This window comes from Diorhabda carinulata, chromosome X (assembly GCF_026250575.1).
Source record: "Diorhabda carinulata isolate Delta chromosome X, icDioCari1.1, whole genome shotgun sequence".
Lineage (NCBI taxonomy): Eukaryota > Metazoa > Arthropoda > Insecta > Coleoptera > Chrysomelidae > Diorhabda > Diorhabda carinulata.
Window position 1 is genome coordinate 45,636,241 of NC_079472.1, and position 143,395 is coordinate 45,779,635.

General features: G+C 31.4%; 9 protein-coding genes and 1 long non-coding RNA gene across 18 annotated transcripts; 7 read left to right on the top strand and 3 right to left on the bottom strand.

The window, feature by feature from the left end:
• The first annotated feature begins 7,598 nt into the window (after positions 1-7,598).
• LOC130900444 (brefeldin A-inhibited guanine nucleotide-exchange protein 3) lies at positions 7,599-50,475 on the top strand. Of its 4 annotated transcripts, XM_057811069.1 has the most exons (20): positions 7,599-7,831; positions 10,550-10,683; positions 12,288-12,588; positions 14,086-14,242; positions 17,386-17,592; positions 17,774-17,998; positions 19,712-19,942; positions 24,758-24,977; positions 25,178-25,297; positions 26,403-26,570; positions 28,447-28,630; positions 33,106-33,398; positions 33,472-33,613; positions 35,732-35,951; positions 37,738-37,818; positions 41,406-41,664; positions 41,759-42,127; positions 43,513-43,533; positions 44,430-47,018; positions 50,160-50,475. In XM_057811069.1, the coding sequence occupies exons 1-20, from the start codon at positions 7,747-7,749 to the stop codon at positions 50,373-50,375; spliced, it is 6,222 nt and encodes a 2,073-aa protein (XP_057667052.1). In that variant the 5' UTR covers positions 7,599-7,746; the 3' UTR covers positions 50,376-50,475. The 4 variants fall into 4 exon arrangements, with proteins under 4 accessions (XP_057667052.1, XP_057667053.1, XP_057667054.1 ...); XM_057811070.1 differs by lacking the exon at positions 43,513-43,533; XM_057811071.1 differs by lacking the exon at positions 37,738-37,818.
• Positions 50,476-51,905: 1,430 nt separating this feature from the next.
• LOC130900445 (TGF-beta-activated kinase 1 and MAP3K7-binding protein 2) lies at positions 51,906-107,801 on the top strand. Of its 4 annotated transcripts, none has more exons than XM_057811074.1 (6): positions 51,906-52,157; positions 67,043-68,158; positions 96,246-96,452; positions 101,520-101,732; positions 104,000-104,056; positions 107,563-107,801. In XM_057811074.1, the coding sequence occupies exons 2-6, from the start codon at positions 67,063-67,065 to the stop codon at positions 107,586-107,588; spliced, it is 1,599 nt and encodes a 532-aa protein (XP_057667057.1). In that variant the 5' UTR covers positions 51,906-52,157; positions 67,043-67,062; the 3' UTR covers positions 107,589-107,801. The 4 variants fall into 4 exon arrangements, 3 of the variants coding, with proteins under 3 accessions (XP_057667057.1, XP_057667058.1, XP_057667056.1); XR_009060183.1 differs by having other exon boundaries at positions 51,928-52,157; positions 104,000-107,230; XM_057811075.1 differs by lacking the exon at positions 104,000-104,056.
• A 1,049-nt stretch (positions 107,802-108,850) lies between these two features.
• Positions 108,851-111,285, bottom strand: LOC130900447 (GTP:AMP phosphotransferase AK3, mitochondrial). Its single transcript, XM_057811076.1, has 4 exons — positions 110,962-111,285; positions 110,278-110,397; positions 109,419-109,591; positions 108,851-109,184 (listed from the first exon to the last, which is right to left on the bottom strand). The coding sequence occupies exons 1-4, from the start codon at positions 111,104-111,106 to the stop codon at positions 108,960-108,962; spliced, it is 663 nt and encodes a 220-aa protein (XP_057667059.1). The 5' UTR covers positions 111,107-111,285; the 3' UTR covers positions 108,851-108,959.
• Positions 111,286-113,426: 2,141 nt separating this feature from the next.
• On the top strand, positions 113,427-117,472 carry LOC130900448 (leucine-rich repeat protein 1). The gene has a single exon (XM_057811077.1). The coding sequence runs from the start codon at positions 113,539-113,541 to the stop codon at positions 114,790-114,792; it is 1,254 nt and encodes a 417-aa protein (XP_057667060.1). The 5' UTR covers positions 113,427-113,538; the 3' UTR covers positions 114,793-117,472.
• Positions 117,473-117,816: 344 nt separating this feature from the next.
• LOC130900451 (uncharacterized) lies at positions 117,817-118,935 on the top strand. Its single transcript, XM_057811083.1, has 2 exons — positions 117,817-118,204; positions 118,720-118,935. Exons 1-2 carry the CDS (start codon positions 117,898-117,900, stop codon positions 118,911-118,913), a joined length of 501 nt encoding a protein of 166 aa, XP_057667066.1. The 5' UTR covers positions 117,817-117,897; the 3' UTR covers positions 118,914-118,935.
• An 807-nt stretch (positions 118,936-119,742) lies between these two features.
• LOC130900450 (ER membrane protein complex subunit 7) lies at positions 119,743-121,072 on the top strand. Of its 3 annotated transcripts, none has more exons than XM_057811081.1 (3): positions 119,743-119,774; positions 120,243-120,595; positions 120,713-121,072. In XM_057811081.1, the coding sequence occupies exons 1-3, from the start codon at positions 119,758-119,760 to the stop codon at positions 121,003-121,005; spliced, it is 663 nt and encodes a 220-aa protein (XP_057667064.1). In that variant the 5' UTR covers positions 119,743-119,757; the 3' UTR covers positions 121,006-121,072. The 3 variants fall into 3 exon arrangements, with proteins under 3 accessions (XP_057667064.1, XP_057667065.1, XP_057667063.1); XM_057811082.1 differs by having other exon boundaries at positions 119,762-119,787; XM_057811080.1 differs by lacking the exon at positions 119,743-119,774 and having other exon boundaries at positions 120,040-120,595.
• A 1,813-nt stretch (positions 121,073-122,885) lies between these two features.
• LOC130900449 (ERI1 exoribonuclease 2) lies at positions 122,886-123,990 on the bottom strand. The gene has a single exon (XM_057811078.1). The coding sequence runs from the start codon at positions 123,638-123,640 to the stop codon at positions 122,936-122,938; it is 705 nt and encodes a 234-aa protein (XP_057667061.1). The 5' UTR covers positions 123,641-123,990; the 3' UTR covers positions 122,886-122,935.
• Positions 123,991-124,326: 336 nt separating this feature from the next.
• Positions 124,327-125,463, top strand: LOC130900453 (uncharacterized). The gene is made up of 2 exons (XR_009060184.1): positions 124,327-124,430; positions 124,520-125,463. It is a non-coding gene; the product is annotated as an uncharacterized LOC130900453 (long non-coding RNA).
• A 1,627-nt stretch (positions 125,464-127,090) lies between these two features.
• Positions 127,091-128,703, bottom strand: LOC130900452 (dnaJ homolog subfamily C member 9). The gene is made up of 3 exons (XM_057811085.1): positions 128,423-128,703; positions 127,729-128,241; positions 127,091-127,397 (listed from the first exon to the last, which is right to left on the bottom strand). Exons 1-3 carry the CDS (start codon positions 128,514-128,516, stop codon positions 127,240-127,242), a joined length of 765 nt encoding a protein of 254 aa, XP_057667068.1. The 5' UTR covers positions 128,517-128,703; the 3' UTR covers positions 127,091-127,239.
• A 373-nt stretch (positions 128,704-129,076) lies between these two features.
• On the top strand, positions 129,077-135,656 carry LOC130900454 (putative neutral sphingomyelinase). Its single transcript, XM_057811086.1, has 6 exons — positions 129,077-129,417; positions 129,473-129,519; positions 129,578-129,751; positions 129,834-130,017; positions 130,511-130,668; positions 132,462-135,656. The coding sequence occupies exons 2-6, from the start codon at positions 129,482-129,484 to the stop codon at positions 133,078-133,080; spliced, it is 1,173 nt and encodes a 390-aa protein (XP_057667069.1). The 5' UTR covers positions 129,077-129,417; positions 129,473-129,481; the 3' UTR covers positions 133,081-135,656.
• Positions 135,657-143,395: the final 7,739 nt, after the last annotated feature.

Consider the following 143,395-nt stretch of genomic DNA (forward strand, 5'->3'; position numbering starts at 1 on the left):
CGTTTTTTAGTTTTGCCAGCTCTTTTCTATTTGCTCTAATTGTCCCAACAATCGTAATTTTTTTGCTAAAAATTTGGTTGCTAAAGGTAGGCGTATAAATAAATTGTCCGTGGCTATATTTCTTCCACATCCTACATACGGTTATACTCTTTTCATAGTTACAAACTCTCCAACAGGAGGTGAAGAGTCTCTACTTTTATATTTTTCCAAATATGGAAAGCCGTTTATTATATATTTGCCATGTACATCGAATATTAACGAAAATTTTAATCCAAATTTGTCCGGTTTATTGGGCATTTATTGAGTGAATCTACACCTTGCTTTCATTGGAAACAACTGTTCGTCAATAGTAATAAATGGTCCTAGCTTATAACAATTTTAACTGTTGTCAATAAACTTATCGTATTCAACTTCGGAAATCATAGCGAATTTATCGGTTTGTAACCGTTGGCCTCGTTGATTTATGTCGTCAAATTGAATAAATCTCATAATCTCTGAAAAGTCATATCTATACCTAGTATTTGAGAAAAGAGGCTGGCCCCACTTATTATTCTATAGAAGTGCTATATTTATATTATTAGCATCGAATGCGCTGCGCGCATATACAATTGCCAAAAATGCATATAACTTCGCAGTAAACAGTTCCAGTTAATATCCCCACACATGCCTCTTCCTCTGTGCACCTTCCTATAACTTTGATTATATTCTCATCAATAATCACAGAAAATACCGTCCTAACTATGAAAATATCAATAAACACTAACCTAACCATTATCTGCAAGGTACTTATCAGATACAATCGTGCCACATCTATATTACCTTTCGTTTGTAACTTTATAGTTTTGGAATTGAGTCTTAAGGTGTGTCTCCATTGAACAAACAATGGGGAAACAAGTTTGTCAAACACGTTAATTAAATTGCATTTTTAACAAACATTTCTTATTTCAACAAACAATTGCGATTCGGCATGAAACATTAGTCAGTTTGGTTTTGTCGAAGAATGGGTGATTTGAACCGCCGCCGTCGTCTGACCTGCATTGCAGCAGTTTATATTTTAATGGAAGAACCTCGTTCTCGTCGATGGTGGCAGAGACAATTGTTTTTACGGCGTTATGAATATAGTGGTGATGATTTCCGAAATGATTTGACAGCCGGGTGTTTGTTTACAAATTTTGCGAAAATGTTAAATGAGGATTTTGAATTGTTAATATCGATGATAGGCCCAGTGATAAGTAAATAATAATTTTCGCCAAGCAATCAGCGTTCAAGATTGTCTGGCTATAACACTCAAGTTTTTGGCTTTTCCTTAATTAAAATACCAACCAAGGCTTCTTTTTTTCTGTGGCCCCCATCCCGGACTTACAATTTGTTGCTAGTAACTGTTTCTCTCGTCTATATTGCACTAGAAGAGTTTCAATCCTTCTTTTAATCTAGTAACTAAATTTACTCGAAAGAATTTGTCGCAAGATCAAAAATTGAATTTTTTGTTTATTCCGCTAATAATAACTAGTAGGAACTTTATTAGGAGATGAAAAATCCGGGCCATAATATCTTAAATCACCATATCATCCTCATATTATTTATATATAACATTGTTGATGTTATTGTCCTTCTTGTTTGTGATTTCGGGTATTGCGGGTTGTTGTTATGATCTTTTATTTGATCTTTATCAAGGCTTAAAATTTATGGTATGTACATAATAATTCAAATGTTGATGAAGATAAACAGGTAAACAAAAAATTGTGAAACTAGAAGTAAAATAATAATCAGATAGTGTAACAATATGGATATTTATACATTTATATATAAATGAATGGGACACACTGCAGACGTTTCTTTAAATGACTCTGTTTTATACAATAATGATCTTATTTGTTTATGTTATATAGTTTGTTTTAGATGCAGTGTGACCCATTTATTTATAAATACATGTATAAAAATCTATCTGATTATCGTTTTACTTCTAATTTCACAATTTTTTGTTTACTTGTTTATCTTCATCAACATTTGAGTTTTTATGTACATTCCATATATTTTTAGCCTTAATAAAGATTAGATAAAAGATCAAAACGTTGCCATTTTTAAAAATTTTTGGTCAGTTTTATTTTGAGTCCTCAACCCGCAACACCATTCGAAATTATTTGAATATGTTACCGTTAAAGTATTTTCTAGAATAACTAGATATTTCATATAATAACCAGGGAAGTTAGTTTACTATATAATAGTAAAGCTATAACCTAGGGAGCCAGATTTTATGAAGCCGAAAATGTGGTTCCTAATTTGTTTTATTTCGATTTACAAAATCAAAAAAAAAATATTGTTCAGAAGACTAGTTTTTATAGAATAAATAGTTTTCCTCAATGCAAGAACAGAATTTTGAACACATTTATCTACACTTTGATATAGCACTGATATAATTGAAACAAAGTCTTTGCCAGCTAGAGTATGAGTGTTTTGTGGGATTGTGGCAAAATTAAACACCAAAGTGTTATATATTTCCAAGCTTTCGAATACTAATGTATTCGTCGCCTGGGATATACCAATATAAAAATATGTATAAAAGTATAACAATAATAAAAATTAGATTTTGGTGTATAATTTTATCACAATCACACTATGAAAACGCTTAATATAGACAGGGTGTTTCTAAATTCAAGCGACAAAATTCAGGAGGTGATTGCTCGTATGAAATTAAGATAGATCTGTCCTATAACAAAATTTCCAAAGCCCGCTCGTTTCCGAAATGTTAACCTTAAAAGGTGATGTTAGTATTGGGTTATTTTTTTTCTATAATTTCAGTAAAGCTATAAACTTGAAACTCTGTAGTTTTCGTGCAATTGCAAAGAATCAATCACTGGTATTTTTTCGATATTCCTGTTACACTTCCAGCGTTTATTATGAATCGTATGACATTTTACATCTTAACTGTTTTCCACTCAATTTATTCAAAAGTTATGTTTATTTTTTTTTTCTAAATATTGGAAAAATACTCGTGGTTAGTCTTTTGTGAGTGCACGAAAATTACAGAATTTCAAGTTTTTCACTATACTGAAATTTTAGAAAAAAAATAAAAACTCAATTTTAGACACCACCTTTTAAGGGTGATATTTCGGAAAGGGGTGCGCTGATAAATTTTATGACAGGAAAAATCCATCTTAATTTCATACGAACAATGGCCTCTTGAATTTTGTCGCATTAATTTAGAAACATCTCTTTTATGCATACAGTTACACCTAATGACAAGTTTTCATATGACCATATAATTAATGATGCTGCGAATTTATATGCACGCAAAAATTTAATAATTTATAATTTAAAGTGTAATACCGACAGAAAAAAATCTTTATTTTATTATTTTTGAACTGTGTGTGTTTTAAATTAAAAATATGTATCAACGTTATACGTTGTGTAAACTTTATTCATATATAAGTATTGAATAGTGTTTAAAAAACCTTATACATACTTACTTTAAAAGTAGTACATGTTTGGAAGATTTTTTGCTTAAAATAATGTATTGTAACACTTTTAGTACAGACGGAAAAATATGACTTGCATCACATGAGGCAGATCTGTGAATCTGCTGCTGATATTTTCGATGAAAATGCTAATATTAATTGAATAATTAAGTAAAAAGTTTATTATAAAAATGAAGAAGGTTATATTTAAGTATTATGTATTAAATAAATGAAGAAAGGAAATGTTGCTTCACTAAATAAAGATATACTTTTTCAAACAAATATATGAAAAAACATCATTTCAAATAATATTAATTGGGCTGAAGATTGATATTTTCTCATTCTATATTATAGTCGCGAGGCCCCTCCTAAAGTCTCTCGATGAGGATCTTAGCAGGTGAATGCGAAAGAAGTGCTATTTATTCACATTTATTCAGTTGACCACTAACCTACATGAGACGGATCGACAGCGAGAAATGGCGAGGAGACCATAGCGAATCGTCCACACTCTCGCACTATCTTTCCCTCATCTGGATCGGGTTTTACGGGGTAGGCTATTAAAATTGTTTCCTACATTCTTCTCACTCAAAAAATTCAGTTAATAGACGTGAATGCCAGAAACTTGAGAACGAAGTATGAAATTGGCTATGAGTTTATAAGAAACTTCCGTTATGTTTGGTAGTGGCGAATTAATAATCTTTATTTTTAGTTATATTATATATATATATATATATATATATATATATATATATTACTCAGTATTCAATCTTTGCCATAAATTATTGGACATCTATTTTTCTAAGCGATGAATATTTGAATATTTAAACTAGATTGACGAATACATATTTTTTTTGTTATTGTTTCTAAGTATTATACAAAACTTCGAACAACGCAGCGTTTAAGGACTTGTTCTATATAATAACTAAGTACGCAATTTACATCTACTGTATATTTTAAATGACTTTTCTGGTAATAATATCAAAATATTCGGATCCGGACTTTAACGGTAACATACAGTTAAGTTTGTATATATTCGGACTAAATTTTATTTTATGAAATATTTTTGTTTTTTTTTGTGTTGTGTTTAAAACTGTAGAGACTATATCGACATACTAAAGATGTTAAAAGCTTGAATGTGTCTCTATAACAATACTGATTTTGTAAATTGAATATTGAATTTGTGTTTAAACCTTCATGGCTGCTTATTTGTTGATAAGATAGGTATATATTATAAAAAAAGGAAGAAATAAATGAATGAATTTCATTCTTGTTTTATTGATAATTTTAAAATACTTAAGGAAGAAATTGCTTGCAAGTCTCTGTAAACAGTAAAAGGAAACAAATTTCTAACTTCAAATTTTATCTATTATTTTGTACCTAGTTTAAAAATGAAAATAATAAAGCTAAGTTTTACGAAAGTTAGTTGATCTGTTAAGCTAAAATTAACTAGATTGCATATAAAAATGGCACAAAACCGATAATGTCAAGATCTTGCATGCTTTTTATCAAGAAATATTGCGTCTTGCATTTCATTGCACTTTGTAGTGCATCATGTCAAGCGGCCTTTATGGATTACGGACCGAATCAGTCATGGTAGGATCATTTCGACCGTAGTACAATTTCGGTCATCAAATATCTTGTGATTGAATTTTGGTGTTAAACCCGTGTGTCGATGAATCACCAATGCTGTTAATAAATAACACAGAAAAACTATAAACTTATAAATGATCGCACGTAACTAAAGTAATCAAAATGAAATGTTTTCGTAGATTAAGTTTTAACTTTGAAATGTCGTTCAATCCCTTTATCCTAATTGATCGAGTCACCTAAACACTACTTATACGAGGGCGGCTCAGAGAGTAAGTAAGGAAAAAAGTAACAAAAGTTAATATCTACATTTAAAAAAGCCAAGCCATTCTATCACCCTCAATCTAAGGCGTAGGGCGGATTAGGAACTTATTATATTTTGTAAAAGCTGTTTTTGCAATTGCTATCCGAGTTTTAACTTTCTCGTCGCAATCCCATTTTTCATTTAACATACATCCAAGGTATTTAGATTTATTGACTCTCTCTTTGTTACTTTCATTGACAAGTAATTGAGCTTCGCCGTGTTGTTGTCTACTTATGACCATTAGTTTGGTTGCATGCGCGTTTATTGTTAGTCTTGATAGAATTGACTAGCTCTTATTGGTCTTTCACTTTATCGCAGTAGCGTCGGAATACCTAATATTATTTATAAGAGTTCCATTTACTTTAATGCCTTTTTGATGGTCTTTTAATGCCAATTGAAAAATTCGTTCTACGTATATATTAAATAGCATGGGTGGGAGTATGCATCCCCGACGGATTCCCCCAAGTATCAGAAGGTGTTCCGTAGCTAGCTACTAGTCGTTATCAATCTGCTTTGATACCAGCCACCTCTTCATTCTTGAAAATTATTGGAAATCACTCAGAATAAGATTGCGATTATCAGGGGGATGAGGAAAAACTTCAAATTTCAATGGACTACGGTTTGCTGTATGAGCTCGAACACCGCTATGCAAAACAAAAATATCAGCGTTTATTTTGAAGGTTGACCAAAGTTTGATACTGTTTTACATTGTAGCACATTCGATAAAATTAATAGGAACCCTACCTAATTGCAAGTCGCCTTATTTCTTGGTTATATTCATTTTGCATATTTGTGTTAGCCTAGCTTTTTTTACAACGAGAATTTTTTGCAATTTTTTATCTTGATGCACCATTTTCAGACAGAGATTTTTTCATTGTTATTTCCGCACTCAACAACTGGTGTAATTTTTTTTGCAGCGCCCATTTTGAATATGATAATGGAAAAATGGGCACCGTGAAAATGTTGTGATGGCTGAACGCCGAATGGGATGCCGTGTACGCATAGACCAAAATATACGTTGTAATATGATAATGGTAACAGCCATAATAAAAAGATGGGGGATTCAAAGTGTTACTGTCTTGTAGTTTTTTTTTTCTTCAATAACACAAAACATTGAGTTAATTTGATAAACAATCGATAATTAATCTCATGTGCTATGATATAAAGAAAATCAAGAAATCTAATAAGAATTCTTGTCTTTTTCTTTCGAGATAATATAAGAATCATAACTAGAGAGCAAGAAAAATGTTTTAACATAATTGGTAAACAATTAGAAATTCCTTTATTGCTCAAACTTAAAGTAAAAAGATGAAGGAAATTCTTCCAACTTAGAATATACTTAGAACATAAATGTCTATTAGAAACACAAAGTTGGGTTTGCTGTTTAGTTGGATAAGGGATATTTAAATTTGGAATATGGTTTTGTTTGGGATACCTCTAATATAGCAATATTTTTACCTGCGGAGTTTAGGGTTGACACATTTTTGAAGCTACATTCGTGAGTGTGTGTGTGTGTGTGTGGTATATATCGCGGTTGTCAACGTGAAAATTGAATAAAACATGGTTTAATACAGAATAGGTAAAAGTCTTCATTATTATCTATTATCGGCCATTTAGCTGATAAACGAAGTCACAAAGTAATAGGCAAAGACAGCTGCAGTGACAGCTTGCAATGAACCTCCTCATTTGACTTAATTTGGGTGAATTTTCAGATTTTTTTCAGATCACTAATATCAGAGTCGTGCTGAATTATGTTACACAATACTAATACATCACATTTTAACGTACTTAAGATTGCGGGGCTTATTTTTCATGTCCATAGATTAACATGATCAATATGGTTATTACACTACTGATAGAGGAATCTCAGCTTCAGGAGTAATTGTTTGCTACTGAATAATTTTCGAGAACATTTAAGTGGACTATTTGATCTTTAGAATGGTTATGATGCTATAAATAGCCTGGCTTTAACACTATTGGACGCATTTCTGTAACCGTTTCTAAAAAAAATAATTACTCTCAGAGATTTAATGTATATATTTCATTTTTTCAACCATTCTGATAAAATTAGTTAAAAGGAAGTTTGTTGAACTTTCCAATTTTCCCTCGTAAGCTAAATCGATACTACATAATTATACGTATAAGTTAATTTTGGATCCAGGAAATGGTTCTGATATTGAGCGGAATTTAATGTATTTTATCAAAAGATAAAACGAAAACAACCTAAACAATTGTAAACATCGACTTTTCGACGTGCGTCCATCTGCAACTTGTTGAATCAGCCATAAAATACTCACATTATATTGATTTTTCATGGAAATGAGAATGCGCAATAGTGAAGCCCTAATCCGGCAGTTCGCAATATGGTCTGAAACTCGGTAGGGATAGTTATCTTTAAAAATGGAAGATTTGTTATTGAGTATTGTTAAAGAAGCCGGTAATTGCAAATTGACGAACTTAAAACAACGAGCACAAGAAGCGCATGGTAAGTACTTATCTATTACTTCTATCACGGACTTATCGAGAATATTTAGGAAAACGTAGCTCATTCATTCAATTCTTCTAAACTCATTGAAAACAAAAATTATAGTTCCGTTTGTTGTTATTATCTATTATACAAGGAATTAGAAGCCAAACATATGCTGCAAATATTTAACTGGTTACGTGACTCACACATTGTTTTCTGCTTTGGGCCGATGTCACGTTTAAGTTTTATATAGAAAAATTCTCAAACCTCAATTTGGTTATGGAAATCAAACACTAATTCACAATTCTAAAATTCATTTTTTTTATGTAAGCAATGCTCCATATATAAACAGTTTCCAAAGTTTCCTTTAAAGTATATCTTCGAGCGGAAAGTGAAAAATTACTTGATTTATAATTGTTTAGAACAAAGAAACTACTCAGTAAATTTTTCTTCGCGCATACTATAAAATTATTCTGTAAAAGTTCCGAGAACAAATTGTTTTGAATTATTTGCTGTATGTTATTTATTTACTTAATTAATGGAAAACTAAATGCGAATTCTAACCTACTTTTTAGTATAATGCGAAGGAAAAAGAAAGGGAATTGAAAGCAATTAATACGGTCTAGAATAGAGATTAAAGGGATAGCAAAAACACTTTTAATATTGATTCAACACACAACTTAAGTAATCAGCAAACAAAACGTTGAGACTTTTCCTCAGTGAATGGTATTATGCCTTAGTTAAAGTGTACATAACTGGTACTATTTAGATGAACAATTAATATTAAATTAGGCGCCGCCACCAGCTATTTAACGAAACATTTGAAGATGAAGAAAGAGGCAAAAAAGTTGCAAGCATCTTTATATAATTTAATTTAATAAAACAATTCTAACAAGATTCTCCAAATTGATAGAAATTGAGTGAATTATAAAAAATTAGCAGCAATAATATATTTATTTAAAAAGTAACATTCGCATTAACTGCTTATTTAAGAGATCAAAGCAGTTATAAATTAAAAACAAATCAACACAGATACGAACTGGAGCTTCTCTGAAAAAAGTCAGGATTGTTGCAACCATCAGTGGTCTAAGTTGTGGAGATGACGCGATTAGTGTAGCTGTTGGTGTCTTAGTTTTGTTCTTTGGTACCCCAATCTGGCAGCTGCAAAGCTAGAGAAAAAATAATAAAATCAGGAAGGAAACGGGAACTACTAAAACGAGAACCAGTAGGTAAATATACATGGAATAAAACATTCACAAAAACTGATTTTATATTTTCCAAATACAACCAGACAGAAATATGTTCCATTCTAATCGTTATCTTCTACAAGTAAAAGGAACACGAATTTAAACGGAAATGAATTCACAAAATTTGTTTCAAAATAATGCTTTATAGAAATTACAAAAGGTCGCTAAACAATATGTACAAGCAAGTTTGGAAGCAATGCATTAAAAAGCGAAGTTAAAAGATATTAAAAATACCTACCAGAGTCTAAAGAATAATGTCCACACAAATTTACTGTTACGAACTCGTCCACGAAGCCGATCCAATTCAATTATAATGAAAAATTTCGTAAATATTTGATTATACTAGTAGTGATACGTCAATTATTATTTAAGTTAGTCTAGTGTGAATTTTTAAATAAATTAAGTAAGTAAAAGAGTGTATACATTACGAAATAAAAAAACATTACATTACTAAAATGCACTTTAAGTTGTGGCCTCTAGACATTTTGAAATTGGGACTGATATTTTATTAAACTTTTAAAACTGAGTGAGAGGTCGAAAACAAATCAATCAATGGCTATAAAATAAAAGTAACTCTTGCACCACAAAAATTGATCAAATATAAAAATCTTTGACGAGAAGCGTAACAGGTCGATGGGCGTGTTGCATAAGCAACACTCGCTCAAAAATGACCAACTATTATATCATCTATCATATGAAACACCAAATAATAAAAAGAGCCAATCATGACAATTAGTTGTTCTAGTACTCTTTAGCCTTTCTGCAATATGGGTGACCTTCTGCACATGCTTACTTATGTACCTTGTATATTACAATTCTTCTATACAAATTATCAAATCTTTATAGATCCTCTCTCTTTCAGTTTATTAACAACGATTCATATAGATTGAGATATTTGAAAATGTACAAAAATAAATACGGTAGTGGCTCGTAGTAAATAAATTAGGTGTTCTGCAATGTTTCCAACATGAATTATCTATTGGAAGGTTTGTCAAATACCCATTGATTTTATCGGTCTCCCTCGTCTTTAAATTTTCTCATTAAAATATTTATTCTTCTCTTCAACTGTTATTTATGTTAAAATGATAAAATAAGCCTTTATAAAGTAAAGCTAGTGACCATAACTGCTAGCTTGTATATAAAAACTTCAACCCTGAAAACTCAGCAGTTTAACATTACAAATGAATATCATGCAAAAAATATTCAGTGTTCAAAATAAGCAGCTGGAGCCATTTCCAACCTCTCCTTATTCCCAAGGTTATTGGTTCCATAAATGTTTCTCAGGTCGGTAACTACTCTATAGTAATCGCTAAATAGTTCTAATATTAAAGTCTCTAGGTGTAATGTGTATTGAATGAAGAAATCCCCTCTATTGAACAATGTTATAACAACTGAGTACTGACATAAGGGTTAATAGAGAAATTTTGGAAAAATATTTGGTAAAACTGATGATAAATACAATAACCATTAGTTTTGGTCTTATTTTCAGATCTACTTGCAGCACAAAATAATTTGATGCGAAATCCTTCATATGAGCTAAGATCAGTTTGTTTCCTACCATTGAAATTATCTTTGGAAAGTAAGAAGAGTAAATTGGTGACGTTATCCGTGTCTGGATTTAACGTAAGTATCAATATGTATGATATGTATGTTTTACTTGAAAATTTATCAAAATCAAAAATATGAAAGGATTTGAATACATTGAAATTGACAATATAATCGATTTTGTCAATTTTGTCAATTTTGTCAAGAAAATAACAATGATAAAATCATAGTTTTATAAAAAAATTTCCACAAATCAATTGTATTATTGATATAATTATTTAAAAATATTGTTATAAATAAATATCTCAGATTCTTCATTGAAATTGGCGGTAACTATAGGAAGGCATCTGTCTGCTTCTTATGTTTTTCTGTAGATATGTTTGTCCATTCTTAAAATACCCTCCATGAGAACTGACTTCTTTCCTGCACATATTTTATCCTATATCTTGCCTTTAATAAAGATAGTTTTATTACTAAGTATACCAGTATACCGTTTTCTTCACATCGTGAATCTTTACTAATGGTACTCGCACGTTATATTTAAATAGTCTATTTTTTTTGTCCTCCGTGGGCTTGTAGAAACAAATCAATATCTATAGGTTTTTGGTGGGATCCCGTAAAGTAAAAAGTGACTGGGAACTTTGGCAATAGCTTCAACATGGTAATCAAAATCTTATTTTAATTACGAATAACGAGTCTTATTTAGGGATAACACTCCCAGTCTTTTAAATTTTCGAAATTATAAATGTCCGACAGATATGAGCATAGGTTGCAATAACTCAATAACTAATCAACCAACCTACTGCTTCGAGGAAATACTGCACATTCTCGCACATATTAGTAAATATCTGTGGTCTTTATTGCCAATGACAAAAAATGTTCAAATCCGAATGCTTTATGCTCGCTCCAGACTTTCGTGAAGTGCTTTCTATAGGCTTTCAACACGACAAGAGACAGCAAGAATGCTCTCCATCCACACCACCATTTCTACTACAAAATGGACGTGATTCAAGTGACATTTATACCGGAAACAAATTTAAGCTTTGTTCTTTCTCAGTTGCCGTCTAAAACTCGCCTTTAAATTTTTTTTAAATATTTAAACTCTTTTATGCCTACAATATACAATACAAAAATTATCAATGGCACTCCACAAGAAGTAAAAAAATTGTAGTACTCATACAACTCATACAACTACTTATATTTAATTATTTATCTGATCCTGATACGCTATGAGGCTATGAAACATGAGTGCACTATCCACACTCTCGTACTTGCGTTCCTTTGTGTAGTCTCGTGAAGTGTCTGGATTGGGCTTTGGAACAGAGGTGGATATCCACTTTGAATGCGATACACTATGTATAATGAAGTATATTTTAAAAATTTCTACAATTAAGGACCTTATCTAACAATTTGAAAATAAGTAACATAATATATTTTCCTGATCGTAACAAATATCATTGTGTAGCTTGTGTCAAGAGTAAAACCAGCTTTTTTAAGATTTTGTATCTCAAAATTCAATCATTCTCATTTCTAATGAGACATAGAAGTAAAGATTATTGAAAAATCTAATTTATATACATAAATAGCGAAGTTTTTTGTATCCTAATATACAATCAATTCGAATACTAAGGAATATTAATAGTATTCTTACACTTATTTATAATACAATAACTTTCCATCAGAAAATAATAAGAGATGAAAGATTCCAATGCGGGACAGAACCAGAGGATGATTCGTTATGGTTACCAGCTCAGTTGCTTTTAGCTACATCTTCTCTACTCTCTCAATGTGAAGACACGCAAGTTCATATATTGAGAGTAGTTTTGAACTTAGCGTGTTCAGCTAGTTGGGCTTTAAATGGAAGATTGGTTATGCTTATGATAGGAAGATGCGGAGACGCATATGAGGCTGGTACACAACCAATTAGAGCTGCTGCTCAAGCGGCGGCTAGTCAAACGTTAACAGCTTTTTGTACTTTTTTAGGTAAGTACAAATGTTTATATACGAAAATAATCATATTTAGAAAATCGTTATTAGATTTTTCGTGCTGCTCAATGATACTTTTTATTATTATATTTTTTCCAATTATGAGATACAGGTGGTTAAAGATGACGAATTCAGATGAATTATTATGTACCTCCAGAAATAATACAAGTAGCTAATTCTACGAATACTGCCTCATCACCTGCAGCACAAATCACAAATCGTTTCTGATTCGATTGTTTTGGTGTTTGTGACAATGGGAACTTTTGTCACACGATAACTATGTCCAGAATTGCCTGGTCTGAATAAGTGGGAATGGTTTATTTGTACCTTTTTTTATGTACTCATTCGCGGTGGTATCAAATGTACTTCTTGGCAGGATATTTTATGCCACCATCAATTATATAATTGATGAAAAAGATCTTGCGTCAATGGGTCTGCGCTCAGATTTGAAAGGTTAGAAAAAGATCTGCTTTGAAAGGGACCCGATGGAAGAGGTAAAGCAAAAAACGACATAGCTCCTAAAGGCACTCATCAAAGAAGACTTCCAGCACTGCTCCGATCAATGGAAAAAACATATGGAATCGTGTGTGGCGAGGGGAGGGAAGTATATTGCAGAGGAGCATTCGAATCTGGAATAATTTTTATAATAAAACCCTTTTTCGTAACCAGTCTCGTTATTTAATAGCCAAACCTCGTATTGTAGAAAGAGAGATAAAAGGCTTCCTGTAACAAGGGCTGCCCGTCTCTACAAACAGGCTATTATTTCGAGATGAAAAGATTTAAGTGGAGTGACAATTTATCGATTATGTCTTTGGTAAAAAATAGAAATTTATATCGTCAATAATAACTCACCAACTAGCTATTTCTAATTTCGTAAAAAGTTTAGAAATTTATTATTTGTTTAGTGTTTTGTATTCAGTATTTTTCACATACAATCAAAGTAACATAAGAAATTCAAAAAGTAATCATGGAATAAACGTGAGAAAAAGTGCAATTGAACTGAGAGAATATAGATCCTAGGTTAAAACATTTCAATCTCACCTAAGAAGAAATATATTTTCTGACAAATTCTTGAAGTAAAAATAAAACTATTTGGTAGTAAGTACATTTAAAAATAGGTCTAGAACTCAAATGAAACATTTAATAATGCAGATAAAGCGAACACAAGTTTATAGTGAACAATTATCACTGATAGGAAAGGATTTAATAAAAAGCTCTATATTAGGAAGGTGATAAAGTGCTCGTGTTAAATGAAATGGTGCTTCCAAAAGTAATTATTCACTTTTATAGCAAAGTCTATTTAGTAGAAAAGAAATTATTGAGATATTCTTGATGAAAGCATATCATCAAATAGAAATACAAACTTTCTGACAATTGTAAAAATTGCATATTTAGAAGCTATATTATAAAAAGATCTGGTATTATTTATTTAATTCAACTCAACGTCTTCTTACCTTAATTTATAAGTTATATAAATAATGAAATTATTTACAGATGAAGAGTGTCAAGAAATCCTTCAGCAACAACAGAAACACAAAAATTCGGGTAGTAGCGCCGAAATGGTATACACGAAAACTTCAGCAGTTGCTTGTTTCAACGAAGCTATTCCCGTAATGCAGTACATATGCAGCAAATTGGAGGAATCAAAACAGTGAGTGAAAATTTTTACTTATAAAATATTGTTACAGTATTGATTTTTACGATTGCATTTAGATTCTTTCAAATTTCAATGATATTGATATTCGCATAACTAGATAGTAAAGATAAGAACTGATCTCATATTTGTATATCAAAATGCTACAGAAATGATGTTTATGTTCGGTGGATTATATCTTTGATTAATAAAATTCTGCAGGTAGAGGGTTGAATTAAGGGATTAAGTATAAGAATTTGACGTTCCACGAACAATCGATGTAAGCAATAACGTTAATTATCAAGGAGGAAAAAAATAGATTGACAAATGATACACGTCAGAGCTTTGATACTTGATAAAGTTTAATATTTAATTTATTTTTTGTTTTTAAATTCAGCTTCAGTTAGAATCTTTTACCAATAATCTGGAAAACAATTTGAGAAGATTTTCTTCGATAAGACTAAAAGTTGTAAAAAAATCTATATTGTCAGTGCGTTTCGTGGTCAACAAAGTATTATAAGCTTTAACATCATTACTTTTCAGCAACAACCACAAATCTATTTTTTTAATTATATGATTTGAATTGAATTGAATATGATGAATTGAATTGAATATGATGAATTATATAATTCATTATATTATATGAGTCTGTAATTTGGAGTGAATTCGATAATTCAGATACTATTTCCAATCGCGATATTTATATGCAATAATAGAGGGTGACCCAATTTGTCGATATACATATTTTAAAGGATGTGTAAAGTTGTACACAAATGCCAAATAGTTATATCTAATATCTTATTATAATCTGAATTAAGGAAAAAATTTAGTGTATTGAAGTGTCTTGAAGTTGTAAAATATGTATTAAAAGCTACGTCAGTTCTTTTGGACAAAAAGGTTCGATATGGGTTATTGAGCTGAGACATTCAGAGGATAATCCCCTTGTAAAAGCACAAGTACTCACGGATAACTTGCCCTTAAGTTAAGATATTGAAATAAATGTACTACTTTTATGTTCAAGAGAATCATAATATCTATATCAGGCAAATAACATATGATATTAAAATTAACGAAAATAGGACGAATTCTTAAAGTATAAGAATTTTCTAACATAACTTACAATGCTCCGGAGAAATTACTTGAAGATAATCTTGATAAAAGGTTGCACCTTTGTGAAAAAATTATGAATTAATTCTGATAAATTCTGTTCCGACATAACTTTTTTATCTGGTCTCTTGTTTCGGTTGGAAAGAATTTTTTTATATGCTCTTTCCAGCTGAGTTTCTAGTCGAATATCATGTCCAAGAATATTGTGGACGTCACAAATTGTAATTATTTCCCACATAGTGTTTCTGCGCAAGGTTTTTTGAAGAAAAGAAACATTTGGTTTTGGTTTCAGTAAAGTGAAAAATCTGTTTTCACTGTTGCTGTGGTTTATTAAGTTGTCTCTGCAACATATTTTACAATATATCTTATTTTAATAGCTTTAAATTATATTTTCTATAATTTCAATAGCAGTAAATAAAAATAGAGTAGAACATGTATCAGAACATGGAGGAGTGCAATTTTCTTGACATTTTTTGGTCGGTATGTTGCTGTTTGCTCCCACTCTAAAAGTTTTATGGCTTATTTGATGGTTTTAAATGAATGCCAACATTTATCCCTCTATATTCTCTTGCTCTAACGTTTTTAATATATTTAGCATCTATATGCTGTATCGAATGATTTTTATATATCAATAATATAGCTAAAGCAGTTTGTTTGATTGGTGTACGTTACGAATAAAAATTAAATGTAAATTATTTTCACCTCTGAAATGTTCAAAACGAAGTTAAATCGCGTTTAGAATATTGCTACTTAAATTTTGAAATATGGCAACACTGATGTAAATATGTCAAATCTGACATGGCAATCATAAAGTTTAAAGAGATTTTTAATGATGAACGTACTCAGAACATGTTGTCATAAGGTGCTATTTGAATATTTACAGATTATTACAGATTATGGTCAAAAAATGGAATTAAATCACGAACATTTCCGCGTGATGATTTTCTGACTTCTGATCACTTCGAGGATGATGAAGCAACATCTCAAGCCAGCGTGTTTCACTGGTTTTCCGAATTCAATCGCGGTCACATTTCGCTTAAGGATAAATTTCATGAAGGTCGTTGTGCAAGAATACATGTTGTGCCTAAACTGATATCACAAGATTGTCATGTGAAAAGCCTTGAGATTGTGGCTTTTTTGGGTATTATTGCATGAACATTTGGCTGTTAAAAAGATTTATCAACTTTGGGTACCGCATAATTTGACATTTGTTCAAAAAAACTGGTTGAAAAAAGATCGTAGTAGGCAACGAATCATGGATTTATACATATGAACCCGAAGCTAAACAACAAAAGACTGTACGAGCCAAATTTAATAAAAGTTGCCAATGTTGCCAACGTCCCATTAGAGCCACATAGAACGTCTATTCAGAATGGTAAACCAGCATTTGTTTGCCAAAAGTGTTGGAAAAAATGAGGGAAACCAATCGCAGAAGACTAACAAGACGACAACGCGAGCTCTCACACATCAGTTCAGAAAAAAAAACTTTTTGAACAGTAAAAATATCGAATTGATGGGTCATCCGCCGTACAATCCATATTTGGCACCCAATGATTTCTTCTTATTCTTGGAGATCCAAAATAAATTGCGAGGTCAACGTTTTTGTACACCTGAAGTAGCGGTTGATGCATTCAAATCACATATTTTGGAGGCACCTCAATCAGAATGGAAAAAATTGGTTCGAACGCTTGAAAAAGTGTAACGATCTGAATGAAGAATATTTTGCAAAACGATAAAGCCATTATCTCATTATAATTATTTGTTTTTATTTCTCCCAAAGCAACAAAATCACTAAATTTGTATTTTTCTTCCTACAATAAAAGCCACTATTATTTTATTACATGCGGGCGCTTACCGCGAACCTCTACAAATCTTTCAATTCATTTTGAATGTCAAAAATTGCCACTCACAGTATACTCTATAGAAGTTATGCAAGTTATTTTTATTTACAATACTATTCACGAAATGGATGAGTATACGCAGCCATCACGTTATAAAAGGATAAATCGGTGGAAGTTAACTTACAGTTAAAATTAAGCTTTATTTCATTACAGATTGACCAAATCAAATGAGCTGACCGTATACCTACTGGAATGTTTACTTACATTTGTCAGCACCTTACCTCACACAGTACATTCCAATATTCATTTCACAACATTCCTTTGGCAGCGGTTCTGTCCAGCGCTATTGGCATTTTTGGGAACACCTGGACACCCTACAGGACACCCACTTACAACAAGTCAAACCAAAATAGTTTATAGGTAATCTAGTTTTTGAACAATGGATATTGATTTCTTTACTGTATTATGTGTTTGAAGCAATTTTGTTAAACTTTATATTTTAATAATTCATAGGTACAAGTAGATATGTTAGTAGTTTGTTGAACCAAATCATTCACTTAACAGTTTTATTTGGTTACTTCACTAACTAATATTTTTCTAGCACCGGAATTCAAGTAGTCAGACTAGTCGGACGAGAAAGAGCACTAAGACCCGTTTTAGAGGCGTTATTTCACAGAATGCTTCTCCTTCCGAGTCCTCCAAAAAGATTAGAACCATTAAGGGCTGCTAAAGAATTACTTCGATCGCCAGGACGATTAGCAGATTTATTGTTGCTCAGTGGACCAATACACCGACATGCTGGTGATGATATGGCAATTATAAGACTGTAAGTCTTATATTGTAAATTTGATTGTAAATTTGATTGTAAATTTGATTCTCAAAAAGTTGGAGTTTTAAATTTGAACAAATGAAATGGAAAGACTGAACTATTTATGTATGTATCGGTGCCAAATTGTAGTTAATAGATATACAAAAATATGTTTGATAATATTTTCATTTCGTATAAAGAACAATAAAAACAAGAAACTTACAAAGATGGAATATATGAAATGGAAAGACAACTGAACTATTTATGTATGTATCGGTGCCAAATTGTAGTTAATAGATATACAAAAATATGTTTGATAATATTTTCATTTCGTATAAAGAACAATAAAAACAAGAAACTTACGAAGATGGAATATATGAGGTTGTGAAAAACCATAGCTTATGGTGCAACTGTTGTCTGCTGAAAAGTTGAAGTGAATAATTTGGGAGCTCTAAAACATTTGAGTAACCGATTTTTGAATTCGTGTTGGGTCGCCCATTCCATGACCACCAAATAGTCTAGATTTAACGCCTAAAAACTCTTTTCTGCGACCTTTTCTGAAGCAAAAAATGATAATTCAATAATACTGTAATTGTTAAGATTACTAAAAGCAAAAGTATGCCATGTAATTGTGGACTGATCAAAAATTATAATATTTTCTCTAACAGTTTCACCAACTTGAGGAAATGATATGAACTCTTTTATGTATTAACAGTTGCTCAGGCCTGATATATTCACAAATATTTTTCGTGCTTGAGACGTTTCTGGTCTATTTTTATTCTAGGTGCAATAGATTATTTCCTCTATCGTATAACGCTAAAACGTAAGACTATGCTTTGGCTAATGAAGACCAAATTAAATGACATTTCACTCGCAAGCCCGGGGGGCTTTTGCAGTTAAAAAATAGTATATTTGTATTTAAAAAGTGATAAAGCTTATTTACTTTTAAAATGTCAAGAAAATAATTATCAAAAGCAAAATTTAGAACAGTTTTTATTATGACGACGATTTAGAAATTAATTTACAAGAAATTGATACCTAGAGACTGACAAACCGTCAACCTGGAAAACGAGCCTGTAAAACCAAAACTACACTATGCTGAACACACTGATGACACTACCATTACACCAAAACTCACAATTACACTGTCTGACATACGTTTCGATAACTTGTTATTGTCTTCAGATACCACCCTGTCCCTCAAAATTTGGCAAACTACAGAGAGATAGAAAGAGTGAAGATTCAGAAGAAGATATTGAACATTTTTATGATTGGTATAGTAATATTGATTTCTAGCCCATGGAACGTCAGTTTGTTTTACAACAAAATGAGCATAATGTTACAAGACACCACGCGGTCTATTTACTTCTGGTGACAATCTAAAAATCTGTTTAACAGATTACTAAGTGCCAGTATAATTGACTAGAATAAAAATTTGGGCACAATGTATTAGACAGATATGCTATACTGACTTTTTTACAAAAAATTGTATGAGAGAAGAATCTAATGGTACCGAAAGTGTTTTTTTGTGATCTAGATACATGCATTTTAAATAAGTTAAAATACTGACAATTATTCATCCAGCACAGGTTTATTTTGTGGTTCCTTACCAGGTATCAAATTTTTTTTTGCTTTCCTGACCAGTTTGAATCAAATCTACAGTTGTTTGTATTTATTTGCGGTTATTTTGAAAAAAGGGTAGTCCAAACTTAATATTTCTCATTTTTTTAGGATTATGGACTCAATAGAGGAATCTTCCACGTGCAGTGATACTAGTGTCTTACTTGCAAGTGTAGAGTGCGTAGGAGCTCTTTTAGGGTCACTGGAAGCCTTATGTAGAGGAGAGGGATTGAACCAAGAGGCAGCAGACATTACTAATAATAGATATGTAACCTTAGAACAATCCGATTATTCTGGACCACTCACTTATGAGTCGTTAGCTAGGCTACCAAAACCATACAGGTAATCGTATTAATTTAGGATCATGAAACTGGAGGAAATACGAACACCTAAGGGAGAAATTAGGAAAAAAATGTAAATAACAGTGAAATTTGATCACAAATTTGATTATCAAGTTATCTATCTAATGAATACCCTAATCAACATTTATATGCTTTTGATAAATTGCAATATTATGAAAGAAAAACAAAACTCTTAGTGTTCAGCTTGATCGCCAAGTGTGGTAATGACGAATTAACATTATCAAGGCAGAGATCACATTTAAAAACCAACAATGTTGACTATCTATTAATAAAGGTAGTGGAAAACGTCTTGACCTATGACGTTTAAAATAGTTACGCAGAACTTAACGGCAACGACATACAAAATTATTGAAGTTTGGCCTGAAAAAGTTCGTTTGATGGTACCATAAAAAAGTTTATTTAAAAATTGGAATTTAAAAGCTTATTACAATTGTAATGTTATCCATTAGTGTAGGAAATGTAAAATCTATATAATGCACTAGTGTTTCAAGAATACCTTATTTATTTAATATTATTACTCCAATACACCCTTTCATCAATAAGTAAATCTGAAATTTTTCTTGTAGAAGATTTTATTATTATCAATTTTTTAAAGACTAACTAAATGATCTAGACTTATTGATAATATACTTGATACAACCTCAACAAAACAAGTTTGTTGTTATAGGGAAAAAGTTATTAATAATTAATTAAATCAAACAATTGTCATTTCACACTGAGAAGTTATATGATTAAAGTTAAAATTAAACTAAAAAATAACAAAGCTTGCAAACTAAACCTAAATTATCTGAAAATTTATTTTCGCTGTCACTACTATCCTCTTTCAAAGGAATTCGTTTTAAATTTTTGTTAAATTCGCGTAAATATTATCTAATATTCCACAGCCACCTTACAAAATGTTTTTTCTGTTAATTTTCACACATCATCTAATTTAAAAGTTACGTTGCAAGCAGGTACTTCACCAACGCCTATATTTTTTCTATTGGGTTTAGCTTCTGATGGTAAGGTGGTAAACGTAGTGCTAAAATGTCTTGCGCTGCTAAAATTTTATCTATTCATGTTTAAAAATCTGCCTTGCGCATTTTCATAATTGAATATGGTTCAGCTTCAGTTTCTTTTAGCAAACCACTTCTGCATTGAATCTTCTTTTCATGTGAAAAATTTGTAATGGATTCTAACTGTGCATTGTGATGAGAGACATTATCTAATACCAATACGTATTTATTTGAAACATTGGGAATTAATTTTTCTTTGAACTACTCGACAAAATTTGTATTGTTCATGTCGTCGTGATAGTCTCCGGTAGTATGAATCCTGCTTCACATTCATCATGTAAGATAATAAGCCTTTGACCTTAAGACACAAGTGCTTTCAAGAATTTATTCTTCCCATTGACACACGCTTTTGAAACCAAATACGAACTGTGAATAGAGGTTCCATCAGTATATATAATTGGCCGTATTTTTTCAACTATCTCAAATATTCAATTACTTTTGCTTTTATTTCGCATTTCTCCATTAAAACTTTTCTGTTATCTTCAGTCAAATTCATCCCACTTTCTTTTCTTTTCATGGTAGGCCTTGATAATTCTTCGAATTATTTCTGCCTCAAATTCATCAACGGATCCTTTGGAAGTTTTGTTGACGGTTTTATGTGGCGAGTTAAAACATTTAACGGGGATTTTCAATTACCTTCATCAACAATGCGTTTCACCGAGGCGACAGAAACATTAAAGGCTTTGGCTACCCTCTCCTACAAACTGCTCAAATTTTTAGGTCAAGCTTTTTTTTTATTTTCATAAATTGATATACGATACGCTTGTCGAGCTTGTCTTGAATAAAATTGATGAACAAAAAATACTATCCCATTATATTTTTTATTCAAATTTACTAATTCATAAACTCAACTTTTAAACCATTCGATAAAGCAACAACTGAAATATTGGTTACCAATCGATTTTTGGCGTAAAGTAGCGTCACTCGACTATAAATCAAATTTTATTTTATCGAAAACTAATTCATACATACCTAAGTAAATTAATCCACTGCCTATACAAAATATTTTCACAAATTATTATCTACAAAAGTCGTCTAAATTAAATTAACAATTGTAATAATTACTAAGTATATTGAATATCTACAATACCAACTAGAAACTAAGAAAAAATTGATTAAAACGAAAGGAAAATCATCGCACTATTAAAGTCGGAAAAATCCAAGTAAACGAGATCGCGATTGAAATTGAAGTTTCAAAAATTGTTAAGATAGGTAGTAGGATCTTATTTCAAACGTAAAATTTGGTTCTCAGTCAGTATTATTCATAGCTCTACTTGATTTCCACTACCCCTATAACCTTAGTGAGTCCATTTTTGGTACACATAACACATAATCCAGTCTTCAACGAAGGGATCTATAAATTTATCTGTATGAACACATATTATAAAAGTGGTCTTCATTTTCCTTTTCGTCGTTTTCTTTTTCTCTTTCTTTTACTTTCGAATTTTTACTACAGTCACTAAAGTCTATTGTTAGAATTCTTTATTAATCTTTGTTTGTAGGTTTCTCCTTACTACAGTTCAGTCTTTTTACTTGGGTTTCTTTAGCATTTTTTCCGTATTCTTCTTGACTGCTTTAGCTCTTTTTCTGTTTTCCTTTTCCTTTAACTGATCTTTTATATATGTGCTCCTAAGAATAGTAGTTTTTTTTCCTGATATTGCGTTTTAAAATTTTTTGAAGAAATGATAGGCAATTCAACGATCTCCGATAGAGAAACAGCATGCGTGTTTGCATCATTGGTTTATGAATTATATTATATTATATTATACCGGAAACTTGGATATCATAATCTTCAAAACAGTGATCTTGAGCTGGTGCAGTTACATCGGCATGATTATGAGCATCAGGAGGTGAATTGATAGGACTTGTAACGGAAGCCCGGTTATCAAGATCTTTAACACGGTGTACTTGGTCTTCTGCAGTTATTTTGGCATGATTGTGAGCGTCAGGAAATTTTTGATCTTGAATTATTTATCTTAAGATGGAGTATTCCTATGAATATTATGTGTCGGATTTATTTCTTCTTGTGCGGTATAGGGCTGAATTAAATCTATCTCAACTGGGTGCAAGGGATATATTCTTGCAATAGTATTCTAAATCCTATTCCAGCTTTGTTGCTTTGCAGGTTACTGTAACTACTAAAACCGTTTGTAAATAATTCAACTATGTCATATTGTGTAATGTAATTCTCACATTTTTATTTGTATGCAGTTTTTATAGGGCCAAATTATGTCAAGTCCAAGGATTGGAGTCTGTGTCAGGTGTGTGTCGGCAGAGCATAATGACTCTCCTTTTAAATAAAAAAAAATGGAGGAGTGTATTGGTCAGCTGCACTAAAAGCACGAACAACTGTTGTTGTTGACCTCATTTCAGTACTCGTTGCCTTACCAATTTTTTTCTGACCTTTTACTGTCACAATTCTCTGATTTCTTTGGACCGTTAATATACCTGACCCTTCGACATTAAATATTGTTTTGTATGGCTTTAAATTTAAATGTTAACGTCAGTTTCCTTGAACACACTGATACAATTCAGTGAAGTCGCCTTAGGTGTCTTCAAAGTTATGAAGGAATGTCTTTCCATTGTACGAAAGTTTTTTTTCTCGCCCTATTGACACGCGATTTTTTATGGTTAGGTCATAATAGGGCTCACTGCATTTTATGATATAATCGACAAGTTGCCTTTTTTAATCGTCTGTAAATAAAAATTTTGGTTCAGATATTTTATTACTTTTTTCTTTAGGTGGTAAAAAATGATTGTTTTATTTTGCTGATTCTGCTGCTTTACCGAGAGTGAGTTTTTTGGTTTTAACATCGTTAATAGCATTTTTGAGATCTTCTAAGCAGTTTGGTCTTTCTTTTGTAAGTACGAGGTATCTGAAGTAATAACATGGAGTGTTCGACTTCACCGCGCGGGATCGAAAACAATAAAATGGCAATGGAAAAATTAGGCTCTTTTGCCAATTGCGTCATTGTCATTTAGCTGATTAATAAATGATTATTACACTATTTAAGAGCCAAATTACTATTATGATAATAAAAATTAAGCTACATCAACTTGAATTAACCAAAAAATTACATCAAAAGCATACAAAATGTTGAAAATTTTATACCTTGACAAGAACCTGCGTCCGCGTCTACCCTGTTGTTGAATGGCACTAGTGGTGACGTGATCTTCAAAATAGTGACAAGTAAAATATGGTTATCTCTTTCTAGCATAATAGACCTTCATCTAAGTATTTTTCGATTCTTACTGTATTTTTCTAATAAAATTTTACTTTGAAGTAAATATATGCCATAATTATCTTAACCTTTTGTCAATTTGGAATAGTTTCACAATTTTATCGGTGTTAAACTTCTATGGCTCAGGGGCAAAAACTTGATTTTCGGCTCCTTTATTATCGAACTTTTTTCCATCAAGAATATTTTGCAGAGACCAACACAAATAATGGTCAGCTATACTTCGATCAGTTGTGAAAGTTACAAGAGAGAGATCCTGTTGAATACAATGTCTAAATAAAAAAGCACATTTCCATGCTACGGTGTACAAGTTATTAAGCTGAGTCTGTATAAATGTAATTAATAATACCAGCCTTGTCTCAGTGATGTTGGCGCAAATCCCCAAAACATGATATTTGAGAAGCAAATAAAGCGTAATGTTATATTGTTGGCGTCATTAAGTGTTCATTAACAAAACATTAATTTTCGATAAAAAAAAAATTTAATCTGATTTCTTTTCAGGGATGTAGTTGCAAACTTGAAATATCAGAGTGATTCTGATAGCAGTGGTATCGAAGGAAATATTCCTGAAAATGAGGGTGGTACAGAATCTGATTGTTCTGGAGCCACCGAGGGACCAGAAGATGCTATCCTTTCAGACGACAGTATTATGGACGATGAGAGTTTTTTGACTAATCAACAATTACAAAAATTGTATAAATTGCCAAAATCATTAAATCTGGTGAGTTGATAAATATTTTTTATTATTATTATTATTATATATATATATAGATATTATGTATATATATATATATATATATATATATATATATATATATATATATATATAATATATATTATAATTATTTATTTCCCTATGAAATAAATAAAAATATGAAAAAATAATCATTCATCTATAATTTTCAATTTTATACTTCCCAGGGCCGAAGTGGTGTGGATGAATGTAACACAGACATGGAAAGGCATAATGCTCGACATTTTATTAAAACGCTACAACAATCACTTTTACCCAATTTGTTGACACTGAGATCATCAATTCAAGTAAGTGATAATCAATACCAAAAACTTGTTGCTGATATTAAAAATTAAAACCTAGTTTATGACTAATAAACCATAAATCAAATTCTCTTTTAATAGTTGATGATATAGAGGAATATATTTATTATTAAAATAGTTATAAATTTTCAACAACTAAAAGTAGGATAAAGTACCAGAAGGATTAGAAATAATAGAAACGATAAAATTCAGTTCCTGTAGAGTTGATGAATTGATGTTCAATATCAAACCTGGAAGCATTATTGAAATACCTACAGAGAATTCTAAGCTGATTGCATGTGAGGGGAATATTAAAGAGAAATGAAAGAATAAAACAAATGCTGTACAAATAAGACATTAGGAAAGTTATAGAATTAGAAGGCTATTAGTGTCTGATCAAATAATACCCACATTAAAAGAATAATCAGATTCTGTCCTCTATTTCCTCATGAAGTATCAATGTTGTACATGCTATGTACTGGTTGTATCTACAGAATACTATGTCATACTTTATTACCATCATAAAATTACCCTCTTACAAAGTACTGTCAACGTTAAGTCCCTGACTGAAACCATTTCTGAAAGGTTACTTCCGTAATGCTCTCATTGGCTTTGTAGTAACCTCTCAATCTCAGGAATTGGTTCGAAACGTTATCCTATTAGTTCACTTTCTCTTGAAGAGCTGGAGGTTTCTTTGTGCTAAATATAGTAATGAGAATGTGGACAAATATGAAGACTTTTAGCTGCCAAAAGCTTGCGAATCTAAAGCTACTTGTGGCGCGCTGTACTGATGAATAAAAAAAATTGGCCCATGTTTGAGGTCTCTTTTTTCACATATTGTTTCTTAAACATTCCTGTACGCCATTGTCAGAATGTTCATATCCCTTGATGCTATAAAAATTCATTCAACGCGTTTTTGAATCATACCATATATATAGAGATCTCTTTAAAAGTTTCTTTAAAGCTTCTAAGAGAAACTTTAAAATTATAATTGATATGTTGTTTTCAAGTACTTTTATCAATGTATGTAGAAATAAGTTATGGACTCATAATTATATAGCACAATTTCTATGATTAATTCAAGAAAAACTTTATATGGAAAATATTTCAGGTAGACGAAGTGCTTCAAGAGTTTGCTTCCAAATGTTGCCAACATAATTCTGCACAAAATTACGAGATATCGACAATAATGAATGCGGACGGAATATATTTAGCCACGTATTCTGCTCTATTACTGGATTTAAAACTTGTTCAATCAGGACAATATGAGGATAAAAGTGTAAGATTTTCAATAACAAGACGCTTAAATATTATTAGTTCAATTTTGTAAGAACACTAAGCCGCAATTTTCTGTTATCTTCGTCCAACCAGGAACTATGGTGATATTACTTCTGGTTGGGGGATCTGTCCGTGTATGTTGTTTCTTTTGTGCATTTTCTATGATATCGTCATACCAGGCAGACATCTATATTCTTTTGCCGCCAAAAAATTCTTCTTTGTAGGTAGCAACCAGCTTTCACCATTCTACCTTGTGTAGCATCACCTGGACGATTTTATCAGGGTCATGCTGCCAACAGTCTTCTCTACTTCCTCTCTTATACCCCCTCCAGTGGTTACATGCAAAGAACGTGTGTCTTTTATCAGTCTCAGCATCCATACACCTGATTTATCTCCTCTCCGTTGTTGTTGCCACGTCTTTATTGTTATAGTTCGTTTGATGGTATATCCTCTTAAGCTTGGAAGCCATGAGATCCACGGTAACTACACCTTCCATTACTAAGGCAGTCCAGTAGAAGCTGGCAATTCTTAGAGCACCTTGACCCTACCATCATAATCGCTTTGCGATATTTCTTTATCCTCAGGGCTTCTGACCAGACCTCCGCCCCATACAGGAGAAGCGAGTGGGTCGTCGCCATCAGCAGTCTCCATTTCTTCGGCCGTGGTCCGTTAATATTTGCCATTAAGGGCTCAAGGATGCTGTCCTCTCGGCGGCCTATTGAGTCGTCTTCCGCAGGTGGAGCTAGAAAGACATCTTCGTATATAAGATCACTCCCAAATACTTTACTTCGCATCTACATTCGATTTCGATCTCGATGGTCTTATCGGTATGCGTTTCCTTGTGAGAAACATCATCAGCTCAGTAGCGAGTTGAAGTCCGCGATCTGTCATCCATCCCCCTACTCGTCTCATTGTCTGGTTCCATTTTTGCTATGCTGATTTGTGGAAATTGTTCTCCTCCTCCTCCTCCGCCTTTAAGTGAAGGCGTTCCGTCTGTTTAGTATTGCTAGCATGACCTGCACGTTGAAAATCGTCTCGACCTTCATCTGTGTTTGTCCGTATTTCAGGAGGCAGAATCCACTTTTAGTCTTCCTGAAACTCGTCACCTGCACTTTATCTTTCGTTCTTTCGGAGCTTCGCCTCAATCAACTAGGGTGTATATAACGTTCTTTCCTCTAAATACATCAAATTCTAATCGATTCTTATTTGTAATTTATAATGTATCTAAAAATGGTAATGGTCCAGTATTTTCCATTTCATAAGGAGATTTTATAGATAGATTAATTAATAGAATTAAATCCTGAGATGTGGACGATATTTTTGCTATGATTCCACATCTACATTTGCTTTGTTCGTATCAAATCTAGCATAAATATTGTCCACGTTCTTCTTCCATACACTGGAAAAATACTGCATCTCTTGACTGATCTGCTTCTCGGTGACTCATTAATAGATCGCTAGGTGATAGGCAATTGCCAAAGACTGTTCCTTGTAATTGTTTGTATATTAGTTTCGGTCCATTCATATTTTTGTTTAGTGTAAGTAGATATTCGGCTGTTATTTTACAACCAAAATGATTAGAGATCAGTAATTTCTGAAAACCCAGCGTCTGCGGCATCAGTACGCTAGGAGATGATGCAGCATTTACATCAAAAGAGAATAAAAGTTTTCCATCCTCAATTTCCGTACTCTTAACTTTACTGATAAATTCTAAAGAACTCTAAAGAAGTGAGAAGATATTCCATTCGATAGATAACTTTTCGAATTGATATACAATTTAGTTTAAATGGTCTAAATCTGAAGTGATTTATTTATACCAATCAATGTCCCCATATTTTTTATGGAAACTATATTCAAAATTTGTTAACTTTATTTAGATTCCTGTGCCAATAACTGAAGCTCAGTTTGTTGAAGAGATACATGGTAGTGGCGTCCTCGTTTACGTATCGGCCACCTGGTTGTGTGAAGTATACCAGAACGTACTTTCAAAATCATTATTGATATCTGCCGGATATGATCCTAAAAGCTCACATCAACCATCTCTAATAAGCTTATTGACTGGTATGTAAAATAATAACTCATACTAATGTCAATAGTATCTTTAATACAATGTCAGAAAAATAACAGGATTAACACGGAACGCAAAATTTATTTCAATTTATTCAATTATTTGAATGAAAATTTGTTCAAGCACATCTTTAGTTTCAATTCATTTTCCACCGTTTATCAGAAATACAATGTAAGTGTGTAACAAGATGGATAATACATAGAGTAAATATTATTAGATCATATATAAATATCTTTCAAGGGTATATCCCATCATTTCAAAAGCTTATGATAGTTGAATGAATCATTCTAAAATCCGTTGTCGAAAATAATTACAATAAATCAAGATTTTTTAAAAAAATTAATTACGTTTAATTTAGACAACAACATTTTCTTATTTTTTTCCTTGTGAATCAATATTAAATAAGTTTTCATTCTCATATTTCACATACACAGTATTGTTTATTAATTATTAGTAGGTAATGCTTAAAAATTTGTATTCTCTATTACTTTGTATGTTTTATGATATATTTTTCCCCTTAAATTACTTACATTAAATGAAATTATAAAAATATAACTCAGTTGTTCATAAATAAAAGTAGCATATATCTGACGTATAAAATAAACGATTAAGTACCAACCTGTTTTAAAAAATCTAACTATACTATTTCAAATTGATAGACATAGAAGGAACAGTAACATAGTTGTACTTATATAACTAATTTAGGAACTATTTTCACTTCTCCGACTTTGTCTACATCACTTAATGCTTTTCCAAAGTAAATGTATTTGTTTTTAGAACTGCTAATTTTTACTAGAACGTGAACCCCTTCTTAGATTTTACTTGGATGAATATTTTCCTTCTCAATTAACTTGTATGTAAGGATAATCGGTTTCGCGAACCACCAAAATAATGTGATTATATTTCTTCGTGCAGCTTACAATTTTAGTTTTCGCTGAAATTCTCATGAAGTGCTATTTCGTCTTCAGTCAATTTATCTATACACTCTTTATAATTTTTATAATGCGTTTTTATATTATATACGCGCCAGTGTTTCAATAAATTTTTCTGCACTACTGTATCTTAGAGTCGGAGGCTAACGAGTAGAGAGTTGACGAGCAGTGGCAAAACTTGGTGAATAACCAGATGTAGTTGGTAGTGGTATTTCAGCTCCAGGCGTTGATTCTAGGGTATTCATAACTATTCGAAGTGCTCTTTGACTATCTTTTCTTTTGGTATTTGCAACTTACCACTCTTTTTTGGATAGTCGATGCTTACGTGGAGTCATGTCTTTTACCAAGCGTTTAGATTATAGAAGATACAGACAGCATAAAGACTTCTCCTCTGATACTATTTAAACAAAACGATATTGTGATAGATAAATGCATAAAAAAGAACTATTCCATAAGAGCAACTTTAAAATAATAAATTTGTAGAGAAATATAGGTGTACTTACTCAAAAACGCAGGAAACAAAGTACACATAGAATAAAACCATGCACCTCACTTCATAGCCAACGGATAAATAGTTCATATATATCACATATGGGCAACCACCGGCCCGTGGGCCGGATCCGGCCCCATGTAAGATATGATCCGGCCCGCGAGACATTTTGGAAAAACCCAATTAAAAAAATATTACACTAAACTAAGTACTTATACTTAGTACTAGTACATATAGTTATACTAGTACATATCTTTAAAAGAAAACACTTGTTTGTGCTTTTTATCTTATCCGGCACCGGATATGATATGAATAGACTATAAAAATGTGGAGTCATCAATAGACTAATGAATCCCATGAAGTCCATTCGACATGAAATATCAGCTGAATATAACGACGTAACATATTATTGTGAAGTCAGATAGATGAGCAAAGGAAAAATGTTAAAACGGTTTTACGAGCTTAGAAATGAGATAGCAAACTTTATGAAAATAAAAGATAAGCCACTATCTGAATTGAGTGACCCAAAATGGATATGTGATTTAGCATTTCTGGTCGATCTTACAGGCTATTTGAATTATTTAAATTTGAAACTTCAAAAACAAGGACAGTTAGTAAATGATTTGTACAGCCATTTGAAAGCGTTTCAGATCAAACTACGCTTGTGGGAGTCACAGATGCAGTCTGGTAACAGTTACCATTTCAACACGCTCTCTGCGTATGAAAATATTGCTTATGCTCAATATGCTGAAGAACTCAAGTTACTGTCGGAACAATTTTCGAACAGATTTAGCGACTTCAAAAACATGGAATAATGTTTCAATTTATTTGCTACTCCTACAAAATGTAATGTACAAAATGCTCCAATACACTTACAAATGGAGTTAATCGAGATTCAAGAAAACTCACTCCTAAAATCCAAATTTGAAGACGTAGAGTTGTGCGATTTCTACAAAAAATTCCTAGAAGAAGACAATTTTCCGCAGCTTAGAAAATTCGCAAGAAGATTGATTTCTGCGTTTGGCAGTACTTATAAATGCGAACAGTTCTTTTCATTGATGAAAGTTAATAAATCAACACATCGTACAAGACTGACTGACGATAATTTGGAAAATTCTTTACGTCTTTGTATCAGTGGAATTCATCCAAATATCGATGGATTAGTTTCCCAAATGCAAGCTCAAATGTCTCATTGATTTCAGTGTATTTAACTTTTGTAGTTTGTAACAATTGCAAATGTAACTATTTAATTATAATGTTGTACCATTTTTTAAAATTTCATTTTGTTATTTTAATAAATACAATAATCACATTGTAAATATACATATACATGTCAATAATAAATACATAATACAATAATAACATTGTCGTATTATTTCATGTCTAATATCTATCGCAAAAAAATATTATCACTACTTTAAAATGCACTAAGTACTTTTAAACGCGGCCCGCGAACGTTTTGCACGCTAAAGTTTGGCCCTCAGCATGTCAAAGGTTGCCCATACCTGATATATACCTTCCTCCTTACTTGCAACAAACTTTGTCAATAAAACAGTAAAATAATAACACAACCGTTTCCGTTGAAAAAGTGGCCCCATCGCTTGGCTTTTGCTAAATATATATGGTAACAGAGCGTACGTTAACTATTTACAATAAAGCGAGACAAAATTTGAAATAATCAAAAGTAGATTAATAAATTGTATTTAATGCGTTAGTTACGTAAAAACTTTTTTTTTAGTTTTGGTGCATCACTTTTCTGCAACAGATTTTAGAATGACTCAAATATGTTTTAATATTGATAAAAAATAATCTTATTAATGTTTATAGTGTTAAACTTCAATAAAATAAAATTTCTTACCATACTCTCAAAGCGAATAAAAAATTTTGTGACCTAAATAGCTTTTTAGGTATAAAAGGAGTTTGATATATAGATCCATATAGTTTTTGGGAAGAAAAAAGCCTGAACATCACTCTATATGCCTCTAATTGTGCTCTAGCGTATCCTTTTAATCTTTCACCGGGCGCTACGCCGTCCGTTAGACGGTAGACAGGTGTTTTCATTATTATCAGGAAATGAAAATTTCCGTTCACTTTTTGTGTTCAAGTTATTCTACCTGCTATCTATACCTTATAACAAAAGGGTAAAAGTAAATCTTAGTTGTTCGACGAACAGTGAACAAGAAGACAGAAATGATTATGGGATATAATACAACCAAAGGAGGAGTTGACACTGTCGAAAAATAATGCTCCGGTTTCTTGGCAAAAAGAATGATAAGAAGATGGCCGATGGTAATTTTTTATCATATAATGAACGTAGTTGGGATCAATACGCATATATTGTTTACTTCAAGATTACCAGCAGAAGCTCCTGATGAAAGAAATATTTTTCTAAAAAATTTGGTTTAAGATTTGATGAAATAACAGTTGTATGCCAGGTCAGACATAAAAAACCCATTGATTTAAAAGCTTTTCTAAGACTTCGAAAACAGCTGTGGAAGACTTTGAAGAGACTACTACATGCAGTGCCCAAATGAAAAGCGTTTAAGAGGTTCATGTAAACAGTGCAAATCAAGAAAATGAAACATTACAAAATCGTGTCCAAAGTGTTCAGCATTTGTATGTGGGAAACATTAATATTAAGATATTATCTCAATTGTAAAACCCAGCGTTCCGAGCAGCTTGATGATTCATTAGAAATTAGGTTGTTTATATCTTTACATCATGGCTTTTAGACTATGGGACCAAAATTGATTTGCTTTAGTTAACTGTCTTCGAATGATCACTCTAAACTCAATCACCAGTCAGTTTTATCAATAGATTAGTACTTTGAATTAGTTTATAATAGAGCAAGAACAGTAGGCAAAATATAAAGTTTAAAACTAAAAATGATCTTATCTTAATAATCTTCTCAAAGTACCTTTGATTGTGTTATAATGAAGATTTCACAATTGTTATACTTTAGATTTGTACCATATGAGTGTTAGTGTAAAGTGGTTGTGTGGTGTGGAAAATAGTAACATTTTTAGTAAAATTTTTGATTTTGTAGATATTGGTGGACTATCTGTGTCACAACTTCTATCAGATTGGCAAAAACTACAAAGATTACATATATCAACAGATACAAGTCCAGAAATTGAAGCCGGTATAAAACTTTCCAGGCGAGTTCTTACATGTTGTTGGGCTTCTGTTATATCAGTGTTAGGCTTACCTTTATCTGAAACAACATGTCCTAATGGTACATCAGCTTTGAGTAGATTGGTTGCTAGAAGAGCACGTCAAAAATATAAACAAAAAATGAGAGATGATGTAATTACCACTTGTTTGGAGGGATTACATAAAGTATGTCATATTTACACAATTGAGAATTTAATTCCAGAAATTTTACGTATTTTTATTGTTTCTAATATTTCAGGCTGCAAGTCTTAGTAATACCCTAAAACTGCAAAGTAGAAGTAGTAGTATATTATCTTTGTTGTCGGCTTCCTCTTGTAAGAATCAAGGAACAAAACTACTAGCATCGCATGCGCTTTCACTTGATGTTTTGCTATCCAAAGGTGAGTGAAATTTATAATAGAAATACTCCTATTAATAACTCGTATACCAAGCAAATAAAAGAACAAATCGAGTCAATGTCAATGTCAATGAAGAAGGAGATTGTATATATGTATGGAGATATTGGGCTGCAACCCAAAGAGTTTCCCCCTTTCTTGCTGCGATACTGGGAACCCAGTGTTTACAGCTGGTCTGTCCTTATAGAAAGTCCAGAATGTGGGATGACTGTAGTTGCCAGAGATATTTGTCTGGAATTCCGTAGTTTTTAACACCGAGAATAAGAATAGAGGTTTTGTCTGCTAAGTATGTTTATATTCGAAGATTGTTCTTATTTAAGTTGACATATTCAGCAGACTTTGCCTGCTTCAGACCCCGTAGGTTGTCCTAATAATTGGTTTAGCTCCTATCTACTTCCCAATACTTTTTCTATGGCTCTGTAGCTGATACCACAGAAGGGTTCAGGTCCCATAAAGAGCTTGTCTGTCCCCGCTTTAGCCAGCTTATCAGCTATTTCATTTCCCTTCACTCACTGGCTGCTTGGCTATTAAACAGGAGGATGATCTCCTGTTTGCGATAGTTCCTCTCTAGTCTGAAATAGTGAAATGGACACATTTTTCAATTGCATCAATTTCTGCTAGAAAAATACGTGGTGTGTTGCACAGGCTTTCAAAGTATTTGGTTCTGCGCCCGTGCACTTCTATTCCAATTCTGTCTGCTGCTTTAGAACCAATAGAAAGAAAGAGATTTTTCACTGTGGTGTTAGCTTACTTCAAATATTTCCATTATAGAGTGAAAACTTAAATGTGCTCTGATGAGATGCAATAACATTCAAACCGGTCAGTGCATTACACATCTCTTCTTGGAGTTGTAAGCTATTAGAGATATCAATCAGCGTCATGGATCTGCGAAAGATATTTAATTTAATATTTGTCACCGCATTAGCCATGATAGTAATTTAATTCCTACCCACTGACAACTTCTTTCTACCCACGTTAGAATTTCTGGTGCTGGTACTTCTCCTCGTCGCTTATATCCTCCTTTACTCCTTCGCTCTTGCATATTCCTTATTTATCAACTGGACTTGTGTAGCTTGCAATTGATGTCAAGTTGTTGTTCGTCGTTAGCATCTAGTTCTTGATATTAAATTAATATTATCACAAGTAAACATTTTTATACTAAAAAATCATACTATTGTATAGTATCATTCAATTTTCTCGTGGAGTATTGTGAAATAGAACAAATTTCAGTAAAAAACTATAAATTATCAAAAGGGGTCCATTTCAATCTAGAAAATACTAAATATAAAAATTTTTACTGCGAAAAAAGGAGAAAATAATCTAATTTCATTTGTCCATACCCGATACGAACGAACTGCTTATCTTCAGCATTAGTGTTAATATTAAATAAAGAGAGCTAGGTACTGGGACTTGTTCAAGTGGGTATCTGCTGATAGAGAGAGATAGAACATCGGTATACCACTGTCTATCTCTCCCCCAATGCTGTTTATCTCCTTTCCAATAGTACAATTACAAGGCTGGCCATAAAAATTTTAAAGCCTTTAAAACGTCAAAAAGTGTAAAATATTTTTAGGCTGTTAATACTGGCCTAACCCAAAACTGAATGAAACTGTTTTAAAGATAAGCATGTTTATGCGAAACACTCATTATGTTTATGAAATTATTGAAACAAAATACAAAACAGGATATTTACAAAACTTGTGACGCCAACGCGACTCAGCGTATGAGCAATCGGCGCAGTAGAGCTTAAACACATTATATATTAACATACATTTTTTCTAAATCTACATTAGGATTTTTTCACTATTAACAGTAATAGTAACAGTTTTTACTTGTTTTATAAAACTTAAATAATTCAAAATTTCGTGGTAAAAAAACGGGACGTTTAGTAAACCGACGGAACAATCCCAAAAGCCTAAAAAAACGAAACTGTCCCGTTCAAAACGGGATGTATGGCCAGCTTAACAATTACACTTTCTCTATTTCTAATATTAACTCTATGTACATAGATAATTTTGATAACTTTGTTTTATTTGCAATAATTGCAATTTCCCAATAATGCTAGTTAACTGACGAATTTTTTTAACTAATATGGTATTTTAGGTCTCGAATTAGGCAGTCATAGTTCTGCCTGTTGGCCGCATGTTTTCAGCGCATGTGTTGCAGTGGCGACGCTCGAGCATTCTTTATTCAGTAAAACTGGCTCGACACAACTGTTAATGGTGGCACAAAATCCTCAAAATAATATTGTTACTTCCACGACACGTTCCGATTCCAATGAGAAACTTCATATGGCATTCAACATTACTGGTGATGAAGAAACGTAAGTTCAGATTGTATAATGTTTTCATATATACGCATTTGCTTTAAAAACATATCAATCTCGAGTGGGAACTTTGAAGAGATTGAGCTCTATATTCACTTATCTATAAATGAGGATGCGAGAGTCATAACGGACATAAGCAGAATGTATTGAACTTCCGGAAAATGGAGTAGAAAAGAAATATGATATATACAGGGAGTTTATTATGTAATGCGAGGTTGGATTTCCTTCTGATTAACAGTTCTACGAGCTTTAAGTTTATTAATTTCTTTTTCTTAACAATGTTCTCTTTCCAGAAAAGTATTTTCTTCACATGCATCCTTAGATAGCATTTTATTATTGCGAAGTTCACTTGTTTTAATTTGATGTCATTGATCTTGATTTTCCATTTGTGCAGCCAGTCTTGTATTTCATCTGGGTGCTCTGAAGAATGTTAGATGCCTCCACTGGATATTCATGGCTTGCTGGGATGGCTGTATCGTTGTATCTGTTGATAGGTAAATCTGCCGTGCAGAGTATATACATTAGACGACCCAAGACGCTTGCCTGAGGAATTCCTAATGTTATAGAACTGCTATTCACTACTTCATTCAGACGAATTCTAAAGGTTCTTACTAAGGTAGGATCTCACCAACTTGAAATAAGAATATACTTTTTAAGTTTGTATAATAGGCGCCTGCGTGCCAGACCTTGTCTAGAAATACAGCTGTGCAATGTTTTTTGAGTTCTAAATCTCGATGTATTTCATGGCTAAGTCTGTGGATTTGCTGTCTGGAATCCAAACGGATGAGATGAGATCCAATCTTCTCAGCTGGGATTTTTGTTTATTTTTTGCAATAGGAGCATTTGAGATGATTAGCAGTAGGCGGATGGGTCGCTAGGAAGTTGCTCTATTTGGTTATTTACCTTCTTTTAAAATAAAAATTATTTCTGCAGTTTTGATTTGTTCTGGACAGTGGTTTGTTTTAAAATAACATTAAATAGGTATGTGATTAGAGTAACTACTGTTGTCCGCAACTCTTTAATCATTCTTATATTCACTTTATGTGTAATAAAATGTATGTATGGTAAAAATGAAAAGTCGGCTAGGTCACACTTCAAAGAAATTTCTAGATCTATCTAGGTTAAATGCATAGTCTAAAAGATATTTCATTTCATATTGTGCAAAATTAACTAGGCAGTACGATAATTTCTCATAGTATTTATGATTGCAGTATTTTTGAGGTTTTCAATTGCTCTGTTTCAATCTCTCAAGGGTAAAAATGTCACCAATACTTAATATAAAGTTCACACTAATGGATGGGATACATTTAAATATACGTTATATTGTCTAACCTTCAGTTTATTTACACAATACAATATACACAACATCATAATAATTAATCTAACTAACTATCCAGTCTTCTTATATTCAAATGGTGAAGTTCATTATGGAAAATTTGATTCCTAAGAATTAAAGCACATTCGCGAAAACTCGGAACATTTCATAATGTTTTATAAGACAGGGTTGGCTTAGAGGCATACAAAAGTGTGTGATTTCGTAAAAATACTAACAAATGCTTGAGCTGGTGATATTCATCCACAGCAACACTCATAATTTCATTATCTGACGTTTTGATAATCAAGTTATCGTCTTCAGATACCATTGGTTGGTTATCGAAACGCACATCAGACAATGTATCAAGAGTTGTTGTAACCAGTGTTTTCGCTAACAATGCTTGCGTACTAACAAATGGACTTAATTGAACAAATAAAGTGACAAATATAAATTTTAATATATTTACAGCTACAACTGTTGGTTTTGGAGTCTTGACTCAGCGAATAAAGTAGCAAGTAACGTAAAGGTTGAAACCATTAACAAACCAAAGTAAGCAAGTATACAATTGAAGTTCAATTTTATAATGAAATGTAATGCTTTAAGGAAAACTTTCATATTGATAAAAATTGTCAAAGTTAACGATTGAAATGATGAAATAACGAAAGTAATCCTGTAATATATTTTATTTTGAAATCGTATAACGCTTTATATGTTCTTTATTTTAAACGGTGCCGGAAGTTTTCTTCTGGTGAAAGACCCATGACTTGTCTTTTCGTAGAAACCTTTATCAAATCTTATAGTTTCATCATTTGTACGAATACTGAAACGGCGCAGATCGAATCAATTGACTTTTTCGATATGTCAGCTATTTTTCATGTAGATGGGCAACCCATATGAACTGAGGAACATATCTATAGCCGCTACTGACTTTTAAGTAATTGAAATTAAATCTGAAACACGTCCAATATCAAATGCTAAGAAACGATTAAAAAAATATTGGAAAAGAATGGTGCTAACTATAGCGCTAGCAATTCAAAATCCAAGTCGGCACGAAACTGAGGTGCGAAACAAAAAATGCAATTGTTGTCATTAATTATCATTACAGCTTTGTGACGAATGGAATTGTTTCATGGAAGTTGTCTGCTTGAGCTAGAAAATGGTAAAGTTGAAGAGATTAATCATGATTAATTGTTCCGAATTATTTGAAAAATATCGTTCAGTATGCATCAAACAGAAAAGGCGGCTCCAAAAAGGAAATTTCCAAAAAGAACTGGAAGGAGAATTGTTTTTGAAGCAAGCAATACCTTAACATTGCTGCAGAATGTGATATAAATGATTAAAAAAATATTGAACAGAAAGTGAACATCTTACGTCAAGTCAATAACGGCGTCGCGTCTTCTTCCATAAAATTACTTGATTGCAGAATAACACCAGAATATGATATTTTTTGTTAGATTGTAGTTCACTTGCCAAAATATGGACTGCAATTGAAAATCACTTTTGCCTGTAGTTTTCAAATATTTTGTTCCAAAAACACTTTTAAATAATTTTTGCTTATGAAAATAAATTCCAGTTCGTTGGTCCTATTTGCTTCAATTCGTACTGTTACAATGTAAGAAATGATTCTAAATATTGTCGGAAATTACATTTTTCCAATTTTCCAATTTCGTTTCTTCATAACTCGCTATCGTTTTCAATTTTCTGTCATCTCTATTCTTTTAACTAAGTACTCAGCGTAATGTTCATACCAGCCGACGATTCGCGACGAATCCATTTTAAGAGTCAGCTCTGTAAATCCAAAAGACGTACGGTTTTCATCAAACGTGTGGATAAATCATTATTTTATTCCGTTATATTTATATTTTATAATTCTTTTCTTCTAAACTTCATATCGATAACGTTTTTTTTTTGACATAAATTTTTCATATAACTTCCGACCCTAAACAACACGCACTAAATTAGAAGTCTACAATATTTTTCAAAAGAAATTTTTCAGATGGCATTCTAATGGCTGCCTTTGAAATTTTTTCGTTAGCGTATCTATCAACATGAATAAATAGTAGAGAAAACTACTACCTTGAACTATGTTTATTTCCATTTTTTAATAAGAATGGACATTCCAACATGATAAAGCTTGGATTCATGTCAGTAGAATGCCTCTTGCCTGATTCGAAGCAAAAAATATCGGATTGACCCTCATGTTTCCCGAGAAAAATTTGTAGGGAATCATGGTTTATCCAATTCACACCGACTATAAACTTAAAAATGCAATACAGAATATTTGGAACAATTTATAATCAGATTTATTAGACTTCAAGAGTTAATTAGATAAAATATATGACCGACCGACCATTAATTCAGTATCAATTTTTTGTTTTTATAAAATTCCTGATTACATTTTTCTTGCCAGAATATGGAACTCAGCAGGAATCTTAAAAACTCATTTTTAATAATCGTTTCTTATGGAAATAAATTCGAATTAGGATCTGGTGGCTTCAACTGCCACGATTCAATAAATGATTGCCACTAATTTTCAAAAAGGAAGTTTCCAAGATGCACTTTAATGGCTGCATTTTTCGTTACCGTATCTGTCAACGCGAATAGTAAAGAAAGCCTCTTGAAGAACGTTTTATTCCAAATAACAATAATATTCAAGAAAAGACATTTTAATAGGATAACGCACGCTTTTAAGTCAATAGAGAGCCATTGACATGAAACAAGGAATATCCAACTATAGAAGTGGCTATCATGTTCAACGAGGAAACTTTGTAGGGAATAATGGTTTATCGAATTTTGTTGAGTTAATTAAATAAAACGGATCCATCCTTAATTCAGTAGAAATTTTATGCTTAAACTTTTTTCTTAAATAAATTATTAAAATCGTTTCTAAGCGTCTATGTTAGTTTGAATTTTAATTACCTTAAATAAGGATTATTGTCACAGGAAGCAATACCGAAACTATAGAGTAGGTATGGCATCGTTAAAATGTCTGTTTTATCACAAACTCTTGCACCATTAGTAAGAAATGATTCGATGAGTTGTAGCAGCTTATCATGGCAAGTTGCAACTTCGAGTCACACTCATGTAACACGTCGAACTGACCAATGACTGTTCAGCTAGCGGGAATATGTTCCCGATGATGGTTTTGTCTGCTAGTCAGTTCGTAATATGATTTTCACCAATTCTAATTTTTGATTGTAATAGACAATACTTTTCAGTGAAATGTAATCAAAATTATTTTTGATTTCAGAATTGACATATATAGCTTTCTTTATACACCTGCTGGATCATATCTGACTCGACGGACCACAAAATGTAATGTAGCTTCGGGCTAACCTATGATGATTGACCATATTCTTTTTATGAAAACATTAAAACTACTTTGTAAAAAACTATTTAATATTCAAGAAAATAATTAATTAAACTTGGTATTAATAACCCGACTACGTACTCGACGAATGCCAAACTATAAAGAACCTCGTTTCTGTTTACAAACCGCTTTAAATACCAAAATCATATTGTACACAAAAGTTAAAAATAATTATATTTAGGGTCGTTAGAGTCACATCAATATAAAATAAAAGTAAGTAATTTCATATTTTAATGAAACTTTAAGTGTCTAAGGGACACTTAGATTCGCTTAAATATGACGTTAGTTTCCATTACAAGCGATCAGTTTACAACAAATCTTAACGAATACCATAATAAATAAGTTCCGTCGGTAAATTTATGATTCTTCACAATCACATTAATACAAGACAAAAATTAAGTAATCCTTGACCATACGTTAATGGAGGGTTGTAAAGATACCTGTTTAGCGTAACTCTTAAAAATATTCCATCTTGCTATAGAATTTTTTTGGCTGTTCTTTGGGCACCATTGCTACACATTTAGTAAAATCGTATAGTTCCTTTGACTTAATTTTTTTGGAAAATATTCTTTACTGGAAAACGAGCTAAATCTTGAAATATATGTTGAAAAAATCTACTACTACTACTAGTCAGTTCATAATATGACGACTATTCTGATTTCTGATTGTAAAAGACAATACTTTTCAGTGTATATGTGATCAAAATTATTTTTGATATACAAAATTCCCTAACGCTCCAGTTTATAATTAACAACTTTAATTTCAGAGTTGACATCTACAGCTTTCTCCATAACACCAGTCATATGACAAATGATATCAACGACACAAGCATTGCTGAAATTGTTGAAAAGAGCGGTGCCAACAATACTCAAGGTCAAAGAATTTTAAGTGGCGTTTATGCGGCAAAAGTATGTTGTGTTTTGTCACAAAAATCCGATGAACTCTTCCACGCAGCAGCTTTAAGATTGTCTTTGCCAGGATTGTGTAGTTTCCTTACAGAGTTATGTAAGGCATCACATACGCAGGTAAGTACTGAATTCACTGAAACAAAAAAGTTGACAGAATGAAAAATTGTGCATTGATTCAATATTACTTATATAAAAAATAATAATTTTCCAGTTATTTACTAAATACGAAGAATCCCCACGTCAAGAGAAAAAATGGTGGAAGAAAGAATTAGAAATTCAACAAAAACCACCAGCCACTTTACTCTTACATCGAATAGGAGAAGTTACACTGAAATCTGTTAAATCTGGTCGACCCCTGATACACATTATGAAATTGTGGTCGATAGTTGGGCCACATTTAATGCAAGCCGCCTGCCACAAAGACAGGACAATTTCTAAAAAAGCCGTTACGTGTATTCACGATGCAGTTACAGCTTTATTGAACGAACAAGCTGAACTACCCCATTTCCATTTCAACGAAGCTCTCATAAAACCATTCGAAAATTTACTCTGTCTCGAATTATGTGATACAGATGTTCAGGTAAGAATTATTTTCATACTTAATACAATTAAGTTCACGGAATTTATCAATAGAATGCTAGTTCGGATTAAAATTTTATTATCGTCCTTCACATCAGTCTTCATTCCACTCTACACAATGATTCCAATATTGCTTCCACGAAGGAAATCCGTTTCGAACTATGATTGCACCTTCTTTTATTTAGTATATGCCACCACGGCAAATTCCTTTTAGGTTTGACTTTATCTTAGGAAATAAAGGTCACGAGAGGTAATACAGAGACTATAGAGTGGGTGTGGCATCGTTCAAATGTATTTTTTATCACAAACTCTTGCACCATTGTTGAGAAATGATCCAATCAAATGTCGCGGAGTATTTTTCAGCTTGTCTTAGCAAATTCGAGTCACACATGTCACACGTTGAACTGTCCAATGCCTTAGATGGTTTTGTTGGACATTCCGAACCTATTTCTACTCATTGCTAACTCTACATGGTTAAATATTGGCTTAACATCTTGCAAAAGGTTTTTTTATCGATATACAACGCACAGATAAATAGGCACCGATCAGATGTATAATTGATTATTGTTTATTTCCAACTATTTGTTTAATTTTCTAGAATCATAAGCATTAATCTTTATTATAGTTTATTTCAGAAAGGTATAGAGTATTAAAACCTCATTATGTATGCAAAGGGACCACAGAGTGACCCAACGAATATTTAAACCACGTTCATAGTTGAACATTGATATCATTGTAATTTTTTTTTATCTAGTGAAGGTAGTACCACCCAGGTTGAAGTCAATATACGGGTTTGGCCTATTGTTATCCATTCACAAACACTGGAAATAGTGTGCCATAGGCGTGCCGGTAGGATCCTGGCCAAGCTCCATTAAAATCTTATCTAGGATGGGTATTTCTTTTTTAAAATAAAAAGAGTGAACTTTTCTTCGAATTACACTTTTGGTGTCTTCAGGCCAGAAAACATTCTTTTCCTAATTCTCTTACGCAATTACTTGAAATTTTAATATTACAAACAATACGATTTCAAGACCTACACCTATGGCCAACACCGAAATTGAGCCGAACTGGATGGAATTCCCCATTTTATTACTTTATATCTTTCTGAAATAGACTATAAATGTTGCTTAAAGGTTTTGATATTGGTTTTGATGTTTTCCAAGTTTTTTTGTAGTATTAAACATTCATGCAGTATTTATATGTTGTAATGATATGTTTTTGGCGTAACTCTTAAAAATTCCATCTTGCTATAGAATTTTTTGGCTCTTCTTTGGGGCACTACACATTTAGCAATGTCGTATAGTGCCTTTGACTTAATTAGAATGTTCTACTGTCTACTGGAAGACGAGCTAAATCTTTCCTAAAATATGTTGCGGTCTCTCTTAGGTGGTGATAGTCAACGCTGCGGTATGTATATATTATATATGTATGTAGATATTGGGGTATCATATACACTGCGACCCAAAGGATTTACTGCGTACCTTTCTTTCTGCTATACTGAGAACCCAGTGTGTACAGCTCTGTTAATTTCACTTCTTTTAGTCCAGAATGTGGGATTACTGTATCTGCAGTAGATCTAGCTTCTTCAAGTATTCAATGAGGCAATAGAAATCCTGTTAGTATTCGTAGATTGTTCTTACTTAGGTTGATACATTTAGCAGATCTTCCTTGTATGTCGTACTAATAATTGCTTTTGCTCCAATCTACATTCTTTTCCAATGCTTTTTCTATTTTTCTGCAGCTGATATCACAGAAAGGTTCAGGTCTCCGCTTTAGCGAGATTATCAGCTATTTCATTTCCCTTCCCTCCGGGTGTCCCGGAATCCATTGTAGGGTAACTTTATTATTCTTGCTAGCTCGTTTAATTTTTCTAGGCAATTCCAAATGAGTTTGGATTTTATGATATTGGAGATTAAAGCTGTAATGGCTGCTTGGCTATTGGACAGGATGATGATCTCCTGTTTTCGATAATTCCTGTTTAGATTGAAGTAGATACATTTTTCTATTGCATAAATTTCTGCTTGGTGTGTTACCCAGGCTTTCAGAGTGTTTGGTTCTAGGCCCGTACACTCCCATTCCAGTTCTGTCTGCTACATTAGATCCATCTAGCTACAGTAAATTTCAATAGAAAACGAAAGAATGTGCTCCTCTACTTACCTTATCACTTCGCCAGATTTTGATTTTCCTGGAATATGTTTACCTCTATTATCCAACTTATTATTAAGGAAACAATTAAAATCCTATATATCCCATATATCCCAAGTAACTGGAATACGAAGATGTATAATTCAATTTGTTTGTAGGATCAAATTGTTGCCTGTCTCTGCGAATTCGTAGAGGCCAATCGAACAGAAATCTGTTCAGGATGGAGACCACTTTTTGGCACTCTTAGAGTAGCCAATACAAGAAATAATGCCGCTTCAATTTTGGACGTATTCAAGATATTCCTTTCAACTGATAATACCCTAGTTTTCGCAAATGCTGCTTTAGATTATATATTGTGTCTTCTTTCCCATATCAAGAACTCTAATGTGGATGATCTTCCATTGGAACCAGTACAAGTTAATCAATATAATGAGAAAAAATCCTTGTTTCTTGATAAGGAAGCCGAATTTCCATCAAAATTGCTTCTTGGTCCTGTGGATTTATGTATAGAATCTTTGAAGCTACTACAAAGCTGTGCTTCAATTCTTTCAGCTATTCATAATATGCCTAAATGTCCAACATTCAATCTTACACATAGGATGAACATTGATACACATCCTCAATTGGTAGATTCTGTTGTACAAAACTCCGATATCAATTATTTCAACCAGATTAATATGAATCATATCAGTTATGAAAGTTTGTCTACTCAGTCAGATTTTGACAATTGTGAAAAACAAAAAATAACTTTAGCATATTTAGATAAACAAAGTAATATTCTAAAAATTTATTACATTCTCTTGGAAGGCCTTGCATCCGCTTCCACTTTGGCAGCTACAAAAAACCAACCTTACATAGTAGAAACATTATTCAAACTAATAAGAGATTTGATAGAGAATCCAGGGATAAACTTTGGATTCTACTGTATTAATCATATTCTACTTCCGATGGTTCAGAATTGGTTAAGACAAAATGTTAAAGTACAGAAACCTGGTGAAGTTTGGCAAAGTTTTAAACATTGCTGTGGATTAGCTAGTGAACTAGTAGTAGATTATTTATATGAATTACAAAAAAACGATGATAATTTAGAAAACGATCATCCTGGAGCTATCTTAGCATTGAAACAACTACTTCTTATACTTATCGATTGTATATCTCAGCCGTCTGAAAACATAGCTCGTTTAGGATCATCCTGTATTAGACACGTAATCCTTAGTGCCGGAAAAATTCTGACGGTCTATCAATGGGAGATACTAGTATTAGCATTACATAGAGCTTGCACCGTGAGTTTGAATCCACTTTATCAACTCAGTTTAGTTTTTAAAGAGCATTCCGATAGTTTCTATGGAGATTTAGCTACAGTTAAAGTCGCTGCTAGAAAAGACACTAGCGTTTCAGAAAACGAACGATTGTATGAACTAGCTCAACAAGTCTTCCTTATGCAATCTCAAAGGTATTGCTCTAAATGCCAAACGAAATCCTGTGAATGTGAAGTTACTAAAGGAGTAATTATCGACGATAGAAGTTATGTATTTTTGTTGTATCCATACGATTCCAGTACAATTCTCAATCCGGATCTATATACTATTAGAGTTCCATTTAAAAACATAGTTGTCGGGATTTTAGCACACCAGATGTTGATACAAACAGTATCGAGTGCTTTATTACAAAATCTCAATCATATAACTCCAATTTTAAATATTTTACAAATAAGCTCTTGCAGTTTACGAGGAATATTAACTAAAGTCAATGCTAAACACATCGACGTGCTATTGAAATGTTTAGAAATATCAAATATTAGAGCTAAAGAATTTGATGTAAGACCTGGGTTGAAGTTTCTTATACAAAAAGTTGGAAATTTGAATAAAGCTGCCAATTTGTATACACAAGCAAACACGTCTGAAGTAGTACAAATTATAGTATTGATAGAATTATGCCTCGATGGTATAGGAAAATACAGCATCGATCCTAGAAATCTTAAAGATATTCTTGCACGTGAAGCGAAAACAATATGTTTAAGTGATTTAGATTACGTAGAAAATTTTCTGAAAAAACTTTACTCTAAATGGAATAAATTGTGTGATTCTTATGTCAATCTAACATTAGTTATTCCTGAAGTAAGTGAAGAAAGCGACGAGGACACAATAGAAGAACCTGTTTACCCTAAGCCGTTCAAATTGTCAGACTTTAAACAAGAAGAAACTGATAATGTTAGTATTAGCACCGACACTGATAGTTATCTGGAAAAAGATATATTACCAGATTTGAAAAACGAAGACAATATTATTGATAGCAATGAAAATAAAGACACACAACTACAAAAGAACCACAGTTCGAATGAAAGTTTAGTGCAAAAGAAAAATAATGGAAATAATTCAGAAAATAACAATTCCACTGATGATGAAACTAACGAAATGGCAGCAAAATCTAACACAAAACAAATATACGAGAAATGTAAAATAGACTTGAACGTGATAAAATACGATAAGAATACTTTGTTACAAATGAGAAAATCAACTTTATCCAACGATAGACTAAATTCCATTATATATGATAAACCTAATGAGCCTTCTAAATTGAAAGCATCCCAATCTTGGGTTAAAGATGAACCGAAGAGAACAGACAGCAAGCTAGTTCCACATACTGCTGTAAGCTCGAGATCGAATCCATTCATATCCAATAGTTTCCCACCGTCACAACCAGTTCCCACTGAAATTCAGCAGCAACGAATGATGAGTATATTCAAGGTAAATCAAATTCTCATATTAATCATTTTTAAAATTATCATTTGTAAATTGAAAAACTATTCATCACCTCATTGTTTTACTATACTGACAAGACATGTATCGTTGTTAAATTAAGCAGCGCATGTGCATCGGATAGTTACATCTGTTGTATGATTTCCTGGTATCTTAAGAAAAGTTGTTGATGAAATAATGTCCGAACGTGAAAAGTATCAGAAACGATTGGTTTGTACATTGATTTCTTTCAAAAAATATAGTAACAACATCAATAATTGGTATTGCGGCATTCATTATCACCTAGGAATATAGAATTTCAAAAAACAATTTCTGCTCACAAAATTGTGTGCACTGTGTTTGAGACGGAAAGGGTTTATTACTGGTCGATTTGTTGCCTCGCGGAAATACGACTAATTCATCAGCTTACTGTGTCTCGCGTTTCAGAACAAATATATAATGGCCGCCTACAAACAGCGCTGTAAAAAATTGGACCATTCTCCATACAGTACCATTTGCTTCTGCGCCTGTAGACGCTTTCGGTAGGGCAACACTATACCGATTATTGTGAAGTTAAAACTACCTAGAAGTATTGGTTTTTTTTAATCAAGGGGAAACCTTCTTTGATGATCCTAATAGTCCAATATCAATCCAAACTTACTTTATTTACTTGTTTTTTTTTCTAATTTCATGATGGTAATTACTTTTAAAATACGCCTCAGAAATAATTATAGTCCTTAGAAACGAAAGATCTGACAACGGTGTGAATACTATCATACTATAAAGCCCCTACAAACAAAATAAAAATCATGCAAGTCATTTTCGAGAAAAAGGAGATATTTCATAATTAACACATTGAGCCCCAACTAAACGTGGATCCAAAGAAAAATTTATTTGGAATAAAAAGTGCGACAAAATAATACCGCAGACCTGCTCTGGGCTTAGGGGGAAGTTTACCGCTAAAACTTTCCCCAGGGCCCAGAGCAGGCCCATGGACCGCACACAAAAAACATTAAATTTTGCAATTTTTATCTGAAATAAATCTTTTTAATATATTTCTTTGAAAATACACCCTACTTGTAACATGGAAACCATATTTGCTTTTTGTGCAATGTGATTTGAAAAATATTATATGAGATCAAGTTAATGTGAAGGTAGCACATATAAAGAATTTTAATGAAATACTTGAATTATGCTGAAGAAAATAAAAAAATCAAATGGACTAAGAGTAGGGTAATATTTCAAGCACCCAGGTCGGTTCAATCAAATTGTAGAATATATTTAAATAGAATAAGTCGTGCAGTCCGTAGGACCGCTCTGGACTGTGGGTCTATAGACCGTACCGGGGCTCAACGTGCTAAAACTCATTCTCTCCAGTACCACAGATTTAAAAATCAACTTTCCATAAATTTACTTTTAGATGACGTTCTTTCAATTAACCGACACCCAGAATCAATTTTCGAATCAGTAGTATCTATTCTTACAGTACTACTGGGGTTGTCATAAAAGTTTCCGACCTCAACCTAAGATGTCAGCATTTTTCAATATAAGATTGGCATGATTTTAGAGATTCCCACTCAGATTTCATACATTTTGAACGCGTTTCTTTTTGACAATCGTATAAGAGAATCGTTGCTCACTTTGGACCCAAACCGCTATAATCCGGAAAAGTGGTGGAGACTATTTTTTGAGATTGTGATAAGATTTTTTACATCAATTGTTTTCAAAAAAGTAAAACAATAACAGATATGTAATACACTTCATTGCTTGACAAGGTAAAGGGAAAAATTGCAAAAAACGACCACATTTGAAGTAAGGAAAGTGCTTCTCTGTCAGGATAATGCACTTTTTCACAATTCAGTAATCCCCATCAGTATTTAACAGATCCGGTCCCCAGCGATATTTTTCTGTCTCAAGTTTCATTTGAGGAAAAGATACGAGGACTATATCACATATCTAAACGTCTATTTTGAGGAGAAAGACGGTAAATAACATTTGGTAGGGTTGAAGACTGGAGGAAAAGTGAAAAATTAAAATTATTATAGAAAAAATGTCTTGTCTTTGGTTGCGTCAAAAATTTTTCAGATAATCTCCGAAAGTGTATTATATTTGCTCCTAATATAAGATTTGATTTTATTAATTTCGTGTATGTACCTATTTGCGAATATATGAAAAGTTTCCATGAAACTAACACACTTATATAACCTAATTTTGATAGAATTATGACTTAAGTTTGCTTTTTATTGGACTACTACTTGTTATATTCGTCGCATCAAAAGGGACGCGGCAAAAGGACTAACGTCAACCAGTGGGGATGTTTTTTTCGCTTTCTTAAAAACGGTAAAAATAGAAACAATACTCTCTGATATTTTTAGAAACTAATAATCATGATTCCTTGAAAGGGATATAAATCATTTCTAATTCTTTTACAATTAAAATTGTCTTCAATTCTTGCAAAAGAATCAAGAACCATTTAATGCAACAAGGGAATATAGATTCGTGTATCGACGTCCAAGATCTTTTTGACGTTAGTCCTTTTTAGATTTTTTGCTACTTTCTTCAGGGTTCCCATCTAAGAGGCTTTCTCCGCAAATTTAGGGATCAAATGTGAGATGTGATGTTTTTAGGAGTATTATAATTGTAGGGATTTTTATAACTTCAAATATTTATTTCTTTTTTATTTCAAATTAAGCGAAATAAAGGTGTCATAGTATGGGAAATTGTTTAATGTCAATATGTATGATTTTAAAAAAACACAATCTGAAGAAAATAATTTTTTACTTGAAGTTTTTGATATTTTATGAATAAAGAATTCGAAAATATGATGATGCTGAATGTAATTATTTATTGATTGTTTGTAATTTATTATTGGATTAATAATATTTTATTATTTGAAATGTATTATTTATTTAAAAATATTTGATTATTTACTTGATATATAATAATGTTTTTAGGAGGAATCCCTCGTAATTGTAGGGATCTAAGGGGTTATTGATTAGTTCTTTAGGGAGATTCATGTTTGATAGTGGGAAACACTGACTTTTTCTCGGCCAAAATAGCATTCCACGTTACTGTATGATCTTAGATTGAGATACACTGAAAACACTCTCTGAGCGATAATTTAAATCGATTTTATATTATGTTTATTAGGATTCGGAAACATTCAAAACAACGAGGATTGAAACCATGGAAGCTTGTTTGGAATTGTTAACTAGTTTGTCGGCAGAAAAATTATCTCCGCTGGCGACTATTTTGAAACAAGGTGCCGTATCATTAGTTGGAGCACAAGATGAGAAGATCAAGAAATCCGCTGAAATATTGTTACAAAGAATGAACATTTCTTATATCGACCATGATAATTATTAAATATATAAATGTGATATAATAATTATTTATTTTGAATCCAATAATAGATAAAATGTAACTAAATATTTCCTCCATAAATAAATATAGGTCTAAAATAAAATGCTCGTTGTTGTGATTTCACTTAATAAAATATCACTTTTTCATTGAAGTTAACTTCAAGACTATGCGAAAAGAACAATGATCAAAATTTTCTACCTCCAACTGAAAAATTATAAATACCTACACACAAATACTTCTGAGGTGAGATGTGTAAGATCTAATAATCACATGTAGTTCTTAAATGCTTTTATGACAATATACGTACTTATAAATTTTATTGTATGTACCCGGAATCCTTTTATTTAGTGATCGTGTATAAAATGTTGCATAAAATTCCTCACATATCGAATACTTCAGTATGCAATGTTAAGCTTGTTCAACGTAGGCAGCGGTGTTGACATGTTTACAATATATATTCAATATATTTCCCTGAATTATGAACAGGATTCAAATTAATTATAGTTTTACTATTATATCTTGAATCGACCTATTCTTTTTTGATAAATAATTGTATACTAATTGTATTTATTAATTTCAAGAGATATTAAAATAATGTTTCCCTCTATATCAACTATATGGAGATATGGAAATTAAATACTAGAGCTTGATACTAGAAGAGATGCGGTTGTTGCTTGTCTGCAAAATATTCATTTTCAAAACTCATAATTCAATGGAATCGTCCTTAAAGTATACAAGTAATTCAATAATATAACTAATATTTTTTTAAATATGCTTTTTTTGCAAATATGATATATACCAGTTTTAAGGTAAAATATACCTTTCATCCATTTTGTCTTCACATTTGACGTTAACTAAATATCCGAAACTGCCTTTATATGTCTTAGTGACTTCCACCTCTTCGCAAAGCATTCATACCGCCTTTTTTTCACTGTAATACCAGTGGCTTGCGATAATTACAGAGACCAATTTTTTGACCACCTTACACCTTCTTACTTCTTAAACCTTTTTATATCTTTTCCTTGATAAATCGTCTTGATTTTAGGTCACTTTTGAGAGATAATTTGTTCCAAAATAAAGGTAAAAAATTAACGTTTGTAAGTTTTTTTTTATTTCGATATTTTGATAAGGACTGAAATACGACGAAACAGTAATTTTTTACTTGTATTTTGAGACTAAACATCTAAAAGAGACCAAAAATCAAGACGATTTATCAAGAAAGACTATCAAATATTTCAGGTCTTTGGCTATAAATAGGTAAATTTACATTATTCAACATTTGTCTTGTAAAGAAAGTGGATTCTCTCATTACTGCCTTCGAAACTTGATGCCAATAAAATTTGTTAATTTTCTCAGAAATCAGAAATTCATACCGGTTGAAATCATATCTACAGACGACACTGGTGCCCATCCAATCACTTCCTTAAGCGACTATTTAATAGCATTATAATGTCAACGTACATCACGTCTACTGCAACAAGACGGAGATTCCGAACGTAAAGCTACGGAAACCTTGCGTAAGCTAGGCAACATCGCGTCTGAATCGCAACTTTCACGTGACGTTTCATTATGTTCTATTTGTGTTCCTATCTCAGTTTTCCACAACATTATGATATAAAGGTTGCCATGTAAATTTTTAAAATACATAATAATGTTTTAAGTTCTCGTGATAAATCTCGTTTTTTGTGCGTTTATATTTGTGCTGTGTTATTGAAATTTTAGTGTCCAGTGTCGTTTTCAGTGCTTAGTTAACTCACAAACAGCTTGAGTGCCTATATGATTTTGGTAGGACATGTTTTCAATATACTTGAATATTATTTAAATACTTATCTTATCTGTTGTGTTTACTGGTTTCACTTATTTGAATGATTTTTTTATTTGTACATGAATTCGCCCACTAGTTCTTTGGTATGCCAAACGTCAAGTCTGACGTCAAATTTGACGCCTCCGCTGAAAATTTGAAAAAAAAAAAATTAAGTAGCATCCGAAAAAAACATTCTTATGGAAACATCTTTATAAACGTGTATTGTATTCAAGTTTAACTATAAATTTTGTTCAAAATAATATGGACTACATCTTTGAAAGTTTTAATTTTTTATATTTCAAAAACACTTCATCATTTTTAAAGAATGCAGAGGTGCACAAAAACTGAATGTTCGCAATGCCGTATTCTGCTGTTGTTATTACTGTTATTATGCTGTTGCTATTACTTGATGAAATTCATTATGAAATCTAAGTTCGTGTTGAACCTTCCCTTTGTTTTGGAACTGTCCATATCTACATTAGTTTCTCTCGAAACTTACTGTTTCTTGATGTAAGAAAGTGATAAAATTTATATTTGCATTATATGGCAATGAAAATCATTAGAAACTTAGTATATTAGTTACTAAATTTTTTTTATTTCTTATCACTGTCTGATTATAATTACTTTAATTTGCAAGAGAAAGACGAGTTTAATATATAGAAGTAAGACAGATGTGAGGCTATATTCAACATGATTCTAGTGATAGGCAGATACATAATATAATTATTTTGATGTAAAACAAACCTAAGATGAAAATGGTATGAATGTTACTATTTACAATACAAAAAACTCAGTTTTCTTGTATATCATTTGACATCACATCCTTTTTTTTCTACCCGTGTGATTTTTGATGTAATGTTTTTATGAGAATGCTTTTATTCCAGTTGACCATCCTTCCATCGCAGTTACCCTTGGGTATCCTGTATTCTCATCGTGTACAATTTGATTAATAATAATCCTTCATCTAAATTTTATCCATATAATTTATATATAAGTTTTATCTTAGTCTGTTCTTTCTTCCAAACATCCTCGTTTTTCTTTTTATCCATCAGTGGAAAAATTTCTATTAAGACACTGTTTATCCAATGTATATACATTAATAAGTTTTATTGTGGTATTTCTAATTGTTATATTTCAACAAATTTCAGTTTTAACGGAAATACCCTAATGGAAAATAGTAATTCTAATATTTTTAGAAATCTTAGTTTAACTAATTTATTTGACAGCAATTAATTTACAACCACTAATCATTTTTATTTTTTGATAACTATCCCATAGATAAGAATAGTGAGAATACTGTTTCCAATCTGTTTAACTATCAGGTAATTTAACTATCAGGTGAAGGTAACCTTTCATTTTAAACTCTGTGACATGGATCCATACACTGATAACTACCTGTTCCTAGACCTAAGTTCTCATAATGACTTTCTCAGAAAAAAACTTCCATCTGTGATATCAATTCCACCTTTTCACAGGGACGTATTTAAATCAATATATTATTTTTTAAAGAAATTAGACTTTGTTATATTGGGTTGGCGACAAAGTAATTTCGATTAAGTAGTAGAAAATAAAACCAGGAGTAGTTTTCAATCAATTATATATTTTCCATTTTGCTCAATGATCTGTTGCCATCTTTCTTTCAGCTTCATATTCCCCGCTTATAAAATTTCTGGTCTTTATCAGCAAAAAACTGAGCCAGGTGCGGTTGAAGGTCATCGTCGTTTGTGAAAGTTAGACTATTCGAAGAATTCTGCAAATCTCGAAATAAATTGTAATGAGATATGGACAAATCAGGGCTGTATGAGAGATATGGCATCACTTCTCAGCCAAGCTCCAATAGTTTACCACGAGTTTCCAAAGATCTGTGAAGCCTTTTATTATCATGGTGGAACACTAAACCTTTCCGATTTGATAATTCTTCGTTTTTCTTTGATAACTTCATCCAGTTTCATTAATTGACAGTAAACAACAGAATTGATAGTTTGGTTACTTGGAAGCAGCTCAAAAAACACACCACATTTGTAATCCCACCAAACTGACAGCATGAGCTTTTTGTTGTTTTTCAGCTTTCGATGTGGCTTGTACTGGTTCATCATGTTTGCTCCATGATCTTTTTCGGACTGTGTTACTCTAGAGACCCATTTTTCTTCACCAATGATGATTCTTTTCAAGAAAGGATTGGTTTCATTTCGTTTAAGGTGTATATCGCAAGTGTTGATACTTTGTGTTAAATGAATTTTTTTCAATTCGTGCGGTACCCAAATATCAAGCTTTTTAACTAGCCCAAGGGTTTTTCAATTGTTAAATGCGATACATGTAACCTCTTCGCAACATCTCCAACAGTTATAAGACGATCCTCTTCAATTATGACTTTGATTTGGTCATTATCAACTTCAGTAGGCCTCCAGAACGGAATTTTTTATTTCAATTCTGACACGTGCACTCTGTTAAGCAATGAGCATCATAAACTTTACATATTTCTTTATGTGCCGCAGCACCTTTACGGAAAGAAAAAAATAAAATGTGCCGAAATGTTCGTTTCTGCACTCCATTCAAAATTAACCCTCAACTAATAGCTTCAATAAAAATCACGCATTACTTGCTTCTTAATTTACGTCAATGTGACCAGTATCACGTGACAAACGGCCAAGTACAACACTAACATAAGTTATTCAAAAACAAGGCTCTCTATTAGTAAAAAGCGAAAGTACCTACATAGTTGCCAACCTTATATAATTATGTGTTTTAAGTTTTACCAATATTTTTCTAGAAGCCTTTGAAAACGTATAATATAGAAATTTCACAATTATTGGTTGCATTTAGTATTTTTATACAATCATCAAACTTTGCATACTCTGAATTATTTTTTGCAATCTCCTGATTCATTTACTAAATAAATTTCAGTATCATTCAGTGTATTACATAAATTACTGTATGAAAGAATGGAATTGACAATTTACTTCCGAGTCTATTAGAATTTTATCAACAACTATTACAAAATAAAACTATGACTCACTAATTAATCAAGGTCACTTGAAAATTCCAAAACCAGGTGAAAATTTAGAAATAAATCAGGTAGGCAAGTAGTGGATGACAATGGATTGTTTTGATTTTTTAAAAGGAAATAATTGGGCAATTGACCCAGTCCAATCAAATAAACAAAGTCATTTATGTTAAACCTTAATCAACCATTCAATTTTTATAATGAAAAATAATTTTTAGATAATGTATTAAATGAATATTTTGTCCTGTTTCTTTCCAAATGCTACTACTAATATGCAGGTAAAAGTTGAAGGGAGAGGTAGAGTCAAAGGAAAAGATTGACATAACTGGCAATTTGTCTACTATATAACCTCCACTCTCACAGATAAGTCGTCGGTAAAAAATTAAGTAGATGAATAAATAAATAATATTAGTAATTAATTAGAAAATTGTAGCTGTGCTTTGATGAGATATTTTTTAGCTATATTATTTTGTTAAAAGTCAGGCGTATATGCTTATACACCAGTTGTGTATATCTTCTGAACCAGAACAACTATTCATTAACTGTTATATGTTCGATGCTACAAGGTCTGACTCATTTGTTGACAGGTCAATCACATTACTGCAATGATAGTGATAAATCTTTTTATCTTCAGTTTAGAGAAAGAAATTCTTATATCAATAATCAAGAGATACTGGAATTATTATTTTGTATAATTATTTCTAATTTTCATGACGGAATTGTTCTTTTTGAAAAGACTGCAGATTATTTATGTCAATGTTGATAATCAGTTAAATATCTCCTTAATTCAATTTAATGAAAGGTGCTATTTCTTTCAGCTCTTCATGAGGCTCCAGTTTACTTATTAGTTATTTTTAGAAATAAGCTGATACATCTATCCAACGATCAGATCTTACATTTAAATACACAATAATAACTGCTGAAAAAATTTAATTATCTTGAAAAAATTTAAAATGAAATTGAAAATTATCTATAATCACGATTACCTATCCATAACTTTCAATAAAAATATACAAATATAATATCAACTAACAACAAAATAGATGCTAAACAATTGTTTTCACTATATGTACAGTAACTATAAAATACAGTAAGTTTAAAAATATCAAATAATTCAGAAGTATAAACTTCTGAATAGAAAACACCAGACAAATAGAAAAGGTAATATTATACAATGTGTTTGTGAAATATCTTTATGCACTCTAACAATTTCTTCGGCCAATATAAGCCAGAGTAAATAAACTTAAATCAGTCATCATAAGTTTTTAGTTAGTAAGTTATGCGGTCATCAAATTTTGGAATCGTTTTTTCTATTATAAATTCAAAACGGCTCATGTGATTTTAATAAAATTTAACATGGTCAGTTAGTATTATTAGGCTGATGTTTCCTAAAATAGTTCATTCTAAAAAAAGGATTCCGGTTACCTATGATTTCTCTCATAATTAAATGAATAAATGAGAATGCAATATTCAAACAAAGATTTCACGTGAAAAAACAGTTTTAGTTAAATTTCACTATTACGAGAGTCTGGGCAACATAAACGACACTCTTTATAAGTAAAATTTACATCTGCCGGAGCTTGAAAGAGACTAAATATATACATGTGTAATGCTAATACTAAGAATGGGTAGCTACACAACCTAGCCTATTGAAAGAGGTTTGTCTCATCTAAGAAGGTTTTGAACTGCCTGAATCCATATGACTGGAGCTAGGCCTCTTTGTTTTTTCCATTTCCCAAATCTTAAGGTATTCCTTAATCTGCAAGTTCAAATTGGTTAAGGTGCTCCAAGCTTGAGCAGCTCGATGATAATTTCATTGCACATGATACCCATATGTCCAGAGTCTCAGACCAACTCTTCCGCTTTTTCGCTAGTCAAATAATTAAGTGCATTGCATCAGCTTTGCTTCAGTAGTTATTCCTCGGGAAGTAGGTCTAGTTCAATCGGCATGCATTTGTTCTTCCCCTCACTTGGCTTGTTTACTCCTAATCCGACTAGCTATCGTTTTTTGGATCCATCCATGTAATAGATGTCACCAGCTGAAGCCAAGCTAATCTCATTGCTGCTGGGTGACTTGACTTTGATATTGATTTGAATAGGTATGTCCATTGGGGACATTATGAGTATTTTTTCCGCACCTCCGAGCTCCACCATCTTTGCAGTGTATCTTCAATTTGATAGTGCGACTGGGCATCTTGCAGCTCCTGTTCCTGTTGTCTCCCTCGCACTGTGGGACATACACGAAGATACGGTAACCTAAGAATAAACTTCAATTAAGGGTATATTATTTAAAAAAGCCTCATAAATTTCCTAAAATGTTTGAATGATTCGAAATAAGTTTCATAAAACAGTTCATCGTATTTTTTCTAGTAAACTTAACATTGGAGACAGATTCTGCTAAAAAATCGCTTCAAGAAACCACTTTTTTGTGGTATTAAAAGTACTTTTTGGAATAAGAAGCTCAACTGTATTACAAAACTTGTGGAGATCATTATGATCTTTGACGTATGGTTAAAGAACAAATATTATACTTTCGCGTTCCCAAGTATATCAATGTTAAAAGAATTATTTAAAACTGACACAATTCCTATGTCGATTCAAGCACCTGTTGATCAATCACCCAATACTTTATGCAGTACGTAAACAAATTCCAATTTATTTACAAACTTGAAAGTATGTAGACTTCTTATCAGTTATTATTGAGATATTATAACGCTGACATTATTGAAACTAAAGCGCATGAATCAATTTTCTACCTAAAAATTATATCACTCACATTTACAAAACTTTCATAAACGATTTTCAGTTGTTGTCGTGCAATCATCGTGTCGCGTAGAAGTGCATGCCATACAAACGGCAAGTGAACTTATAATGAACTCTAAAAACATTGGTAATAATAATTATGAACCATCAATACTCTCCCAAACTGCTGTTATTTACAAAAAGCTTGTTCTTTCATTTATAAATGAGAAAAAAATTGCACTGCACAATGTGTTGACAGCTTCTAGAGCTTTTGAACAGGCAATTAATTATTGATAAAAAGAGAGTTATATCGCATCTTAACAAAGATCTAATCATGCTGTCTTGGTAGATTATGTTTGTACGAGATAAAGTTTTGGAGTATTATTTCTGAGAACATTAAAGGATCCTGTAGGTTAGGTTAGTACGAATAATCTCGATCTAGATTTGTCGTGGTTTACTCGATTGCCTGAGGTCCACTTTGTTACCCTTTATTTTCCACAATTTGGAAACAGTTAAGTTAAGTTAGCTAACGGCCTCCCATCTTTTCCCCTTTAATAGCTTATTTTTAAGCATTCCCAACCCAGAATTAAGCTTTTTACTTTTTCTATTTCTAATTCTGCTATTTTTTCGAGGTATTCTATTGTCTCTTACTCTCGCATTTGACTTCTTTCGTCAAGGCAGGGTATCGGCTAAGGAGATGCTCGATCGTCTATTCTTTTCAATTACACTATTTCCAATAGTTGTATGTTGTCACAATGGTTGCCAACTCCGGGCGACAGAAATCCGGCACACTAAATCTTTTATCAAATCTACGCTGCAGTGATTTCTGGGCTTCGTCCATTTGAACTGCATGTGGAAGAATAACCTCTCAACACAAGCGTTAGTAGGAGGGATACTCAGTACCCAGGACACAACGGTTTTTAGCCCGTCCAGTTGATCTCTTTCTAATTTCAAAAAAAAAACTGGATCTACAATAGAAGGATTATCGAATACATGATCTATGGAGATTTTTTCTCAATACCCAGTGCAGTGGTAACTTCTAAAAGGCCTTCAAAAGAAATATCCTCTGTCATGGATAGAAAAGATATTTTCTTTAAAGGGTTATCGTTGCTGAAATCAATATTCTTATTTAAATAGTAGCAAATGTTGCCATACGAAAACTGGAAATCGAAAATTACACTTTGAAGAACGTCTATACCTGCTTCATTCTTGGCCATCCTCAGATGGAAACCAAAAATTGTTCTTTTTTCATAGCAATAATTTGTTCCTTCCATAGCTCAAACTCTATTTGATTTTTCCATGGCATATATTAGCAAGACAATGAAAATATACAGCGGTTTCGTGTGATAAAATTTTGTAGGTGGATCTTATATCTTCTAATCCCGGCAGTTGTTTCAACGCATTTGGGCAATCATTTCCCAAAAAGAAAATACGAAACAAGAGCAGAATAAAATTTTAAAATCTTTTGACATGCTCTTAGCATCATGTTTAGGCTTCCTCCATGAACTCCTTATAACTTTCTTTCCTGAGGATAGAATGTTGAAAATAATTTCGATTTAGTAGCAAAGAATTAATTCTCCTGTTACATTTTAAAAGCTTAACTCCCAAACCCAGGACAATCCGTGTCCCAAAGGCAGACAAGGCGGGAAACGGAACAAGCGAATGGAAATCGGGACTGTCCCGGGAAATCCGGGACGATTGGTCAATGTGACCACCTTTAACTTGAGATACCTTGTATACATTTTTGAGTATAAAAAATGGATATTTAAAAAACGTTTTGTCGTATCTGAGAATTTGAAAAAATAAGAAATTGATAAGCAAGTAATTGAATTTATTCAAAAGTACACACTTCCTCTGAATGTATCTTGTTTCGATTTTTCTAATAATGATTGTTCTACGTACAATGAAGAAACTTCTTATAGAATTTTAGTATTTATTCCATAGTATAATTAAAATTGCATTTTATAGAATTATTTCTTTTTCATTTCGTATTCAACTAGTTTATTTTTCTTTGTGTTTTTTGTGGGACATGAGTAAATCTTTAAGAAAACATTGAATAGTTGACCTCATGTCGTAAGTACCAGGGAACCGCGTTATGGTGATGGTATCCCTCCTCATCGCAAATGTCCGCGCTTCCTTTTTCAATCTTACTACTTACTCTTTGCAATCAAAACCTCCCATGTATCATTGCTACCCAGTTCGTCATTAGCATAAAGAAAATGACCTCTTTTGGCTTTTAGAGGCACTCCCTTTTCTTTATTTCCAGCTATTTATTCCAGAACAACATTTACAGTCAAAAAAGTTGTGTTCAGCAGAGTGAATATCGACCGGACAGGAACATTTTGGATGTTTATATAATACAGATAGGAACTTTGAGGGTTATCCCCATATCCGTCAAAAGTCCTTCATCCGCCCACAGACCATCTTAGGTACGCCTCCTCCCAATACCCAACAGATCGATTGGAATCGCATCCAAAATGACCGACACTGCCGCCTCAGATACCGTTCGGTAGGCACAAACTATACTTAGCGTACCACGTGGTACAGATGCGAATCGATTTCGATTTCATTTTATTACAAAAGCCTATCCTCATATCTTCATTTCACAAATCATGATTGAATTTGCGAATTTCATGACAACTCACCTTTGTCTACTCTCTGATCCTTTATTAACAGAGAAAGCCTTGCCATCGGGCTCGCCGCTTTTGTGACTACATGTAAATCAATTTTTTTCCTGTATCCTAATACACTAAATGGAAAAATAAAGTATCGAAATTTTTTTACTGTTTCCGAGAAGTTATTTGATAATATAAGAAGAAATATTACTTAAAAAAGGTAAAAACATTCATCTAATTAATTCATATCAAAGACTCTCTGCACTGGCTTCAAGTTGTGGATTCACGGGTTAAATTAGCATTAGTATTTTTTGGAAGTGTCAAAAGCGTAGGCTTTGTTCAGAATATGTTCTGAACATAAATTTCTCCGTGAATTGTTTATGAACATCTAAAATTATAATTTGAATTCAAAACTTGCTAGGAGACTAAAATATATATAATTAAGTGGACGGAGATTTATTCTTGATATATGTAAGAATGAAGCCAACTACCTCGTTTTTTTTTTAATAAAAGTACGTGAAATTCACATAGGTCACAGGTTATTTCGCGATAAATATCACAAAAATTCCATATGGGATGAATGCACATGCTCGGGTTAACATCTTTACCCAAGTCCGAGAAAATATTTGACGTATTCTGAATAAGTTCTGAATTAGAAATCGACCACATGATTTTAAAATCTGAACATGTTTTCTTAGCACTGCGAACGCACAATTTCAAATTGCACGTGAATCTGACGACGGAATATTTTCAGGATATCTACCGCGAACAATTATTAACATTGAGGATAAGGCAATTCCACGAATGGATGGGCAGATTTATCGTCGTAATGTCTTTTTTCAACAAATGTTATTTTTTACTTCGGCATCAAGACGTGTTAGCATAATATTTACTAAGTAATTATTGTTTTACATTTTTGGTAATAATCATTAAAAATCCAATCCCAATAACCAGCCAATCTCAGATAATGACAATCCTGGATGTTCAATATAATTCTTAGAAGTAGAGAAACATTTACAATTAATTCATAGAGTACTTTTAGAATAATATTTTTATAACTTTTCCTCGATTTCTTCAATTGTTTCTACGTGAAAATCTATGTATACCATTAAAATTTACTTTTTCTGCATATTTATGAAATTACAAAAAAAGTTTTCGTCATGTAAACATTAGAACGAAACTGTCAAGTTTACAGTTTATTTCAGAAAGGTATAGAATAATAAAATCTCATTAGGTATGCAAAGGGACCACAAAGTGACCCAACGAATCTTTCTTTCATAGTTTGGCATTGATTTCATTGTAAATTTTTATCGAGAATGATAACTTGCGTTATCCATAACTAGTTTTGAATCGGTCGGAGGATATTTCATCATTTCACCAAAATAGTCTTCCTCTTCGCTTCCAATATGGACGATTATTAGTCTTTTCCCTTTACCTGAAGGCACCTTAATAACCGTTGACAGGCTTTCCATTAAAGCTTGCCGAGCACTGGTTATATTTTTGTCTTGCCACATTTTTGGTACTGTATAACCTACATTTATCCACGTTTCATCAAGATAAAAGATTTTCTTTTGCTCTGTTCTGTACTGCTTTATAATTTTTAAGTATTTTCGTCCCCAGCAAACAATATCATCGCTTTCCAGTAAAAGTGCTTTACGGTTATGCTTTTCCTATGCAAAATCCATATTTCTCAAAGTGGTCCATGAAAGTTTTTTAGTTATCAACAAAACTTTTCTACGAATTACACTTTTGTTGTCTTCATCAAGGACTTTTACTGGTCTGTCTGGACTTTTCTTGGGAGGTTCCACTTGGCCTCCTATCTTTCTCCCCCGCAATAATTTAAAAATGGTGGACTTTCCAACTCCAGTCATTCGGGAACATCGGTGGACAGTTTCTTGTACAGTAAATTTCGGGTAATTGTATTTTATGTAATCGTGTATATTTATAATAATAAGTTTTTCATTCACTGATAGTGGAGAATTATTGGAACATCTTTTCGTTGGTGTGAATGTCGCCATTTTATTACTAATCTTATAATACTGTGAACACTATTTACGGCTTAACAGCAAATACTGATACGTTAAACGATTAAACAAATATACTTATAATGGTATAAAAATTTTGGGTAAATACCATTGCCCTAACGGCGCATGGTTAAGCCGAATCTGAACTAGGGTTGGAATTAGGCAAATGAACTAATAGAAGGTTAACTGGTACCTGTTAAACGCAAAACGTAACTGTATAATCTATTACCTAAGTAATCCCTACACAATATTTCCTACACCTATGGCCAACACCGAAATTAAGCCGAACTGGACGGAATTCCCAATTTTATTGCTCTATACCTTTCTGAAGTAGACTATAACTATTAACATCAGAAATATTGCGTAAACACAATAAAATCCTGAAGTATCACGTATTCTTGTGTCAAACCGCCTCGTATAACATAAATGAGTTATTCTTTATCGAAACCGTTTCAGTTTTGCTCATTACATAAACCTCTTTTTATAAACTATAAAATGTGTTAGTTGTTTCAGTGAATCATTGTAATTAACACCCTTATCCAATTAGGGAGACAATGACAAGATTTAAGAAAATAGTTGCTAAGTAACATATCGTAGGACCTGACTTCATGAGTTATGCTCGTATATAGGATAAGTTTTGGTAACTAGAGTTACTCAGTAGCAATCAAGTCGTTCCCTGAAGAATTACAAATAATCGATACAACTATAATGTTTTCACTAATATAGTAGAACATTGTTAACTTAAATCTCGATTACTGCAATAACCTCAATAAATTCATAAAATTTTGTGTTCCCTTCCCCTCGGAGTCCAAAGTCATTTAAAACACAAATACTATAACTTAAACGAATAATTTGGGTTTCGTACTTCAGTAACTCAAAGTTGTATCGACGACGACCTTTGCAACTTCAATAATCATCAATGAGTAATTTTGAATGATTGTACAAACAAAAAAGGTTTCCTGTAGACCATAGTCCTTTGCTTGGACTTGTTTACCAAATGGCTTCAAATGTAAACAAAACCTACACTAAATCTAAGTACATTAATTTATTTGTATCAGTAGTTTTTTGTCTTCGTTCGGGGACCTGAACCGAAACTCTGTGAGTAAAAATCTAAACCAATAAAAACTCTTCAACTTAAACTTTTAGTAACAATCAATATTTCATAAATACACACGGTAATCATACCAAATTAAAAAATGTAAAATTCGGTAAACACACCGTCAATTCACGTGGACTCATCGTCTCCACTGTTTACCGATGAAAACATTGAATTGTAAACATAAATGCATTTCTATTGTCCGAAGCAGTCGGGAGGCGTATGTACACAATTTCTTCGAAAAATTCCGCCAGACAGCCTACGATAAGTAGTGACGTTGCTTGGTGAGACTTGATTTATAAATTTATTTATATAAATAGAAATATGGGCGAATGAAGACAATGAAATTGCACAGTGTAGTGAGAAGTCACAAAAGGGGTTGATGTGGATCATTCAAAAAACCGAAAACCTGAAATCAGTTGACAAAGCTACTCAAGATTTTATACGTAGGACAATTTATAGTTTATATAAGGAGAACAGGGTTGCGACATTACAAGTAATACATCAAAAGGTAGCAGATTATCCAGAATAGAAACATTGCGGCAAGTTTTGTCAACATGTAATTTTAAACACAAAAAACTGAATAAAAGGATGGCAGTAACCGACTCGTCAAGGATAATTCGATGGCGACAAAATTATTTGCGTCAGATAAAATACTACCGAAGTTCTAAAAGACGAATAGGGTACAAAAAGGGCTCAGTTCACGTCTGATACTCCCTTACAGGCAGGTACATTTTACTCGTCTATTTACGTTTTATAATTTAATATTCAGTTGTAGCAAGTTAACGAGGTATAATAATGATTTTTTTCTAATTTCAAGTAGGACTACAATTAAGTGCATATGTCTAAATAACGGCGTATAATGCAGTCCAATTTATAATGATTCGAATGCCTTTTAAGGAATACTTTCTTTCATAGGATATACATATTTTTAAGAGTATAAAAAATTATAAATTTATGAAATGAGGTATCTACGCCTATGGTAGATCAAACAAAATTATCCGCAAGGGTTTTTATAATCTGTAATTGATATTGAAAGAACTATAAAAAACTCTATAACTCAAATTATTTAACGTTTCCCTTGGTCTTTATCTTATCGAGGTTCTACAGTATAAATTTTCAGTGTTTTATACTGACAAGTACCAGGTATAATTTCGTAACTTTATCATTCTGAAAACAGTATAGTATTAGTAATAAAAATACAATTTAGCCATCTAACAAATTGTCAAAATACCTGCCGTGGGGTAAACAAATGCTATTGCTATTTTTTATATAGTAGGTTCGATTTTAGACCTTATTATTTACAGTTTAATTGTAAAATTGCTTGTCAAAGAGTTGCTACTGAAAGGGGTGCAAAATTTTCTCCTCTAAACGTGGCTTTATCGTTTTAATACACTATGCAGTGTTTGGCTTTGTGTAGGCAAGCAGTAAGTAAAGTATAATGGAAACTTATAGAATATGAACAAGATTCTGACTAAAGCTCTTTTCATATAATGAAAAGGGGTTTCCTAAAGCTTTAAGTTTGTCAACTGAACTTGAATTATCACTTTGCAATCAAAAAAATTATTCACATATATTTGATAAACTTGAAAGCAGCTTATGTTCAAAACACTCCCGTAATTTAAGCACAAAACAGACACAAATGTCCTAAATTTTGTAAATCGCTTGAAAGTTTACTTGCAGACTAACTAAAAAAAACTGCAACAATACTCAGTTTCCTCTGTATTAATTTCACTGAAACAAATCTAAAAAGTATCTATGGAGTCTTTTTAACACCATGCAACAAAAAAATGATGAGAAGCTTACACGGGTACATACAATTAGTCCCAATTAGGAAATCTAAGAAAACAACTGATCTACGTCAAATTAGCGACCGTGGAATAAAGGATTGATTTTCTTGTATGTACCCCTGTGAGCTTTTCTTAGTTTTTCCGGTATTGACAGTTGTTTTGTATTGTGTTTTTTTCATGGTACTAAGAGGATTCTATAGATCCTTTTTAAATCTGTTGCAGTGAAACTAATACAGCTAAAACTGAGTATTTTTACAGTTTTTTTATAGAGAAAAACAGTTAACTTTCAAGCAATTTACAAAATTTAGGGTATCTAGGTAATTCATTTTGTGCTTATCGTATTATTGAAAATTAGAATAAGCGCTACTTAAACCTGGGACCTCCTGGATGTGAGCTTTGTACATTAGACACTACGCTACGGAGACCTTAATAATTTTCTTCACACACTACTTCTTAAAGTATATATCATTAAAAAATTCAAGTTATGTGCGGTCAACAGAAATAGTTTTTTAAAAATATCACTGAGTTTATTATATGTAAGAACTTCGGTTAATAATATGGTTAATATTGTGACAAACGAAATATTCACTTATTAGCCAATAAAAATTACGAATTGATCAGAATCACGACGTATAGATAAGCGATTAAACGATTGGCTATGTGGTTCAATTATTTCGGTGTCCAATAATGTGTAATGCAATAATAACCATCTTTTTAAGTTCTTCAAAAAGTCAGAAAATGTTTAAGAATCGCAATGAATAGTTTCCAGTTGAGATATAAACGAATCGGCTAAATCTTTAACTTCTCTGAGCTTGCTGAAAACGCGGAAATGCATTTGAAAGTAGTTTTAGGCATTCTAATGAGAGTAATAATTCATAATATAAACGTAAGAAATACCGCTCGGGCAAACGAAAATAATCGATTATTATTTTTCACTCATAATTCGACGAAATCTTTAAACAACCAGCCGAGTTGCGCTCAATAGCTCAATTCAATAGATTTATAAATTATCATTGCCACAGTCGTTAGGTGATTAATATTTTCTACCATGCTGTGTAGTATTTCGGCGTTGATATTGCCGAGTCCTATTACGTTTTTTCTTTTTAGAGATTTTCTAGCATTTTTGAATTCCTTCATTGTTATCAATGCGTTGCGTATATTACCTTCTTCTCTACTAATAAGATGTTCTCATTCATCAAGTCACACTCATTTTATACGTTTAATAATTATTCAAAATACCCTTTCCATCTATTCATAATTTCTGTTTTTCTTATTTGTTCTTAATGTATCTTGTATTATTCTTGTTGCCTTTGCCGTTGTCTATCATTCTACCATCTCCTTAACCTCTTATTTCTGTTTTAATCCCACCGCAAACATTTTGACCATTTCTGAAATAACTGCGGGGATCTTATGTAAAAGACAGCTTTCCATCAAATTTCTTAGAATATATTTATAATGTCACGTTATGTCAATAAGTTGGTATTTTCAGATTTGATACAGGCATTATCCATACCTAATTTCCGACATTTCATGTAATATACGATTAAATAAAAGAATGATAAGTCGTAATAAATTATCTAATTATTTTTTCGCAGATGAACCAGAATGGCCGGCCATGTTCGCCGGGAACAAACGAAAGTCGTCAAACGTCAAAGTTATGCAGCTGTTCCATGAGCTAAAACAACAATTCCCTACCATTCCTGATCATATTGTAACGTCCTGCATAACTTCCTACATCCAGTCAAGTGCTCAAGAAAAGAATATCGTAGAGTATTTAGAAACAACTCTAGCAGACAGCAACGTAGGGCAGATGGGACGATCTTCTCAACAATCGGAATTACCTCCTCTAGATATTTCTCCTAACCCGCAAATTGAAAACGTTTCGGCAAAAGCAAACCTGAATACCGATCGAACCCATACCGAAATGGACGAAAGTGGAAGTGATGTTACTAATCGAAATACGAGTGAGAAAACAGAAACGACCACCAGATCCGTAGCAAAACGACCTAATTACCTTAATATAAAACCTAGTATCAGTGATAAAACAAGTGAAAAGAAAAAAACGTTCAATATTCAACTCTCCGAAAAGTGCAAAGACGTCCATAAACTGCTCAACTACGAATTAAGTGAAAAACCACCGCGTTCTCCCCTAAGTGCCAAAAGGTTTGCTTCCAAAAACTCTCCAACCAAACCGGAAAAACACCCCGAAGCCCATAAACGTCCTAGCTTAGAGCCAACCGTTAAAAAAGAAACGTGCTCGACACCTACGCAGACAACAGATACCTTACTAGGAAGTCCGAATGTGAATCTTTCATTAAACGTAAATTGTTTGGTTGATGTTGTACGCAGTCCAACGCAACAACGACGTACAACAGCTTTACAAGTAACTCCCGCCCAACCGTGGTTACAAGCATCTACATCTCCGAGAAGCTTCACTAGTGTAAACTTAACTCTGAGGCCTCCAGCTTCAACTCCTCAAGATCCTATCGACATTACCTCGCAGAATTCCAGTTTAACGTATTCAACAAGTAGTTATGATTCACAAAAAGGACTTCAGAGTAGATTACAGATCACCGTTGGACCAAGTAATGGCAGTGTTTCGTCACTACGAATTAGACCAAATAGTTACCATCTCGAAGAGCAACCAGAACAACAAGAAATAGTTCCTGTTAGAGCTGGATCTCTTAATAACCTGACAGTCAACACAGAACGTGAGTATAATGTTTTTATATTCATACTGTAACGTTCTTCGTATTTATTTACACACTATACAATACACTTAACTTTTAATAATTTACTTAAAAATATCACCTAAGTAAATAATTTCTGCAATTATTTTTACTAACTCGATGTTTTCGCTACGACTACTAATTTAAAACTAAACTAACTGCGCTACATTATGTACTTACATACCTATTCCAAAAGAATTCTCTAGATTTGGTGCAAAAAACAACAAATAAATAAATAAACTTTCCTAGAAATTATTTAAAAGAATTACTATTAATAAACTGCCTGCTATAATAAAAAGTTCTAAAAGAAAACATCAAAGACGTGTCCGCCATTTAAAAAAAAAGAGTGAAAGGCGCCGCGCGAATTCGCTGAATTATGAAATTCCATTTTAGCTGAACAGGGTGGGCCTAAGGGCCCATTTCGCGAACTTGTTCGTGACAATACGTTATCGAAAAATATAGTGCTCCACATAAAATTATTCGTACATGACGAAATATGATATACAAGAACTTTTGATTTTTATTACTTTCTAACGTTAATTCTTCCGTGATATTTATTTAGTTGTATAATAGATACTAGTTGTTCAATAATTGTTATTGACCACTCAAACGGATTTGGCACTAAAGTTTAATACTAATAGCTATTTTTATGCTGAAATACGAAATGTATAGTAACCGTACACATCAGAAACCTATCAATTACACTGCTTATGAGAATCAGTTCAGTAAACAGTCAGTTCAGGGGATTAAATAATTTTTAAAGTTCAAAAAACAATAGACAAATTAACAACTTAACAACCCGTCAGCCGATTGCATTCACCCACTGATCTATAAGGGTAGAAAGGATCATATCTTATGAGTACGATCCGAACAACAATGAATGTGATTCGTTACCGAACATTCACATCATTTTTGTTTCCGAAAAATCCTTAAGTGTGAAGAACCCTTTTTTCCATCGATGTTTTAGCATTTTTAATAAGTCTCGAACGAGATACTGTATGACTTTCAATTTGCGCACACAGTGTCAATCACTTGTTATCCCGCACACTTGTACTATTGGGATTTCAATGACAATTGAATTGCACCATCGGAGTTGAAATATTTCAGTTTGGCAATAAAAATAAAAGGGATCAAATTTCTAAAAAATTATAGGCGTAAATTTTGATTTGGACGGACCTCTAATCTCGGAGATGGTTGATCCATTTGGTATCAAATTTTTAGGATAGGTGTGATCGTCGGAGTTGCAGGTTTTCTGCGGTTTTTCTGTAACCTGGTGAACCGGGTTACCCGCCTACTTGTATTCTGCAAATAACTATCGGGCCTTTCTTTCTTTTTCTTTCTTTTTCTTCCTTTTTTTTTCTTGTGCTTTTCACATCGCTCTACAATGCTAAACCCACCACAGCTGCACCCTTGCAGAGTAACTTTTCCAGGGCCAAACCTGATGTATCCCTCCTATCACATTAATAATGCCTTCATCCAAATCCTAAACAAACCAACGAATTTTTCTAGGGATAGGTTATCTGAGTGACCAAATATTTAGATAGCTGTGATTGAAGGAATTAGTGTTTAGGTAACTTGAATTTTCGTCGTTTGTGTAAAATGTCCTTTTTTTACCGTCACTAGTTCCGATGATAAGTTATAATGAGACGTAATGATAAATAATTGTTTCGGTTTATAAATGGATTAGAGACGGAGCACTGGAATCAGCCCTGGTATTCTAATTTTATATTATTATGATTAATGTCTATAAAGTAAAAGCTTCGTTTGAGACATTTCCGATCTGCACTTGACGATATCAGCAGGACTTATCGATATATTAAATAGATTTGCGCTTGCGTTGAGAAATTCACACAGCCATTTTCGACGCTCAGTTTCAGTTTTACAATCGGATTATGAAAATTTGTCTGAAAATAGAAAAAATGCGTATCGAACTATCATTAAATATATTTTTATGAAAGGCAATATGCCTACGCAAAAAGGAAAAGTGAAGACGACTGCTTTTTGTGGTAATTATGGGATTGTGTTCATCGACTATCTTAAAAATGTAAAACAATAACAAAAAATTATTACCCATCATTGCTTAATAAAGAGATAAATTTCGAAAAAGCGACTGCTTTTTCATCAGGGCAACGCACCTTTTCACACTTGTTAAAAATGATTATGAAAAAGAATGTTTTGTTTCTTTGTTGCCTTGGAAATTTTTCAGACAACCCTTGTATTGAATATTTATTAATATCAACAAAATATCACTAAAAATGAAAATATTTCAGAAAGTAATGAATTTTGGTATAGGGAGTGCATTAGTTTACTTTTGAGATCACCCTGTATTTAGTTGCTCTGTTATGATTAGCTTGAAGACTAGGCAGTATTTGATGAATTATAGTTCTTCCAATATCAATTGCAGATTATAAAAACCATTACCGACAATTTTGTTTGATCTACCATAGGCGTAGATACCTCATTTTATAAATTTATTATTTTTATAAATACTTTTAAATCATTATAAATTGGACGGCAATATACGCCGTTATTTAGACAGATACACTTAATTGTAGTCCTACTTAGAACTTAGAAAAATATTATTATTCTACCTCATTAACTTGCTACAACTGAATATTAAATTATAAAACGTAAATAGACGAGTAAAATGAACCTGCCTGTAAGGGAGTTTGGTTTAAATAGGGTACTAGACGCGAACTGAGCCCTTTTTGTACCCCATTCGTTTTTTTTCTTTGTAAATAAAACAAAAGAAAAAAAAATTTCCAATTCCAAAGTATCTTTATAAATAAAAATGGTAGTCAGAACCGTCTGAACTAAAGTCATCATTTGGTTGAATTGACGTAATGTTTCTAAACTAGTATAATTGTATTCTGTATTACTTCTAATGTCGCAACCCTGTTCTCCTTATATTATTTATAAATTATCCTTCGTAAAAAATCTTGAGTAGATTTGTCAACTGATTTCAGTTTTTCTTTACATGTTTTTCGGTTCTGTGAATGATCCACAGCAACCCCTTTCGTGATTACTCGATAAATTTATTCACTCTATTTAATTCAGCAATTCTTATTATCTCACTAAGCCACGCCAATACTTATCGCAAACTTTCTGGCAGAAACATTTCGGAGAAATTGTGTAATTGTGTACATACGCCTTCCGACAACTTCTGCCAATAGAAATCCATTTATGTTTACCGAATTTTATACGGGGAGTAAAAATTATTTTTCATTTCCTAATTTGGAATGGGTGCCGTGCGTATTTATGAAATATTGATTGTTCCTTGCATAACTGTCTTCTACAATTGGAATTGGAAAAACTATACCATGCAAAATAATCATTTATTCAATACTTATTTACAGAGTGTTTATTTCATTACGAATGAAAATGTTCATATTTTTTAAATACCCCATATAACTTGTAAAATTGCATACTGTGTAGATGAGGATTATAGAAAATGAGTTTATAACTTTTATCTTTTCCACATTGTATAATTCAAATTGAATACATTTTCTAGACAAAACTACTCACAACTCTAATGGTAATATATGCCAACTTTAAAAATTTATGTAAACCTCTTTTTAATGAATGAATGGATGAAATATTATTATTCAAGCTCGATTTAGTAGTATTATCATCAAAAGTAACTGACAATTTTAGAATCGCAAACAATTTGACGCAAATTAAATACATTTTTCAAACTCTCAATTTATTTTTATCTAACAAAAGTAACCTAGTTTATGAAATATTTTCGGATTTCGTATATAAAACGAAATTATGGACTTTTTCTTAATAATGCAATTTTATCCGCACTGAATTCTTCCAAATACAATAATTACACGAATGCAATATTTAATGGCCTTGTCGAATCTAAAATAACAGTTCGCCAATGCGTGGGATGATGATCATTTATTTTTAGAAACCGGTGGGATCGAAAACACCTGATTTGTAAACGTCCCGTTTTGATACCTGTGAACTTAGTTTCGTTAGTTGCAGGGGCGTGTTTTAGTCACAGTAGTTGCTGTATGTTAGAAATATTTAAGATGCATTATCAAATATCGTATGCATTCTACTTCATAATTATAAACAAATTTAATTTCAATAAAACCAATTTCATGTTTTATAATAATATCGGACATTGGCAAACAGTCAAGCTCACTTGTTAATTCAATTCAGTTAATATTTTTCAATCTTGAAGTAACAGTAATTGTTACATAATAATTAAAGTATGAGTATTCATTAAATATTTTTGGTTTAACCTAGAAATTTTTCTTTGTTTTGTTTTTACATGTTTTTCTTCACATTCCTTTGTTGTTTATTTGTGAATGAATCTACAACAGTGTGACACAATTTTGATTCGAATTTTTAGGTAGTTAAGTATCTCAAAACTTACTTAAAATAAATCTATTTCTTCCTAATATTCTATGTTAATTACAAAATTTCACTCTAGTTACAATAATGAATTAAAATAAGGACTTTCCACGTGGACATGAATATTTTTTTCACAAATACATATATTTGAGACTTAATATTAGGCATTGGCATTTGACACATAAAATACAAGGTGAAACGTTGTAAAGGATAAAAAATTCTCGCTTACAATTTTTTATAATAAAAAATTTACAGTTGCCTTGCTACTACTGGCATGACACATGACATGAGTAAGTTAAACAAATTAGATTGAATTTTATGCTTCACTAATCCCCATCCTATATCTGCGCCTTTTTCAATACGTTTTTGGAATTGTTCAAAAGCTTCCTGTATGTTTTCTTTGGTGATTGATCGAACTGCGTTAGTTATTCTGTTTTGCAATGTTTCACTATCATTCGGAATATGTTTTTGATAAACTATTTGTTATACTCTTCGCCATACAAAAAAGGTTTGTTCTAACCTTCTAGTTGGGACCGTACTTGGAATAGTAATCGGAAGCGCTCATAGATATTTTCTGCGCAGTCTTCGGATTTGCTCGGCTCTTGTAATAGTACTTTCTATCAACAAAGTATCGAAAGGACCGTTCTGGAAACGCTTTACGGTATCTAGCGGTTGTGAAGCAAAACTGAGTCGTTCGTATAAGGGTGATTCCGTTCTAACTGTGATTTTTTGTATTCAAAATTTCAAGATTTTAAAATTTAACTTTTCTAACTTTTTTATGCATATTATTCATCTATTTTACTGTAAAAATAAAACTCTAAGAGGAATTTACTACAACTTCAAAGTATCACGAGCAAGACACAAATGTCGGATTTTGAGTTCCACGGTACTGACTCATTTATCCACGGTACTGACATGGTAACTTAAGATATTAAACAACAAGTGCATCAATTTTCCTCAGTTTGATCATAAACATTAGAATTTATAAGGTAATTAGTTTAAATCATTTGTTACGACAAAAAAAATTAATAATTTATCGGTAAATTCTAGGAATGGACATGACACGGTACTGACATTCAAGTGATGTAGTATAAGTTTTCTTTAAGTGGCAAGTTATATTGTATAAAAATAATGTTTAAATATCTTAAGAATTATTCAATTAACACAAAATTTTTATTAATTGATTATTAATTAATGACTAGTACAAAAAAACAATACAGGACATTGAATATCACAGTTATAATGGAATCACCCATAACGGTAACCGCCCAGTTGGAACACTTAACATAGACTATTTTTGATTATCATTAAATACATAGAGGCACAAAACAAGAAGAGAAAGAATTCATGTAAAACAGGTGACTATAAGCAAAACATCATTCAGTGGCGCTACAAATATACATATTCCGGGCTAAATTCAACATTAAGCTCATCTCTAATTTTAGAATTTGTAAGCGTGCTAATGATTCCTAGCTCGGCATACCAAACATTCACATTTCGATTACTGTCTTCTTTCTTTAATTACGTAATAGGGATTGTCCAACTCCAATATCGACAGTTATACCAAACCGAACACCATTCTTTAAAAAAAAATAATTTATGAAAATTATTGTTCTCTAAAATTAGCTTCCCCAAAGAACAACAAAATTGCAATAGCCTTGCTTTTTCACGTTCATCTCAAATGTGTCTTATTTTGACATTTTGACATGGAAATCGAAAAGGTAGAAAACACGTATAAGTACTTAAGTTCATAGGCGCGTACAAGTGAAACCTGAAGTGTGGTAAGGGGTATCAGTGGCTCCCTCTTATCGAAAGCAGATTCGTACTGGTAAAATATAAAACCGCAACAAGGGTAACAGATTTCTCGCAAAAAAAATATTGATAATTTAATACATCTATTTTATGTCTATCTATAGATATAATTAATAAACTTTGCAAATTTCTTTGTCTCTTAAAAAAGTTATTATATTACTGTCTTTTGATTTGCTTTGCAATAAAATGGAATGTAAAATCTATATCTTTCTAAGAGATAAGTCTTATTAGATCCTTTATGTGATTTTAATCAGGAAAATTATCTAATTGATAAATTCGAAAGCTAATTTCATCAGAAACAAGCTTTCAGTGCACTGACGACAATGTAAAAGTTTTGTAAGATATTTTACTACGAATCCAGCCATATAAATAACATTCACAACATCTAAAATATTTTCAATATTATTCGTACTTTTATTTTTTATCTTTGGATGCCGGATGATCGGACAAACTTAGAAGAGAAGTATTTAAAGAAAGACTTTTCATAGTTAACATGGCAGATAACATATCCTTCATGTAGAGTCCAATCAACTCATATTCTTGAAATAGATATTTTCTAGTAACATGAAAAACACATATCAAAAAATAGGAGACTTTTACATTTATATTCATACATACTTTCTCAGGTATTTTGGGTTATGATGATTTATTTGATGCCCCTATTTAGGACACACAAATCGGTTCTGTCTTTAAAAACAATTATTTTTATAGTTTATTCGAAAGGTTTTCACCTGCATGTTATATTTGAAGCATATGTCAAGTATACTTACCTTAAGAAAATAAAGGTCTATAACATAATACTTCTTTAATATAATAGTACGAGGGCTGTTAAGTTTTACGATAAATATTTTTAATTGGATATGGCTTTATTGTAGAAGCATTTTTTCCATTCTGATTCAGAGACCTCCACAACATGTGATTTTAATGTATCAACCGCTTTTTCAGATGTAGAAAACATTGACGTCCCAATTTATTATTGATCTGCGGGAATAAAAAGAAATCATTGGGTGCCAAATAAGGCGGTGATCCATTAATTCGATGTTTTGACTATTTAAAAACGTTTTGTTTCAACTGATTTGTGAGACCTCGCATTGTCGTCGTAAAGAATGATTCGTCTTCTGCGAATGGTTTCCCTGATTTTTTAGAATACTTTTGGTAAACAAATGCTGGTGTACCATATAAAATGTACCGTTTAACATTGCTCTAATGGATTGTTGTTCAGTTTCGGGTTCATTTTTAGCATTTCTGTACACGGTACCCAACGCGAACAAATCTTTCTGACAGCCAAATGCCCACCCAATATTGAATACATGTAAGTGGAACTAATGCCTAAGTATACCTCAATCTCACGGGTGTGTCAAGTGACGATCTTGTAATATTCATAATACGCACAGCATCGACATAAGGGCCGATGTTGAACGACCTCTACGAAATTCATCCTGTAGCAAATTACGACCACGAATTCGGAAAACCCGTGAAAAACGGTGGCTCAAGATGTGAAACTTTGAGATGGCAATGACAGATTTGACATATTCACATCAGTGTTTCCATATCTCAAAGCTAAAGTATTAAACCTTGTACATTTCTTTCCATTCAACTCAATAAATTTTTTTGGCTACAAGAAGAATATTTCATTATGATGCTATCAAAATTCAAAGTATGGAGTGGAAATATCCAGGCTCGAAATTCAAGATTTACCATTGAAGGTAATGCTAATTATATTTTGGAATGCTTAATGCGTGATTTCAGTAGATTTCCTGCAAAAGGGCCACAATTTCAAGTGATTAGTCTGCCAATTTATTTTATTTCCAAAATTACGTGATGCGTTAAAAGAAAATGCAAGTTGCGCAAAGGTGTTTTCTAGCATCAGGATAAAGCACGCAGTCTCATAATCGGCTTCGAATTAGTTGAGCTTCTCCCTTATTCTCCAAATTACCGGTTCATTCCAAAACATGAAGAGCACTGTAATGAAATGTGTAAAATTCAGTTACATATTTCAATTAAAAATACTATTACGGAATGACAAAAACAAAACATAGAACATTCCCAATCGGATAAAAAGTTAATTAATTTATGCGATATTATTAAATATTTCACCTATTGAATCATATATTGTCGTCAAAGGTAAAAAAGTATACAAAATTTCAAGTTTAATGTCAAAAATTTGATTAGAAAAGTTTTTAGCCCAACATAAATAAAAAAACTGATTATTTTCCAATATATTTTCAGAACGTGTAAAACTTCTACGCCACTATAAAAATATGATGTATCTGGAGAGTCAAACTGTGTGTACACCACCAGTGTACCATCTGCGCTGTTAATTCTTTTGCCTCTTTTCGACCAAAAAATAGCTGGACGGGAGCAGATTAGGGGTGTTCAATCTCTTTGAAACCACATTCGTGTACACTAGCTTTGGAAAACGAAGGAGTGTATACTAGAGCAACCACACATCTTAGCTGATTTTGTCGCGCCTTTTTTCGATAACAATTTTTGATGCTGACTTCCTTAGAAAGCCAGAGTAATATGCCGCATTCACGGTAGTTGATTGCTTAAAGTCAATCAAAAGGATATCCTCGCACTTCCAAAATATTGTAACCATCACTTTTTTGGTGCTTTTCGTGACCTTTGCTTTTATCGCACGGGCTCTCCTTGCCGATGCCACTCTCTATTGGATGTCGGATCATAGTGAAAGACAATAGTTTCATCACCCGTTACTTTCTTGATCCTCGCGACAAAGGTCTAAAAATCGCTCACAACATTCTAGTCGACGTTGCATTTGCACTGCGCTGAGAATTCGAGGCAACCACCTTGCACTTACTTTGGTTATCTTTAAATGATCATGTAGAATCCTTAGTACACTATAATGTTTTCTGGAGTAGTCATTGTCACAGAACCTCCCGCACGTGGATCATCTTCTAACGATTCTCATTCCCAGCGAAACAACTTGACCAATTTTTAATCATTGTAAACAGCATCCATCCTGTTTTTGGTTTGTTTTGGTGTGAATCCTTTAGTAAAAAATTTTATAACAGCGCGAAATTTAATTTGTGACATTTTTCGAAACAACTTGACTGAGTGGTCGTTTGAGCTCTACTATAATAAATTGGATTGAAGCAGCAAGTTGAAACTTTTTGTAAAGCTTTTTGATACTTGTCACTGACACGTCCATACAAACTTTTACGAACACACTCTACTATATGTTGCCAAGAACGCATGAACGCATGGATCTAGATAAATCGTTGAAAAAGAATAATTTGATCTTAATGATCAATTGTAAAATTTGCCCAATAAAACTAAAAAATAGTTATTTATGCTACAAATGTGTAAAGTGATACTTTTTTCACGAATAGAACGGTTTCCTACGAATGAAAAAAAGTTCATTTACTCACGAGATTCATTTCTCGTCATCTCTCATCACAAAATTTTTTCTACGTCCGTGGACTTGAAAAAATTTGCAAAACTTTTATCAAGTTTTATTTTGTAATAGTAATATAAAAAGTGCAACTGTGAGCATTATTAATTTAAAGTGAAGAAGAAATTACACTATTACATTACACTATAGTTGTATTAATACTTAGGATCGTAGGATCGTGAACATTTACAATGTTACTTGGAGTCGAACTAGTTTGTTCCAGTTAAAATTTTCACTGTGGAATCCATTTTGTTTTTTATTGAGTCGTCTATAAAATCGTCCGCAACCGTGTTGGATTACAACCCACCGTGCTTCGGTTTATAATTTTATCACCACCGGAATCCACTAATAGAGATGCCGAAGAACGTCGAAATGTGTGCCCAGTGTAGTTTTTTGAATTAGATACCTACAGCTTGGGTTTTGCATTTTCCATTTCTATACTACAAAAAGAAATGATCTTTTTTGACATTTGTGGGTTGTTGGTTTTTATATTTTTTATAAATGTTTACCAAGTTTACTAATAACAGTAAATCGATGTTCAACATAAGTTTTTGTAACAGATACTGTGATAATTAAAACATTTTCGGTAATATTAATATCGTTACACTTCATTTTTATAATTCTACCCTCCGCAGAGCTCCTGCGATTCCCAATATTGAAGCAACCTGAAAGATGTTACAAATAATATCTTGCATTGCAATTTTTTGCTGTCATACTTTATATATGAGATAATGATCGTCTGGAGCTCGCAACAGAAACTTATTACTTTCTTCACAGGCAAATGTTTATTTTTCAAATATGCAATGAGTTTCGAGTATTTACTGATGTCTATGTCGTTATTTACCATTAGGGTGCCTTTCAGTTTTGAATAAGTCGACCAAAGTGTTGAAAACTTCCACATTTTGAATTTAGTTTAAAAAGTAAGCTAGTAACACTCTTTCTGTGAAGCTGTTTTTTGCCTTTTTTAATACACCACTGTATAAAAGAATTATATTCCTTCCTGTTTCCTGGATTTTTCAGAGAGAAGATTCATAGTCGCTGCAGTTGCCGATTCAACAACATCTTGTGGTGTGCTGTTTAAACTTTCATCACTATTACTCTCCATCACTAATAATACTTCTACACTCCTTTTAATTAGACACAAAACGGATTTTCTTGAACGAATATTAAGAAATAAAATTGTGACAGTTTATCGGAGAAACGAATTGACATGAGAAAGCAGTAATTTACGTTGAGTACGAAATTTTTTCGGTAAAAGGCATAAAATCAACGGAATATATGTTCATCGCGAACACCATGTATGGTGAATAACTGGAGAAAGTACTTTGGACAGTATTTAAAAATGTCATCCACAATTTAAATTCATTTCTGTCCCAAGTGTATTTATGTTAGGGGGTATCCATTAATTACGTGAGCAATTTTTCCATCAGTTTAGACTCCCCCCCCCCCCACTTAGGTGAGATTTAGCGAGATTCAATGAACCGTTCAGGTATACTATAGTTAATTTATTTGAAATAAATGAAATTGAAAGTAAAAACAGAAATTTTTTAAAATTCTTGCTCAATCCCTGGAGACTCGTGTACTTTTTCGATTCAAATAATTGGACATATTTAATCGGGGATTTCTGGTATTGCTAGAAGACAGTCTACGTTTTCGTCTATCCATTCAAAACTTTCATCCACAACGCACAGCAGCTCTTTAGCATGACGCTTCTGCAGCTTTACACACAAAGCGAGATAAATGCCACACGTTATACAACATCTATAATCAATAGATTTATTATTTTCTATATCTCTCTCAAACTGAATGATATTAATAGTGATGATATTTATTTTGGCTGGCATAATGAATTTTCAAAATATTTTTTTTTTAATATTTATGAGATTAATGAGATTTAGTAAGCTTCCATTGAACCCCCACTATTCTGAGCTGACGTAATTAATGGATGCCCCCTTATTAGTTAAATCATTGCCCAATAAAAATATTCTCCTCGGTCATTTTTTAAAAGATCTGTATTATTTTTAAAATTGTTAATTTCGTTTGTGTGTTTTGGGATGTTTTCGGTAATCTTGAAGCGATTTCTATTAATGGTGTGGCTAAGTAAATTTATATCTTTTACGGCAGGTTTCATTATCCCACCCTAACTGGCACTTTAACTAAAGATTACTTTAGATTAAAGGGCCTTTTAGATTAGTTATTAAAGTGTAGTGGTCCAATAATCGATTTGTAAAGGTCTCTCAAGTAAACACCTCGTACAATATAAATAAACAACGCTACATTTGTTTAGAACTATATAATTTTCTACAGTTAAATGCACAAAAAATGGAAGTGTGGATCAACGAATATTCTGTAATATTTTTCCGATGCTATCGGAACTTATGAGCATTGACCTCGTAGATAGCATTCACGTTTATTTAATTACGGACATTTCTAATGTATTTTATGAAAGCAAACCAAATGTATGAGTCATATTTGTTTGTGGTAATGGGAAACACTCATAATTTCTTATTCAACACTTGTTAACTCTCCTAATAAAATATTTCTAATAAAAATGCACATCGATCATTTTTAAAATAACTAAATTCCATAATCTACCGCATAAATTTCGTGTACCAATAAATTTTCAATAAAGCAAAAATGTACTCACTAATTTTAAAACAGTATTCCTGTCAGTATCGTCAATTTCGGTCTTTTCATGGTTTTGGTTTGGAAATCGATGCAACCTTCAAAATTCTATAATAATATTTCAATAACTTGACATTTCTCAGTACTACCATATGAAACAATTTTACCCGATTTAAAGAAATGAAAATAATCTAAGCATTACTACAGACAATAAAACTAAAGGTAAAGACGTACAGTAGTGCTTTGAGAACCCTCTTGTGTGACAAGTGTTCCAACAATCCATTATATTAATACGGAAACTGATGAAATCTATTAAAAAAAAATCACAAACCTTCTACAAAGTAAGATTTTGGAAGCATTGCAAAACACCTAAAATTCCATTTCAATCTGATGAGGAAATCCTAGTTTTTATTCTATAATTTGATAATACGTTGAGGCTCTACGGTTTCTAGGTATACTCTTAATAATGTGATCTATATCCTCCTGAGATATTTCATTCCGTGCTATATCGAAGAGCTACCAGAATTTGAGAAGAACGCTATAAATTTCTTCAAATTATATCACCCACGAGTTTATTGGTGTCATTTCGAGTCTCTTGAATGTAAGAGATAATTCAAGTCTGGTGGAACTAGTACAAGCTTTCTCTTGTAGAAAATTGGATTTTGTAGTGTCATGAGGTAAATAATTAGATGATATTGCAAAATTTCTTGGATCTATCGATGTGCATTCATATTTTTCTCGACGAAAACTAAAGCACCCTCGCACGACCTAAATGCGAGTCTGCAGAACTAGGTTGAAATAATGATAGGAGTAAGACAAGGGTGCATTCTATTGCTATTCTACTCGTACTCTAAAGAAATATTCAATGAGGTTTTAGGTAAGAAACCTTATGAACGTTTCTTAGTTAGTGGAAAACTTATCAACAATATACGCTACACTGAAGATATTATTTGAATAGCCAGCTCTTTTGAAGAACTACAGGGGCTTATAGACCGATTTTCATGGTCTGCCAGAATTACGGATTTAAGCTTAATACAAAAAAGACTAAATATATTATCACAACTTAACAGCAAAATGTAGCAGAAGCAGAAATCACGGTTCATAACGTACAAATAGATCAAGTAGAAAAATTGAATGCGTGCATCAAGCGCACATATGCAGGTATAAAGACGTTATCTACAATCTCTGTATTTAGCTTTAAATGTTTATTACCGTAAATAGAAGAAGAAAAATGATAAAAGAGTTAACAAAGAGTTGATACTCTCTCATCAATGCGATTATAGTCATAGGCTCCTAACCTAACCTAACCTTTCTTAAATTAAAAGGCTTTTTGTGGAAAACTAAAAATACGCAATTTTTTCATTATTTTGAACCTAATACCAAAAATCCACTCAATTTTTGTTCAATATTTTATATAATATTGAACATTTGCTCATTTTGGAAAATCTTAGATTTTGCTGATAGTTTCTCGTTTTGTCTTAATGATAATAATTATTCAAAAAGTTCGTATGTTTGCCCATCTCTAGGACTCACTTCGGCAGATCAAATTTTCTTGTGCGCTCGTAAATAAAGCAATGATAATAACCAACGTTGGAGCAAACGAAGACACGATTTCATGCTATTCGTTCTTGGGACCACTGAGATCGACTCATTTGAGATTGAAGGCAACATGTAGGTCGTTCTATGAACATTTATAATGCTAATGATCCGCCCATGTTCTACAACTTGGGCAACCAGTAATTGGCTATTGCCTTTGTCGATGACAAATTATCTCTTGAAGCTAATAACCTCAGGAGTTGTCACAAATAATTTCGTTCAAAAATTGTCATTTATCTAAGATTAATACCCCAAGGTTGGTAAACGGATGAAGTTCAAAAAATGTCGAAACTCGTAAATTTATGATGTCGAAATAACCATCACGTTATAATACATTAATGGATATAGAATAGATAAGAAAATATTCCTAAATATGAAAGAGATAAGATTAAGTATTCGGTACTACATAAAAAACAATACTGTGACAAAAAAATTTTATAGTGTTATATGCCTTTAAAGTTGCAAATTCGTAACTTATATTTAAGTATATTTTCTAATTTATAAATTCGAACATTATGAATTTTTAATGGATGATTACGTACGTCCATGCAGAGTGTAAATAATTCTACACTACTATCTAAAGGCCAGGGGTGGATTATGCCTAATGGTTAACAATCCGTAACTTTTACAGGGACAACCTGTACAATCTAAAGATAGCAAAAATGAATTTTTCAATCGATTTTGTAACAAAAAGGTACACTTTGCTTAACTCGATCAAATTTATGGTTTAATAGATATGTAGATTTTTAGATCGTTATACATGCCAAGGAAACCGTTCGCCATAAAGAGACATTCTGAAGAAAATTATCATGAGTTATAATTATTTATATATAATTATATAATAACATCGTGTCACTTACATAAAGAAAAAATTGAGATGTAGAAAAATTTGATTCGTTGGTCTACAACTTATCAAATATTAACAAAAAAAAACTAATAATAAATAAAAAGTGGGCACATTGCATTGTATATCCTTCCGGAGTCTATAGCGTCACAATAGAAGTTTATTCTGTCGATTATTTCGTTCCTTGTGTTTACCGATGTTGCATATACCAAGGTTTTAAGATATCTAAAAAAAATGAATCCTTTGTATCTAATTCAGGGGACCGTGGTGGCCATGTAAATGGACCTCCCCGATCAATCCACCTATTAGGAAAAATGTTAATTTTTATATTTTAATTATAAATCTCTTTCATTTTTTCCTTATGCCAGTAATATGATCTTCGATAGTATGTAGTACAAATGCTCCACAAGTTCAAGTGGTGAGAATATGCAACCTTGTCTAACTCCTCTTGATATTTCGCATTCTTCTGTCGATTTTCCGTTGATTCGAACGCCCGCTCTTTGGCGCCAATATAATTTTTCGATTATTCTCTGATTCTAGCGTGGATTATTCTTAAGAATATTTTTATAGTGTGACTCATAAGACTTATCAGTCTATAGTCGCTACAGTGCTTTGGACATTGTTTTTTTAGAAATGTTATGAATTCGGACTTTAACCAGTCTTCTGGAATTTCAACGGTTTAATAAACATGATTGAAGAGTTTGACTAATATTCCTATGTTCTCTTCATTTAAAAGCTTTAGCATCTCTGTTGGAATGTTGTCAGATTCAACAGTTCTTTGATATACACATACCAAGTTTTCCGAATTTCTTCTTCATCTATGATTATTTTTCCTTTTGAATCCCTTAAGGTATGAGGAGTCTTCTTGTTGTAAAGGCCAGCTACTTCTCTGACTTTTTTAAACATATTGAACGTGTCATGTTTGTCTTGTAACTCTTCCATTTCAATGCATTTATCTTTCACTCAATCTTCTTTGGCCACTCTTATTTTTTGTTTGATTATTTTCTGTATCTGTTTATATTTTTCCCTTATATTTTTCTGCCGTCTTCTTTCCTCCATCAAATCTAGGATTTCGTCAGTCATCCATTGTTGTTTTTTGTGTCTTGTGTTTTTCTATTATTTTGGAAATGTGATCTTTAAAAGTGTTCCAGATTTCTGCACTGTTTTATTTGTCGATTTTTATATCAGAGGTTTGTGATCCAGTGCCTCCACCAGGATATGTTGTTACTTTTCTAACACCATTTTTGAATCTATTGTATACTAGGATATAGTATATAGGTTTCTAATTATGTGAGGTGGGTTATCTTCTGGTCTTTTCCATGTATACAATCGTCTTTCGTGTAGTTTAAACTATGTATTTGCGATTATCATGTCATGCTCTTGACAGAATTGGTATAATTTATCGCCCCGCTCGTTCCACTCCCTTAATCCTTATTCACCTACCAAGTCAGATCTTTGAAACCTATGATGTATGTGACTTCATTTTTCTTCAAGTTTTTAAGCGTCTTTTTTAATTGATTATAGTTCTATTCTATTATGGTTCTATTTCATTCTCATATTTCTTTTCAGCAGTAGGGGCATATACATGATTAATATTCATATTAAATGGTTTACTATTTTACTGGAGTAGTGCCATCCTGTCGCTGATGGGAATAAAATTTTCAACATATTGGATAAACTCCGACGTTATAAATATACCAACTCCGTTTCTATGATGTATGTAGCTCTCTATACTTCCAGAGTAGTACAATGTACCTCCATCTTGTTTGCACGTTTCCGATCCAGGCCACCTTAGCTCACTTATACCAATAATATTAATTTTTAAACGTTCCATCTCTTAAATTACTGAGTTTCTCCGCTACATTCCACGTACCCAATCTAATTATACTCTCAAAAATCTTTGGGATTGTTGTTTTATGTATGTATACGTTTTAGTTTGCGCCATGCTAACTATACTTGGGAAAATTTATAGAGTGGTTTCCCGTTGCTTTCTCTATTGTAGTGGTACAGACGGCTTTTTTCAGTATCTGATGGTCGCCTGCAACTTTCTGAGTATAAATCCTTAGAGAAGTTATTCTTCCATGAGCTCATATCAGTAATGTTGCAGTTACTGCTCTGCAACAAGCTAGTATTTGGTCCGCCCCTAATATTTCATTTTCCCGGTATCACCCATATCTGGGAAGCGTTCCCCTATCCGCCATCTGGGGAGACTAGCAACTCCACACCGAATTGGTTGACCACCCACCGTATTCACCAGATCTGTCCTCAAACGACTTTTCCCTTTTTTGAAAAGATGGCAACTATTATGTGGAATGGTTAAAAAGTTTAAAGCATTTTTAAGATGGAAACTTCTCCTACAATCTGGCCAAAAAACTTTGATTTGCAGTGTAACCATTGATGTACTAAAGCAACTAATCAAGAGCGTGAAATATTTCAATGTTTTTGTTCTATACCTTAATCGAAATAATTTAATCTTATCAAAAATTGTGTAATCTAAATAAAAACTCTCAAAATTGCAATGCAAATTTTACAAATCTGTGAGAAAAATTCATTTATCGGTCAGACACTCTTGATAAGTTTGTTAGTTGCTTCCTAGATGGATCTCTCTTTGTACATTAACAGATAAAGTTTTCACATTATTAAAACCGAGCAATAATTAGTTGATATCAGAGCTCGCAATATTTTCTGTCTTGGATATAAAATACAGTTTATAAAGTGAATAGAAATTTCAATCCTTCGGGTTGTTTGCTATTTCTATTTATTTCAATGAAAGTGGAATGTATATAACTGATAATGGAATCATCGACTAACCAAGGTATTGTGTAATTCTTTACTATACTATTAGTGGTACTATCATAAAAATCAGCCACAGAGAAAATAATTATTGAGTAAATCTAATATACAAATTGGCAATCAAAATAAATACTCCCGAATCATATGAGACACATCTGCGTCTACTTTTTTCTATTCCAGTAATGTAATTCTCACTCAAAGAAGCAAAACATACAATGGAAAAACAAATAATTCGGCTCTCCTCAGCGGCGTTCCATTGTCAAAATAATTGAATTATAATAAACAATAACGTTATAACTGAATTTTCATATTGGAATTCTATGAAAATAGATTATCGAAGCTTTTCAAAAATCACTTGCAAATTTGGTCATAAAGAGATGAAATGATTTAGAATTCTTTAGGCCAGGTACTCGCTGATTTCCCGTGGAATCTTAATAATCAAGATGGATTTTCTTGAAAATTGGTATGAAGGTAGTATTTATAACCTTCTTCAAAATCTGCCCCGTGCCGGGTGTGTGGGTGTGTGCCACCCCTTCTTAGAGTTGAAAATAATCTCGTAGGTCGATATATTGACTAATTCTTTACAAAGTTTTTTCTTCTTCTGTAAATTCAATAATAACTGAGTTATTCCTCGTTGAGGGAGGGCTATTGAAATTGAAAACCTTTATCCTCAAATAACTTGAAATTATGGAATTTTTGGAATAAACTTAAAAGATCTTTTTCAAAGCACATAAAAAACCTTTAAAATGAGCACTGACAAAAGTCTTTTACATAAGAGTAGACTGATTTATAACAAAAATAAGGTTTACCCTATTTAATTAATCGTAATCCACTCGAAATTAACTTAATTTATATATTATTGATATGATCCATGTGATTTGACCAAATTTGAATGCTTATTTTAGAAAAAATAATTGATTAAATTGAACACTGCATTACCGTAATCTTGAAAAAAAAATGAATTTTTCTTAAATAAACCAAAAATTATTCATGTTATGAGAAAATGTTTCATATATTAATTGTAGTGCTCTTTTAAATCTGTGTATCATAAAAATTGAAGGAGATACATTAGTTCAAAGCCCGCGTACCAACACAACCCTTTTCGAAACCGGGGGTTGAAAAAAGTTTTAATTAATATGACGTTGATAGTACTTGAAATAAAATCCCATAGAAAATGATGTTTTAAAAAAGTTTCTAGCTTGAAAATTGAGCGAGTTCTATTCGAAAAATCAACTGCGTTTTTTTCAAAATTTCGGAGCACGAATTTTGAAGCATTGGAAAAGAGCGTGGAGCGTACAATCGGGCAACAGTTGGCACGAACGAGAAAAAGAATATATTAGTGATGATGAAATATAATTATTTAAAATTGTTTTTTACATTATTTCCTAAATAAGGAATTTTATTGGTTTTAAAAATATTTTTTTATTATTTCTGTAAAAAAATTTTAACTGCAATTTTGATATTTTTGGTCATTGAAGGTGGGTTTCAGGAGGATTGAAATATTCGAAAAACAACACTTCTTAAAAATACCGACAAAATATTTGCAATTCAATATAAATACAATTTTGAATAATTCTTAATTATAAAAGAATCTGATTGATCATAAACGTGTTTGAAAATGTCAACAGTTTTACGAATTATACGTTGAAATTTTTAATTTTATTGTAATAAGAGGTAGTTTACACCCCTCAAAATATAAAAAGCCTGGTTCGGGAAAATTTTGTAGAAGAGGGTAAGTAGAGCTTGTATTCAAATTTTCATGAAAATCGAGATAATAATAAATATATAATAAAGTTTTCAATATTACTACCCTCCGAGGATGGTCTTTGGAGGGGTTAAATGGGTCCGATTAATCATGAACTTGTTTGAGAATATCAACAGATCTACGAATAATTCATTTAAACTGTGTTTAACTCCAATACATGCTAAAATCAAATATTCTCAATTTTATTACAATATTTTTTCACTACTAAAAAATAAGAAACACCCTTCGGCACAGGATAGATTTTGAATAAGGGTGTAAGTAGAGCTTTAATAGTATAGCTTTAATACTATTATAGTATAATTGGTACTAATATTAAATCAAATTTTTTTTTCCAACTTTTATTTGATGCATTACATCTAATAAATAAAGCAACTCTCAATGATGACTTTATTGTTTCGCAAGTGTTAAACATTACTTCTTACGCCTTAGTTTCATGAGTTAAATTTTCTTTCTACAATATAATTTCTCATATAAACTACTAAATATTAAAAAAACTTACTAATTTATTTATCTGAAAAATAAGACTCTTCGGAAGTGAAATTGTTAGGATTAATTACAGGTGGCAAAATAGAATATTAATTTTCTCTCTGTATTATGTGTTGAACGCAATTTTTCCATACATCATTGTCAAAGAGCTTCCTTAAACTCTCCTCCATACAACAGTTTACAGTCGGAATTGTTTCAAGTAAAAGTAGAAACTCTAGTCATAGCATAGTCATTGTGAGCAGCCAAGGATCCGCTGAGCACATAGGCATTCAGATAGGCCTATGACATTACCAAAGCCTGATATCCTATTAGGCTTGCCCAAGTGTTCAAACCGCGCTCATGTGAGTGCAGAGTACTCACAGATAACGGTTTTGTCCTCCTCCATGCACCAACGACACTCCGGATCGTCCGTGATGCCCATGGTGTGGAGATAGCGTCTTAGATGGCAGTGTCCATTTAGAAGTCCGGTCCGGTGCCAGGTATCTCCGTCCATCTTGCCGAGCCCGCCTTGCGAGAAGACCGTTGAAAAACGCGATAGCAACACTTTTATCTAACCAAGAATGGGTTCTAGGCCCATCGGTGAGTGAATTCGCCTTGTCGTTACCTTTGTAGGCATATCACCTTTCAAAAACAAATATTAAATGACAGCTCCATATTCAATTTTAACCATTTCACAACGACTCACTTTTAGGATTATCAAACAGAAACTAAGCGTTAAAAATGGCTGAAATGTTAGTGAGAATGTCTCAACGCATGCGCGAATATGTTTCCCAACTTTTCAGTCAACTCTCGTATTAATAGTAATTGTAAATCTAAAACCTTGTAGTGAATTTTATGTAGGAAGTAATATATAGTATCATTTGTGTTATATTAAAACGTTACGTATACATATTTGTTGTCACTCTCGGTTTTATATTTTTATTACTAGCATAATAATACTATAATCGCGAAATATTCGTTGAAAAAACAAAAGCCTAAATTACTTCACTTCATTAATCAATAAAATAATTATGGTTTGAACGGCGGTATATATTTTAGGAAATATCCACAGGGTATTCATTGAAATTATGAGTATGTTCTCGAGTTTATTATACATATACGAACCGCTACTGATTTTCAACATGATCTATTGACAAACTTTGAACTAAACCATAAACACGTATCGTAGGTTTTACCAGTTTAAAGTTCTAAATATTGCACGACCAGAGATAACAAAATGAAAATGAACTTATACGATATCTGGAATATAGGTGAGATTATATTATCTATTTTATTTTATTTATTATAGAATTCGAATCCAACTATTGAGAAAAAATACTTTTTATTGCGTACAGAAAGGCGTGTATCGATTAAAGTTTAGGTTTTACGTCAAATGACCTTCATCATAGATATGACATGATATTTTGTATAAATAATATACAAAATCACAGTAATTCATATTATATGATCATTATAATAGAATTCTAAATATGAATAGAATTGACAGTCAAGTCGCGAGTGTTGTTTTAGTTAATTTGAAAAATCAATAAAGTAACGGACAGAATAAATCCCACATGCACACTTGAGTTTCCTCAAATATCGATGAATTCTGGGAAGAATTTCGATAGGGTCGTGTTTTCTATCCTATTTCGTTGGATTTAGTAAAATGCCTAGCTATAGGTACTCTTTTCTTTAAATTGTACTTTACCAAGGATTAAGAAAGCGGGCAACGCGCATAAGTGAGTTTTTATAGCCGCGACCAAGTGAAGCCTGTAAGTTTATATTCATATAAAAAGATAAAAAGTAGATTTATTGTGAATAAAAATAATATTGATAGTTTAATACATGTATTTTATTACTAACGATAGATCAAAACATATTTGATATATGTATTAGATAAATAAACTTGTGAAATATCATTGTACCTTTAAAGGAATTACTTTATCATTGTTATGAACTCTTCCACGACATGGACTGTGAAACCGGTCCTGTCCGTTTATGATGGAAGAGTCGAATGTGCCGGTTCTCGGAAACCGCTTTTCTACATTTTTTTATATACAGCGACGATTCGTTTATATTGTTTTTCGAACCAATTTCTAGGAAGGTTTTTATATTTATTTCTTTGTTTTTTTCACTTTCTATAAATATTGAAGAAATTCTTTTTGCTATAAATACTAGTTTGTTTATTGACAAGTAAACGGTATATTTAAATAAATACAAATACGTTATGTAAGTGTTTAGTAATAAGTGCATATTTTAGTAAGTAGTGAATAGTTCAGGATACTTAGTGTCGGTATATAAACAGGGTGTCTAGCCATCGGGAAATAGCGGGAAAAAAGTGGGAATTTTTTGGCAGCGGGAAAAGACGGGAAAACAACGGGATTTTTTTTCGAGATCGGGAATTTTCGGAGAAATGCACAGAAAGTTGTAGTTTCAATACATATACTGATAACAAAAAGAAAATAAAGTATGAGTCTTGAAACACATTTCGCGGAAGGCTAGAGTTCTCATATGACAAAACACGCTTCGCGGCACCTCGCGCGGAACATGCAAGTCTCAACTAGTAAACAGTTGCCAATCGTGTTGCAGACGATTTTCGTCAACACAATCCGCAGTATGCGAGTGGCACTGGTCGTGAAAGAACCCTCTCAATAATGGTAATAGACCATTTCAAGTTGTATCATTATTCGTCAAGGACGCTTTGGCAGTAGCCAAACTTTCTTTTTTCATCACTGCTGCCTCTTTAGTTGAACCATTTCTCGTAGAATTCCAATCAGAAGATCCATTAGCTCCTTTTCTATATACAGATCTAACAAATATGACAACTAACATAATGAGACATGTAGTCAAGCCTGAAGTTTTGGAAGTAGCTACTTCTGTTATCAGAGTCGATATGAAGAGTGATAATTTGCTTCCTGCTAGCAAAATTGATATAGGATTTTCAACTAAGAGCGCATTGAAGAATGCAGGGGGCATCAAACACGTATCTATCACATCTAAAATGATGTTGAACGTGCGAATGGCGCATAGTAGATATGTGGAGTTCTGTCAGAATAAAAAAAATGAAGATGCACAAAAACAAAAGGAGTCTAATGAAAGAAAAAGAAAAGCAGAAGAAGTTAAAGAATTGAAAGCAAAACGAAAGAACTTGTTAGAACAAACATCAGCTTTAAATGACCAAATCAAAAATTTAGAAAAGAATAAATAAATGAACCTATTGTGATTCGCTGTTAATATAAGTAGTCATTAATTCAATAATATATTTCATTTATATTTTGTTATGAGTAACTAATATGTATCATTCTTTATGAAAAAACAATAAAAAAGCGATAATTATTTTTTTTGTATTGAATGCTATTGTTTATTGAATATTACTAAAAATTGGTTTACTAATATCGGGAAAATTAGAAAAAGTTGTCGGGAAAAAGCGGGAAAACTGCGGGAATTGAGATGCACGTCAGGTCTAGACACCCTGTATAAATAAATTGAGTACCTAAATAAGAACCGTTTGTATAAATCTTTGTCTCTATAAAAACCAACACAACATAATGGTAAACAGCTATACAGGCTATAAATAGGTAAACAAAGAAATACAAAAAATTTAGCATCGATTAACATAATAGAACAGGGCCGCCTTCACAGTGGCAATATATCAGTCTTTTTGTTTTGTTAAAATTGGTTTGTCTTGCAACAAATTGGTATCTAATGTTTTAAAATATTTTTCAAAATGGATTTTATTACATCAGATAAATAATTTATTGTTTATTCAAATATTTTAATATTTATCCTCCAGATAATATAAATTTACGTGATATTTCAATAACACTTGAGGGATAAATCAAATAACCCTTATCCTTGATTCATATTGAAAATAGGTTAAGATGTTATTATTAGAAAACAAGCAAGTGAACTCTTTCTGTAGCCTCAATCAAAATTTTTTTAAAATCGATATTTTTTGAAAACAAATTCAAACACTAGGAGACTAGGTATTTAAGATTATTATTATTTCTTTGACGCCTTTATCTAGGACTCAAAAATCGGAGGGCTGCACTTGATTGGAATTATAGTCTATTTCAGAAAGGTATATAGTAATAAAATAGGGAATTCCGTCCAGTTCGGCTCAATTTCGGTGTCGGCCATAGGTGTAGGAAATATTGTGTAGGGATTACTTAGGTAGTAGATTATACAGTTACGTTTTGCGTTTAACAGGTACCGTTTAACCTTCTATTAGTGCCTCTGCGTAATTTCAACCTTATTTCAGATTCGGCTTAACCATGCGCCGCAAGGGCAATGACAGTATTCCGTTGATAACTAAAAAACTTTCTTGGACCACTTTGAGAAATATGGATTTTGCCTGGGAAAAGCATAACCGTAAAGCACTACTTTTACTGGAAAGCGATGAAATTGTTAGCTGGCGACGAAAATACTTAAAAATTATAAAGCAGTACAGAACAGAGCAGAAAAAAATCTTTTATCTTGATGAGACGTGGATTAATAAAGGTTAAACAGTACCAAAAATGTGGCCAGACAAAAATATAACCAGTGCTCGCCAAGCTTTCATGGAAGGTCTATCAACGGGTATTAAGGTGCCTTCAGGTAAAGGGAATTGACTAATAATCGTCCATATTGGAAGAGAAGAGGAATTTTTAAAAGAAAGTTTGATAACCTTTCAGTCGTGTCATACGGGAGATTACCACGAAGACATGGATTCGGATGTTTTATATATATAAATATATATATATATATATATATATATATATATATATATATATATATATATATATAAATATATATATATATATATTTATATATATATATATATATATATATATATTTAAAATAAAATTTATAAAAATTAACATTACACATTATCATACCATAACAATATATATATATATATATATATATATATATATAGTTTATTTCAGAAATGTATAGAGCAATAAAATCTCATTAGGTATGCAAAGGGACCACAGAGTGACCCAACGAATGTTTAAGCCCCTTTCATACTTTGGCATTGATTTCATTGTAATTTTTTTTTATCAAGCGCAGTTAGTACCACCCGGGTTGGGGTCAATATATGGATTTAGCCTATTGTTATCCATTCACAAACACTGAAAATATTGTGCCAAAGGCGTGCCGGTAGGATACTCGTAAAAGGAAAGAATTTTATTTCAACAGAATAAAAATTAGGTATTATGTACATAGTATTAGGTACACTTATTTTTTATTGAACATTATACAAAAAATACATTAAAGAGAAATTAAATTATAAAAAATAAAAATATTGTCTTTTTTAATGATTTAGTTAGCAATAATATGATGGTGTGCGCAGCACAGTTACACTATGTTTTTCTGCTACATCTTCCACGGCGTATTTCATAAAACTATGTTTGTGTAAATTTGCTATCGCTAATAATTCTTTTTTTATCGATTTATCTTCAAATTCAATACTTTTGATGGTGAACCAGTCAATTATTTCTAGTCTTCAAAAACATCCGAATCCATGTCTTCGTGGTAATCTCCCGTATGACACGACTGAAAGGTTATCAAACTTTCTTTTAAAAATTCCTCTTCTCTTCCAATATGGACGATTATTAGTCAATTCCCTTTACCTGAAGGCACCTTAATACCCGTTGATAGACCTTCCATGAAAGCTTGGCGAGCACTGGTTATATTTTTGTCTGGCCACATTTTTGGTACTGTTTAACCTTTATTAATCCACGTCTCATCAAGATAAAAGATTTTTTTCTGCTCTGTTCTGTACTGCTTTATAATTTTTAAGTATTTTCGTCGCCAGCTAACAATTTCATCGCTTTCCAGTAAAAGTAGTGCTTTACGGTTATGCTTTTCCCAGGCAAAATCCATATTTCTCAAAGTGGTCCAAGAAAGTTTTTTAGTTATCAACGGAATACTGTCATTGCCCTTGCGGCGCATGGTTAAGCCGAATCTGAAATAAGGTTGAAATTACGCAGAGGCACTAATAGAAGGTTAAACGGTACCTGTTAAACGCAAAACGTAACTATATAATCTACTACCTAAGTAATCCCTACACAATATTTCCTACACCTATGGCCGACACCGAAATTGAGCCGAACTGGACGGAATTCCCTATTTTATTACTATATACCTTTCTGAAATAGACTATAATTCCAATCAAGTGCAGCCCTCCGATTTTTGAGTCCTAGATAAAGGCGTCAAAGAAATAATAATAATCTTAAATACCTAGTCTCCTAGTGTTTGAATTTGTTTTCAAAAAATATCGATTTTAAAAAAATTTTGATTGAGGCTACAGAAAGAGTTCACTTGCTTGTTTTCTAATAATAACATCTTAACCTATTTTCAATATGAATCAAGGATAAGGGTTATTTGATTTATCCCTCAAGTGTTATTGAAATATCACGTAAATTTATATTATCTGGAGGATAAATATTAAAATATTTGAATAAACAATAAATTATTTATCTGATGTAATAAAATCCATTTTGAAAAATATTTTAAAACATTAGATACCAATTTGTTGCAAGACAAACCAATTTTAACAAAACAAAAAGACTGATATATTGCCACTGTGAAGGCGGCCCTGTTCTATTATGTTAATCGATGCTAAATTTTTTGTATTTCTTTGTTTACCTATTTATAGCCTGTATAGCTGTTTACCATTATGTTGTGTTGGTTTTTATAGAGACAAAGATTTATACAAACGGTTCTTATTTAGGTACTCAATTTATTTATACAGGGTGTCTAGACCTGACGTGCATCTCAATTCCCGCAGTTTTCCCGCTTTTTCCCGACAACTTTTTCTAATTTTCCCGATATTAGTAAACCAATTTTTAGTAATATTCAATAAACAATAGCATTCAATACAAAAAAAATAATTATCGCTTTTTTATTGTTTTTTCATAAAGAATGATACATATTAGTTACTCATAACAAAATATAAATGAAATATATTATTGAATTAATGACTACTTATATTAACAGCGAATCACAATAGGTTCATTTATTTATTCTTTTCTAAATTTTTGATTTGGTCATTTAAAGCTGATGTTTGTTCTAACAAGTTCTTTCGTTTTGCTTTCAATTCTTTAACTTCTTCTGCTTTTCTTTTTCTTTCATTAGACTCCTTTTGTTTTTGTGCATCTTCATTTTTTTTATTCTGACAGAACTCCACATATCTACTATGCGCCATTCGCACGTTCAACATCATTTTAGATGTGATAGATACGTGTTCGATGCCCCCTGCATTCTTCAATATATATTATATATATATATATATATATATATATATATATATATATATATATATATATATATATATATATATATATATATATATATATATATATATTGGTATTTTATGGTATATTAACAAGGTACTCGAATGCATCTTCTATATTGAAACATATGTCAAATATAATCGAGAAAATTGAAGTCTGTCAGATGTAACTTTTTTAAATCTAATATTTAAATTATCATTATAACCATTTATGTTTATAATAACACATGTTATTAAGCATAAATTTCAAGTAAATTGCATAAAAATAAAAATTTCCTAATTTAGAACGAGTACGGCCCATACTATTAATTAATTTTCCCAGGCGATTTCTCAATAACTTAAAATAACGTAGGTGTCTTTTTACTAGATGTTATCTGAACTAACACTTGATCAAGGCTAATCCGTTCAGTTATGGTGTTCAGTTCAGTGTTCCCTCCTTTTATACTTCCATGTGCTTTACTCATTTTTTTTTCGTTGTCGGTAGGTTTCTATTTTTCATAGTCTACAAAAAGGGCACATTCTTAGCCTACTTATTACAACTAAAAACGATCTTAAAGAGGGAATCCATTTACTAAAGTTATCCCTACTCGCGATTTTGCAAAATAATAAATATTCGTTCTTTGTTATTATTCTTCTTATTCTGTCTTCTGCTGGTCGCGGTCCACCTATTTTTTCTTTAAATGCCGTCTAGTCAGTCAACTCCATCAACTAGATGTTGAAATGAGTCCTCAGCTATTCGATTTATCACCTGATGGTGTCTATAATTACTTGTATCTATCTCAGGTCCAATTATCGGTACATCTTCTGGGTCGTTATGCACCAAGGTGCAGTCACTGCTTGCATCATGCTGAGATATTCTAATGAAATAAATCGAAAAGTTTTTACATCGTTTCTATTTGTTTCTACATATTAATACCTCCGGTACGTTCAAGTAGAAATCAAGGAAAATTCTCACTTTGTATCGATATAAGTGGTATAAAATGTATTTTTCGTTATTTTATTTGTTGATTGTTGAATAATTCAATAAAAAATATATTACTGTTAACACTAACAGAGGAACACGAACCAAGCTACTTCTCCAAGATTGTAAAATTATTTTATGTTTGTTTCCAGCACCTGTAACTTTGAAACAGCAAGCACGAATAGAGAGATTGCGGATAGAACTTAACACCGAAAAAGCCAAATTAGTGATAATGCAACAGGAAATTAAAGAATTAGAGAAAAGTAGACTAGAAAGTGAAGTAAATATAGAAATAGAGAGGCAGCTGCTACAGGAGATAAAACATCTTAGGTACCAATGCAACGACTTGGAATTAGACGGTAAGTAAAGCTATATTTTTGAAATATATCTATTAAATTCAAATAAGAATTCGAACAGTTCATTGTTAACCGTACACTTGAGTCTATGTTAACTGACATTGGTAGATCGCTTGAAATTGGTTCAAGATTATGACAAAAGCGGATAATCAAATTAACAAATTACAACTCGCAATCCTACCAATAAACACTATTACTTTGAAAGTAATATTTACTACATTTTTAAAAAATATTCTTTAGTCACGTTAAATTTTGAAATAGGGACTATATATTTTTTATCAGTTAATTCCTTTATTTATATATATATATATATATATATATATATATATATATATATATATATATATATGAATTGTAAAGAAGTCTTTGCCGGCTATATTATGAGTAGTTTTTTTTTATTGGGAACGTGGCAAAGAAACACCAAAATGGACTAACTTCAATATATTTTCCGAGCTTTCGAATACTTATATATTCATCGTCTGGGAATGAAATTATGGTCAAATACAATATAAGAAATATATATAAATATATAACAATAATAAAATTTTACTTACAATAATTAATTAAGATTTCCGGTGATTTTAAAGCTTGTAAAAATTTTTAATCTCATGGAATTCAATATTCAAATTGACTTTCATAGAAAGATTGATTAATTGAAATATTTATTTTGGTTACTATAGGAATTTTTATTACTTTTCGATTGGTTTGATTTTGAATGACGTTGAATTTTTATAGGTTAGATAAGGATAAGTTATAGTGAATGATGTTTAATATTGATTGGTAAATTTATGTATAATTCTATGGAAATTCAACCCCATTAACAACCAACTAACCTTACCTAACCTATAAATTTCAACTTCACTTATAACGACCTAACCTATAAAATTTATTGTCATTTATATTCTAGCCAATGAATATTCAACTACATTCATAACGACCTAACCTATTGAAATTTAATGTTATTAATGGGTAATTAATACGACAAAATTCAGAAGGTCTTTCCTATAACAAAATAACCTCAGCGTACCCCTTTCCGAGATAGCAACCTTAAAAAGTGATAACTAAAATTTAGTTTCATTTTTTTTCTAAAATTTCAGTAATGCGAGAAATTTGAAATTCTATAATTTTCGTGCACTCGCAATGGTCTAGCTATGGGTAATTTTTTTCAGTATTCCTCTTACATTATATGGGGTAAAGTTAGGAACTCTTACTTTATTTCGAATAAAAACTTTTCATTAATACGCACTGTAATTAAAACAAGGTACAGGGGGTTATTTCCTGCATTTATTATGAATCGTATTACACTTTACTGTTTACCCCTCAATTTATTAAAAAAATTTATGAATTATAGTGTTTTTTTTTCTCTGCTGCTATTGGTTTTGGGAGAAAATTTAAAAATAGAAAATATTTTTAAATAAAACAAGGACTTTAAATTATAATTTCATTTCATTCAACAAAAATTACAGAATTTCAAGTTTCTAACGTTACTGAAATTTTAGAAAAAAAAACTAAACTTAATCTTAGTCACCACCTTTTAAAGGTGATACCTCGGAAAGGGGTAGGCCGAGAAATATTGTTATAGGAAAGACCCATCTTAATTTCATATGAACAATCACCTCCTGATTTTTTCGCATGAATTTAGAAACTTGTTATTAAGGTTACTTCTCTCAAAAGAAACCATACTTCGTACTAATAGATTCTTCAATCTGTTTATAGTAAGTAAAGATTAGTAGCTGATGTTTTATATAAAAAAAAGGTTTTCATTTGTTCTAATTCATTGGAACAGATTAGTAGTCAATACGAGCTGCAAATCGCTACTAATCACAGTTTTAAGAATTTTATCTCTAGGAAACTTAATATCCACATTTTTTTTTTCGAACGAAACGAAACTGCAAAACACGGCTACATGCTCGTTATTTTTTTTCTATATCACTTTTACGGTACTAGGAAAAAAATTATATTAAAACTTTGTTTTTATACGCGTAATCACAAATTTTGAGAGCTAAACTACTGGAAATCACTTTTCGGTGGTACCAACTGCTGAACATAAGAGCAATATCCAGCACTGTCTAGTTTTTCTTTTTCTACTGCCTTACACCTTCAGTGCGTTGGCGATTATCTTATGGTCAGACATCTATTTATAGCGGCATGACACAGCTCACCAGTGTTAAATACGCCAGTCCAGGGTTTTATATTGCGTAGCCATGACATTTTTTCTGCCTACGCTTCTCTTTCCTTCGATCATTCCTTGTATGATCAATTAGGGTATTGTATAACTTTCTCCTCTAAGAACGTTACCCAAGAATCCTTTCGCACCTTCATCAAGTTGAGCAACTTCTCTCAGTCCCCACTCTTCTTTGTACATCCTCGTTCCTCATGATATACTCAACATTCTTCGAAGAGTCCACATTTCGAAGGCTTCTAGTTTATTGATGGACGATATCTTTAATGTCCATATTTCCATGCCGTACAGTAAAATTTACCACACATAACATTTGACCATTCTATTCCGAAGGGGTCCAAGGAGAGATTACGGTTACACAATATCGGTTTAAATTTAATGAATTCCTGTCTTGCTTGTTCAATGCGGCATTTAATTTCCTGCTGAGGATCTCAGTTCTCATTTATAGATATCCCTAGATATTTAAACGTCTTCACTTGCTCGATAGGCGTGTTACCTATATGCAGTCGGGCACTTAAAATTTCATTTCTACTTATTGCCATGCACTTGGCTTTTGTTGCATTTATTTTTAGTCATATGACTTCCCAATATTATATATTTTTATTCTCCGTGAGTATTGCCGTATCGTCCGCATAGCGAATATTATTCAGCGGGTATCCATTAACTTTAACGCTATAATCAGAGCCCTCAAGACTATCAAGAGCCTCAGCAAAGACATTCTCTACATAGAGATTGAACAGCATAGGAGACACCCCTGGTGTTCCCCTCTTAAAACTTTGAAGTCCTCTGTGTCACTACTGGGTCACTCCACTTAGTTCTTCTAACTTTCTGAACATCCTTGTGTAAAGAATACAGAGGAATACCTTGAGCATATGACTCATTAAACTAATCGGTCGATTATTTTTGCATTTTACCGCTTTTGGTGTCTTAGGAATCATTATAAAAGTTGAGTAGAGCCAATCGTTTGGAATGTGACCTGTGCTACAGATGTCGTTGAAAAGGTTTACCAACATGTCAATGTTTTCGTCTTCGAACAGCTTTATAGCCTCGGTTGCAATGTCATCTGGTCCAGTAGCTTTACCCACCTTTGCTACTTTTATGGCGTGTTCTACCTCACTTCGGATAATGGGAGGGCAGGATAAATTTTCAGTAGGTAGGCTTATGCTAGAATGTTTTGGTCTGTCGTCACTGAATAGAGATGTCTCAACCAACATTTACAATTAGTAGCTCGATCAATTCATTAATAATGTTCCTCTTCTTTAATCGTATAATTTTCCCAGTTTTCAGGCTTCATATTATTTACAACCTCCAAAAACTACTGTTTAACATCATTCATTCGAAAAGAATTATTTTTTATTGAAACTTTTTCTGTGCCATTACCAGTTCAATCGTGTTTAGTTCGCAATTATATCTTGGTGATCTAATCACCGTCATCCCACGATTTTCTGCAATTTCATATTTTTTAGGTTTCCCTCTATGAAGGGAACACAAATAATACAGTTATTTTCTCACAGAACCGTGATGAATTTACCCCCTTGTGTAATTTTTTTTAAAACACTTGGTTGTGGGCAGTTTTTCTGCCTCGAGTGATAACTTGCATTATCCTTTACTATTATACAGTTCTATACAGGAAAAAGATCTCTTCGTAGTCACCGGTAGGAGTATATTCAAATGTCAATAAGTCAAACCTAACCGTCAAATAAAAACCGCTTGGACTGCCAATGTGTACTATTATCAGTTCGCACCCCTTTCCTTTAGGTGAATTTAAACCAGCAGATAAATTATTTTAAAAAGCCTGACTTCTACATGTAACAGTGTGTACCTCGTTGATTCATGTTTCTTCTAAATAAAATACATTCCTTCTTTAGTTCCACATTTCTTTCATAGTTTTTAATTAATTTCTTCTTCGTACTACAATATCGCTTCTTTCTATTAAAATAGACTTTTTGAAATTCTTTTTCCAGCAAAAACTTATTTCTTTCAAAAGTTTTCATGTGCTTCTACTTTTTTTTAAGAGGAACGCACGCACTTTCCTTCAAATGATTTTCTATTCAAAACATTGCTTTTATTGAGCATTACATGCTGTTTGGAACTCGCCACATTTATCTTCTTTAATAATTACGTAAATCGTAGCATACTACTAACTAATCCCACAGTGTCATCAACACTTTTAAATAAATGTGTATCTGCGAATTATTTGAAACAAATAATATTAATGTTTTTTTCATTGAGTGTTAAAGTGCCGATTTTACACGGCCCCTTCAAATGTTTCATAATCACACTAGAATTGACAATAGACTCCACACTGCACCTTGCAAGTTACAATTAAACTAAACTTAAGAATACACAAATTCAACCTCTTCACTAAATAGAAAACCCTACATTCGTATTTTTGGTGAAATTTGTTGCGAAGAGATTCATGGAATTAAAATAATACAAAGTTTCAGCGATTATTGGGAATCTTCAATATACACGGATTTTGGCATTTCCAAACCTTTTTCTAGTTCTCTATACAGCTTATGGTTATAAAAGACCAATAAAAGACTGAAATCTTGTATTAGCTGAGGTGCATTTATAAAGATTTTAGAAAATATTTATATTAGTGTGTAGTAATATTTAAAATGAACGTACTAAGTTTTGCATTAGAAATTAGGTTTTATTATTACTCTCTTGTACCTAAAAATGCACTGTAAGATGCAGTCTCTATCCGCTCCGTATTTGTTTTAAGTTTAATAACATCTTGGCATTTGCATTTATTCCAAATAAAAATAATTCTAATGTAGGTACTTAATTTCAAACTAGCCAATATTTACCTCTAAATACATAATATTCAGAACTGATTTTGAATACTTCTTTGATTATAATACTATAATAAAATTATTTTTTAGGTGAAGCATTTTATAATAACATATACACTGGTCAACATATAAATGAATTCCCCACTCCTCCACCAAGACTTCGACACAACAGCAGAAGACGTTTACCATATCAACCGCCTCCTGATTTCGAAGGTCCGAAATGGAACTGTGACGTATGTACATTCCTCAATCATCCCATCTTGGACAAATGTGAGCAGTGCGACTTTCCCAGAATCCTACACGGTATGAAACAACCCGAGGCAGTTAATCCTAACCTGACAATTGACGCCCTACGCATGCTTAACCAGTTTGATGTATGCCATGCTACTAGGTCTCTTAGTTTGAGTAACGTACCACAAGGACAGGTTACGAGACCCATAGGGTTTGTTCTTAAAGAAAATGAACCAACCACTTCTCTGCCCTCGCAAATTAATACAAGCCGCTCTGCGCCAAGTTTGCTAAATAAATTATTAAGTAACAAAAATAATGTTTAGTGCTTGCAGATGTGTGACAGTGTTTACTAATAAGACTATTATAATATTCAGTGATATATTTGTGATGTTTCAAAATTTACCTATTACATCAAAGTAAATTTTTTACTTGGACTTTGAGATTTTTTTAACAAGTATTTTTCAAAATATTTTTTAAAAGTGGTAATGTAGAATTCTAGATGCCTTGATCTGTTCAAATATGTTTTCACAAAAAATATGTGTCTCAAAATAATATATATATATATATATATATATATATATATATATATATATATATATATATATATATATATATATATATATATATATTCTGTGGATGTGAGATAAAAATAGTTTAAATGAAGTGACTAAACTAAGCAATTCTTGATTGTGCAAAAAAATATCTCTATATCCTGTAGTTCAAAAATCTAAACCATTTAAGTAACTTCGAAAATAAAATCAATGAAACAACACAAAACAATTACATATGTCATTTACATGAAGAAGTATCGTTTACAGAACAGATTATTTTTTTTGTCTAATTGTACATTTCAATTGTCAACCCAACATTAAATGAAATTGATGAAAAATTAATTTTACCCAGTAATTTCCTAACCCAATTTTCAATCACGCTGAAAGTTTATTATAATCAGAATGTTAGAATACGCAATATATAACATAGAGTACCAAATAAGTTTTTGGGACAATTTCAAATTACCCTTGTTTTGAATATTTCATAACAAAAATCGATGGCATAATTTATTTTGTATTTCTTCACGTAAATATGCAAGAATCACTGTAACAACACTTTTCAATGATCTGACCTCTTAAACATACAAACTTATTGATTTCTGAAATAATTTCAAGCTAAAAATATTAAATTAAACTTGTTTAACTTTAATAGCTAATCTTTATTGATTACAGCTGAATCAAAACCTGGCCTTCTATATATTGTATCACCCATACTATTCAAATAACTTGCTTTTTATTATACAATAAACAAACCTTATCAACAGGGTGTTTAAATTTACATGTTTCATTCACATGAAGAAGTACATTTACAAAACAGATTAATTTTTTCTCTAATTGTACATTTTAATTGTCAACCCAACATTATATGTATGTATATTTTACCAACCAAATTTATTCCTGAAAAAATTAAATAAACGTCCATACAAAAAAATATTTTGAAATCTTTGTTCACTTCAATAGATAATCTTTATTGATAATAGCTGAATCAAAATCTGGTCTTAGCTATATTGTATCACCCATAGCATTCAAATAACTTTCTTTTTATTATACAATATAAAATCCTTATCAACAGGGTGCTTGAAATTATTACCACAAAATTCGGGTCAGGTCAGGGTCTGAGCTCATTAAAACATTAAGCAGAAAAGAATCTTCACAATTTGTCAAAATTACTCATCATTGAGACGCAGTAATCGAGAATTGAGTAGAACTTCAACTAGAGTGCAATTGAGTTTTTATTTTATTTTTTTCTTGAATTAAAATGAAGCTTGAAATTCTATAAAGTCAAAATTCTAAAGGCCCACCGGTGTTTTTTATAAATTCTTGTAACATAATAATTGGGTGAAGTTAGCAACCTTACTTTATTTAATATCAAATCTTGTTTCCAAAATTGGGTTTTACAAAATAGAATATATTTAAATTTTAATTATGCTTAGATTGTACCATCTAATAAGACCCAAAATTTGTAACTCTGTTAATGAAATTTTGTTTGCCGAAAAATGAAATTAGAGATACAATTTTTTACGCCCGTTTTTTCTTCAAAAAGAAATTATAAAAAATAGTATATCATCATAAACAACAGAATATAATTTATTTTGTGACATCTTATTTTTTAATGGAAACAATTCCAATAATATCACCTTTTTTCTCAAAATACAGGGTGTTTTTTTAAAAATATGACGGAAAAAATATTTATATCAATATTTATACAACATATATGTTGTATAAATATTTTGTCAAATAGACGGCAATAAATAAAAATATTTTAATCAATGTTTTCTTTCAATTAAGTTTCAGCATCTCCTGGGGATAACATACATATTCATGTTACACCAAGAATACCAAGACGTAAGATATTCATAATTATTTGTTATTAATCCAATTGTTTGTGCAAAACTAACATTCAACTTTATGTATATCAGCAACATATTATACAATGTGTTGCCTCCAAATTACTCCATTAAAATGTATATTAAAAATTATATAATATATATCCACCATACTATTCAAACATTTGATTCATATTAAAATTTAAAAAAGGCATTAAATTATAGAATATTTTTTTCTCATTAAAGTGTTTTGATGCTTTGAAACTGTTAAAGAACTTACTGAGTTGGGAAGTGGATGTTAAGAAGGGCGAAACAGCGGAAGTAGTCACTGCTTAGTTTTCACTAGTCCAGTTATGTCAGTTTATACCTTTTATTTCCTGTTTCCAAATTGTGTTAAGAAATTATTTTTTTGTATATTTAAATGGACTTTGGCTGAATTTTATCAACCAAGAGAAACAGGCATCCTGAACTCATGCATGAAACAATTCGTAAAATGTTACCCACAATATGAATTAAATTCTGTCAATATCACTCGAGACGGAAGCAAAAAAAGCTTAAAAAGCATGCGCGTTACTGAGATATTTTCTCATTCAATCATTTAATGACTGGGCGGAGAGCGAGTTTTGAATTGATATTAAGCTTAAACTCCTTCATTTTATACAAACCAAACAAAGAGAGAGTAGACACAAAATTATTTCTCTCTGCCTCAAAGAAAATATTAATACGTAATTGCATCTGTGAAAAGTCTGTTTAAATAAAATGTCTTTTGTTATCTGTCATAATCAATGTTCACCATAAAAAAAATAGTATAAAGCCAGACTGAATCTATAATTGGCGCAGGGTGTTGCAAACTTTCTGTGGTTTCACTGTAACCTGGTAAACCGGTTTACCAATCAAATGGCCGACGATAGAGAATAATGCAGCCGCAGCTGTACCTGTGCGCCTACCACTAAATTTAAAATGTACAAAAAAATTTAAAACAAATGAAAAAAAAAATACAAAATATCCCCAAAGCGGAAAGAACCGTGTCGTCGCTTTTCCTCCTTTTAGCCAATACAGCAAGCACAATCCCACGCAACCACTATAATCCCAGCCCTGCAGAGGAGCAACTTTCGATATCAGGGCCAACTCCAACAAACATTCCGCCTATAAAAAATTTCCCTTATGCTGCCTAAAAAGTTTCCAACAAATCTCTCTCTCTTATAATTGGCCCCAGTCTCTTTCACGCGCAAAGCAAAAGGTTTGATTTTATTTATATATCTCCACCTTCGTTGATGAAACAAATAATCTCAATTAGAAAAAAATCTAGCATGCTCTCTCAAACAATAAATACACAAATAAACAAGAAATCCTATGTTGAGAACAATGAAAGACTTCATAATAATGTAATTAAAAATTTGTTAATTAAATGGAAAAGTATTTCAAATGGAAGAAAAGTTGTATAAGATAAGTAACAGTTCAAAAACCTTCCAGAATCGCACAGGTATGGACGAAGGGTACGATATGAATTAAACAGTTGTAAATGAATTGATGCATGGCGAGTTGAAAAATTTAATATCATTTTTGACTGTTAGCAGTTGATTATTGAAAATTTCAACTACTTTTGTTGTGCAAAATAGTGTAGTAAAATAAAATAAAAATAAAATTTTATTACCAAAAGATTGGTACACGGTTACTTTTCAACATAATCACCAAAGAGATTGAGACGTTTGTAATACCTGTGGACAAGCTTTTCAATACCTTCTTCAAAGAACTTTGCCGCCAATGAACTCAAGTTGAGTACAAAATACATCTTGAAACTTGAAATTCCTTAGACATAGGCAGTAATGGTCAATCTGTGGTTTTCTTTAACCATTCTGTCAACTCATGAACCAGGTCATCTGAAACGACAGATTTACGTTCTTGGTCCCCTTCATCATGCACATCATTACAGCCATCTTTAAACTTTCGACATCTCGCACAACATCATAATTCATGAAGTTTTCCCCATACACACGACTCATTCTCCGATTAATTTCTGCAGCACTATTCCTTCAGTCTATAAAAAACGAATCATTCTTCGTAATTCACACTTGACGGGAGTATCAGTAGTGGCAAAAATGTTTACGTGGTTGCAGTACAACATCGACTGGGTTTGTAGTGAGAGCATCTGCACGGAGCGATCGGAAAAAAAATCGGCACTCGTATTTTTACATTTCTACTTTTATTCATAAAAATGTATTACTTATCGAAACAATAAGAATAATGAACTCTTATTATTAGGTTAACCCAATTTAACGCCTTTAAGTTGCATTATGCATGCGCTTATCCCTCGATCAAAACGCCAACCTGCACGCACAGAGTGAAATAATTAAGCGCCCGTGAAATGAACCATGTAAGATCGTGATTTCGACTTACACTTTTTATATACAAAGATGATTCTCCTTCCGTCTATTATCCATGCTGCAAAGTTTCTTATTATTGAAATCCCTCCATTTGGGCTTCTCTGTAGTTAAATTGATGGGCCCCTTAAAAAATTTAGATATAGGATCTAACTAGGGCAAACTATGCCCCTGATATTAACATTTTATATAACGTATGATATTCTGCTTAATCATGTGGTTATTCATGAGGTATATTGGAAATTATATAGTTATTTGAATCCATTCAATTTATATTTACGAAATAAAACGAGCTGGTATCACTGATTCGCCATCCGATGAAAATGTATCAAGGAACTATTAGATAGAGTCCAAATACGTAAGTTATCAACCAAATTTCTTCTTGCTATTAAAGATTTCATAAAAACCATATTTAAAGAACATTAATTAATCTGTGTAAATTGATACCATATTGAGGGCTGGAAAATGAGGGAAACTCCATATCTATAAACCTTTGAAATGGTGTGATAGTTGGAAATAATTTGTGATGTGTAGATCATTTAGCGCCGCTCTAAATGTTCATGCAGATTATAGTTATGATCACAGAACATACCAAAAAAAAGGTGAACTTGTATATAAATATAGGCAACACAAATTTAGTTCTGCCACCTACCAATCGTGACGCTAGTGTAATAAAAATATGTCATTACTGTCAATATCAATATGTTATTCATCAGTAAATATATTATCATTTCATGAAATTGGAAGATAACAAGGGTTAATGGAATGGCCAGCATCATCATCTATTCATGTCTTATAGAAATATTTTGATGGTATAGAAATTAAGTTTTTCTAGAATAAAATTTTTTGTCATAAATATAATTAAAGAGCTTATTCCATGTATAATGGTTGAAAAGAATTTATGAGATATTTAATCTCTAATATCTTCAATATACATTTGTAAATAACTGCTCTTTAGGAATAGAACAATAAATTGATATTGATGGAATAATTAATTTCCTTAGTATTTTATGTGTTTGTGGGCAACACGAAAAGCGATTCTATTTGTGTAACTTTAAAAGTAATTTGTTAATTATTTTCAACTTCCATTGCTTGTTGTAAGAAATATATGTAATTATGAAGCATTAATTTCATTTATTTACAGGAATCACACATTCGTGGGTATTATGAAGAAAACATGACTAAATCAAAAGCTACCTTTATATTTTATTTATATTTTTTTCAACCTCACATTGCTCACAGATATTAATCAAGCAATTTTTTAAGTTATATTGTTAAGTTTCTGTAAATATATTATTTATAATAAAGTTTAAGGCAAATGCTTATTTTGATAAAAAAAAACATTTTCAATTTTCTGTTACCTAATAAATTATTTTCAGGATAGTTTAACTCTCTGATTACCCCCTTTGATTCGTAACCTGAATAAACGGATTTCATCTGAGAGATCAAGTACATTTATTATTATGGTTCCCTTAACCGAAAGGGAACGGATAGAAATTTTAATGGCGGTAGGTTACTTGAAGCATAAGCTTCATTTAACGAAACACACTTTGAATGAACGTTCAGTAAGCAGAATTATTGTGGGTGAAGGAAGGCCAGGAATAAGCGACGATGCAAAGTTAGAGTTTGCTGTCAATAGATGACAACGCAACAGAAATTGCCTTGCAATCAAATGTTAGTCAGTCGTTTTTAGTAGTTTTTGAAGAAATAAAAACTGTACCAATTATTCTTGATATTTTTTAGTCTTAATATTATCAAATCGCGTGCATGTCACAAGAAATTGTTATAATGGATAACAGGATGAAACCGTTTTACTCAATACCCGTTCTAAACTCTCAATTCTTCCAAGGATTCCCGATCACTCTTTAATACCTCAGCCAAATAGAGTAATTCAACAAATTCCTTGATTTCAGCTATCTCTGAAAGCTTTGCGCCTCTAACTCTTAGATAGCGATTGGGAAGATAGCTGGAAGGTCTACTCTCTATTGTGAAATACAGAAACTTGGTAGCCCAAAACATATTCTACTAATTTTATAGATTAAATGTCCTCGACGAAAGGTTCTCTTTAATAGAAACAGGTAAAAACTTAGCAATAGAGGAACTGAAAGGAATGTTCCCACGTTGCATTCTTTTCTGTTACTATTTACAATCATAATATTCTAAATACTATGTCACTTATCTTGTCAAGAAATATTCAGTGTAACTTATATTTGTGACCAATCTTACAGGCTTATCCTGTTGACTATGATATACAGGGTTTTCAAAAAGTCCAAGAGCAAAGACAAAGGGCAATAAAAACTGGATTGGAATTATCATACACTATGTCATGGTTTTTTAGAACTTAGTAAAAGATCTTGATTGAAGACTTCCTTTTTGTAGATATAGTCATTTTTTATCAGATTATGTGAATAAATAAAACAGCCAACAAAGGAGTAAATGAAATTATATTCTTCTTTTTCAATCAATATATTTGGTAAGATGAGTTGAACGTAATATTTTATATAATTAATAAAAAGTAATCAAATAAATATTAATAAAGTATCAATTATTTTTAGAATCTAACAAAAATTTATTAATACAATCTAGAACTTGTGGAGAAATTTCATCAGATGTTTTACCAAAAAAATCTACTAGAATTTTCTTTTCCCTATAAAAATCTATAACTGGTCTTGTTAGCGTCTCATACAATTCCAGTCTTTTTTTAATCACTTCCGGTTTATCATCATCTCTTTTAGTTAAGGGTTCTCCAGTTATGTCATCCTTCCCCTAAAACATTTTTTTTAGTTGCAAATTCTAGTTTGAAGAGAACTTTCATCAGAATTTTTAATTAATTAATGAATTAGGTAGTAAAGAATAAGCCTAAGAAGAAGAAAGACATCTTCGATATTTTCCTTCATTCAAAATCTAGTGATATATTATCTAATTTCATTTGATTTTATGTTAGTTTTGATAATATCAGATTAAGTTGAGTAAAGGGTATCACTGCCCTCTTTTACTTACAGGAACTTTTGGTTTATTAAAAGTATCATTATAAACTCTTCCACTAGGTAAATGTACCCATCTACCTTCGACCCTACTAATGATCACTTCATGAGGAACAATTAAGTTTATGGCTAAATCTAATTTTTCTTTTTCCCATAGAGCTCTAGCTTGGGTCACTGTTCTAGGGAATCCTATGAAAAAAAAAATTATTCAATTTACTAAAGGATAAAAAATAAAATTGAAATTTGACATATAAATAAATTCACTATGCACAACAAATTTTTAATCATAAGAAACAAAAATACATTGTTAGCTCAAACAGAACATTGTTGTACCTCACATGCCACCATTCAATTCAAATTGAGCTGAATCAAAGCATAATGTAATATTTGGTGATGAAAGTACTCATTTCTTGAAAACTCTTACAGTAAGTTGGCGATATTTGAATAAAAAATCATTCAAGTTCTGAAAGTTAAGAAATATTGATAGATTAACCATTACTCCCAGTCTGACATTAAACTTCAAACCAGTTTTATTTTATTTTTAGTCATCTGTATATGATGTCAACTATTTCTCTAGTTTTATACTACCTTTGTTTTGCAATTAGAGGGAGAAATATATGACCTACATATATGTTTCAATGTCATGAACAAACGGTAGCATAATTTTGCCAAATACCGACTATGAAATTAGAAAGTAGAACCAGTATCAAAAACTAAGTAAATCAAAATTTGTCAAGGTATAAAGCCAGAGAATTTATTGTAATTTTTTTAATATGGTTATTTTTTGAAACTATAAAAGAGAAATGATCAATTTATTACAACTAAATTGAACCTCAAAACTGATTGTTATTAAAATTCAATTTTTCCATATTCACCATCTAATAACCATGTTTTTGTTGGGAGTTTTCGAAGTTCTGAAGATACAAAATTGATCATCACATCATCTGGTACAAGTTTTCCGTCATTGATATACTTAAGAGCTTCTAAACCAATAGCTGAAAACAAGAATGGCAGTTTTTAATTCAGTAGCTCTTTATCTTATTTGATTAAATACTCAATTATACAAGCTTTGCTGGATAAATCGTATAGCTGATAGATAATATTAGATTAATGTAGTGAACAAGTTCATCACTTTTCTATTAGATGTTAAATCAGTTTTTCAAATATTGGTGTTACTTGGAATTAATAGTTATAACGGGAAATAAATTTACATAGATTTTATATAAAGATATAACTACTTGTATTTTTTAATTTTTAACAAGATTATATATTGGAAAATCTGTACACTTTGGATTACAAAAATTCCTTCTATTATAATCAATATACATATTTCAGCATGATCTTTTTATGATGTTTGGTTGGATAAAACAGAATTTTTGTTAAGATGAACTAATCTGAATCAGCTTATGTATTTGATGAACACTGTTTCTTTTCAATAAAATTAGTAGTAACACTTATTCAGAATGAATTTTGTTGTCATGTAAAATCTGGTAATAAAACAATAACCTAAGTTTTTCAAACAATACTTTCACTTAAATCAGATTATCTGTTATACTTACAAGTTTTTTGTTGAATATTTTGTCTTAATTTATCCCCACTAGACACATATACCAATCTAAATTTATTTAAAATACGTGCCGAAATTGTACCTTTTCCTGAACCCGGAGCACCTAGTATAACAGTTTTAAGAGCAACGGTACTCATTTTTACTAATAGAAATAAATGAAAATGACTTGTAAATAGTAATTATGGACTTTGAATGTTTATTAATAATTGTTATCAGATATTCATACTTAAAACTAGACGTAAAATTCAATATTAGATCCACGCAGCAAAAATAAAAGTAAATAGTCTCAAATAAACTTGGCAACACTTACGAATCAGTATTCATTTAACCTACACCCATTACATGCTGGTCCACAATTTAATTAATAAAATTATTTGACAGACATATGATTTTTATTTGTATCTCTATACATAAATTTGACGACTACATGATATAATTTAATGATGTGCCCCTTCAGACAAATGTTATTGATTAGCTTTGGCATTCTTATAAATACATAAAATTGCGTAGACGTTTTTTTATTTATTAGTTACCGTTAGTACCTAGGTTCTTACATATATAGGTACATAGAATATAGGCATACTCAGTATATGTTTTGTTTTGGATAATATAGCTCCATATCTCGATTCCCTTAACTTAGTATAAATGAAAGCTAATAATCTATGCAATGAAATCCGTAAACCATCTTCAATGGAGTTCTTTTGTAGTGTTCCCTCTTCCCTCCCATACTGGCTACCGTAGGAATAGTGCACTCTATACTTATATGTTGGCTAAAAATACTAGCTCCAGGTAAATATGTCTATAGTCCTCCTATTAATCCCATCAAAATAAAAGCAGTGAAACATTCATTACGAATAACGTCAACTAATGAACATTTTCAATTTGGCATTATAGATCGGCCAAATAGAAGCATCTAAAGGATTTCTTTTTTATGTTTCCTTGGAATTAGGAATAATGTTTGCTTCAAGTACAGTGATCCTTCAGTATGTGCAAATAAAATCTCTGAAGTAATCTTGGCAGGTATGGAATTCCATATAGGCTTAAGCCTATATTTCTTATTCCTAGCGCTGTGCAGACAACAATCCATGGTTTAATAAAAACTGCACTAGAGCAGTCAACAGTAATCCTAGTGCTAAAAATCGTATAAATTTTGGTGTCTCGAGAAAAAGCCAGCACACCATAGATTCTTGCAAGGAACGATAAAATAAGAGAATGAAAACCAATCTCAATTGCTCTGACGGATAAAGGTCATTTTGGTCTGTAGCAAAAGCGGTCAGCGAAGGCTTTTGTGAGTAAAAAAATCCACTGTTGATCTCAGTGGCCACAAAAAAGAAGGCGGACTTGTTGAATTGCACGTTTGCTTCAAATTTAACTCTTTATTCGCGGGAGAAACTACCACCCAGCTTGCTTGGAATTGGTACATCTATGCCATAAATAGAATTTCGACACTGAGATACGACAATACTTCTCAAAGGCTTGGACATCAACAAAGCCACTGGCCCAGATGGAATACCACCATTCGTATTGAAGAAATGCGCAGCTGAAGTAAGAAGTTTGCTATGTAAACTCTTTTCCCTAACATATAAAAGAGGTCTTCGTATGCACTGAAGCTATAGAGAAATATGGGGAATCCAGAGCAATTGCACTTGGCATATCGAAGCCTTCTGTCAGCTTTTAGCATGCCAACCTTCTAAATAAATTAAGATCGTACGATTTGTCGTCCTCACTAGTAGACTGGCTTTAGTAGCTTTTTTAAAGACCGATCCATCCAGGTCGCTATCAAACTAATTTCTATACTATTGTAGAATCGAAACCATTTTCGAATCATAAAAACATTAAAAACACTTTTCGATTCCTTTGGAGACCATAAACACAACTAACGGAATACAGAATTGTGTAAAGTTTTGACATTAGTGACGAAAATTTTACAAGTGAAGTTTAAGCTTCAAACACCAGTTTAAACGACAGATATGGACATTTTTACTTTTTATAGATGGCTTTTGCCGGCAAACCTCGAGTTAAACGTTCCCGGAGGACTGATGGTAGTTTAAACTTTAGTCTAATATGAAACTGGGAATTCCAACATAGCTTTTTCAAATTGTTAACGTTTTTACGATATTGTATTGAGTAGAGGGGGGCTTGGTTTTGCTAAACTGACTGAAGATATGCACTTCATATTTGATAAACTCGACGATGATAATAATCAGCCTTGATGATATATTTAATGCCCACATGTAGTATTATCAGTTAAATAGATTTTGGGTTATATTTTCTCAAAGGTGACAACTAACAAAAAAATAGAGCAACTTCTTTTATTATAAGTTAAACTAGAGTTTAATCCATAGTTGAAACTAGTTTTACCCTAAGGTGTAAAAGTGCACCTAACTGTTAGACGTAGTAGTACTATGTCTATGGTTACAATCTAAATGGAATCTTAGGCTTTTCCCATTTATCTATGATTATAGTTCTATGGATACGGATACTGTGACAGATCTTTCCATAAATAAATGAATTCTAGAGATTAATTTGAACTGTTGATATAAGTTTAGTTTACTAATTTGAAATAAAAATGAAAATAGTGTGTTCAATATACGTGGGAAACCGTGTTTTGCCGAGTAATTTAAATAGTAAAGGAAGAAAACATGTAAAGTCTACATTAGCCCTGTGCAAGCATCCTAAGTCTGGAGAATTTTGTATTATATTATTCACAAACCAAAATAAAAATGGTACGAAATATACCATAAGGAATAACATTAAACAAGTTTTAACAAAATTCGCACACGAAGGAAAATGTACCATACAATTTTTAAGCCCAGAACATGATATCTTTATAAATGCTGATCCTATTCAGCTAAAAGCATTTTTGCACCTGTTTAAAAGAATCTTGGAAAACAAAGTGTCCGAGAAAGAGTTAACAACCTCTAGTTTAGCGGTTACAGGAGTTAAGGCTAAAGATATGCCACCTTTAAAACTAACTATATCAAAGCGATCAGATTATCCTAGTAAAGGATTCCCAAAAACACTTGAAGAGTTACATATTAATAGTATAAATAGATGTGGGGTAGATAAAGGCATACTTACTCTAATGAGACTGAAAATATTGGATTTGAGTGATAATTTAATTGAATATGTTCCTACAGAATTAAGTTTGTTACCAAATTTAAGAGATTTAAATCTTTCACAAAATTTACTTGGCAAAAGTAAAAACTGGAATTGGATTGGAGGCAATCTTTCAAATACCCTACAATCTTTAGATCTGAGTCATAATGAATTAAAGCTAGTTCCTCAACAGATATCTTACTTGAGTCAACTAACAAATCTTAATTTAAGCTACAATCTCTTGCAGAACCTTACACCAGGTATAGGTAAATTGAAAAAACTCAAAGTATTCTGTGCATCCAATAATAATATAAATACACTACCTGGTAATATGAGAAGTTTGACTTTACAAACAATTGATTTGTCTCTTAATAATTTTATGCAGGATGTTCCAACTAAACCTTTACATAGAATAGATCCACTTCCTGTCTGTACATTGAAAGAATATGCAGCAAGAAAGGTGTTAAGAGCTAGATTACCATATCCTCCAGGATCTCTTCCTCTAACAGTGATTTCATATTTAGACAATGCCAATTTTTGTGTTTGTGGAAGAGCTTGTCTTGAGATTTATGTGCGAACATCTCAAAATTTATTGCTCACTAGCATTGCAGAAAGTGTAAATAGATCAGTTGGGGAAGGAATATGTGTACCAATTGATTCTTATTTTTGTTCCTCAAGATGTTATGCAAGTGTATGTAGAACACGAAATCCTATTGTCAGGTAGGACGCAGTGGACCTAACTTGAAGTGTTTTAATTAACGAACTTTCCGCTTTATCTTGTTACTGTTCTATTTAAGTATATTTTGCTCTCAATATGACCTATATGCACCAATCATTCCATATTAGTGTGGTGTGGTTATTAAGAGTTCACTGGAGCCCCAAAAATCATTTTGGGCATTCAGTTTTGTTTCTAAAAATTTCAAGATATTTTTACAGGTTATAGTTAGGACATTTAAAATACTAAAATTGTACTCAGAATGTATTTTCACAATTTAATTGAAACAATATAAATTCATGAAAGTAGTTTCTCATCACATCACCATTAAATACTTGCACCTTTTCTTTTCTGTAGGAGGGAAATCCTCATGGATATAGGGTGTCATTGCTAGGTAGTGTCGGACTCTTACCTTGCTTTGGTGCCAATACTGTCTTTTATTATATTGTTCCTTCTATCTTTCTCTTTAATCTGTATTATAGCCTGTATCACTTCATAAGTGTACTTCCAGGACTCCTATTATTCTAACAAGCATTCCATAGTTTTGGCAATATTGAAACTTCCACGTTTCTGGGTTTATAAGTTTCTTACTTCTTCCCATCTGGAGCATCGTCTTCCTCACTGTAGTAGGTGCATTTAGGAGTGTCTGATCTCTACCTGTTATATAGGTACTTGCGAAAGTATCTATGGCCCGTGAGTGATTATGTTAAAAAGTAGTTTCCCCATGCTTCTCGTTCATCCAGACTTCAATAAGATTAATGAGTCAGTGGGTCCATTGGCTATATGTTCCATTGTCCTATTGCACTTGCCACCTCTGGATGAGATTTGTTCATGTGTTAGTCTTTGACACTCCGGCATATCTATATTTCCTCTCATTTACTTGCAGATCCATAGAAGCCAGCCTTGTGATTACCCCTATTCCTTCGGATATAGTCTAGTAGGTATTGCATTATGTAGATAGCCACCTTCCTTTGTAATTGTGTCAGCTTTGCAATAGTTTTTCTTTCTGAGACAGTATACCATACTGGTACTCCATAAAAAATCTGGCTATTTTCCTTTTTATGTGTCAACAGAAAAGAATCTGTTTTTTCTGGTACTAGTTTCCTATGAGTTGTAATTCTGTGTTAGGCAGGTTCATCGGGACCTGATCTACTACAGCTGTTACCACTAAGGTGACTTCAATGGTAACTCCTTGTGGCATCTCTATTCTAAAGAGCTATTCATACAAGATGTTCCATAGGCCCAGTACTCATCTCTGTGGTACTCCATAAAGACATTGCACCTGTTATTTAGACAGCACACTGATTTCAATAGTATATTATGCAATTAGTGCAAAAAATATGTCATTTCATATGAATGTAACAAAATGATGGACTGTAGATTCTAGTGTCCATACATGTTGTACATTATTTTTTTTTGATGACTTGAATGAAATAATGAATAAACCTATGAACCCCACAATATTTTATTAATCAGTTCGTATTGTATCGATAATTGTACATATGTAATTAATCGAATTTCAAAGTTACCAATAGTATTCTAAAACATTTATCAATATCATGCACTACCTTTTTCTTGCTAGCCAATCTTTTTGTATTTAGATAATCTTTTAGAAATGCTGCTGTTAATAAATAACTCAATTTTTGTGCCATTAAGAAATTGAAACTGTCCAATCCATACATTTTGAGAAAGTTATAATTTAATTGTGATATTCTGTCTTAGGTAATTTATGATCATGTTTTTGTTATTTATAATTTAGCGAAGATGTTCCAAATTTATGTTAATTTCAAACAATATCCTTAATGTTCCATTGCATTTGGTTCAAATGGGGATAGGATAAATCTGCTGTGAATATACTAATAGTCACATTAATTCAAGAAGGGATAGGTTTCAAAATAATTGTTAAAAAAAATAAAATTTTGGTTTTGCTATATTATATTTATGTTAATTTCAAACAATATCCTTAATGTTCCATTGTATTTGGTTCAAATGGGGATAGGATAAATCTGCTTTGAATATACTAATAGTCAAATTAATTCTAAAAGGGATTGGTTTCAAGATAATTGTTATAAAAAAAAAGGTTTTGCTATATTATACTCAGTATTGTAAAATTTTATCATATTTTTCCAGCTTTTTTGTTACCTTTAGTATTTACTTAACTTGAGCTTTGTTCTTACTTAACAATGTTTTGGTTTCATCTATGTAATATGAAGATGTGTAATTTTGTAAACATAATTAAGTGAACATCTAATCTAGAAAATGTTTTGTATTAGTACTGAAAGTATCAGTATCCTGTAAGCCATACTATTTGAATTCAAAATAATTACACATAAAGGACTGGAATGTTTTTTGGTTTGGTTTTTATTAGAAAATAGTAATATAGTTTTTTTTTATTTAAATTTGCCTTAAATGTATTAAAGCAGGGCTGTAATCACATTAATACAATAGGTAACTGATTTCTTTTGCTTTTATTGCAAATTGTACCTATATTAAGTGATGAACAGTTTTTATATTAGAATTAATAAGGCAAGAATATGTGTTATGATATTTATAATATATATTTTGATGCTGCTTTTTCTGCTATTGTTTGATCAAATGTGATGATCACTCAAAATGATCAAATTTGCCAAAATATTGGTTGTTTTCCGTTTTCTGTATTCATTGATAAAAAATAAAATATCAAAATATTTACTGGACTTGTTAAATAGAAAACCCTCACAATTTGAAATTACTTATTTCGTAATTTTTCAGAATAATGAATGTGTGTCCTAAAAAGCCCTTTATAGTTAGTTATTTAAGTGACTTATTGGTTAGACATATTGAAGTTATGAAAAAGCTTGTAAATTTTATAGCTTTAGAAACTTCTAATTTCCTCCAATTTTCGACTTTTGTTGGCATTTCTATGTTTTACCTAATGGTAGTTGATACGTTAATATGATCTTACCCCATTACTTCATTTTAAAGGACTAAGATCAATTTTTTTTTTGACACTGGAAGGCATTGTCATCTTACCATCATCTTTGATATGAAGCTGTCATAAAAAAATGACATAATAACTCTTTTGACCTGTCCATTTCAAAATTTTAGTAAATATTTTCAAATTTCTTTTGAAATATGGCTGCTATGAATCCTGAACAACTTTTAAAACCTCTCCACTGGATAACTGGTACATGGAAATCAATAAATGCTACAGTCAATTACCCCACTATGAAGAGTCCGATAAATTATAAAGAACTTTTATCATTTACCAATTTTGGTTTTCTTCTTCTCGGGTATAGTTCGCTTACATGGAATCCTGAAACTAAGGCTTTGATGCATGTAGAAGGTGGGCATCTCAGGATTGCTGAAGATGGTTGTACAGTGAGTTTACTAACCTCACAAAATCTTGGAATATGTACAGTTGAAGATGGCACAGTTAAAGGTAAATTTTATTATGAATTTCTTTGCTGTACTGTCGGAAAGACTAAGTAAAGAATATTTAAGAACTCTTACACATTTTCGTATTATTTCCAAACTCATAAGTTAGTCAAACGATTAATGAAAATGAAGCAATAAAACCAACATAATATAGGCCTTTTGAATAAATCTTCTGTATGAATTTACTGTATCTAAAGTTTATTTATAGTTTAGTAAAGTTATCATATCTATTTTCTACATTGAAGGCAACTTTTTAATTATTGTATTACCTACTCATATATATTGAAAAGAATTTGAAATTGAATAACTGAATAGGTATAGAATAGAGACAGTTATGCAAATAATTTATGTGCTACAATGTTTAAAAGAACTTGTGAAAAGCTGTTTGATGCATGTGTTCTAATTTCCATTCAATGTTAAAATGAATATTGCTAAGTAGTTTAAAAATATTAGTCAGAATTTCATAAATATTTTTACAATCTTATCATTATTAAGTAATTCAATATTTGTTTATTTTAGACAAATATATGGAATTAACTGCATCGATTATTTCGAGATCGAAATTTAACAAAAAGAAAGTTTGCGGTATTACTAGATGTTACACTTTAAATGATAAGGGTCAATTGGAATACAAGATGATGTTACAAACTGATAAAGTTCCATTAACTGACCATTTAAAAGTTTTATACGAGAAAGAAAAAGAATGTAAATAAATTTTGTTATTAATTTTAAAAATTTATTACAAATTTTGATTACTACACTAACCTATTTTAGGTTTTGAGAAGCTCCAAAAAATTAAAACTTCTTCAAATTAAAGCTAATTTTGAGCTTCTTTGAATTTTTTTCTATATATTAAAAATATTAAAAATGACGTCCTTAAATTTTGTAGACATGTTCTAAAGTCACAAAGTCAGTATTTTGTTATGGGTGTCAAATTATTAGTTAAGGCTTAACTCCTAGATGATATCAATAAGAGTGAAACTAACAACATTCTCATGAGTCATCAGTGGATTTATTTTGAACTCTTTCATTTAACTTCTTTGAATTATAGTAAATTATTGTTAATAAACAATCAAGTAAATTTTTTTCAATATGAATATCCACGGTTCCATAAATTCCATCATATGTCAATACAAAACGTCATCAACATTCAGCTTTGATTGTCATACATGTCATAAATAACAAATAAGTAAACTGCTCACATGTGAGTAAACATAAAGGAAAACCACTTTATAGTCCACATAATCGTATAGCGGGTATTCATTCATTGAAACACCTACTACTTATACATGGTCTGCACGTCTAATTATTTTGTAATGACAAAAGACAAAAACCTAGTTACGGGCTCTACTGCGGCATACTACTAATATAATTTGATATCTTTAGCATACGACCACAGAGTTAATACTAATACTAGTATTAATTCTATAATATGACCTGGGTAACAGTTTACATTGGGTATGCGCTGTAACGTGAGTATCGAACATAAAAATTGGTCATCTCTCAGCACGAACTTGAACGCAAGTAGGCGTTTGTGTTAATAGGTAAATCCACAGAATGTACCCTAATATTGGGTATGTTTTCTGGGTAAATTCCACTTTGTAATCTTTTTAATTTATGTTGAATTCGAATAAGGGCGTCAGCGCAGTATGAACGTGAAAGTTTATAAAATCCAAAATAACAAAATGTGTTGATCTTTTCATAAATCACCTATTAGCTGATTGTATATACTATATATACCATATATACATTCCAAAGCTTTGCGGTTTATTTTCGGTTAAAATTTTATACTCAAGTCAACCTTTGACTTCCATTACATAATAAATATAAGTATTACATGTTTGTTTCACTACTCGTTAACTTTCCATGATTTATCATGTGTTACTCTTTAGTTCTATATTCCGTGTCAACGCTCGATACTGTCAACCATAGATTTTATTATATTATATATTAACCTCAAGTAATATCAATAATCACAATATATTGATCATGTATTTGGGTTTTCATTCAATACTAGTCGTCCTATTATTATTTTTTACTAGTTCCATCAAAACTGAAACAAATATTGAAGAAGAAAATGATACCGCTAGATATGTAATAGAAGGAAGGGCTTTTCCAATAGGAGAAACACAAAACAAACCCAATTGGCAAGCAACCACAAGAATACACGTAAACGGGGGCGAATATATAGGGTTTGTTAAAAAGGATGGATCCTTTACAATTCATAATGTACCTGCAGGCTCGTATATTGTTGAAGTTCTACACCCAGAGTATACTTTTGAGCCCACTAGAGTGGAAATAAATTCTAAAGGAAAGTTCAGAGCGAGGAAAGTGAACCACATCAAAACATCCGAAGTTATTGTTGTACCTTATCCATTAAGAATGAAGGCTTTAGGTTGGTTTGTTAACAACTAGAAATTCATTGTACTACTTCTATATTTTTAGATACAATCTGAAAAACTATTATCAATTCTTCTGTAAAGTGGACTTCAATTTCAAAATATTTTTTTAGGAAAAACTAGATACTTCCAAGTAAGGGAACAATGGAGAGTAACTGATCTTCTTTTCAATCCAATGATTATGATGATGGTTTTACCACTTCTTTTGATCATGGTCCTACCAAAAATGATGAATGACCCAGAAACCAAAAAAGAAATGGAGCAAATTCAAAATATGGCCAAATTTGAAATGTCAGACTTTGTTTCCAATTACTTAGCAAAATCATCATCCTCACAGACTGATAAAGATAAAGTGCCAGCAGCAATCAAAAAGAATCAAAAAGCTAGGAAGAGGATAGAAAAATAAGTTTTTGGAACTATTTAATTTAATAACTGTAAAATAAAAGTAAATACATATTTTTCTTTTTTGCTTAGTTATGTGATATAATAATGTGTGGATCAAGATTTCGTCTTTGACTCACTGTTACTTTCTCTGGTGAATTTTAAAGAGCCAAAAGCTAAGATATTGCTTTAAATTATTGACAAATCAACAGAGTTCAATATCAAACAAGGAAATTTAACAAATTTTTATTTCAAAATGACTGGGGTTATTTAGACAAAAGTTTCCCAACAGGTATCAACGGATTACTACAAGAATATTTTTTTATAAATGAACTGAACTTTTGTAAACAAAATTTTAATAGACGAGTCAAATAAATGATATTATAATAGATTACATAATTTTACTACCAAAAATTGAAGATTAAATAGATAACAATTTTTAACATGTGTTTTTGTACATATTTTGCAATTCTGAGCCCTAAGATCCAAAAATTAAAAAGAAAATATTCAACTATATTTTTAATTTCATTTCAAAAACAATTTTCATTTTGAGAAAAATCAGTTACTTACCATTCCAAAAATACTGTTAGAACGCGTCTCCGCCCTGGAACTGTTTTAGATAATAGTGGAATTTTGAAATTCCATGATGGCGCGCTGTTCCTTTAACATACTTTGGAATCCTTTTGATATTTGTTTTAGATAAGTTTTCATTATTATAGGCGGTTTTTTTTCAATAATTTTCAAAAGATAGATCAAAACTAACGTTTCGACTAATTTAATTCTTTATCATCTTTTCATAATGATGATACGTGAAGATTATATTACCAATAGTTGAAGAAAATTTGATAAAACCTTGGGGTTCTGATTCCAAAACGAACGATGCGCATCAGCGCTCAAACGCAAACTTTATGAATTTTTTTGGCGTTATTAAAAATACTTGCATCACATTTTTTTGTTAATAGATTACTTGTCAAGAATGCTTCTCAATAGTTGAAGAAAATTTTTTATTTAAATTAGCTATACTCATTCAAATTGCTTTCATGAAATTTTGAGGTAAAAATATCAATTTTGTAAGAATTACTTTGGAATAAATAAAAAAAAAATCAAAACTGTAGGGTCTTGGTCTTGCATAAATATTGCACAACTAGTCTAGGTCTTTAATTTTTTACAAGACCAAGATCACTCTCGCTCATCACTAGTTGCACATCAGCGCACAAACGTAAGGTCTATAAATTTTTTTTGCATTATAAAAAATATTTGCATCACAATTTTCTGTCAATAGGTTCCTTATTTGAGTATCCTTTGCAGTAGTTGAAAAAATTTTGGGGCTTCGAATGATACGAATCCTCAAATATAAAGTTAATGAACTTTTTTTTAATTATAAGAAATACTTAGATCACAATTTTCAATTCATTATTTGCTTATTAGGTGAAATTTATACAGTAATTAAATACTTTTTTTCTATTTTTGGAGGCTTCAGTTCAGAATCATGAAATATATACAAAAACGCTTGTTTGAAAATAGTTTATCCACTTAATCTTCAATTTTTGGTAGTAAAATTCTGTAGCTGATTATAATATCATTATATAATATTTTTCTCAAAAGTTTAGTTTATTTTATAAAAAAATATTTGTGGTATAACCTTAGATAACTTCATACGGGTTTTGAGAGAGCTACAAAAAATCTACTATATTTCCTACATATCATGCAAGAATACCTAACATTAAATTAAATTATTTTTAACAAATATTGTCAAGAGTTCTTTGGTTCCTTTCTGTGAACTAAAATCATATTTAATTAGTGGGACTATTTATAATTTCAAGTTATATTCCAGGTAAGCAACTTAAAAGAAAAATAAAATGAATTTTTATTTAAAACACCAAATAAGAAACAAATAATAAATAATTCAAATTATTCCAATTTTATATTAGAAAAATGTTAATGATCTATTACACTTACAAACAACTGGTACATTTCAAAATTACTCCTTCACTGACCATTCTTCCAACTAATTTAGCAGTATTCTTCGCATCATCTAGTCCACAATGTTGTCTTCCCTCAAATTCTAATCCAAGTTCTCCTAATGCACCAAGTAAACCTTTTGGCCTTCTCATATAGTGTTTTGTGTATAAAGCTCTAATGTCTATCCATTTAGTAAATATTTCTGGTAGAACAATTTGTTTTCGTCTACATTCATTTTTCAAACAATTTCGTATATCCCAATCTGACCAAGTAGCAAAGATGCAATTGTTGGGCACAAATTTACCAATTGAAACATTGTATTTATTTCTTATATGTTCCAACCACTTTAGAAATAACATCATACAAGTTTTTAGTGGAACACCATTATCAACTGTTTGTTGAGAAATTCCAGTTAATTCTGTGCAAAATTTGCTCAACTTCGTATTCTCTATTGGCATAACATATTGTTGAAAATAAGATATTATTTTATTTCCTTCTACACTGTATAAAATGCATGGGAATTCTATAATCTCACTGTATCCCCTATCAGGATCATTTCTATTCCAGCATGTAGCTTCAAAGTCTATTACTAAAAGATATTTGAAAGGCCGATTTGTGCTCTTTTCTGTGAGTTCTTTTCTTACATTTATTATTTCAGTGCATTTAAGGGAACGAGCCAAGTCCAGCATCTTTTCCATTTAAAAAAAATTTGGTATTTGAAACTTTTATTAACATAGATTTTAAATGAATTTATCTTTTACATAATATCAATAACTTTCTATATGTTTGTGTCAAGTATATAATAACAATTTGTACATTCTTTAAATTTTAAAGAATTTTAAATTAAAATAATATATATACTACCAAGTTGTGAATGTTCACTGGTTTTATTTTAAATTTGATTAATGATAATAGAGATGTAAATTCTTTTATAAATAGTAGACACGTTATTTGAGTTTCGAAAAATTGATAACAATGAGGGCTCTGTCACATGAAGAGGATAGAGGTTTCGAAATAGAACGAGCATAATACAAACGGCCAATCAGTAAGAGTGTCTACAACGCTATTATCTATGTTACTGGAAAATGGAAACGGTATTTCAACTATACTGATTATAAGAGTATCATCAGTATTTATTTTCAGCACTATAAATTTACCCTAAATATATTTCTGCAAATTTCCAGATTTCAAACAATATCGATGGTATAATGTATGTCAAAGCATTTGTTTCGGTCCATACTTATACGATAGCATAGAGCCAATCAGCGAAGTGCTGATTGGCTGTTTCTATTACGATTGACCTATTCCGATAACGCTATAAATTAATACCATATGATCACACTGTAAAATTCTTTATTTAGACGATGTTGAAAGTTGTATTTCATAATCGCGAAGTTGATAAACTCGCGATGCTCATCCGATAATAGCTGTTTATAATCGAACAAATTTTAGATATTTATATTTCGTTACCGTCGAATTGGCAACATGGTAAGTGGTTGGAACAATTTTAAAATTAAATATTGTCCATCTCTAGCATTTGTAATTATGGCAAATTGACAAGCTTTATTATTTTTTAGTATTTGTGAATTAATTATATACTAGTTAATTGAGTATGATTTGAAAATGAAAAGGCAGAGTTGAATTAATTATGTAACGAGAGTTTACCAAATATAGACTAATAGAACGCCAAAAAATTGAAGTCGGTTACCTATATCTTCTTGAAAGCAGTACCCAACTGATTGAAAACGCGCCTGTGGAACTTAAACTGAAACCAAATAATCGAAACTGATAATAAAATATTTTTCAAGCCTACCTATAGGTATAGAAACTTCCCCACATTCAATTATCAATTGCAGTGTTGTGACAATTTTATAAGAAACTTGTGTACATTAGTGTTTCAATGAAAGCAAAACTTATTTGATTTCAGTAATTTAAAAGAATAAGATACTTTTTAATTATTAACTACAGCACATTTATCGAGAATCAATTTATAAAAATTATTAGAATGTATTTGATGTAAAAAATATTAATTTACCATGCCTTCAAGTGATAGTGATAATGTGATACAAGCCACTCCACCGAAACAAACAAAGCTGTTTAAAAAGAAAGTAAAATATCGGAAAAGTGAACATTCTGTTGAAGATTATATATTCCATATACTTCCTAACCATACTAATGATACAGTAAAAGGTTTGACGAATTCTGCCAACCTTAATAAGACTTATATTTATTATAGTATTGAGGAAGTCTTGAAATTGCCCAAATACAACATACTAAATAATAACATACACACTATAGGATTGTATAAATTTCATGGAAATACTGAACATTATTTAACAATTCATTGGATTCACACAAATGAAATCAAAGTTCCTCTTAATTTTAAGTATGTTACTAATACTCCTAAAAACAATGAAATTTTGTCAGTTTATGGTGCAATGAATGACAACATTTTTGTGGTGAAATTTTATAAAATTCAAGCTAAAGCTACCGTTGATAAATATATTGAAAATTTGAAATATTTAAGAAATATAATTCCAAAAAATTATTTGATGTATAGTGAAGATTTAATTTGATTTTTATTCCATTTGTTTAATTTGTCTTGAAAACTAATGTTGTTATAACAAAATTGTACAAGTTTTAGCATACTTTGGAATAAACTTGTGTTCAATTTGTTCTATAGTAAAGTAGAAAATCTGAGGAACTATGTTAAAGAATTGCAGTGGTAGTAGAGCTTGACATGGAGCAAGACCACTCGCAATGCAAGAAGCAATATATTATGATAACAAGTGTTCACAGAAGAAATGTCACTAAAGTTAGCAGAGCAGTATGAACAGAAAAAAAGCAATAGATGCCATATAACGAAATTTTCTGCTGTGCAAGTTTTTGAGAAATTGGCTGCTCTGTTAACTTTATAATAAAATTAGCAGAAGCAATACAAGAGGAATGTGCAAAATCAATAGACACTGAAAGTAGAATACTAAACGCTCTGTTATTCAATAATAGAAAATAAAACGGTAAATGGCAACTTTCACGCCTGTTTTTGGAGAGTAAAAATGCTTCACAAAAAAACGTCGAAAAAATGATTTTTTCCAGCAGAACGCTGTCATTGTAATTTCTTCTTTGACGTTTACAATAAATTCATCTATTCTGCTGCATTTCATTAGCATTGGTCAAGCACTTAATTATTCAGGCCCTAACGAGGCCACACAAGTCTAATTTCTCGGTAATACTGGAGTTCTGTTGAGAAAACTCAGAGTCATTTCTTTTGTGACGTTTCCGTAAAATCCATTATTTCAATTATTCAGTCCTTAACGAGGCCTCATGAGTATATAATTTGTCGCCAATTATAGTGCTCTGCTGAGAAAACTCGAAAAACTTTTTTCGTGTCGTCGCCAAAAATTAATCCAGTCTGCACTTAGTTATGTAGGACCTACCGAGGTTCACATTTTGATATTTGTCAGCAAGGATAGTGCTCTGCTGAGAAAACTTGGAGAAAATAATTATTCAATTCTATGCATCAATAGGAAATTGTTTTTAATTTTCTATTATTGAGCAACGGAGCATTTAAAAATGGAATCATTCTACTTTAATTGTCTATTGATTTTGCACATTTAACTTGTAGCTGCCAAACAGCCCAAAAATTTGCCTACTGGAAAATTTCATAATATGGCAGTTAATTTTCCGCTTTTTTCTATCTGTTCATATTGCTCAGCTAACTTTAGTGACATACAGAAGGGGCCCAGCCAATTGATTCAGATCTCATGATTGCAACTTTACTGGTTTATTGCCATTTTTATTGAATTAATTAACTTAACAAATGTCAGTTAGTTCTAATGATTAATTGTGGCACTTTTCTAAAGCTTATTTTTGTGGTGAATCTAATCTGTTGGTTTGTGATTTTCTCTGTTTCATCTCCAATTTTGGAGAAGAGGAGGGGGGGAGAAGGCATAATTTTTAATACCAAAATGTCTTGTTCAATAAAAAAAAACGACGAGGGAATGTGCCAACAAGTAATCTTGCCTTGTTCACCACTGTGAACTTGAATAGTCAAAAATATAATAATAACTAACACATTTTTTGCATTTTTTAAAACTTTTGATTCTGGTTAAGACTATAAAAAATGTGCAATTAAGTAAATATTAATGCATTTTACTACAATATTTAATAATGTTACAACCAACAAATGTTTTGAATGTATTAAGTAAATTTTTAGAAATAATTGAAAAATGGTTACAGATAATCTAGAAAATAAACAACACATATATGTTAATATTCAATAGAGATAACTGAATTACTATGTTTTTCTTTTCTTGCTGGTTCCAGTACCATCTGGTAAGTTTTTTCTCTGTTTTGCTTTAGGTGCGTATTTAGCTTCCAAACCTGACATGAATGATGCAAAGTTTGCTTCCCTTTCTCTAGCATTTTTTTCAATTTCTTTTTCTATTTCGGCCACTGTTAACAAAGCAATATGTTAAAATTACAAAATCCATAAGAACATAAAAAGTGTTTTAAAAACAAATATCATAAATTTTAGAATTAAAAATTTTTCAAAATTGCTGATAATTGATATTAAAACTAATTATGTAGTGACTCAGGGTGGCTCTATCTACAACTGTTTCATTCAAATTAAACTGCACTTTTAAAATTACTTGAAAATATTTAGTATTAGAACTAAGCATGATCATTGTTAGGTTTTACAAAAGTTAAAAACTTAGTTTTTATACTGTGAAAAATTTATCAAAAGAATTGCTTGTTAAGAAATATATGGAAAAATAATAATTACTGTTAATTTTTTCAGCTTCTCTTCTTTCTAACTCCCATTTTCTCCGTCTTCTTAACTTCCTCTGTTTACTTTCATTAAAGAATGTATTATATCTTTCAACTTCCCCATTGTCCACCATTTTTTGAACAATTTCTATGATTCTAGGTTCACTGTCACAGTCACTGAAAGGTAACATCTCTAAAATAGTATCCATGTTTCCTCTACTTCCTACGTATGCCTTTTTTATATCTCTGAGCTCATTCTCTGAACCCACATACTTTTTTTCATACTCTTGTATATCTTTTAATTCTATTTTTTTGAACATATTTCGCCAATAGTTCAGCCAGTTAGATGATGTGTCCATTTCATCATCAAACTCCCCATAATTATCATACAATTTACGCTTTTCTTTGATTTGTAAAATGGAATGAATTTTACTCAAAATTTTGAATTTTTCAGTCGCAATTTCTTTTTGATCACTGCTTACTCTGTCTGGATGAACAAGAAGAGACATTCTGTGATAGGCTTTTTTAACTGAAATAAAGGCTCAATGTGGTAAATATATAAGGACATTATTTTATTCCTTTTCACAATTTGAAAAAATGTTAAATGAGTTAAGCAACAAATATAATAAGTTATTCATACGATAGATTAAAATAAGTAAATGTTGTGGAATCAGAATAGGAGAAAGATTGATTTTTAGGCAAATACTTACTTTCTTTTTCAGATGCATCATGGTTAATTTGTAATATTTCATAGAAATCACTAGAGCCGAAGTATTTCTCGCAAATTGATTTAAAAGATGCCATATTAACAATCAATTATAATCCAATCAGCAAAAAAATAAGAAAATGCCGCTAAAATTTGACAGTTGATAACTAAAAAAATTTTAGTATGTGAAACATGAGAGTTCATATGGCGTACATTTCGAATACTAAAAAATTTATCATCTTCAGCATAAAATAGAATATCTTTTCATAATAAATAGAGTATGTCTTCTTCTTAGCTTCTTTTTTTCATTGTCTATGTTTTAGACAATGTTTTTTGGTATCGACCTTGAAAGTACACTTCTGTTCACTGAAAAAGCATACACTTAATTTTACCTGCAAGTCACAATTTTATAAGTGAAATTAAAACCTTAAACGTTCAGATTTTTCACATTTTTTCAGTATTATAAAGGGTTGTGTCTCAATTGGCTCACTCCGTTCCGCAATAGTCGTGACGCAGTCTATTCCTCACCGTCTGATTGAGCCCTTAAGGGCTTATTCTTATATATTTAAGACCGTGCTTAAGAGCCATCTTCATATGTCTATGGCACTTAAACGCCATATACCAGGGTATGCTCTGTGTACTACGCTACTACTATAAGTATAGAAATAATATATGAAAAAATATACATTTAATCTAGTTTTTCGCGAGCGAGTTCCCTCTATACTATAAAGTAAAATATTTGATGAATGATAATATTTTTTCCTTCACATAGCACTTCTATAAAAACATGAGAGTTTCAAGCAAAGAACTTATTCACTATAAGCTTATTGGTTTCAAGACGATCCTTACATTCTACTTAAAAAACAATCATATTTTATCCATGATGTAAAGACTATATCTTTACATCATGATTTTATCTTTGTGTATGTCAAATTGGGTATTTCTACTCATTTTCCTGTCTATGTTTCTTTGTGACGTTGCCGTCTTGTTTGTTTGAAGGTTTTTAAAAGATAATTTCTATAATATGTTTAGATTTTTCAAGTAAATTTTGTAGATTCTGAAAATGATCCTAGAATTTAAAGTGTTTACGCTAAACTGTTGGTACGATACGTTATACTATAATTGTGTTAAATTTATTTGCTTTATTAATATTTTTTAGGGGATTAGCAATTGTGTCAAAAAATAGAAAAACTCGGATAAAAGCAATCGCGAAATTTTTGTCTAATAGTCACTATGATGTTGTGTGTCTTCAAGAACTTTGGCTTGATTGTGATTATTTTTTGATTAAGGATGAGGTCGCAGGAATACTTCCACATTCCCATTATTTTTACAGGTGTTCAATGGTTTCTACATTTTAATTTTATATATTTCTCTCCCTGGTGCATTTAATTTTATTATTTTTACATAATTTTTAGTGGTGTTACTGGATCTGGTATTTGTATATTTTCCAAATATGTAATTGAAGAGGTATTCTTTCATCAATGGTCTTTGAATGGTTACATTCACAAATTACACCATGGTGATTGGTTTGGAGGAAAAGGCGTTGGACTTTGTAAATTAACAGTGAACAATCTTTCTGTAAATATATATTCAGCTCATGTAAGTAAACTAATTACATAAAATTTATTAAAATGTTTTTATTTAGATTAGGACCCTCCACACTAGAGGGTCTTCAGTACATGTAGATTTAAAGATAATCAATAAAATTATATATTCAGTTTAATGTTCAATAGCTTTCAATTTTTCAGTGTTTATAAAGGAAATTCATCTCAAGGTGAATTTTACTTATTTACAGTAAAACAATGTGAACAAAACCATTTCAAATTGTGAACTGTTTAAAATGTAAGGAACAATGTTGAAAGTGTAATTTATAACTAGGTTTTTCACTTGTTGAAATTAATACACTCCTTCAAAATTATGCATTTTTCTTCCAAAATCTGCTTCTACTTTAGTAGAACTATGGCCAATTTCATCAAGACTTTTCGGAAACTATGATTGGGTTAATCTGCAATCAGCTTATAGGGGATCTACCTGAACCCAGGTATAGTTTCCAAAAAAGTCCTTACGATTAACATTGTTTTTACTCTTTTAGTTACATGCAGAGTACAATAGGAAAAGTGATGAATATGAGGCTCATCGTATTTTACAGGCATATGATACTGCTCAGTTTATTTTGCTCAGTTCACAGGGTGCAGATTTAGTAGTGTTAGCTGGTGATTTAAATACTTTACCAGGTGATATTGCATACAGGTAAGTATATTTTATGTGTGTATGTGTGATTTTCATTAATTTCCAACATTTTTTATATTGAGAATGTACAAATCTGTTTTCCTCATACCTCGGTCGAAAGTACGTTCTTTCGTCCCTAGTAGAAGGGATGAAAGTTAAACATTTACTCCCTGTAGAAAGTACATGCACGTCCTCCATAACAACGGGAGGAAAAAATTTCTCATGCGTATTTATAATTGTAACTAGGGACTATTTATTCTGTTGCTATGACAAATTATTAATTGCTAATTAATTAGTATTGCTAACTCTAACCTTAATAAATAATTATTAATGTCATAAAAAGTGAGATTGATAACGCTATGTTAATTGACAAACAATGGGGCCCCGTTCTTTTCTCAGGCAAAAGCAGAGTGTGCCTGTGAGGTAGCGATAAAAAGGGACAAGTCTACAGAAGTTTTGGAGAAAGATTCCCATAGTGTTGCATAAAAGAAAACGTGACTTTTGGAGGAATTAACTGGATGGAAGCAATAACCGAGTTGGTTTTTATCGAAACTGGCGGTGGAGCGGGGGGATTAACAGCGAACTGATACATAGAAGAAATTCTAGGGGATCACGTCGTTCCCTACGTCAGTTTCATCGGCGAAAACTTCATCCTAATGCAGGACAATGCCCGCCCACATACTGCAGGTTCTGTACAGAATGTCGAAATTGCCGCTTTGGATTTAAATCCTATCTAGCATTTATAAGATGAAGTTAAGAGAAAAATTCGGGCTAGAAATTCTGCACTAACCACGAAATCAGACCTCAAAACTGCACTCACAGAAAAATGGGATTGCATAGAACAAGATCGAGTAAAAAAACTTATCGATTCATGAAAAAGTGATTTGAAGTTGTTATTAGGGCCAGGGGAAGAAACACTAAATATAGATAGGTTAATTTTAAATAAATTATTATTTTGATGAATTTAAGCTTGTACTTTCTTTACTGTTAATTATAACCTATTTCATTGTTCAAGATTTATTTTATTTATTATTTATTTATTTACTTTAGTAACAGTACATTACATTACAAAGTAATCTGACAGAGGAAAACGAGTTTACTATTTGTCAGTCTGGAGAAGTGAGACAAGTACGGCAAGAGTCTCTTAGCCATGCTTGTTCACTTAATTAACTTAAAACTGTAGGCATTTTTAGTTAGGCAGCCGTTATTGCATTCAAGTATTATGATTTGCCTATACAGCCGGGCATTCGAGACATGCGCTCTGTGCTTAAGGGTAGTGGGGAGATTATGTTAAAAGTCGAGGGACTGTGGTAAGACCAGTCCAGTTGTGTTAGAACGATTTATGATTATGCTTCGCGACGAAGTTTATGTACCATCCTGAAAAGTAATATATATATTTATTTAACAAAAACCCAAAAATATTATTCATTATACAAAACTGATATAAACAGTTATGTTCAACATAACAGTATATAAAATTTTTTAAGAAATGTCTACTGCTTGATATATTTTTTCTTTGCCAAAAAAATAACTCAAAAACAACATAGACCACTCATTAATTACAAAGCTAAGACTAATGGCTTTGAGATACTGAAATCAGAAAAAGAATGGAAGCTACAGATTTTTTGTAGAGATTTTTAATCGCGAATTCATTATATAAGTGTAAAATTATGTATTAATATCTTGTACCATAGATGTAGTTATTGGAAGTATAGTATATATATAGTATATATTTGATATACCAAGATGTATATTACAAAACTTACTTATACATGTTGATTTGACTTATTTACAATACACAAAATCATTTTCAGGTTGTTAACATCAATTCCTGGTCTTGTAGATGCCTTTGACAGTGCCGACGTTCCAAGAGATCATGTTGCAACATGCGAAAGTCTTAGAAACAGTTACACTCCTGGTAGATTGGTCAAAAATAAAACACAAGGACAAAGGATAGATTACATCATGTTTCATCCAGGCTCAAAACTTCAAGTAGAAATGAAAAATTATAAATTACCTCTACCAGATCGTGTTCCCCTCCATTCTTTCAGTTATTCAGATCATGAAGGAGTAGAAGCAACTTTTGAAATTAGCAAACAAGCTATTTTAAAATCTTCTAGAAATGAAAACGATGTTAAAAATGTACTGGATGAATGTGAGACAATTTTGAACCGAGCTCTGAATAACCTTGTAACTCATAAGATAATATATATATTTTTTAGTATTTTATTACTGTTTGGTTTGATAATTACATTTATAATTGATGTTCCTGCTGGATTTGTTGTAGTTTATAATATTTTCAGAGTTATCATTGGTATATTGTTTGTTTTTAGTATATTGATGGGAACTATTTGGAATAAAATCGAAAAACATGGAGTACTTGCCGTGAAATTAGCTATAGAAAAATCACTTAAAAGACCAACCGAATTGTGACATATTGTTTGATATACTACTTGATTTATCAAAGGACCAAATAAACTGACTATAAAATAAAATAGACACATTTGTTTATCAATACTTATCTATAAAGAAATTGAGTAATGGAAAGTTAATACATCCAAGGCCATTTATGTTGTGATGACTGTCCAATTACAAAATCATTAGTTTGAAATAGCATGTGACGAATAAAATGGACAGTATTAAATCGCTTAATTAATTTAATAATATATTGATAATATGCCTTTATAATTAAGAATATTTAAGTTGGGTCAATTATGGTTAACCTGCTGTTGGAAAACGGGTCCTAAAGTTTTTGATATAACTCTAGCATTGATTGAGTGATTAATTTTTCATTTGCTTCTAGTAAAAACTATTAGTCCGATTTTATTTTATAGTTAGCTGATAAATATAAGTTACCAAATGTTGTCATTTTTAATAAAAAATTAAAAAGAAACTATTAGTAAAGAAAATGTTTTATGTTGGCACTTTTGTTACTTCTACTAAAAGGAACTGATTGTTTTTGTGTTTAATTTATTTGTTGTATTAATACCTATTTTTGAAAATTAAAATATTTTACTTCCAATTATTATATTGACTTGAAATTTGACACACCTGCTTATTTCCAATGACATACATGAATCAAATAAGAAATTGACAAAAACAGTTGGGTCATTTAGTACTAATTCAATAGAAGTAAATATTTTGTTTCATGGTTACAAAAAAGCGTGACGAATTATCTGGTCATCAATATACAACCTCGAGTTCGCTGGATGAGATCTCGAAAAAAAGCATTTTTCAATTTTCTGTAATTTTTTTTCTGTCCTTAGTTTAATTTTAAATATTAAACTTTAAAAACTTTTAAAAGAATCTTACAGTTTGGCGAATTTCATTCACAATATACACTCATGAAATCATTTTCAATATTTCGATTCTAATTTAATCCGATGACTTTTAGATGAGTTTGACATCTTCTTATCTCGAGGTCAATGGACCAAATCCCAGTGGGATATCGGAAATTTCAAATTTACTCCTAATTTTTCTTAAATTTCAATAATATAAAACCAAAACTTGAGTCCTAGTAAAGTTTGTAAGTAATGTAGCCTAAAGTTAAAACAGAGTTGAGAAACAATCTAAATCGTGACAATAGTATGAGATATTGGCGGTACAACACAATGATACCACTTTTTGATGATTCTCTTTAGAACTTATATATTTCTAAACTATCGAATAACAAAATTACAGTAATACAATTTTTTTATTAATTTGTACCTATTTTTGTTTTTATCAGTTTTTGATTACCCTGTAGTTCAACTAGAATTCAAGTTTAGGCTTTATTATCTACAGTTTAATTCACATTCAACTGTTTTTGAAAGTTTTATTAATATATTATTTACTTTGTAGTATAAATTTAAGTTAAGTGTTTATCGATTATTATATTATGAGGTGTGAATTCAAATAAAAATGTCTCTACTTAACAAAAGTCATGATGGTTAGGTTAGGTTTGATCAACTTTGAATAAAACCCAAATGCATTTATTGTAACCCTCAATAATCATCAACTTAAGTTATTACCGACAATTTTATTTTATATTGTAAACTTTTTAAGCACAAAAATTGTTATTTTATACTTTTCTTGCCCTTATTCGATAAAATTTTAAACAGTAAATTTGGTCAAGGGAACCAAGAAATTTAATAATCAATAATTGAAATAACTTACACATATGATAGATACTATTTTGTTGCAAAAACTTTAATAATTATGTCAAGGTTAATTGTAATATTCTAGTATTGTATTCGAAGGCATTTGTATGGACGTATATGCTAACCCATGTAACATACCAACTTGACTTTTATTGGCTGTAATTATTTTTTAGCTATAATTTATTTATTTTCAAATGTAATATCTCATTCATATAGATTTCCGTTCGATTCAAAGCAATGTCAGCCCATTAACCAGTGCTCAATTTTCCATTAAAGTTTTACGAAACACTTGTATGTATGTATGTAGATAGTGGGGTATCATATACATTGGGACCCAAAGGATCTATTGTGTCCCCCTTTCTTGCTACGATACTCGAGAGCCCACTGTTTACAGCTGATCTGTTAATTCCACTTCTTTTAGAAAATCCAGAATATAGGATGGCTGTAGAGATCTTTGTCTTTTATTTCTTACGCTCTCAGGTGTGGGGCTCTGGAGTTTTGTAGTGTTTCACACTTTGAGAGAATGTCCTGTGTGTACAAAATACATATTACCATACTATATATTTATTAGTCACTAACATTATATATACTTACTAGAAGTCTTTAGTCTTCTTTATTCTAGTGACTGACACTTTGCTTGCCAACTACTTCCAGAAGTTCCATTTATTAAACTAATATTATTTATATTCCAGAGTGTAAAGTTTTGGTGGAAACATAATTTTTTAATTATATAATACCTATTATCTAGTCTTTTTCAATTTGATCTTGTAAGTTTTTTGGATTTTTTTAATATATACTATACAATAAGGATGATGTGGAAAACTTTGCTAAATGAATAATTTCATATTTTAAATAAATTTTTACTATCCATTTTTATAGGGTTTTTATTGACTTATTGAGAATTTAAAAAAATTGTAAAAAAATCAGAATTTCAATAAATTATAGGCCGGTAAAGTGGGGTCTACAAAACAACGGTGCACTCTGTAGAACTTGAGATATCATGTCAACCACTTCAAAAAAAGTAGTTCCGAGAAAAATGTTCCACTCTACTGGCTTAGTCGCCATGTCACAAAATCTGCTGTATCTCCGGAAATAATGTGAATTTTTTAAAATCCGTTTAAGAACATATTCTTAATGCTGAAGATTTGAAAACATGCAAGAAAAAAATAGACTTTTTTAAATCTCTAGATAAAAATACCCACTTAACTATTTGAAATTGATGTAAACCGAAGATTATCAAATCTTATAAATCTCTTGTTTTGTATTATTGCAATATGCATAATTTGAACTATGCATTTTTTTATTACAAACAGTAGTTTGTTTTCACCAAACGAATGCATAATTGAGAAACTTATTTCTTACGCACTAGTACAGTCAGTTTTTGTTTGATTATGTAACAGCTGAATGATTCTGACAAAATTAAATATTAAAAACTTGTTCGACCTTTAATTTTTTCTAACAGAAAATTCTTATATAAAAACTACAAAACAAATTTTTTTAACAAACAATTTCATTTTCACAAATAAATTTGAGAGAATAAAAAAATGTTTTGTGGGTATTCCTTGATGTGGATATAGACATAATTTTGGTATGAAGCACTTCTAAAAGATACAGTATTGCAAAGCAATTAAATTAGAAAAATATTCCCTATAATTTTTATTATGGTATATTTATTAAAAGGAACATAAGATTGTTATTTTATGTGAAATTAGGAATATTACCAAAACAACTTATTCAATTGATAGAGTTTTAATCTAAGTGGTAACTATCAAATGTTGAATACACTGCTTATAGCAACACTCACAATTACACTGTCTGACGCGCGTTTCGAGAACAAAGTTATCGTCTTTTAGAGACTGAAGGTAAACTAAAACCTAATAATTTGACTTACTTGCTTTATACTAAATTTTCACACTAATGAACCTTCTAATGTGAAAATTAATTCCAGCGAAAAAACTTTGTTGGAGGGAATTTTCACATTTATTCCTTGATTACTAAACTATAGAGTGGGCTATTTATATGAGCTACTTTTATATTTAGTAATTTCAATGCTTTCAAATGCATCCAACAATTTATTATTGGATACAATTTTTAAGAATTTTACATTATTAATATTTATGTCAATATTATGACTTGTAGCGTAATCGGCAATACTCGATTTTCCGGACCGTCCATATGCTATGTGCTCTTTAAACTGGACAATAACGGATCTCTTACTTCCCACACATACTTCCCACCACAACCACCACAGTTTATTTCATATATACCACTCACTTCTAAATTTGGTATTTTATCCTTAGAATTGCCCAACAATTGCTTTAATGTGTTGTTGGGTTTATAAACCAACTTTATACCCACTATGTGAAATATTCCTTCTAATTCTTTTGTATAAAGAGGATTGAAAAGTGTCAGAGCAAATTTTTCTTGTTTTTCATTTTGTGATTGGAAAAAAGTGGTTCCATATAGAGATTTCTTAAACCTATGACGATTAATTAACCGTGACAATTCATTACAATTCTTTTATCATAACTGTGGAGTACAGCCACGTCCTCAATAAAGGTCTTTTCCTTATTGTATCTCTCGATGGTAAGTGGAAAGTGAATTAACCGATTTACCAGGAAATGGAGACTTGTCATCTTATGTTTGATTCAATGAAAAGAATCAGCCGGAATATACCTGCACGTAGCAGTGTTTTACCTAAATACATCAAATTCTAGCCGCCGGACAGTGTAATTGTGAATGTTGGTGTAGTGGTAGTGTAAACAATGTGTTCAGTATAAATATCACCAATGGTTCCAAAAGTTGAATGGTTGAATAAGTTACATTACAATTAATTTAATCTGGATGGTAATTTAGCATTCGTTTCCCGAAAAAGTAGCATACATGCAGAGCATGATGGCGTAAACCGTGTTCTCATCAAGCCTATTAGTACGAAATAATTGAAAGAAGTTTTAATTAAATTTTCATTAGAATACTTAAAATTAGAGAATTTTATTACATTAATGTACTTCTGAATTTAATATCGTGACATCTGTGCATATTTCTGCTGATCAATTCAAACTAAAATTAAATTTAATAATTATAAAAAATAGTATTTAAAAACAGGAGTTTTTTATTGAAATTGAACCATAAATATGAGACCTTGAAGCCTTTGTATAATTTAATTAACAAGAACTCCTCAATTCCTCAGTAGCTACATTCATTATTAGTTGTTAGCTTTTCGATAATATTTTCTTTATTTGTTTCATTAGAAACTTATATGCGCACTGTTAAAATTAAGTTAAAATTTTAAGGTTTTTATTAATTCCATTCATTGCTGCCAATAAAAATTAAGAGTATTATTGGTCAGATAAACAATACTTAATATTTCCGTATTAGTTACTTAATAAAATGTACTTAATATGACATATTTTTATTTAATTTAACTTATAAGTAAAAGAATGAAGCATAATATTGTCAGTCTTCCAAATAAATATCGGTAATTGTATTGTTTAACCTTCACAGCTCCGACGACTTTGAAAACTTAGTATGTTGTAGAAGTGATCATGCTGATTAATATACCGATATCTTTCCATGTAATATTTCTTAGAACCGTTTATCCAGTCTTTGTTTACACTTGTTAAAGATATGCCGTTTGTATGATATATTTTCATACAGATTTGGAGCAATTCATTAGTCACAAAAGTGAAGTCAGAATGAATCCACAGTATAAATTTTTCGAGCTTATTAACAATCGAATGCAATTATTAACCTAACCAAACTCAATACAAATTATCTCATTTCTGATGACTTTATGTTCAATTGGAAAATCAATACTTGCATATATATAATAAACATAACAGCAGAGCAGAGACTCAACACAAAACATTCAATAAGAAAACCTGCTTGTCTATTAGAGCATGAACTTAATCACTAGTTTTGTCATGGAATTTTCAAATGGGAAAATGAATTCCTATATTCTGCCAAATTTTAGTTTTCTTGTATTTAGCCGGATGTTATATAAACTCTCATGAGCCTATGAGCCTTTCATTCAGAAAAGTCATTTTTCAGGGTACAAGAAAACTAAAATATGGTATGGCAGAATATAGAAATTCATTTTCCCATTTGGAAATTCCCTGACTAAACTGGTTATTAACTTCCTGATCTAATCGATAACCAGATTTTGTATTTTGCTAAGTCTCTGCTCAATAAATTGAAAAGTTGATCATATAAACCCCGATTTATTCATCTTTGTTCAAAAAGTTCGTCTGTATCTACTACGTTTATTCTAAAATAAATTGTAGTAAATAACTGTAGATATTTTTGTTCAAATTGAGGGGTCTCACTCACCAACGCCCTATCAAATGTCGCTTTGTATATATTTCTATACATATTTCATACACATTATAAATAATTTAAAATCGTTGATCACCGTCAAATTTCTTTATATACGTGCACTTTTAAGATTATGTTTACTAATGAACCAGCGTCATATTTGCGCTCATTCTGTGTAGTTTTAAATTTAGAGTATATTTTTAATATTTATCTGTATATCTATATATAGAGCACGTACATATATACTTATTTCTTTATTTTTTATTTCTGGTTTTGTTACAATTTTTTTAAATGGTCTTTTTTGTTTGATTTTAAAAACTCTTATTAAAGATAATTATGAAAGTGTTTTTACCGTTGTTGTGAGCATACCAAGAAATTTCAATACTGTGTAGTTGTTTTTGAGAATGATACACAGGTATGGAATATATCTTAACACAATTCGGTAGAATTCTGTCATTCCGACGATGATATAAGATACAATTAGGGAAATTCCCAATAAGGGTACTACTAGTCGTTATTACATTTTATGCCCGTTATTGAAATTAAAGTTTTTGAACATAAAAAAATACTTTACCATAAACATTACAATAAATATGTATGTTAACATTGATGTTCCTTATTTCAGGTAATGCTGGTAAACCTAAGCCAGAAATCACTAAGAAATAAGCTGATCTGCAGCAAACATTTCAGTGAAAATATTAGTCAATCTAAAAGGTTGTCTACTACTGCTGTACCATTCCGCTACAAAAATAATGAAGGTTCAGAAAGTGAATCGGATATGGAAAATTTATATAAACAAATAATCCAATTGAATGTTTCCTCACGTCCACAAACATATTCAAATAGTGATTTTATTAAATCTCTTGTGAATATACAATTACGACATAAGATGAAATCCCCATGTTTACTATCTGAAAAGAAAACTGCCCTGTCATTATTTTATATGGGACCTAAGACATACAGATATTTGCGACAAAAAGGGTTTATTTTGCCAGCAATATCAACAGCGAATCATGCGATACAAACCTGGATTTAATAAAAAAATTTTGATGATGATGTGAAATAAAACTAGACACTAGGCATAGTATGTGATTTATCAACTACCAATCAGAAACTCATAAATCATTTGGAGGTTAACAAAAACCAACGTATTTATTTCATAAGGAGAAAAAATATCCTTTTTTTATGCTCCCCATCTGTTGAAATGCATTAGAAACTATTTTTTGAACAATAGTTTCATATTTAATGGGCAGTTTATTTGTTTTTCTGACATTCGAAAAGTTTATGATCTTGATAAAAGGAGCAAAACAGGAAAGGCCTTATTGAAACTGACTGACAAGCACATCAATCCGAATTCTTTTGAAAAAATGAAGGTTAAATTAGCTGCCCAATTGTTGAGTCACAGTGTTTATTCTGCCATAATGACACCTTTGGAAACTAGTGAACTTATTTCAAGTACAGCTAAAAACACGGCTAACTTTGATCTAACCACGAACAATTTATTTGATGTCCTGAATAGTACACGTTTACATTCAACAAAACCCTGTTATCGTGTTCTGAGCGATACGAATCCAGAAGTGCTAGAGCTTTAAGCTCAGGATATGATTTATTGGAAAATCTATACAAAGTTAGAAAAAAGGGACATTTGACCAGACCTGATAGCTTTGATGGTTTTCTTCTCACCATTAACTCCGTTAAACAATTTGCAAGTGACCAAAAAAATGAAGGTTTCAATTATTTATTCACAGGCAGACTAATTCAAGATCCACTTGAAACTCAATTTTTTGTTTATCCTCAAAGAGGAGGGTATAACAGAAACCCAACAGTGAAAGCATTTTGAGCTGCATTTAAAATAAATATTGTCGCCAATTAATGGGGCCACCTAGAAGTGCTAATGCAGGCAGTCAACTGGATGATGATGATAATAATATACTGCTTTTACCAACAAATGACAATGAAGCACTCGCTTTATTAAATGTTAAAGAAGAATCCTCATCCGAACAAACGGATTCATCCACCAATTCAATTTCTTCCGAGGTACATTCAAATGATATTATGACGTTAGAAAATTGTTCTGTAGTATATTTTGGCGGTTATGTAATTAAAAAATGTTTAGATCGCTACAATTGCAAAGACTGTAAAGACAGTTTAGAAGCTTCTGATCACTTAAACAGTGGACAAGAGCTTCTTATATACTATAAAAATTATTGTTTAAATGATAAATTTGCATTGAAAACTCCAACAACATTATTGAAAAATTTTACGAAAGAATATCTAGAGGTCATCGTGGGTAGATTCTACATATACTACATTTTTGGTGTTTTTCAGTCTTCTTAACGGAGATTCAGGTTGTTTAGTGGATTTTGTCCATTTCTTTCTGTGGTCAAAATTAAGAGCTACTTTGTATATATTTTTTTGATAACACATAGTCCAAACACTATCATACTTTTTAACAAACATTTTGAGAATTTGAAAAAAGTTTTAATATTACAATAAATTAACACAATTTGTTGGCTATTCGAATTTCCCATTAACAATGTTGCAGCTGTAAAATTCACAAGGAATATATACAGGACCTTACTACTTGTAATCTATGAGAATTATTTCAAACGCTCAGTCTATAATTGTTATAATTTTATATCAACAATTTCATAAAAAGTATAGTTATTATTGTTACTTGATTTAATATTTCTGTTCGATATTTTCTAATAAATTCATTTACTAAAACTTTGAGTGTTTTATTTAGTTATCTAATATGAATGGTGCAATTACCTCTGAGCAGAAATTCACATTGTATTGAAAATATAAAAGTTTAACTCATCCTACTCTATTTATATTGAAATCTGTCTGTTCACAATTTAACTGAAAGTCCAAGCATTGCATAATGCCATAAGATGTTTATTGCCCAACCGACCTCTGACCTGTTAGAACCTTCATGCTAAAAAATTATCATCTAGGTATCTTTAGAATTATAAGCAACAAATAGATTAAGTAAGTTCCGAATATCGACGACTGCATTTCTTCAAGAAAGGACATATTGCACAATTGAAGAATTCTATAATGTCATTAATTGAATTATTAGTACGATATTGTATTATGATACATTTAGTATATTTCATCCCGTTACATTTAAAATATTACTACAGTTAGAACTTTTTACATGTTATTGTTTTTGATTTTATCAAATATATTATCATACAGTACGAAATCGGAACAAAATCCAAAATATTTTTTATAATACGATCCGCCGAGTTCGTGACAATCTGTAACTAAAATGTTTCTGTCTTAGTGTTAAATTATTTCCAGAGAAAGGTTTCAGAAAGTATGGTTTCAAAGAAAATGCGTCATCTCCAACTATGAATGTTCCTTCTGGAAGAATAGCATTTTCCAGATTAGTAAACAATTTAGTAGAATTGCGAAAAACTCCACCATCAGATATTCTTCTATTGCAACCAACATCGATGTATTTGAGTAATTATGATCTACAATGGCCATGAGCACAATACTATTGGTTACTTGGTAATTGTAGTACAAGTTTCCAGCGTCAGCCGGTGCCTTTAAAACTATATGCTTCCCATCAATTGCACCATAAATCCCTGGAATATTCTACCGATCGCGAAATCCCTTTTCGACTTCTTTCCATTCGTCTCTGCCTCGTGGTGTCTGTGAAAATAAATATAATATAATAAATAATAGTAGAACTATTATTAATACAGTGGACCCCCGGTAATTCAGATGTAATTCAACATGCCTATCACTGTTGAATATAGAAACACAAACATTATTTTTATATTAATTTTATAATAAAACGTAGAAGGGGAAAAATGTATTCGTTCATTTTCACATACGAAGTTGCTAGCTCTACTTGTTTTGTACATATGTATTTTGATCTGTAATTTGTCGGATTACTAGGTACTCTTTTTCAAAAAATTCGACTATAGAGGGTCTTAGACAGTACTCTTTAATCCGACAACCGATAGTCCGAGCCTGCCCTTTGTGGAGGCTGGAATAGCATATCTCATGATAGTATCATTCTTTTGAATAGATAATTTGATTGTGTCTAACAAAATATTAAATGACTCCTCGGATATCCTGAAGGCATGAAATTATTCTCTTGGATGTTCTAGTTCTAGTTCTTTTAATAGGCATCTGGAGGTTCCAAGCTCATTTCTTTTACTAATCCATTTTCTTACCCATATACGTTTGGGCTTTTGTATTTCTTCCAAACATATACTGCTAGTTTCGTTAGTAATGAGTATTAATATTGATCGAAAAATATTTTGGTTTGTAACTTG

Excerpts from the sequence above, each read along its gene's own strand:
- LOC130900444 (XM_057811069.1), top strand. The coding sequence starts at position 7,747 with ATGGAAGATTTGTTATTGAGTATTGTTAAAGAAGCCGGTAATTGCAAA. Across the intron at positions 24,978-25,177 it reads TGCCAAAATCATTAAATCTG|GGCCGAAGTGGTGTGGATGA; the intron begins GTGAGTTGATAA and ends TATACTTCCCAG. Across the intron at positions 37,819-41,405 it reads GAAACCATTAACAAACCAAA|AGTTGACATCTACAGCTTTC; the intron begins GTAAGCAAGTAT and ends CTTTAATTTCAG.
- LOC130900445 (XM_057811073.1), top strand. The coding sequence starts at position 67,063 with ATGTTCGCCGGGAACAAACGAAAGTCGTCAAACGTCAAAGTTATGCAG. Across the intron at positions 68,159-96,245 it reads CCTGACAGTCAACACAGAAC|CACCTGTAACTTTGAAACAG; the intron begins GTGAGTATAATG and ends GTTTGTTTCCAG. Across the intron at positions 96,453-101,519 it reads CAACGACTTGGAATTAGACG|GTGAAGCATTTTATAATAAC; the intron begins GTAAGTAAAGCT and ends ATTATTTTTTAG.
- LOC130900447 (XM_057811076.1), bottom strand. The coding sequence starts at position 111,106 with ATGAGTACCGTTGCTCTTAAAACTGTTATACTAGGTGCTCCGGGTTCA. Across the intron at positions 110,398-110,961 it reads AAATATTCAACAAAAAACTT|CTATTGGTTTAGAAGCTCTT; the intron begins GTAAGTATAACA and ends TCTTGTTTTCAG. Across the intron at positions 109,185-109,418 it reads TTAATAAACCAAAAGTTCCT|GGGAAGGATGACATAACTGG; the intron begins GTAAGTAAAAGA and ends AAAATGTTTTAG.
- LOC130900448 (XM_057811077.1), top strand. The coding sequence starts at position 113,539 with ATGAAAATAGTGTGTTCAATATACGTGGGAAACCGTGTTTTGCCGAGT.
- LOC130900451 (XM_057811083.1), top strand. The coding sequence starts at position 117,898 with ATGGCTGCTATGAATCCTGAACAACTTTTAAAACCTCTCCACTGGATA. Across the intron at positions 118,205-118,719 it reads TGAAGATGGCACAGTTAAAG|ACAAATATATGGAATTAACT; the intron begins GTAAATTTTATT and ends TGTTTATTTTAG.
- LOC130900450 (XM_057811080.1), top strand. The coding sequence starts at position 120,190 with ATGTATTTGGGTTTTCATTCAATACTAGTCGTCCTATTATTATTTTTT. Across the intron at positions 120,596-120,712 it reads ATTAAGAATGAAGGCTTTAG|GAAAAACTAGATACTTCCAA; the intron begins GTTGGTTTGTTA and ends ATATTTTTTTAG.
- LOC130900449 (XM_057811078.1), bottom strand. The coding sequence starts at position 123,640 with ATGGAAAAGATGCTGGACTTGGCTCGTTCCCTTAAATGCACTGAAATA.
- LOC130900452 (XM_057811085.1), bottom strand. The coding sequence starts at position 128,516 with ATGGCATCTTTTAAATCAATTTGCGAGAAATACTTCGGCTCTAGTGAT. Across the intron at positions 128,242-128,422 it reads TGATGCATCTGAAAAAGAAA|TTAAAAAAGCCTATCACAGA; the intron begins GTAAGTATTTGC and ends CCTTTATTTCAG. Across the intron at positions 127,398-127,728 it reads AGAAGCTGAAAAAATTAACA|TGGCCGAAATAGAAAAAGAA; the intron begins GTAATTATTATT and ends CTTTGTTAACAG.
- LOC130900454 (XM_057811086.1), top strand. The coding sequence starts at position 129,482 with ATGATCCTAGAATTTAAAGTGTTTACGCTAAACTGTTG. Across the intron at positions 129,520-129,577 it reads GTGTTTACGCTAAACTGTTG|GGGATTAGCAATTGTGTCAA; the intron begins GTACGATACGTT and ends AATATTTTTTAG. Across the intron at positions 130,018-130,510 it reads TAAATATATATTCAGCTCAT|TTACATGCAGAGTACAATAG; the intron begins GTAAGTAAACTA and ends TTACTCTTTTAG.